The sequence below is a fragment of the Plectropomus leopardus genome, chromosome 17 (genome assembly GCF_026936395.1).
Source record: "Plectropomus leopardus strain MGB_pleo_1.0 chromosome 17, ASM2693639v1, whole genome shotgun sequence".
NCBI lineage: Eukaryota > Metazoa > Chordata > Actinopteri > Perciformes > Serranidae > Plectropomus > Plectropomus leopardus.
Window position 1 is genome coordinate 25,982,973 of NC_142192.1, and position 113,330 is coordinate 26,096,302.

Here is a 113,330-nt window from a genome sequence, read left to right on the forward strand (position 1 = left end):
GGATCCCCACAGACCAGTACTGTGCCAGTTACACCATTAGAGCCTCGGGTGATTAACAGCATGTTGGTCTTAATGCAGTCTGGAAATAACGGATGATGCTCTTCACTCGTACAAAGCTGCCTCGCCTGCTGACAGTCCACTTTTTGTAGCTTGTGACGGACGTTTTGACCAAATTTACTTCCCAGAGATTCAATTTCTGCTTTTCGGTGCGAGCTTTGAATAATATATATAAGATTTGTTTTTTTTATTATTGTACATAATAATTCTTTAATAAAATATGTTTCATATTTTGTTGAATTAAACTCGACTTTGTCTTTAAAATAGGAATTAAAATCTGCCACTATGGGGGAGGGTAATTTTATTATGAACTGGTTTTTTTTTCTTATTTTATAGTTATTATCGTTATGAGATGATTTATTCATTTTGAAAGTTGATCATCATTTTGAGAAGATTTTGTATTTTTATAATATACTTAATTCATATTTATGAGATATGGTGTTAGTTAAATGTATAATTTATATAGTTTACTACTGTTTTCTTACTGATGTCCAGCAACAAAGATTTATTTGTCATTTTGTTTCATTATTTTGAGAAAGTTTCTTGTATGTTTGAGATGCATAGTCAGAATTATGAGAATCTTTCTCAAAATAGTGAGCTACGAAATTAGTTAAATATCCACAGCCGTTAGTCACACTGTTTGGCTCAGTGTCTCATAATTTTGAGTTTCTTAAAATTAAAAGATACTACAACACAATAGTAAGCCACTATCATAATTATGAGATACAAAGTTAATTAAAAGTCCTCCACCAAACTTTTATGATGTCAAAGTGTCTTGTAACTTTAACTTTTGAGAAAGCTTCTCAAAGTACTGAGATATAAAATCAAAGTTTTAGGAACTTTTATAATTAAGGTATACTAGGGTAATAACTATTGGGCATTATTTTTTGTTCTTCATTATGTAATTTATCTGAGAAGCTATTTATTTTTTATTATTATTAAATTCCCCCCATCAGTCGTATTTTATATATATAATACATATCTATTATATCTTCTATATCTTATTATAATGATCAACTGTTGTGATTTTAAAATAGTTGCCAGAGTTAGTTTAAAATCTATGGCACGATGCATGAATTTAAGAAAAGAAATAAATGCCGTTTTTCATTATTAACGAGATGATCTCATTAATTCAAAGAAAAAGAAATTGATAAAAAACAGTTAACAAAAATCTTACCTTGTAATTAAAATAAAAAACAAGAATTGAGATTATCATTTTGTTAAATCAGGAAAAAAAGGATTAACAAGATTATTATCTTGTTAATCTAGTTCATTCAGTAAAAAAAAAAAAAAAAAAAATAGAGCTGATTTTTGACCATGCTTAAGCAGTGGGCTTCTATGGTGAGGTTTTAGGAGACCAAAATGTGATTTTAATTTAGTTTTTAATTCACACCTTTTGCTTCATGTGTATTAAATCGGTATTTTAGTGAAACTGATGTAACTAACCTGTTTGAGCAGCAGGTGGCGGCACATTTACATGTGAATATTTGACATTTCAGGATGATTTAGTTCTGAACTTTTATCCTCACTCCAACTCGGGCTATAATTCAAAACATTAATGTTTTCAACAAAACCTCCAGCATGAACTCTGAGACCTATAACAGCAGCCCATTAGCATGTGAATAAGCTTAAAAATGCCACACACACGACTGAGCAGCCTTCATCACTTCATATACACATGTAGCGTCCATCCTGACTTAATGAGTAGTGGCAGGATGGAGCCGCAGCTGAAGCCTCTAATCGTCCCCAGACCTCCTGCTCACCACTGTGGAAAATGGAGGTCAATGAGAGGGAAAATGATATCTTGTTTTTTCTTTTCCCGGGACCCTGCAGTTTGCTCCTGACCGCAAAAAAATGTCGTGTAGCCGAGAAGAAACGTTAGACCGGAGAGTGAAACACAATACAGAAAGTGTGGAGGGTTTAAAGCTGCTGCTCAGCACCCTCATCCACGTGTGATGGATGGAAACTGTGCAGAGAAATGATGCCACATGGTAGAAATTTACTTACTCCCCCTGTTTAACCTTCATAAGACGTATGGATATACTGTTTACAACTATTTCACATTATAATGTAGTTTAAATCAGAATCAGTTTATTGTCACTTCCATACAATTAGTGCACATGCACATACAAATACAGTAATTAAAAATATATAAAGCAGACAAATGACATTTTACCAATATAAAATGTGCAGTATACACACATTAATTTCATTAAAAATATTTGTTAATTAAGTATTTATTCATTTGTAATCTGTAAGTGAATTTTGAATTAGCAATTATGTCAAACACATGATTTTTTGTGTTTCTATTATCAACCATTCATTACCTGTACACATAGAATAGTTATAATATTTGTTGGCAAATACATTAGTAAACACTTAGAGCTGTCCTTATAGGTGTCCCTAAATCCTACAGCCTGGGGTTTTCAGTGTACACCATCCGGTATTGATTGCCAATTTATTTTCAGACTTGATTTTTAATATATTTTTTAATCATTGCACCTCTTGTCTGCACTTTTGCTATTTTTTTAAGATTTTATTTCTTAAAAAATGTAAATAATTTAGCAATTAATTTTAACTTTTTATACCTTTTTTTCTGTACTCTTATTGTAAATCTGTAGTTTTATATTTTATTGCTTTTTAAAGTACTTTGTATTGCCTTGTTGTATTAAATGTACTATGCAAATAAACCTGCCTTGCCCTTCTGCTTATAAATGCTCATTTTTGGGTGTAAGAAAACACGTTAAAACAATGTTGTACAAACATTATTCAAAAAATATCTTGTATATTATATATACAAATATTGTATATATATACAATACAAAATTATTGTGACTTTTATGTAAAATTAAAATGCTGTAGAGCGCATTAAATAGCTCCTATTATGAGATTATTACAGGGATTTTCCATTAAGAGAGATAATAAAATGGTTTACATCTGCAGCTGGAAGCAAAAAGTCTACTGTGTGTTTAAAATATTCAATTACATCCAAAAAACACAGTCAGTCTACCTTTTTTTCAGCTTGAACTTTCCACAAGGTGACAGACAGACAGAGGGAGTGGAGACAGACTGAGGAGAAAGGGGCGGTGTTTGAGAGAATACTTCAGTTTTTTACGCACCAGATGCTTCAGTCAGTGGAAAGCCGTCAGTCTGCAGCTCGCAGGAGTTTCACCGAGGATTTAATTATCTGTCATTTTAGACACCGGAGCAGCACGAGCGGAGACGCTGCACCAGAGACTCCTGAGAGCATCTCCAGAGGTTGCTGCTGCGCACACAGAGGTACGTTTACATCTACACGATTTATGGGAAATACTTACACCTTTCTAATGCGAACACATAGAAGATAAGTGAATGTAAAGTGTGTTATGGTGAGTTTGGGGTGGTTTTACCTCCTCACATGTTGATGTGTGCTCCCCTGAGGCGTGCGCAAATCCTCACCTGTCTCTACTTTGCGCGTTAATGAAGCGTCAAATGTCTTTTAAACTTATTTTTTCCCCCGGTTTTAATTAGTTTAACAGATTGCCTTTAAAATTAAATGCAATGAAAGTGCCCCTATGTAGGGTTTACAAATGATAGCTGTATAAATGCTTAATAAATTGTTAATTTAAGGCAATAAATGAAATCAACTTTTGGGTTTCCAGGCTCTGAAAACTCCCTTTGAGTAGTTAGAATATTTGACCACTCATTTATTAAAAAGGTGGGAAAGAAAGTACTGCAAATTATCTTATTAAAGGTCCAGTATGTAAGATTTTGGAGCATAAAATAAGTATGTTTTCTTTTGTGTTTAATCACCAGAAGATATGAATTGTTGTGTTTTTGTTACCTTTGAATGAATTGTTATATCCATACAAGGAGCAGGTCAAACCTCCAGAAACAGCCTCAGGCTTTGAAGCCAGTTTTTTACATAGCATCCAAATGGAAATTACAGTAACAAGGTCCTTCACGTGATGCCATGGGGCCCAAAAAGACTTTTTGCCATTGACTTACATTGTTAAGCAGATTTTTGTAAATAAGTGGATACACTTTTTTGAGCATCGCAACCCCCCAAAATGACCTGTCTTACATCGTGGTGTGAGCCATTTGGTCTGATAACATTTTGAAAGTTTAGAAAAGGCGTAAGATTAAATCATTTTATCCCCAAGTTAGCAGAGCACTAAACCAGACGTTAGCTGCTTGGCCACGCTCTGCTGCTGTAAGTCTCCAGTGAGCGTGCGCTATTGCAGTGGTTCCCAGCTGGTGGGTCATGGTCCAAAAGTGGGTCATGGCTCCATTCTGAATGGACCGCAGGTGACTCATGGCTGTATCAAGTTTGTAAAAAAACACACTTATTTTGTAGTACAGTGGATTTCTGGCACAGAGCTTTTCTTTTAAAGTGCCGTTTCTGATTATTGTTTTATTTCCTTGCACTCTAAGCTAATTTGTTGTTTACATTTTGTGAAATTATATTGAATACATGGTAATATATAATGTGTGAACCATGAACTTATGACTACAGAGAAATCCGGGACTGGGCTAGTTGGGTACCACTGCTCTGTGGGCCCAACAATGCGGAAGATGTGGGTCATTTCATACTGCGAAGCATTTTTGGCTTCATGCACCACTGAGCAACTTTAATAGGAATGCTGTATCCATGTCTCTTAATGCATCCACGGTGCAGGTCCTTGTTCACGGAGTTTGCCATGTTGCACCGCTGTGTTTCTGCAGTAGCCTAGAATGGACCAAAAATATACTGGCTCTAAATAGCACCATTCGTATTTTTGCATTGCCATAGTTAGCAGCCCCTCCGTGACAATAGTGTCGGGAAACAGATTTTTTAAAAAAAGTGAAACAGCTTTATTCAGTGTTTTTACCAGTTTTAGTCATCTGGTCTGTTTGTTTCGGAGAGAAAGAGACCTCTGTGGAAAATTCAGCTACTGGCAAATCCTCCCAAACATCTGGATTAGAAAAAAGATGAGCACACATCAGCAGGTGCTGGGCCAGCGGCCTGTTGCTTACATGCTAAACATTATTGGACAAACACTGATTTGTAATATAAAACAGTTTATTCAGTGTTTTACTGAATGCGGGTAATTCTGCTCTCGGTAAAAACCTGAACAACAAACACTGAAAAAATTCTAAGCGGGAGAAGTTTCAGCTTGTTGCAATCTGCAATCATCACTACTAGATGTCACTAAATCCCCCTAAATCCTACACACTGGACCTTAAAATAGTCAGAAAGATGTAAAACTACAGACTTGATTGCTTGTTAGAAACTGAGAATCTTGAGCATTTATTAATAGACCTTTACCAACATTTATAAGTGCATTATTATCAAATTGAAAGATAAACACCTGCCACCTCTGGGAGTTTCTTTACAAATTAGCAACCAAAAATGTGCTCTCTTTAATGACTTGATATAATACAATTGATATATTAATACCTTTGTAAAAGACTTATCATCAACGAGGACTTTATAAACAACAACTGAATAGAAAGTGTATATTTCCAAGCCAAATATGTGACCCCCCACATCCAGGATGGACCAGAAAGGATGTTCTTTCTTTAGAGTGAGGAAACAGTGGATGTTTTTGGGGGCTGGGGGCCTGAGCAGGGTCCAAAGTGAGTAACTGATACTGTGAATAAGTGCTGCAGCCCCCGTCTTTTTCAAGTGGGATTTATGAAAAGGAGAACAAGGAGACCTTTGAGGAAACAATCCCTTTGCTTTAATGTTTCTTGAATTGGCTCGGCTGCACAAAATAACGGTTCATATCTCGATAATTAAAAGCTTAATGTCATGCAATCAGGCATGTTAACAAGCGATTCAGTCTCGTAGAGTTAGACTGATGTCATGTCTACTTCAGATTACAAATTTTCTTCTGGAGACTCAGCAAACCCCCTCACCACCACCACCATCCCTCCACCTCCTCCGGCACCGCTCATAGTTTCCATCACCGCACACTATTCCCATCATGATCCAGTCCATTTGGGTGAAATTAATGCATTCATAGAAACAATGCAGCTCTGGTTGCATGTGAATGTGTTTACGTGTTGAGAGGGGGTATTATTTTTTTGTTTTGCACAGAAAGGAATTCCTGACTTTTGTCTTTTTTTAGAAAACAGAGGGCGGAAGAAAAAATGCTTCTCTTGTTTGCTTTTTTTTCCCTTCTTCTTCTTCTTCTTCCACCACAAGATTTTGCCACGTTTTGACCACAGTTGCATTCCTCTGAGATTCTTGCGTTGGGCGAAGGTTGCGTCTGTGTACAATTGCTGGAGAGGAGCCAGAAACAAAATAAAACAGTCAAAGTGAGATGATTTTTGGGATTGTAAAGAGTCTAATCATGAGTCAGTCTCACGCTGTGTTTTCCATTTCCCATTTCTGCTGAGCAACCTGGGGAGAGTTTTACAGGAGCAGTTTGACATCATAGAGACTACAGCTAACCTGTTTCTGTCCAAAGGCAGCAACACTAATAAAAATTTTGATTACTTTTTAAAATCAGTTCAAAAACTGAAGTGTAAAAAACATTTTCTGTTTTAGGGGTCTACATGACAGACCTTTTCTCCTCCAGGAATGTTTCTTTAGAAAAATAATACGTTAAGTATAACACTGGAGCTATAGGGGGACTGACCATTGATCCAAAGGCCTGAATTCTGAAGACCCATAGGTCCAGAAAATGTCCCGTTAAAAAAAGCCCTCATCTCCGACAGCTCATCATCCCAAAACCAAACACCCATTGCTCTCCGGTCCCTTTCTCCGAATACACACACACACACACACACACACACACACAAAATACACACTTCCTCACTTATGCAAAGCTAAACTAAACGTTTTACTGTAAAGAGATGAAAGTGGTATTAATCTTATCACCTGACTTTTGGCAAGATAGATATAATACCCCTTTTTCACCTAAATCAGTGTGTGCACTTGTAAACCTGCAGTAAACCCACTAAAAACAGGCAATAGACTGCTATTCCATTGCCATTAGAGCTTTTTTTGGTTTGGAGAAAAATGTACTTGCTACCTCATCTCCAGTTGATCAAAACCTTCAAATCATATATCTGGATTTTTTTTAGGTGTAGAAGTTCAATTTGAACCTTTTCTTGATCTGATAACAGTGACTCCTGAATCAACTGAGTCCGAAACCAGTTCTCCACCTCTCTGAAGTCAAATAAATCCAGCAGCCAACATGAAACAGAGACAGCAGGCCCAGTCTCTCAGAAAACAAACATCTGTTAGCGTTAACACCCAGTACTCGAACTGCCCAACGCCAGCTGGCAGCTGATGGGAAAATATGTTTACTTGTGTGTTTGTTTTTGAGGATAGTTGTCTGTATTTTAATATTGACTGTTTATTTGCATTGGTCAGTGTTCGTCTGCAAGTTTAATCCAAGTGCAACAACTAAGCTGCCAAAAGTAACTCGACTAAAGGTACTCCATCTAAGAGACTTAATAACGGTGCTTGATTGAAACCTTTTAATCTGCCTTTTTACTTTCATTCTTTTCTTCGTCATCCGCACAAATATTTTTAGCCACATTTGTGTTTAGTTCTGGATGTTATCACCCTGTCAGTTGGTCCAGACTGAAATATCTCAATGACTATTAGATATATTGAACTGAAATTTTGAACAGACATTCGAGTTCCCCAGAGGAATAATTCTGGTAGTCTTGGACTTTCCCTCTAGCACCATCAGGTCAAAATGTGTCCAGTACTTTGGTTTATGACCAAATACCTGCAAAACTAACAACATTTCCATCAGCCACAGCTCTACTTTGTGTTTTGTGCCAATTAATAAATTTTGATGCGTCTCCAACAAGGACTACGCTGTTACTGCAGGATGTGGTGGGTTACTTGGTGACAAGATCTGTAACTTACCCATTTTATGTCAGGTTAGATATAGTGTTTTGCGTTACAGTGTTTTGACCTGTGGAAGGAGACGTGTGGAGTTCTGCTGACAGCGATATCTGCAGCTGTATTGACACAACTGCTAACGGGAGTAGTGCTACATTCATGTGCTCCTCGGAAATATTGTTTTTTCAAGTAACAAGCACATGAGAGGCCCCCAGGAGTCATAATTATTATTATAATTATTTGGAAATTTTTGATCAAATTTGAGTTGCCACGTTGTTTCAGGGCAGCAGAAATGGCGGAAAGCATGGAAACAATGTCAACAATTTACGGTACAAAATTACATATTTTGTTCCAAGTAACAATTATTTACTTTTAGTAGTTGCACATTTAGTATATGCATCTATTAGCTGTAGTAAGCAAGCAAATGTTTAACTATAAAGCATGCCAGGCGAGTATACTAGTGTTGATAATTACATTATTTTGTAACACAAGTTGCCAATGTGACGTCATAAATGCACTTTACGATTTCAAAGCACATAAACGTAACGAAGTTGGAAGAGCGACTTCCTAACTCAGAAACCACGACCTTCCAACATCACATGGACGCAGCATAGCAAGCGTGCTACAGAGCAACAGTTTGGTAATCCGTGCATGAGACGGTAACAATATCTGATCACAAGTGGACAGCTGGACACGCATGATAGGCACACAACGATATGTCTCGGCTGTCCCATTGAGTTTGGATCACCAAAACGCACGCTAATAACAGGTCTAAACAGAATCTATGAGACCCACCAGGCTTTCAACCAACTCCAGTGTAAACCCTTTCACATTAGACGTTCAGAACAGCTGACGTAGCATAAAGAGTGAAAAAGGCAGCTCAGGGTGGATGGGTCCATCATCTTGTGACCCCGTACCAGGAACTACTGTGTGAGATCACCGTGTAAATTTGCATGGTGGTGACTTGTGTACTTGTCATCTGACTGTGATTTGTTTGTCAGTTCATTAGACGCCAGCCGAGGTGAAACTGCAGCTGCTGCCCACATTGTTTCCCTGCATAAACAAAGAGCCAGCTGGAGACTCATAAAACAAAACCAGACTTTCTTTAAAGGTGCTTGATTCCCCGATGTTATAGGCTCATAGCGTAGCAAGTTTTGAATCATTAAATCCACTGATAATGATCATATTACGATTTTAGTAACATTCAATGTGACTGAAGAGATTTCTATAATAACTTGACATTAAGTGAACACTTTGAAACCCAGACCGCCCTCACTTTTCTTGTGCTGCATTTAGGTGCCTTTCAAGTATTTAAACCTTTGAACCCTGACAAAATGGGTTTGATTTCTTTTTTTCCAACAATATTTTCAAAAGAAATCAAACCAGATTGGTGGAAAAAAAGAGCAATTTGTCAAGAAATGTCCTACAAATGGCAAGAAATTAGTAGATTCAAGAAATAATTTTTATAAAACTAATAAAAAAAATCTAGAAAACGAGATCCCTAATTATCATAGTTACATATTTAAAATTACGTCAAAGAATTGTCATGATTTTTTTAAAGCCTTTTTTGCAGGTCGTTTTCTTTTTGTTTGTTTAACTAACTTTTACTAATTTTTGGTTTATTTTCTAAAAGAATTTACTTATTTCTTGCTAACTTTTAAGTCATTTCTTCTTAAGTTGCTCATTACCTTCTACCCGTGTGTTGGAAATAAATCAAATCTATTTGCTCAGCTTTTAATGGGTTAAATGAAGCTGAAAGATAGTCAGCCTTACAAGAAATTCCTGCTGTTTTTCCACATTAATCAAGATCCTGATACAGATCTGCCGGCTCTATCTCACGATAGCATCAGTATCTAAAACAGCAATTCATCCTGGTAAGATCTAGACAACAAAATACGCATTGTTGGATGTATTTATGTGTGTGAATGCAGCTGAAATACAGCATGTGATCTGCAGGAAGTTTTGCAAAACAAGGCCAGACACATACTCTGTCTCTGAGAGCTCTTTATTCCCGTAATGTGACCGCTTATTTGTTGTTTGATGTTACATTAAGTGGAATTTAGAGTGAAGAGATTTTCTGAACAGATCATTCATGACATCATATAAACTGAAGAATGACACAGTTAAATCTTTGACTCTAATTTGACCTTAAAAGGATTTCACCAAAGAAACTGCAGCGATTTTTGTGTTCAAGTAACCCAAATAATGTTGCCAACTCAGTATCTCAAAATGTCGTCATTGTTTGAAAGAAGCAGCAATTCATCCTGATGAGATCTTTAATCAGCGACAACAAAGTGCACAATGTTTGTCCGTGATGATTTGTGTGTGCGCAGCTGAAATTAGCCTTGTGATCTGCAGGAAGCCGCACCACATTGAGCGTCTTTGTACAGGGGATGAAAGGCAGTGCAGTCAACTGACAGCCATAAGAGACCAGCCTTGTTTTTCTTTTTTTTTTCTGTAACAGTTTGTAGCTGAAACCGTGAGGGTGTCACTTTCCCTCCACTGCTGCAGGGCTCCTCTGTTGTTGGCATTTTCCACACAGTATTGTGCCGCCGTCAATATTCTCATTCACCTCCCCAAATCCAGGTTATGCAACCCGGCCAGTCGCACAATATGAGGACTGTTCTGAGCTTCACAGGCTGTTAAATTACCCTAATCCATTTCAGGGGGAATAAACAGTAAAAGAGGGGTGGTAATTAAAAGCCAACTTTATTACACGCTTTCCTGTTTTAAACGAACCCACACGCGCAGTTTGGGTTTTATTTAATGAGCGTTACAGTAAAAGAGAAAGCAGTGATTGTGAAGCATTAGAAAGTTTACAGTCACAACAGGCAGCACTGATCATTTACGAGCAACCACATTGGAAAAATGACAAAGCCTTCGAGTTATATTTCCTAGTCAGAGATATTGGGAATTTGTGAAAATGCTGCCCAGTCGCCAGAAGAAAATGTTCACATTTCACATTACATCCACCTAGATTTGGTATCATTTTTTCCAACTGCAGCTCAGTAACGTAGCATAAGTTCTTCACCGTTCTCTGCTGTAACCTGACTGGATGCTGTCGGATTAGTTCGAACAAAATGGATCCGGGGAATTAGGTGTCTTGCTGGGAATAAAAAGAAAATGAATTGGTTTGTGGCACGCTTTTTAAACGACACACTTTTGAATTTTTGAGCTTGGGAGGAAGTTATCAAGTATTCCAAGTAAATCCAAGTGAAGTGATGTTGATTGTTGACTGATGTTAAAGTGCAAGAGAAATTGCAATTTTGATTCAGTCTGAAGTCATCAAGTTTTGGAACTCAAGTCCTAACCTATGGAAAACGGTGACTGTAGGTTCAATAATATATATAAATAGTCAAAAAAAGTCTCTTAAAGCAGAGAGAGTGGTGTGTGCGGAAAGTACCCCCCCCCCCCAAAAAAAAAGGCCCTGGGTCTGTTTTATAATGCATGAATTAGTATTTTGAGGCTCTGACAGATTTAATACTTACCTACATATTTTGTTCCACTGGATTTTATTACGTGTGACAGCAGTTTTCATCATGGAATAATCTGGTTTGTAAACCTCAGACATGAAGTCTAAATTCCTCGATGGGGGGAAAATAAACACTAACACCCAGAAGCAGCAGCAGAGAGAGTCTGGCTCCGGTCGTAAGAAACTGTCCAGGTTGTTGAGGAGTTAAACAGCAGCGAGCCATGAAGGGACATGAGACAGAAGCTTGATCCTGGGACATAGTTGCCATTTGGCCGCCACTACAAAGTGTTTGGAGCCAAGTAACTCCTGTAAATCTCTCACCGGGACAGACGGTGTAGAAGAATCCAGCATGTCCCACTCATCAAGGTGAATTGTGGGTTTAAATAGTTTCAGCAGCAATGCTACCAGAGAGAGAGTACTTAGACAGGATGGATGACTGTTTGGTTTAACGTCTCGTGTTAAGGAGAACAGGGGCGACAAGTATTCTTGGGTGTAATCCAAGAGGACACCTGTCGAGTAAAGTGAACGCCTCCTAAAGAAGGCGCTGACTGCATGTGAGTCAGACGGCTCATATTAATATCAGACAGTCTGGATGGTGTGAAGATTAACAGATTCTAAACAGACGTTTATTTGCAGTCAGTCGTGACTCTAAAGCGAGATGTATGCAACACAATTGCCAAAAAAAAATGTTTGCATTGTAAATTTCTGCAAACCACAGATGCATTACATGTGCACCTTATTATGTAGCAGGTATGTGCACAAAATCACTTAAATATGGCTAGGAAAAGATAATGTTTTAGCTTAAAATACCTACTTTGGAGGCCACAAAGGTGGCAGAAAAAATCAGCAATGTCTAATAAAAAAACAATAGCTTTTCATGTCTAAAAAGCCACTGGAAAAACAGATTGGTCTCTACAAAACACCATGGTTTGGTGCCTAAAAAGCTGCTGAGAACACAGCTAAAATGACATAGTATATGAGCCGACTTTATTATCGGGAGGTGGAGGGGATGATGTGTAGGGTGAGGTGAGACGCCCGAAAAGCTGCAGGTCATTGTTCAAGAGTGATGCATTTAGTTGGAATTAAGCGAGCCATTGCTGTTTGGGCATAATACCAAGTGGGTTTTACGCCCAAATCGAACATGTTAACCACAGCGTTGTTGAAACATAAAGTTTCAATGTATCTGCTAAATAATAACGTGCAAATGTATTGTGTTGTAACATTTTTTGAACTATTGTTTGATTGTTAAATGTTTAAACTAGTTAAAACTAGTTTAAATCTGTATTAAATCTGTCAGAGCCTCAAAATAAATAGTTAAAACTAGTTTAAACTAATTTAGCAGGGACTGCCCATCCAGCAGATTTTTGTTGGCCCTAAGGCTGTTGCTACAAATACAGATTGTACTTCTGAATTTTTGTATGAGTAGTGAAGCAGATCAACTTTTAAACTCAGACTAAGCTGAGATCAAACACTTAAACTGGGCAGTTCTGACAAAAAAAATGAACCAAGATTTTTTCACGCCACTGCCTATTTCTCGCCTCAAGTGGTGTTTTGAGAAACAGATTTTAGCTTACTGTTTAACTATAATTCGAGATAATTTATTACCAGCCAGCCGCCATCGTGTTTCTGATGTCAAAACAGATGAATTCGCATTACATCACCCATCAGCGGGAGCGTTTATTGGTTCCGATGCGGCGCAGTGCATTCTGGTAGTTGTAGGTTTTCTACCTCTTGAGCAAAAGCAAATGCCACAGCCCCTTTTCTCTGTTTTCTCTGGTCACATAGCACCAACTTCAAAAGTATTTGCATCTTTATAATGCGTAGACCACCTGGTTTAATGAAAGGACCATCTTTCCAGCAGCGAAATACTTATTAAAGTGACCTCATCCCCCATAAAGTTTCACTGGTCTGTCCTATAGGAGCTATAACATGTTGTTTTCAACAATGATGGATTTTAATTAGACGCTGTCGTGTTTTGTCCTATAAGAACTCCCTGTTGGACGCCTAAAGGAGAATTTGATGACAGACAACAGCTGGAGACCACAGAATGTGTTCACAGATGTTGTGGCTCAGGAAGAGAAACATAAAGCTCAAAAACTGGGAAGACTATGTCCGGAAGGAAAACCATTGTTCTATCTCTGCATTCATCGTAGACATGGACAGACAAGAATAGAAACCCAGAACTTCTTTAGACGTTTTAGGAGGGGAGTGGGGCTGATTTCCCCAACCAGACAGCAATCTGACAGAAAACAGACATAGGATGTAATGTTTTCTCTCAGTTTGGTCGTCCTCATGTTGTGTTGACCCGGCCTGATGCCCTGTAAGAGGAAGCTGTTATCTGCAGGGAGGGATGCATGAGGATGTCCACGCTGTTGTGCTAACATGGCATTGGGAGAAAAGGTCTGTGGAGGAGAGGGAGATCTGGCTTCAGGACATGACCGAGAACAGACTGTGTTTATCTTTTTTATGTTTATCTGAAATTGCTGCATCATTGGTTATAAGAAACAAAATGTTTGATAGCAGTCAGACACGAGGAATGTAAACTGCTCTTTCACTTTGACTCCTTCGGCGGACCAGATGCAAATACTTGGAGGTTACCGAGCATGAAGCGCAGTACCTGTAAATGTGACGTTTAATTCTTACCAGCTTGTAACAACCACAAAAATAAGAGAAGACAGAGAAAACAAGTGGTCTTCATTACTTTGCACCGAGCTCTGGGTCCTTTCATCGTTTAGCCGGTGACGTCTTCCACCTCTGAGGAGACGTGGGGGGGGGGGGTCTATTCTCATTCCTTGATCCCTCAGGGAGATTTTAAAGCCACACGGTCTCTCAGCTGCACTTTGTTGAACCCACCTCCTCTTTTCTGACATTACAAAAACACGTCAAAGCCACTCTGAGACCAAAATAGGCGAGAAAATTTTAAACAATCACTGTTTCCAAGTGAAATATTTAAGCGTCTTGCCTTTGTAAATGTTCCAGAAGTTGTGATCCTGAGCATGAACATATACCCAAAGTCCACAAAGTTTATCCATAATCTTCATTCACACTGTGTATATCTCCCTAAGTCATGCCTGCTCCGTCTAAACTGTTCCACAGGAGGGTGTTTTAACCTCCCACACTTCATTTCCTCGCTCATTTCCGTTTGCCGCTGCAGAACACGGGGTCACATACCCTGCTAATGTCTCACTGTGTTCAGTCATAATGGGGATGATGTTATTGTCAGTGTGCCCAGTCTGATTTCCACCTGTCCTTCCTCTGCTCCACCAGCTCTCAACCCACTCATTTATTTAAATTAAAAAAGGAAGCTACTGCAGGCCACTTCCCAAAGTTAACCGATGCCCAGAGCCTCAGTGTATTTACTGTAAGCAGTGAGGTTTTTCAACAAATACTGGGTAGGACTCTTGACATATATCATCTCATTTCCTTGGAGGTTGCTGCTTGCTTCAGACATGTCGGTACATTTTGCCAAAAGTTGTCCAGATTAAAACTTGGTTTTGGTTAAAAAGTGACAGTTTTTTTTAGAAGTCTATAGGATCCATAAACCTTTTTTTATTTTGCAACAGCATTAGAGTGACTTTTTCAGTGTGAATCAGGGCTTAAATAAACATTACACATTCACAGAAATGCTGTTAACATTACAGTTAACAAACTTTGCAAAAATAACTAGATACATTAACATCTTTTTAACTACAAATTATGATAAAAATCATGCCTGCTGAGTGTTGTCAGTTTGGAGCATGTTGTTTTCAATCATACAAGTTCATTTTAAACAAAAACTCATCAGTTGTGTCAATAATGCTTCTTATTTCTTGCTGGCTGTCGGTGACTCTCAGTTCCTCTCCTGACGGGCCAAAAACTATTCAGCTAAAACCACCAAAAGTATCACCTTTGAGTCGCATTTATCCTGAATCTGTATCAAAGCATGTCTCTTAAGAAAAGACTAATTTTCAAAATAATTTTAACTAATTTAATTTTAATTTCTCGTTTAATTTTGATGCTACTTTCCCTCTTGTAGGGCCTTGATTGATCTAAATTTACTATTTACCTAGCAGCTTCAGGGTCAGTCATTCTGTTCCCATCCCAGGGTGTCAAATATAATTTCTCATGCCTCTTTCGTGTGATACCGACTCCAAAGGCGCCCTTTTGCATCTCTGTGGACTCATCCTTTAACATGTGTATGTGATACACAGCAGTCGTGGTTAGGTTTGGGAAGAAAAACATGGTCAGAAAAAACAATGTTTTGGGGTTAAAATTAGTATGTAACATGTTTTGTTTTGTTATTTTGTCAGTGGTGACAGGAGAAAGTTCTGTATTTGAAAGAAAGTTGTAGACAAAAGGAATAAACTAGATAATCGAGTAGTATTTCCCTTTTTAAACGCAGGCCAAACAAAGATTAAAAAGCCCTCAAGAGATCCTTTGAAATAGAGAATGCTGTTTCGGTTCAGCTCCCAACAATTAATATTGTTTAGTCGTTCTTTCTCAATGCCAAACCGCCGCAGGGGGTTTCATACAAGAATGAGGGGGAGGAGGGGCAGACATTATAAGCTTACACTTATTGGTGAGTGATGATGAAACAGGAGTGGAGGAAAGAGGAGGAAACAAGTGGTTTTGTCATTACTTATCAAATATAAATCAACTTTGAGTTAAAGTGATCACTCAGCCTTTTCTCTGCCTTCTGGATGTGAAACATTTTTCATCAACAGTTAACTTTTAACTACAATATGATGTCTTTTGGTAGCCCATCTGCTTTTCTTGCATGTTAAAGTTTAATCTAAATATGATTCACCCAGTTTTTAAAGTTACCATTAACCTCCTCCTCACAGACTCTCATCATCTCCAGATTTTTATCTTCTTAAACCCCACTGTTGCTTTTAACACAATCAACCGCAGCACTCCTCCTCAAGATAAGAGAGTTTCATTTAACCTGAGTGAAATAGTTGTGTAGCAGTTGCTATGAAAAGTAGGAAAGAGTGCAAATATATAAAGAGGGCAGATATCAATAGTTAATATGCAAAATATACACCTCCTCCTCTGCTGCTACTTCTTTGTCCTGTGGCATTCCCCAGGGTTCAGTGCTTGGTCCTCTCCTGTTCATCCTTGACGTGCTCCCATTTGTTAAACAAGGCAGCGATTACGTTGCCAAAAAATGGAATCCAGAAAGCAGTTTAGTAACATGCAAGCATAATTTCTATGAGACAGGATTGCTATTTCAAATACCCCATAAATCACATTAATAGCCCCAAAGCAGTCCTTTGCCACTTTAAACATATAACATTACTCTGGCCATCTCCGAATCTTTGATTAATGGAACATCCAGACTCGACTACTTCAGTGTGAATTTTTATGCTCCATCATTCAAAAAAACTTCAGTAAGTCCAAAATTGTCTATGTTCAAGACTCCAAACTCACTATTCTACAACTGCTTTTAATTTAATGACAATATCGAGCACTATCAGTGTTTTTTTTAGTAATCTATCACACAGAGTGTTTTTTAATATCTTAAAAAAACTCTCTATAGTGCTATAATGTGTCTTTTTACTCCCATTTTTGTCTCTTCTGTTGGTCTTTATTTCCCAGCTGTATATCCAAAAACTGTCTACCTCCCTTTTCCCTGCTTTCTCTCTCTGTCCCACTAATCTCACTCCTCCTCCTCCTCCTCCTCCTCCTCCTCCTCTTCCCTCTGCTGTTGTCTCACTGATAGCGAATGCTAAATCGTGCCTGTGAATTCTTTCAGCCTGAAGAAAGACATCATGAGTGACAACTTCGACTGCAAAAACTGCAACGAGTCCCTGTGTGGACGCAAATACATCCAGGTGGAGGAGAAACCTCACTGCATCCCCTGCTACGACCGCCTGTACGCCAACACCTGCCAGGAGTGTAAAGAAATAATTAGCCACAATGCCAAGGTGAGCTCTACTCACACAGGGGTCGAAAGTATTTACTAAACTAACTTTTTTTGCTGTTACGTTATACTTCTGCTTCACTACACTTCACTGCATTGTACTTTTGACTTTAATATTTGAAAGCTAAGATTCAAGATCAAGAATTAATTGCAAATATATAAATTATATCTAAGATATTTTATAAAACATAGGGGTGTTGCCATATAATGTATTGACAATAATGGTGAAAATCCAGTCTCTTTTAAATAATTTCCGTTTCTTTTTGTTTTCATGTTGTTTCCCTTCGCCAACGCTGTCTGGTTGCCTTTTCACCATCTATTAAGTGTAAAATATAAAAACAGTTGCCAATCCTAACTATGATGTATTGCTTTAAATAAAACTACCCAAGTACCTAAGTATATAAACCCACTGCAATGTTAAAATGCAGTTTATGAATCACAAATTATCATAATGAATAGGAATATAACATTATCAGGGACCATTCTTCTTCTTTAACAAGCACTTTTGATACTTTATTATTATTATTATTATTTATTGATACTTTATTGGTACGTGAACATTGCTTATTTAACAACACAACTTAAAACTATATAAATGTCATCTGTCGTCATTATTATACATCAGCTGAATTTCGCATCAGATGTCACAACCTAAATTTAACCAAATATTAACGACTATTGATGTTGGTGGCCAGCTGGTTCATGAAAGAAATAAGGCAAAACACATAAAAACTAACATAAATACAGACTTAGGAAAATGAAAACACCAAAAAGTTATAGTAAAATAAAAGTAAAATTATTAAATTTAATGATCTGAGTACTTCCCCTACTGAAACTGTTCACATCTGACTGCATTATGATGAATTTTCTAACTGCTTCTAGAAACCAGCTGCCGTTCCTGGAAAACTCTCTCTCTTTCCAGAACACCAATTGTCTGTAATCCCCTTTAAGTTTCCTAAAAGCCTGAGTTAGTGAAAATTAAAAATGCTGTCCTGCAGGAAACACCCAAAGACGCCATGAGGCCATCAGCGTCCTGTGAGTTATGGGCTCCCTGTGAGGGACTGGCAGTAAATTACGCTCCTGCTTGCTTTGGCCGTCCCTCCTCCGCACAAGACATAACAACATTCATCCTTCATCCTTCTCCTCCGTCCCTCTGCTTTAGTTGTTTCTTTTATTGTGAAACGCCACGCCTCAAAAATAAGTTTTTCACCCACCCGTTCAATGTCGGCCGTTTATCACGGAGCTCCATGAACTGCAGATGAACTGGAACACAAGCAGCTGTTAGAAGAAAAAAGCACAAATGGGTTATGCTGATTTTTTGTAAGAAAATATCAATGAAGAAAAAACTTCTCTCAACTCTTCTGTGAACTCTTCCTCTGTTTGGCGGACAGCAGGGTGTCGTAGGGAGTCGGAAACTTTGTCGGCAAACATCCAAAATACAGAGAACTGAGTCCTGTGGTTGACCGTGACCTCCAAGCAGATGGGAGGCAGCAAATAGAGAATCTCCCTGTGAGGAACAAAAACATATCAAGTGTTTTTATTAACTTACAGCTCAGGGTAAAACGTTTCCATATTATTCACCGTCAAAGGATAAAGCTGGTGTTGTTTCATATTTTTTTGTCATTAACAAATGCCAGAAGACCATCAAAACCAACAGCAACAATAGTCGGTTTCCTAAAATCTGACTTTCCTACAATGTCTGTGGCTCTCAGCCAAAGCCTACTGATTCCTACTGAGGAATAAATAATCTTCGTTTTTATATTAAAAAACGGGGACCTTTGAAAACACTTAATCTGTTTTAGTTTAAAAAACTCTGGGGTTGAGCTTTTCTCTGGATATTCGAAAACTGAGACTTTTGGAAACAATGACACAAGCACAACGTTCACTTTCTGATTGGCTCTTATGAGTCAGGACATGTCAAACAAAAAACATTATAGCTACGCCTACATGCCTTTTGTGATTTGTGATGTGGGTGCTCCTTTTCTATTTGCCATGGCTTCTCTGCTGATGGATAACGCTCCATGCTGTTGTCTTGGCAGCAGTACCATTTGCTTTGTAACGACTCCCAATCTGTTTTCCAGTGCTTTGACTGCGTAGAAAAGAAATCACTGGTCTTACTTTTGGCCTCATCCAAATTTTCTGTAACTACGCAACCAATTACAGAATGGACAATCTGTTTCATCTTTGCATCCGTATGCGCATGCCCAGTGTACATGAATGGTCGTGTGATACCCATTTTCAGGCGTGTTGCTGTGGATGAATTCTAAAACCGTGCTACTTGTTTATATGGAGATCATTTTCATCTTTAAACAACAACATATTAATATGGGTGTGACCTTATTTTGCTGTGTTTGGGGCAGTCCTGATCACAGCGCGCTGGTGAGGTCAGGACTTTATAAAAAAGGTAGCGACCAGTAGACTGTGAGCAACACGCATTCAAGAGGTAGCAATGCAAGTCGTGGACACAGCACCTAAAAAAAACCAGCAAACATAGTAAAGGAGACAACACGTTCTCATGCTGAACCCGTCAAACAGTGACGGCCCGTCAGTGACCTTCCACATCAACCTATGACGTTCTGGGTCCTCTACGGTGATGTCAACAAATGCACGTGTGGTGGGATGATGTGGCATGGTCCCTATGTTCACACAACAGCGCTGACTGTCACTGTGGTTGGAACAAAGTCACAGATGGTTAGGTTTAGGCAAAAGAGGCACATGGTAAAGTATAGAAAACACACACACAGAACATGAACTCTGGACTCCTGCATGGAAGTCGCTTGTTTGTGGGACCTCCCAAGCCACCTGACCCATAGGCGCATTTGCAGTCTTCACATTACATGGTTACCCAACCTGTTCTCACTCTGTACTCAGAACGTCATAGGTTGATACGGCAAGGATACCTAAAACGTCATAGGTTGACATGGAAGGTCACTAACCAACCATCACCATGTGATGACTGCGGAGTGAGACCGTGATGAAAGAGCGACTCTGGGGTTAGCTTTCACTTTCACTGGCGATACTGTTACGAACAGTAACCAAGAATTCCTGCAAAGTAAACCTTTAAATCAACTTTTAAGCCATAAGCTTCCACAATATGTGTTCGCGATTCCATTCTTAAAAATTTCAATAACCCAAACAACAAAAACTTTTTTTTGTCTCACATATCTTGTTTGTCTCTTTTACCTGCTCTTGTTAGTCTTATTTTTTCTGCCAGATGTGTTTAATTACACTTGACTTAATTTGAATATCCTTCTCATATTGGGGAGGACTTTTGTTTGGCTTCTCTCCATTAACATGTCCATTTAGTTTTATTATCGCATGTCTCTTACCATGACCTCTGCATTTGGTAAACAAGTTATTGACTTCTATCTTACTATGCCTTAAAATTGGGATAAAGTAAATTAGAACAATGTGTTTATTAAATACCTTTGAGTGTTCGTTTTTATAATAGGTCCATTTTAATCCTGACTGGTTTCACTGGTCACTCAGTTTGACTCTCCTCTTCCTCCAGGAGCTCTTCTATGAGAACAGATATTACCATGCACACTGTTTTCGCTGTTTCCGCTGCGACCGCTCTCTGGCAGACGAGCCCTTCACCAGCCAGGAGGATGCACTGGTGTGCAGCGACTGCTACTGCAACGAGTTCTCCTCCAAGTGTGTCTCCTGCGACAAGACGGTCATGCCAGGTACAGCTACAATAAAGACTTTATCCGTCCAACACCGAGTTCAGAAACCTCCTCTGGGTCAGATCTTTGAGTAATCGCTCAGATAGTCAGAAAGTTCACACCCTGTCTGTTTGGGGATAAAGAGGCTAATGAGTTTTTGTTATCCGGGGTGTGACAGCTTAGATGTGGCAGGATGATTGTTTCCTTGCTCTGCTGAAAATATCTTTCAGCTCGGGGGCGCTGTGACGACACGAGTGCAGCAGCGGTGTCGGATGACTGAGAATTACCCGGGCCTGTGGGTACTGTGGGATCTCATAACTCACCAGTTCTTTTCTAAACTGAGCAGTCATTTTCTTCAGTTTCTGCTCGGCCTGGAATGCCTTTAAGAGCTGCTCTGCCGTTTTCTGAACAGTGCAGCCGAGTTCAAAACACCGTCATGCCTTTGGGCTGCAGTTCAGGTCCCAAAAGTCGTAAAACAAGGCCTGTGATTAAAGGAACTCAGAGGCATGACTGACCTCTCTGCAGAGGAGCATGTGCTTCTTATGGGAGTGGACAAACACACTGTAAAATCTGACAAGTTGATTTTACTTAAAAAAAAGGAATCATTTCTTGAAAAATGTAAATAAATGTAACTATAACTCTTTATTAATATTAACTTTATATCTAATTGTTGAATTGACTTAAAATGTAGTTATATTTACTTAATTTGGGGATGTTGTTGCAATTTAAAAAAATCATTAAATTCAAATTTCATTCAAAATTTCATTAAATCAATCTTTTTTAAGTTTTAACAACTTCAGTAAAGCAAGTTTACTCTGCTGTACTGTATATCTGTATTCTTCTGTTTGCAAACTCATATTTTTATTTTCTTAACATGTTAACAAAACAGAACTTGCAGATCTCCTAACTTCATTATTGGAAAAATCCTCTTTGCCATGATCAAGTTAAGTCAGACTAACTTGGTTTACTGAAGTTGCTAAAAATTAGAAAGAACAAGTTACTTCAACTTGTCATTATTTAAGTTGCAACAACTTCACAAAATTACGTCAATACAAATACTTTTTGACTAAACCTAACAATTAGATATAAAGTTAACATAAATGTAGATCAGTAGGTATATTTACTTTCCCTTTTCAAGGCAATCTTTTTCCAAGATTTTTTTAAGGAAGATCAACTTGTCAGATTTTACAGTGCAGCCTGTAATGAAATTGTTAACACTGTAAAAGAAAAAAAAGATATATATATATAAAGTAGTGTTTGGATGCTGTGCTTTGTTACAGTGTGTCAGACTGTTTTGATGCAAGATAAGCTGAAGTATTTCTGCGGCACAGGAGTGAAAACAGGTTTAGCCGTCACACTGAATCATCACTTTTGGTCTTTGTCGTGTGAACGCTATCAGATTTCATTCCGGTTTGTATTTTCAGCACAGTTGCACAGAGATCAAAGAAATGCCCCGTGTGACACAGAGGGTTTGTACATGTCCGGGAAAATATCAACAAACATCATCTCAGTTTCCATGCTCATCTGCTCCCACTCTTTTTTTCTCCTCTGACAGGGTCGAGGATGTTGGAATACGGCGGCTCCACGTGGCACGAGGACTGTTTTGTGTGTCATGGTTGCGAGAAGCCGATCGGCGCCGAGGCCTTTATCCCGGACAACAACAACTACTACTGTGTGCCCTGCTACGAGGGCAGGGTGGCTCCTCAATGCAGCCACTGCAAAAAGGTGAAGTGGGATCTTGATTAATCGGTTCAGAACTTTAAATCATCACAGTTTCTCAGAGTCCAAAGTGACCTTTTTAAATGTCTTTTATCCGAACGGCTGCCCAAAAACCCAAAGATATTCAATTTGCAACAAAAAAATGTATAGTTGTTTTACATGACTTGGATGCAGGAGAATGAAGCAACATAGTGATCATCAGATGATAGACTAAAATTGATTAGGCATCATAACAGAGGTACAATGTATATGTCAGGGTTAAAGGATGAATATGTGACACGAAGAACTGAGTAATAAACATGAGCAGTCATAGGTACATAAAAGAGTACCACCTTAAGCTCAAACACTTCAGTAGAAAGCCAAAGAAAAAAGCCAAATTTGCACCAAAATGCTGCCAGGTATCTCTAAAAGACGCATCTTAAAATTAAACATGTTTTCCTGGAACAGTTTGTGTTTGTGTGCTCCAGGCTCTGACTAAAGGAGGGGTGACCTACAAGGACGAGGTGTGGCACAAAGAGTGTTTTCTCTGCACGGGCTGTAAAGCTCCGCTGGCCGGCCAACCCTTCACCTCGCAGGGGGAGAGTCCGTACTGTGTCAAGTGTTTCAGCAGCCTGTACGCCAAAAAATGTGCCGGCTGCAACACGGCCATCACAGGTTAGTGCAGAGTGCAGGAGCACAGGGTCGTTGTCTGTTGGATAACACAACCATTGAAAAGCTTTAAAACATCCCTGGTTCAATCCTGTCTGTGGCTGTTTATCATCTCCTGTTTTCTCCCTGTGAATCCTGTCTGTCTTGATGATCTACTATCAATAAAATGTCAGAACAATTATCGTCAGCTAACAGGTATAGGCAGTCAGGTGACTCAGGTTGTAAATCCTCACTGATCCTTTCTTTGTGGTTTGCATTTATCCACTTTTTGTGTTGTGGTTTCTTTTTATTGTCCAAAAAAACAACTGCTAATTTTCAGTTATTAGCAGTAATTTTTCTACAGTTTTGTTAATTTGTCAGGCGAGTTAACAGTAAACAGTGACGCTACAAACACTAACGCTAGATCACATGCTTTGATGTTTCTGTTGAATCCTTCATGTGTATGAAGGCAATTTCGATCCTACTTGGGAAAGGCAGACGCTGCCACTTTAACAAGTTAAGTTTTAAGGTTTGAACGGGCTCAGCAGTACGTTCAGTATGACAGTGGCATTCAAATAATATAGTAAATAAGCTAACTGCACTAACAACAAATTAAGCAGACGCTAGATATCAAACAAAAGCCAGAGACTGGTCCATATTCAGTTGCTGTGAGCTGCAATCTCACCACTTTTAAGCAGCAGAGAGAAGATTATGTTATCTCAGAGCCTTACAGTGCAGAAGTCACGCCTCCTCTGTGCTGCTGCATCTGTCAGCTGTCTCTGGGAGGCCCCCCTCTAGCCACTAGACAGCGACAGCCAGTAGGGGGCCCCATTAGGGGGATTCCTGGCATTTTGTCGTTGCTGCAGTGTCTAAAAGGTTTCCATCATATTGTCATGATATGGACCAATATCAGCCATCTCTGGGGGCCCCCTTCCAATTCGGGGCCCTAGGCAATTGCCTACCTTGCCTACTCTATTGCAACTCCTCTGATTGCGTACATAATCTGCATTAACTTTTTACCTTTGTCTTGTTTTATTGTGCTCTCTTCTTCGTCTTCTTTTGTTTTCCCGGCTTTCTTTTGCAAATTTATGCTGTTTGACGTCTGAATCAAAGCCCGGGGAGGGCACTATGGAGCATGAATGCCAAGGCCAGTTCAGGTCCGACTGAGGCATAACATAAGAGCGTAAATTGATCCCCAACTGCATTATCTTGGTTGGGTTAGTCTGACTTCAAGAAATTTGACTTAGTATGATTTCAGTGGGACTAACATGTTAACATGTCTTTTAAAAGTCCAGTTTTAGTCAGGCTAACACAATAATTTTTCTGACATCATGTAAATGTACCGACTGAATTGTTCTGCTGTTTGAAGCAGAGCAGGTGGTGTACGGCGAGTTTTAACAGCTTTGTCAGTGAAAACAAATGAGAGCTTTGAGAGAGAACCCAAAGTGTAAAGTTTCAGCCAGACGGTTCAACAATGAGCTGAAACTCACTGTTAAACTCTAAAGAGGCTTTAAAGACACAGTGTGTAGACAAACATCTTGAAAACAAGCCACAGACTGAATCAATCAGGACTGTCTCATTGTTCTACCAACAAAAACATGATGTTATAATCTCATAAAAACTCTACACACGTTAGCTTTCAGTGAGCATGAAGAAGCAAGAAAATTACAGAAAAGACAATGCAGAAATACAAGTTCAGCGGGTTCATTATCATCTTTATCTCATCTCTTTATAATGTTGGCAAAGAAACGTGCCAGAGTTAAGAACTTTAAGAGAAGAACTTTAATTAGATGTTTTTGACCACAGCTGTGAACTAGATTGCAGCATGTTGACAGAACTGGCAGCGCTTTCTTATTGTTTCTGCCAACTGTTGATGTTATCTTACATTCTTTATGTTGTTTCCATAATGCTGCAGGGCTGTTATTAAATTTTCCACCCACAGTTAAAGATTCCTTCATTAGTCGCTCATCATGCGTCGTATTTGTGTCTCTCAGGGTTCGGGGATGGGAAGTATGTTTCCTTTGAGGACCGGCAGTGGCACCAGCCGTGCTTTAAGTGTTCGCGCTGCTCTGTGTCGCTGGTGGGCTCCGGCTTCTTCCCCGACCGCGACCAGATTCTGTGTACAGACTGCAACAACGACGACTGACCGCCGCTCACACCACCTGCAGCAAATATCAAACACGGCTGACACCAGCAGCAGAACGTCTAAACCTCAGCCCTGAGCACAAACACTGCAATATTATAAACTCACTCACAGTAAAGCTGACACAAAGCTCAGTATTTACAACTCAAAACTCTCGTCAGCCTGTAGCACATGTTGTATAAATTCTGCAGACATGTCCTGTGATGTATGTATGACTCTGTTTTTCATTGTTTTATATATTTTGCACATCAAAGACTAAATAAAATATACAAAAGATATGTAAACATTTAAATTAAACTGTTTGATTATTCATAAAAGTGGTAATACATCATTTTATAACACTTTTTTCAGTACTTCTATACAAAACCAAAATTTGAATTTGAATGTTACTTGTTTAGTTTATTAAACTGCCCATTTTCTTCTTCTATGTAAATTTATTTGTTGAAAATGTTGCAAAAAACATATATTTTCTTTTAATTTTGGCTTTAAACTATCTTTTCTGTCATCCACGCAATGATAATAAATATGATAAAAACAAGGGGTAGTGTATACATTTATTAATAAATGGTGTTTTGCTAAGTGAAATGAACATGCACAATACATCCCATAATGTGCAGTAGGTATCAGTTAGCAGATAAACCAGGGATACTCAACTCGCTTAATAACTCGTACAGAATTATGTTCAAAACACAAAAAATATTGTAATGATGGATTTCTACTCTAAATGCAATCATAAATTGATTGGGATGCATAATTATGTGTTTTTTCTATCCAACGGACAAAGAATATTAACGCGGAAATCACCTAATAGTAAATAAATGACAATAAATGGTCTAAACAGACCATTTTGCAAGAAAAAATGTGAGGTTATAGATCCTTCCATCTGCACTTCTTTCAATAAATAAGATCTAGTTTTATATTTTTATGCACTCTGGCACTTTATCTACATTAAGAGTACAAAGAAAAATGCCAGCGTTATTGCATTTATTTTTATTGTGAATTAGGAAATGGCCATTCGAGAAACTGCAGTTTCTGGAATCGCCACTTGAGGTCGAAGAAAACAAAAGTTTCAGTCAGTGTTTCATTTCCTTGTTCTATTTGTTTTAAATGAGAGATCTCCGTGGATAATTTGGCTTCCAGTAAAGACCTCCTGAAAAACAAACACCGAAGTCGGCTTGGCTCACGGGAGAAGTTTCACCACTAGATGCCACTAAATCATTTGTACTGCTCCTTTAAAGTGATATTTAGCAGTTTTTTTTCCTGTCTCACTGAGAAAAAAAATCAATCAATCCTCAAAAAATACATATATCCGAAACACTGAAATATTACTTTTGCTTATACTTTATCTCTTATCTCAAAAAGGGGGTGGAAAATTGGGAGAAGGTTCCCTTGAAAAACCTTTACCCTGTTTCCCAAAGATGGTTTTCTGTGGGTAGTCCTAAGCAGACTGTTTCCCTCACTACATAATCTGGATAAATATTTACAGTTCAGAACCTCTGTGCTGATCTGCTCTGATTGTGTTTATGTGGAGGCTGTGCCAGGCTGGTGTCCATGTCAGGAGGAGGGAACACAAATCCACGATGACACCGGTCGAAAACTTCTCCATAAAAGTGATTTGGGCATCTAGTACTTTTATATTTGTGGCCCTAATGTTAAATGAAATACTTTTACCTGCTTTTTCTAGCCTTTAAAGTGGCAGGATATTGTTTTAATAAGAAAAAATAAATAAAGGGGCAGAAAAAACATTTTAACACTTTAAGAGCAAATTGGCTTAATTTCTTTTCACAGGCAATGAGCAATGAAAGCAGAAATTACCCAAAAATGAGAAAGAAATAAGTAAAAAGTAAAAGGAAGTGACCTGAATATTAGTATAAAAAAAGTTTAAACACAAAGAAAGAAAGAAATGACCTGGGAAAGTGTTTAAAAAATCAGAATGTTGTAACATAAATTTAAATATCTAATTATGGTAATTATAAAAAGTTTTAACTTAATTTTCCAAATCTACTCATTCCTTGCAATATGGTAAACATTTCTTGCTCATAACCTTTTTGGCTTTTTTGTTGGTGTTTATTTGTTTGTTTGTTTTTTAAGAAACTGCACCTTTGCTTATGGTTCAAAGGTTTTAAATATTTGTGAAAGGCATCTGACAGATGCACAAGAAAAGTGATGTTGCTCCAGGTTTCTAAAGGTTAATAGAAACAATATTGAGTCTGAGAGTTGCATTTTGGACCTTGGGAACTCCAGGAAAAGCTGTATGTGGACTTTGAGTTAAGATAATCGAAATTAAATAAAATATATATATTATATTATTATTATATATAAAAAAAGGATGTTAAAAAGGCTAAATATATGGACTTGGCTCTGACAGGTGCTTATATGAAAATACAGCTGCTCTCCTTCACTCCAGGCGCCTGGCACTTCCTCATAAACTGAGAAATGTAGCCGTCTAGAAGTGATATACATTCCTGCAACTTCCTGCTTTTGATCATCATTTACGACTCAGTGTAAAAGTGTTGACTTGCTGCTACAAGCGTGCTCTTTGTGCCCTGTTACAATCTTATCACAAGATCAACTCCAGATGAAAAATAAAAGCGCTGTGTGGTGCTCTTATTTGTTTGAGTCGTTCCCATGACTCTTCCTGAAATATGTTTGACCTTGTTTGCGGGGATGTAGGAGAACGAGTCTTGTTTGGTCCCAGGAGGAGGAGGAGGAGGAGGAGGAGGAGGAGGAAGGATGGGGTTGAAGCTCCTCAGTGAATATTTAAGATTTCACGTCATCCTGCTCAGTGGCCGGGGACTCAGACTCAGCTGGATCCTGCTGCTGCCGGCTGTTAAAGTAATTATAAGACATTACTCTGACTGACTGACCACAGAAGAAGGAAAAAGGGGGGCTACGCCTCGCTGGAGACCCTGCAGCGCCTACAGTTATTTCTCAAATGTCCTGAGACGACTGTGTCGTATCAACAAGAATTCACTCAGTATATTCTCTGTTTCTGTGGGATTTGCCACTTTGTAACTTTTGAATAATGAGGATAATCTTAAAGAGGGTCATTTAAACTTAAAGTACAAAAACACATTTGTCTTTTATCCCTGGTGGTTTCTAGTCAGACTGATTATTTTGTTTTTATCTCCATCCATCCATCTGTCTTTCTGCCAAGTGGGCCTATGAAGTGGAAGTGAGGTTTATTTGTGGTGCTCACAGCATTTCATTTATCAAACAGGAGCATCTCTTTCACAAACAGGGCCCAACATTAAGAAAATGCTCAAAAAAGCAACCATGCACCACTATACAAAAATAATTATTTGCAAATTTCATAAGAATCATAGATAAACTTAACCAATTGCCATTATTGCCACTACTGGTTCTAGTATTTTGTTGTAGCGCAGTTCTGTGTGTGTTTTTTACAAGTCAAAGTACATAGTATAGTCCCATCCTTTACCGTCACTCTATTTCATTACTTTCAAATTTATTAAAAAGGGGGAAACTAGAATCTAATATGTGTAATGAAATCTGTAAAACTGTCAGTTGTTATAATTTATGTGAAATGTCATAAAAATGCTTTTAAAAAATATCATAGTATAGTACATCATAACAAAAATGTCATTTAAAAATCCTTGTTTGTCAGCTTTTCCAATGCAGCCCTAAATCCTATGCTGGCTCCCTAAAAACACTCTCAGTCTTCAAACCTTTAAAAACTATAGAGCTGAGATTTTTGTTTCATAAGCTATAATATGATCAATTTAGCTGTTAAGTTTCGGGTCAAGCCACACAAGGTGTCTATTGAAAACTGAAGACCTTTTTCTTTTTTTCTTTTTTTGGTATATATACTGTAAAGGTACCGTTGGCTGACTGCGTGCTTCAATAACCCTAAAAGGGTTGCTTATTTGTGGAGATTATCTTGCTGAACAAGACATGTCAGAAACCTTTGTTTGCCACAGAGTTCATGTTCTTCAACAATGCACTTATCAGAAATATAATGGAAAAATCCCACCTGCTTTTTGTTGAGAAAACCAGGGCAATGCCAAAATGCTGTAGCTCAAAGTGTCCATGTGCCTATGTATAGAATCAAAAAGCAAAAGCAAAATATTCCCACAACATTGGCTAAAATTACCTACACGTTGCAATGTTTTAAAGCAAATGTAACCCAGTGACAATACAAGGTTAAAAGAAATCAAAAATGTATTAAAACAGCGTAATGTCCATTTACAAACAGACGGGGAAAGATCAGCCAATCAGGAGCGTTAGTCCCGCCCCTAACTGAACTTGAATGACAGGTCACGACGTCATTGCGTGATACTGCGCGTGAGTATGTGCGGAAAACAGAGCAAAAGGGCATGAATGATGGCGACAGGAGAGAAAGGAGTAAACAGACCGAATTAAAGTTGAAAGAGTAGATAAAAGTTAAAGTATCAACAAGTTAACGAACCAACACAGACGACAAACTAGATAGAAGTGACCGGGAGTTTGGGAAAAGTCCGGTTTTGCCCCTCTGTTTATCGCGGTAAGCTAGCGAACTGCGCCATGCTAACGTTGCTAATAGCGTTTGCGGTGCTACATTGCCTGAACGTTTTTTGAGTGTTGTGGGAAGGTTTATTGCCCCAGCACTGTGGTTATTGATTGCTGATAGTGTTTAAAGCACAAAGACGTTAATTAGCAGCCCTAGTGCAGCTAAAAGTAGTAACCTGATGCTCAGATTAGCCGAGTTCAGCAGCATTATGTGTGTTTTCTTTGTTTTAAAGATTAGCTGAGTGAATTTCACTGCACTGTTAGTAAAGAGAAGGTAATTAAAAATACCAGATTGGTTGGTTTTTGTCGTAATTTTATTATTATTTTGAGTGTGAAAATGTGTTTGAATTCTGCTGTGGGTAGATATAGTATTTAATGTTTCTGATATGTCTATTTTCATTAGAGTATGAGTGTTGCAAACAAAAGCTGAGCTATTTGAAGCATGTATCGCCTACCATTTTTCCTAATGTAGGATAAAGTGTAGCCTGATGCTATTGCAGATGGTTACTATAGGCTGTTTTTGAATTAGTACTACAGTGTGAGATTGTATGTGCTGGCTCTACTGTATGGTGATTCAGTAATTGAACTGAGATGTAAAGTTTTGAACTGGAGTGTGATAAATAGGCCTGAAAATGTTATCATTGTGTATTATACAGCATGTGGTGCTTGGTGTTACATGGTTATTATGTTTTAGTATGGTTGTTGTACAACATATAGACATAGAACAAAATCTTAAAGTCTCGTTTGCACAAACAGGTCAGATCTTATGGACAGTGTGAGAACCAATCAGAAGATCCCTTTCCGTTGATGGCGAGCCTCCCAGTGTGATCCTGACAGGACGCAGAACTGACCCATCGCATACTTCACCTGGTAGGACATGTCCAGTTGCCTGGACTGCTACGCACACTTTCAAGAGTGCAAAACTCAAAAAAAAAACCAAAACTCCAAAACTGTTGCAGGAGCCGTGACAAACATTTTAAAGGAGCACCCCTGGCAGTGGATTGACTAACACTAAAAGTGATCACAAAGCAGAAAGACTTAAAGGACTATTGACAAAAACAAAAACAAAGACTAATTTATTTTAATAGGGCCCGTTTTTTTCTGAATTTATTTTTATATATCACTTAGCTCCTTGTGAACCTAGCACAGTCTTACTTACTTACTTACATTTTTGATCTAATGTTCAAAGAACATTTTAAGGATGTTTATCATTTCAGATAATGTCTGTGAGGTTAAATGCGAACTAAGGCGTTAAACTTTGCATTGTTTGCATTGTACCATTCTCAGAACATTTTTAGAACCAAAAATTGCTATCTTGGGTAACAGTTTTTTTTCCCCCACAGGTAGATTTCACTGGGGCCTTTACTTCTTTACCTGAGTTGATGATTCATTACAAATGACAGTGTGTTGAGTATTTAAACAGGTTTATAGACATACGGCACATTTTTCTCCCAACAGTATTATTTCCTCGTCTCCTCCCACGTCTCCGTCAGCCGTCCAACACATAGATATTGTTAAAGGCTGTGATTGAGACCAGGTTACAAGTCAGCCCATGACTCACTCAAGTCACATTCAACATCGCCAACTACGTAATGCAATCTGGCTGGAAACTCACACACTCACACCAGAGAACATTCCTCACGTTTAACCTTGGGGTGTGTGAGTAATGAGGCATGAACCTCCAATGTGTGTTTCACCACTTAAACCGCAAATCTTTGTTTCATTTCCTGTCACTTCAGGAAATTATCTGGAAAGAACTGACCGAGGAGAAACTTTAATTGAGCTGTCGGGAGCCAAACAGGATTCCTTGAACGACTCCGCTCTATGGCGTTTAGACCTTTCTTGTACTTTTGCATCCAAATTGGCTTTTTTATAGGGTTTAAAAGAATCTGCTTTGCTGCCAAATGTTCTGGAGTTTGACTCCTAACATGCAAATCTTTTATAATGTATTGTCAGTGTCTCCTGGGAAGCTGATCATAATGAAAGATTTTGTTTTGTTGTTAGAAAAGCATGTGTGTTAAGTCAAGTGTCAGCCCCACTATGTAAAAAACAACAGCTTTAAATAATGATGCCTTCAACCGAAAGTGAAGAATTGCAAACAACTTCATTTGAACTCCGTCGACCTTTACTGGAAGCGGAGCTTTTCTAATCTGCTGGAGTTGTTTGTCATTTCTTGTGGTGTCATTACAACTTAGCTGATGAAGGCCAGTCCGAGTGTGGTTAAAACACTGGATGAGAGGTTGGAGTTGTGTTTATGTTTTCTTTTAAACTAGCCTCAAAGATTCTTAGAAAGTTACTTTAAACTTCGTTTCCTCTAAAAACCTCAAACTATGTGGCTGAGAAAAATGAAGATGATGCAGAAGTAAACTGCAGTTCAGCTCCAAGACAGAGTAAATCTCCTCAACAGCCTGGTGCCAGAAACTATTTTGGTCTCTGTAGCTAATTTCAACATTCAACTATATGAGGGGTGGATTCATATATAATTCACTTGTTTACATTTTATTTAGGCGTAAAGTTAATGATGCAGAAAAGACAAAAATTGGTGCAAATCAATTCATCAGAATGCAGTAAATTAAGTTTTTTTAGTTTTTGCTTTTTTTTTTTTACTCACCCGTTTATATATTGTTATGGCATAATGTTACACATATTTAAGAGCTTGGCCACTTTGAGTGACAGGCTGTCTGTGAGACGTTACTACAGTCTGTGAGTCAGATCCATCCTCTCGTTCAAATATGGTCACTTCTGACTCTAAAAAGATGGCGACAGTCGAAATGCCGAACTCAAGGCCTCAAAACAGCAATCCACCAACCAATGGGTGAAGTCACAGTAGCCACATCCATTATTTATACAGTCTAAATAAAAAAAAAAACAACCTGTTTGATCATCTTAGGATGGTTACTCTGGGTGACCAGCTTAAGGTTTGTTTTGGCATAGTTTTTGATGGTTTAACCGGTCATACCAGCTTGTGATAGTTGCTCTAGCTGGTTTATCCATTGAAGTTCCTGTAAAATTGAAACCAAATCAGTGTCTTTGAGTATGTTTACTACAATAAAAACCAATCAAGTCGACCTCACTGGCGCTAACCGAAGTTACCAGGATTTATCATCCGGGGACCATGAATGTCAGCACAAACTGAAACCATAATACATCTAATACATGTTGTGATGATATGACTAAAAACAAAGAAAATAGCCATAACTGTCTGCTAGTGCAGTAAAAAAAAGTAATTGTGCCATTCATATCAGATGAAATGTGACTGTGGGATGGAGCCTGAAACCGAGGAGTGCATTCCAGGGATGGACTCTTCCCAGTCAGTCTCTCCATCATTGTGTTTGTCAGCAGCTGTGGTTCCTCTCCGTCCCCCCACGAGGCGAAGTTTCAGACCAGTTGTGACTCATGTGCTAGTCACTGCGAGATCTCAGTACTCCCAAGTTTTAAGGAAGCTTCGATGACTCGCTAAAGCAGCCTTGAAGGAATCGTTTTTGAGAAATAGCCAACGCTTATTTGAGTTAGATGATGTTAATGACGTTTACTAGAGCCAGCAGATTAGCCAGCTTACCATTAAAGATAAAAGGCCAAGAAATACTGCAGTTCATAATGGCTCCGTGAAACCACAACTTGTTTTTACATTTCTGTTGATATATAGATTACATAAAATGTGAGCTTGCGTCGTGTTTTTTTCCATTTAAAGAAAATCGTGATATATGTTTCCCCCTGCTTTAAGTTGGCTGTCAGGCTTAGCTAAGATAAGCGCTTTATGGCTGTAGTGAGTGAGAGTGGCATTAATCTTTTTAACTGGTGGCAAGATAGCAAACAAATGAGCTTCCCGAAAGGAAAAATTAAATGCTTTACTCATCTATTCCTATCGTCTACTATTATCATTTATTTCTTAACATTATTATATTGTCTGCACTCTGATAAAGTTGAGTTTGTGTTCTTGACGAACATTTATAAGAGAAGGAATTACTTTATAAAACTTCAACAAACAATCTTGATTGTAGCTCTAATCTTAACAGGGGAAGAAATATGAAATTTCAAAGTATCATGCCTTCTATGTGCAAGTATTTCAGTGTTATTTACTATTTAGACAATTGTGTGTTTTGGCGCTGCCTGGTGAAAAATTTGGAAAACTGCAGGCTGACAACTAAGTGTATTGAAAATGAGTTAAAGCTGTAACTTTCACAAATATTTGTTAACCAAATAGTATAAATGAAACAACTTCACAAGTGTGTAAATCATCTCTTTGTTAAAACAACATTAGATATTCAAGTTTACGACTGACAAAACCCAGGGAAAATTGTCTAAACACGATGCCGTCATCAGCTTGTGCCTGTTTACTTTAGTAACTATTTTCATAACTGAGAACTGTCAGAGGAGAATTTGCTGGCTATTTTCTGTATTAGTTAGCTAAACAATGATCATATTTGGACTCCTAAAAATGTATTCAATGATACAGCTTTTTATGGACTATATGTGTGGGAACTCCATCCTAAAATTGGTCAATTTTAAAGTTTCACAGGCATTTATCTGCCTGTGACTGACACAAGAAACAGCCAAGATTTAAGCTAATTACTACATCCATCAATGTCGACTTATCAGCTGCTTCAAAACATTAAATAATCATTTTAACTGCTGTGATGAGTGACACACAGCACTGCCTTTTAATAAACATCACAACATATTCATGTTACTTGTATTTTATTATTTTTTGCAAAACAATCATGTAATAAAAGAATCCAGGGTATTCAGGGATTATAGGACTATGTGACGTTAAAAAAAAAAAATCTCACAATGGGAAATGAACTACATAATAAATACAATCTTTTTAAACACTGTACAAGATGGTGTGTTACTGGAGGTGGGCCTCATCAGGCCTCTAGTAACATGCAACACCAGTTTCTACTGACTTGGTGGGTCAAAATCCTAACTGTGACCAAAGGTAGGTGTCCGGGGGGGAATGTTTCAAGCAATACACACAGTACAGGCTGAAATATGACAACCGTAGGACAAAAAAAGGCAAAACAAAGTTCATAAAGTCCAGATATCTTGTGTTTCTCTACAGGTTTCCTCATGCGTCCAGGCGTTCCAGTCGTCTTCGTTAAGTCGAATAATCCTGCAGGAGGACAGAAGACAATGACTGAGGAAAATAACGCAAGGACAGCAACAGACAGCTGCAAAGGTAAATCAGTTAATCCAGGGTTAAGTTAGACTTTGTAAGATTTTATTAGTGCCACTTGAAATTCAACTTTGCAATGACCGAAATTGAAGAAAAACAAAAAGTGCCATCAACTGCTTTGTGGACAGCTTTGCCAAAATGTTTCTTGTAACATTAAACATGACTTGGCAATTTCGTTTTACCCGCTTTGTATTTGATATTCCACTGCCTCAATTTTTATCATGCAGAGTTTGAAAAACTTTTTGCATAAAATACACAAGTGTTGTATGCAATGTCTTGTACTGGTTTAAGCTGCGCTGCAAAATCTTGTTTAAATTGACAATGCTCATGAATTGCTAATGCAAAAAGCATTTGGTAAATTACTAAAAAAAGAAAACCAAAAGAACTTCGTAATTATTTTGAGATTTAACAATGTAATGTCATAAAAAAAAACATTCAAACATTGCATCCCATATCTGAGCATTTTCATACTTTTATTACAAAATGTTTTGGGCATTTTGGACTGTTAGTGAGAAAAAAAAACATCTGAAGATGCAATCTTGTTCTGTGAGAAATTATAACATTTCTTCATTATTTTCTGACATTTTAGAGACTAAACACCTGAGAAAATAACAGCGAGTTTAGTCACCAATGAAAATAATCTTTAATTGCAGCACAAACAAAAGTATTATTAAATCAACAAAGAACTCCACTTACAGCTCTCGGTTTCTTGTTAACCTTCATGTCAAATCTGCAACAATGAGAAAGAAAGGGCTGCATTAGATATTAACAGATCATAAACCTCCTTTTAAAGGGAACTATTGTGAAAAGCGCAATCACTACTGTATCATGAAGAAGCCTAGAAACAAGCCCATAACAAGAACGCTATATGACCATGTGTTTGTTCTTGTTTGTGCACAAATCTGTAGCCAGCCCAGCATCTGACAACACCGGCAACATTTGATTTGGTTGCTGGAGTTGGGGGAAGCACATTGGAAATGAATCTGGGGGTCAGAACGATATGAAAACACCCCAGGGACAAGCAATACGATCTAATGGAGCTCAGAGTGCTGGATGCATTCAAAATTAAAGAATGAAGTGTTGGACATGCAGTATGACTGAATAACTAGTAAACTCTACTAAGAGAAGCAGAGAGAAAGAGAGAGAGAGTTGGGAAAATGGTGGAAAGGTCGAGGATGGGGTTTGCAGCAGGCAGGATGTGAAGACCGGCAGGAGCAGAGAGTAAAAATCAGACTTACTCAAAGTCATAATCATACATGGCAGAAGGACTGGGGGGGCAGCATTAGGGGAAGGAAGACAGCAGCAGCTGTTAGTTCACCAACCTGAGTCTAAAGCCCTACGTCTACATAATACTGCAGTCCGCACTTTACAGAGTGAGAGAAACGCTCCGTCACAGTGTGTTAGGTGGAGCACCTGCTGTGTTAATATGCCACATTACACAGTTCAAGTGTCAACAACAATTTGAGTTAACTAACCAGTCATTTGTGAACTGTTAATAACAAAAACAGCCTTTCCATCAAGTATTCAGTGTGATTACATGCTCTTAAGTCAATGCACAACCTTCAAACCATGATTGGAAAACAAAAAATACCACATTGGCCCAAAAATAATGTCTTTCCCCAGGAAATTACATTGAAATATTCACAATATTGGATTTATTTTTTTTTTCACTTGGAGAGAAAAGGGGTGAGGACTATTTTATATTTGGACTAACAGCGTCTCTGGGAAACTTTCCAAACAGGACTGGTCTGAAAGTATTTGATATTTTTAAGCCCACCCCACCCAAAAAATCTTCTTTAAAAAAAAAAAAATTAGGATCATTTTATATTTGCAAAGTGTTGACAAAAAATAAAAATAAAAAAAGATTTATCGACACATATCGCTTCTGAATAGTTGAAATGATTTCTAATTTCATTTGTACTAATTTTCCGCAGTATTTGGACTGCAGTCATTCTGTTGTTCTCAGCTAGTTAACCAAAAAAAAAGTTAATGTGATGTGATGAGCCTTTTCATTTTTATCTTTCTGGTGGCCAAAGTATGTTTTTAATGGCCCAAATGTAAACTACTGTAAAAAGAAAAGCCTACAGAAAAGGCAATTTAACACAACTTAACACGGCATTCCTTCACCGAGACACTTCAGTAAATGAAAAGATATTAAACACACATGAACTCCAGAAAAAACACTTTCTCAGAGTAACCTGGTTTCTTGTGAGCATGTAAACACACTGATCTGCTATGAACTGAAGGAAATCCTGAGAATGGATATTAATTTACGACACAATCAGAAGGGCAAAGACGCAGAGATTAAACAACATGCTGTATCTTTATCGTGTACCTGTGTCTGTTTTTGTTCTTTCTCTTCTTGTGGCTCCCGTGATGGCTTCCTGAGGAGGAAGAGGAGGCAGCTTTCTGAGGCTTTAGGTCCTGCAGCGTTGAGTCCACATCTTCCGTGTCCTCCTGGCTGGGTTCGTTCTCTTGGTTCTGGAGATCTGGCGAGGCGTCGCTTTCTGTGCCGCTGCCTGCCTCACCTGAAGGGACCCAAATGAAAGCAAAACCTCACAGTCAGTAAGTACTAAAACTATGAAGATCTTTTTCAACACTGACTGGCCTGCAAAAGTCACAAAACCAACTCACGTTTTTCATTCATGTGATCTGGTATCCCACCGAGTGCACATACTGCCTGTGAGCCAAAACAGAGAGTGCAATTGCATTAGTTTTTTTTGTCTTTTCATGCAGAAAAACTCCAGTGAGAGAGACACTTACTGCAACTGATGTTACGGAGGACTTGCTGAATAAACGCTCTGCTTCCTTGAATTTCCTATTCCTTCTATCAGTCTTACTGTTGGAGTTCCTGTCAAAATACCAAAAGTGTGGTTAAGTGATTTGCTCATTTTTAAATGGGATGACTCAAAGTTCCCACCAAGCACCTGCTCATTACACTTTAACGGTGCTGCAGCATTTCCTTTGTCAGTTTTCAGCTTATAGCAAAGCTTAATAGAAAAAAGTTGCCTTGCATTTGTTAATTTGGAATTTTATGATATACTTACTTTTGGTTGGTGAGGTATCGATCCCATCCTCTGATAATATTGCCATACATCTGGGTGTCTTCTAGGTAGCTGCCTTCAAATGCATATATTTGTCTTTCCAAGTTTACCAGCGTTTCCTAAGATATTGAAGACATGTTAAAAAAACAACAACCATGACTTAATTGTGACTAAGCAGTGAGTGCCGTGCAAATACAATCAGACAGGTTTTTAGACATGTTTGCGTGAGTCTTGATATTTGATTTTGGGGTTATTTTTGATGTCGGGGAAGCAGATAGAAATGAGTCACCTTAGCTTCAAGCAGAACAGAGATGCCAGGCAGGTGGGTGAGAAGTCCAACTACTACAAATTCCTACTTTCCTTTTCAAATTTTGAAACATACCAATCCAAAACATACTTGAATACTTGAAAATTTAAAACTGAAAAAATTTAGATTGGAAAAAAAACCATTGGATTATGAAGACATTTCAGTTTTCGTCCATCTGTTTAGCAGTCAATGAAGGTTTTGTTTTTGTTTTTCTCTACATTTTATTTATTTGATGTGCAAATGTACTTATTTCGATATCACGACTTTTATAATGACAACATATGTAAATACTGCATGTATCCAACAAAGTTTTGGGAGAAAATTTGTCAACAAACTCCAGAGGATGGCAGTGGTGCAACATTTAAGATGCACACTGCAGCTAAAAGCCGAAGAAGAAGAACATAACGCGAGAACTTCGCCAACCAGGCGGCGGCTAAATTGAAGCTATGCTAGTTAGCACATTCACTGCAGCAATGCTAGTGAGCGCAAAAAAGGTAATGCTTATATTATAATATGAAATGTTTACGAAAAACGTAGGTGTTGTAATCACAACGTACCATTATGGTCAACGTTTGTCAGCCAATATAGTTACGGTCGCTGCTGTGCTGTCTTAACGGTAGCTACCCAACGTTAGCAACTGCTATCATTAGCCTAGCTTTTAGCAAGGCCTCGGCTATCAGTCGCCGCTGTTGAAACGCGGTTTATTTTATTGTTAAAAAAAACACTTAACGCCGGTTTCATCTTTGACGAAATTACGGTAACTCACAGCGAGTTCTTGTTTCCTCTTCACCAGCTCGGCGAGCTCCCGGCGGGTGTCGGGGATCTGCGGTGGAGTCGCCTTCGCATGCATCGCCATGGTGGATCCAACTATTCTAGAAACAAAACAGAGGCGGGTTGGAGAGCATAAAAGAGCGGCGGACGGGCGGACACGTTACCGGGAGATGGCGCTACACGACCGCGGCAGCGCGTGAACTGGAACGACTGTCTGTTTCTGCGTTGCTATGGCAACACAAATATGGCCTCAGATTTACCAACTTTCTGCTGAACTATGGGCAACATGTACCGAGGAAATGATAAAAGTAAGTCAAAATTATGACTTAACTTATATATTTTACCTTAAAACTTGAATTAATAGCCCGGGCTATTATTTACTTAAATTACTGAACTCATCAGGGTTATATGTGGGACAGGCATCTATGTGTGACACAAAACTTTTGCTTTGGAAACATGGGCAAATTGGCTTTATTTATTTATTTTTCAAAAATATGGGGAGAAGGTAATGGGCAACAAAATAGGAAATGACCCCAAAGTTAGCAAGAAATCTGAGAAAAGTACAAGAAAATGACATTAAAATTTAAATCAGAAGAAATAAAAAGTGAAAATTTAACTTGAAAAAAAGAAGAAAAACTTTTAAATATAGCATTATGATAATCATGGATACAGCTTTCTGGACATTTTTCCTTTGCTTTTTTAAAAAAATGTCTTTTACATCTACTATTCTTTTTTTGCATCTCTCTTGTTTATTATGCCAGTAATAATGTCAGTAATGTCAGTAAAACTAACTGAGCGATTGAACTGTGAGATTCTTACCAAGCTAACATTGTGTGTAGCATGTACATATTGATGGACATCTACACACAATGATCGTTATCTAAGCAGTTAACTAATATTTTCTCCAGCATGTACAATCAGGTTTTATACATCCAATGAACTTAATATAAAAATGAACTGTATGGCAATCAGACTGGGTTTCCAATTGAAACAGGACTTAATTTGTCAAAATGTGTAGTCACACCCAGCTTGTACAAAGAATTGGGCATTTGATTGGGACTAGGTTTATATTTGAAGTTTTATGGTCATAACTGTTATTTTTATCTTAAAACAGATAATATTCCAGCCTACGAAATTTCATCTTCAATACCAGCGAAATACCAAAGAGTGGTGACAACAAATCAAGAAAAGAAAGGCTTTTCATCTCAAGCTAAGAGATTCCCTTCACAAGTCTGTCAGGTAGGGACTCTCTCAAATCCATTATAACAGTATCAGCTAAAAAAATTAATTATAACTTGATAATGATTTGTTTTGTTTCAGAATGAAAATCCAGGTCCAGGCAGTTATGGTTGTGTCTCCAGTGCTGAGGTCTTAAGTCCATCCTTCTCTAAGAAAGGCACCTCAGGCTTTGTTGCATCTAAGGTCAGCTCCCCCGAGTCATGTGCACTGATTTTAGGTGCATGCTGAGCAGGGCAGAAATATTAAGGTCAAGTTGAGAAGGTTCATTGCTGACTTTCAGCCAGATTTGTGGATAATGTGTGTAGATGAACTGTGGTAAGCTTTCCTATCTAACCAGTGCCAAGATATCCCCACCTGCCCCACCCGGTGAAACACCGCCAAATGACACTGTTGCTCTCTCTCTCTGTCTCTCTTACAGTCAGACCAAAATCCAATCAAATGATAAAACAAGGCAGTGCTGATTGAATATAACTCAAGATTGTGTCACTGCATTGCCCATTTTTTACCTAATATGTTCTCAGAAATATACTTCAACACCCCGTTTAGCTGTAATAGTGAAGGTTTGTGAACAGGAAGTGGGCGCTACGCTGCCTCCTGCACAGTGAAAGCGGACGGTGAAAAAACTGAGATCAAACGGTAAACCTAAGCAGCCCTGATGAGTTCCCTGTTTCTCCCCTCAAATGTTTTCAGAAACATGTTTTTTCTTGCCGTTTAATTGTAATATGAGATTTGGCTGGCCACCATTGTTTCACAAGGACTTTTACACTTTACGTCATCCATCTGTGGGAGTGTTAATTGGTCTGATCAGGCACATAGCATTGTGGTAGTTGCTTTAGATCCAGACATTTAGGAGGTTTTTACTTAGAGCCGAATTATCCACAGAGGTCTCTTCCTCTCCAAAACAACAAACCCAGTGATTTAAGCCAGTAACAATACAAAATAAAACAGTCTCACATTTCAAATCAGTGTTTCTTCAACGCTATTCATCGCAGAGGGGCTGCTAACTGAAGTGGCCGAAGCAAAAACGCAAATTGCTCGATTAAGAGTCAGTGTTTGGTTTGTCCTTTCCGGGCCTCTGTAGAAACATGGTGGTGCAACATAGCGATTTTTGTGGACGAAGACCCGCTCCCTGCTAGATATAAGTGGCTCATTCTAAGGAAATGAAAACACAGAAATTGCTGTTTTCAGGTGATTATACACTAAAGGATATATACTTTTTGCTTTATATTTCATTTTTGCCAATATATACCCCTAAATCCCACACTGAACCTTTAACCTAATTTTCTGTAACTTTTATTTTACAACATGGAACTCTAAATTGCGTTCCAGGGTTGCCAAAATCCCCCAAATCCCCACTCAGAATACAGTTAACATGACATCGAATGTAGTTATAGCCCTGAAATAGAGTTTAGATTCTGCTAAATCTGCCTGTACATACACCAAATATTTTTTTTAAATATGAGCAGAAGCATTATTTATCACCTCATCCTCTCCAACAGGCTCCCAGGTCTTCCAGTAACCCAAACAGAGGCACCCCAGGACCAAACGCTTACAACCTGCAGAGCTCCTTCATAAACAAAAACAACTTCAACATCGGAGTCTCCAGGGTGTTCAGGCTGCCTGTGGCTGTGCAGCTGGATGGTCCGAAGCACAAAACTCCGGCCCCGAATCAGTATGATGTATGCATGTGAATTATGCAAGTTGCTTTTAAGACTGTATGGTGCATCTTTTAGTTAACGTGCAGCTTTTTTGTGTCTTCTGTTTGCACAGGTGCGATGTGTTAGCAGAGAAAGATTCTCCTCAGTGGTCGGCACTTCAGCTTTCCTGTCAAAAGCTGGACGCGACTCTTTTTATCCAAAGAAAAATGGGCCATCACCATGTAACTACCTCAATTTTTCGACCATTTGCGTGCATGTTTTCTGTGTGTCATCTTTTTTATTCTTAATTTTATTTAGCCTAGTTTTTACGTATTTGTTAAAGGCCACTACGAGTTGAATGGCCACTTAATCCAGCACAGCTCCAAGGCAGTCCTGTCCCCCTTCAAATCAAAAACCCAGAGAATCCCTGCTCTGAAGGACGACCATGTACCAGGCCCAGGAGCCTACAGTCCCCATCAGACCCCTGCACCGGTGAAGAGAACCATCCTGCCGTGAGTAAACACTAAATTTATGGCTTTAATTATTAAACCACTAGTCATTTATTTTCAAGTCTAAAATGTGAATTCCATTCACTGTTTTCGAAGGAGGGGATATTATTTGGCAATATCAGCGCCTCCCGTGATTGTTCCTAAGGACCCTCCCTTGCCAGGCCCGGGGCATTATGACATCAAGGATTATAACAGCCCATCTAAGCATCACATGCCCTCTTCTGCATTTGCATCCAAAACTGAGAGGACACCCTCACGGGCTGATACGAGGCCAGGTCCAGGTAATACTAAAATGATTAATAAATACACCATGTGAAACATAAATATTTCTTTTAAAAAATCATGCATTTTAAGGATATTTTGGTTGTTGTTATGTACACCAATAAACCAAAACGTTAAAACCACTGAGAGAAGAAGTGAATTAAATTGATCATCTTGTTTAAATGCAATGGTGGATGCCACCTGACAAAGGCCCCAAACACTGATGCAGCAGGACAGTGCGCCATGCTTCACACCAAAGGGATGTGCACAGGACCTCTAGTGTCCTGTGGGGTCTGGCAGCGAGGCGTTGGTGGCAGATCCTTTTAATCACGTGGGCTGCAAGGTGGGTAACTAGTATGTCCGACGGATGCTCGATGAGATTGGGATTGAGATTAGAGGCCAGGTCGACACGTTGACCTCTTTGTCACGCTCCTCGAGCCATTGCTGAGCAGTTTTTTTGGTGTGTCGTGGTGCATTGTCCTGCCAGAGGGTCCCTGCCATCAGGGAGTGCTGCTGCCATGAGAGGAGGCACTTGGTCTGCCACAATTTTTGGGTGGGTTGAGTGTGTCACCCACCCAAAAACATGCCATTTTTTCACCTACTAGTTGCTTGTTGTAGTCATTTTAATTTGTACATCTTTAATGAATACATTGGTATAGATTTGGTTGTATTAAATTTGCATTCCCACTGTGGGAGCTTTTGAAATTAGCCGTGGGAAATGTGCTGACTTAAGTGAATGTAAATGAGGCAGGGTAAGGAGAAGTAGGTGCACATGAAAATTTAATGACAAGATTTTATCATAAAGTAACTCCTGGTATCTGCCTGTGTTTTTTCTTTAACTCCATCAGTCCCATTTTATAAGGTTTAATCCCAATACACCACTTGCCCCTACCACGTATTCCTTACCGCTTCATTTTGCACATTCAAGTCCAGGGGCACGGTGTCCCGACTGTTCCTGGGATAGAGATGGAAAACTAATTGGGCGAAATGGCTCTCCAAACAGGTTTTTCCAGATTCACATTTCAAACTGAGTGTCATGAAAAATCATCAACAAGATGACTGCACAAGCAAAAACCCCAAAATGTATTTGTTAAAAAAAATTTTTAAATTACGATAATGATTGTATTATCTTAGTTAAATCTTTTTCCAATGTATTATGGTCCTTTTCTCTTTAACATACATAAAAAAATCCCTGATATGCTGATGTCTCCGTCACCAACTTGCTAGCTGGGTAACGTTATATTATAGCTGATTTGTGCATGAAAGTCCTGCATTTTGGCAAATTTCCATGTCACATTCCCTCCCTTTGATGGCATGTGATGCCTGAAATTTAGTTTATGTCCAGCAGTGATGCCGATGCGCTTGTTACCACTTCTCTAACGTGCAGACTGGCAGAGAGAAGCACGAGTGGTTAACGTTGGCCTACACAGACTGCCAGTGACCTGGTAATGAAGCAGAGCTCAATATTTGATCGATTGATAGTATTGCAACTTAAGCTATAAACGAACCAGGGGCATCCATACTTTTCAGTCGTTATCAGATAAATGGCATATGTTATTTGGATGGCACCATTATTGCCAGAGTCACATCTGTTTATGTGAACCATTCATGATCAGTGATGATGTATGAGAGTCTTGAAGAGATGTCCCATTTCATAGGCTCCCTTTAACCCCTCTGTTCTGCAGGGGACACGTCCACCTCATTATTTGTAACGTGCGTTTGTCCCCCTAAATGAAAACATGAAAGTTCTAGACTGCTTTTATCTTTGAAAATTAAAGACATTTACACCTTAAATTGATGCAGAAAAGGCACAAATTGGTGCATGCAGACTGTAGGACAAATAGTATTTGACTCCCAAAATTTTCTGGTGAAGGACAGCCAAACAGCCTGTTTCATATGTGAAACAAAGCCTACGCCCTGAGACTGAAGCGAGAGAGAATAACAACTCTACTGCAGCTGGTCAGTGTTTTGTTATATAAAATTTATCTGGATTTAAGGTTTCAGAAAAATTAGAAATCAGGCACAATTCTTTTCTGGGGGAATAGCTCAAGTTGTCCATTTGTCTGACATTACTGTCTCTGGCTACAGGAAAAAAACACGTATGCAGTCGTAATCTTTTTAAGTATTTCAGTTTCTCATATAATTGCAAGCATAAAAGCATCAAATTAAAATTTCTTCCCCTTTTTCTAGGTTTCTACAATCCACAGATTTTGCCAAAGCAGTCCTTCTTTTACAACGACTCCAGAGTCTGGCTCCCTGTGTGACGCTTTCAAGGAAAACTGCAGATATGTACATTTTTTCACACACATGGACTGTAATTAACTGTGTCAAAATGCTTCTATACAAGGTATGTGTCTGTGTTTAGATGTACATGTTCCTTAAGGTCAATATTTGTTGAGAGGAAAAAGGATAATTAAATCTTTGCAAACATTTATTCTCTTTCTATGTTTAAGTACGCCGATGAGAGATAAGAGATAATTTGGAAGCTGAATCATATTCTCTATTCATCTGTAGCAGTGATGTAAGCGAATGCCAAAACACTTTAAAAGCGATGTGTTTCATCCTCACCTCGATTTCCCGATGCTCTAATCTGGAGATGATGTAGAAGCAAGTATTGCTGCGGTCCCCGACAGCTGCGGGTCCAGTCAGTGGTACGCCGCAGTAACAGCTGAGAGCTTGAGATGACACCGCTGTGCCAACTGCTAGAGGGCAGACACAGGGGTGTGACTGTATGTGAGCAATGTGACTGACTGGGCATGAGGCAGGGATGGTGTTCAACCCGAGAGACAAATGCACACATCAGTCATCAGCGTTTTATTGTTGGAAAAGTGGATAGAAATCTTTCCTGGCCCCTCTTTTGTGTTTAATAATTTTGAAAATATTCTGGTTTACTCACTGGCGTAGAGTTATATGTGGAGATTGATACCACTCATACTAAAAGAAGCTTTTGTCTGTATTTTCATGAAGAAAACGTATCAAATGACAAAGTGAACGGGTTTGCTTGTAGTAATGAACCTACAGAGAATTATCACCTGATCGTGCAGCTCCCTCAGAGAGTTACAGTCTCAGATCATTGTTGAGCTGTCTGGCCAACAACTTCACAGTTTTGGTTCACTTTCATTGCTCTCATAGCGTAATTTTTGGCTGCAGAAGGCAGAAAAAGCTGTGAAAACTCACTGTACATGACTTGATCAGTATCAACAAAATAACAGCAAACTGATGCAGTTAGAGATCAGCTGGTGAAAATAGTGAAGCATTTAGCAGCTGAAGAGAGAGATATTTCCCTCAGGAGTTGGTAGAGACCAAAAACAGAGCTAAAAAAAGAGTTAATATTGGTCTTTGATTAATCAGTCGAACAGAAACGCGTCTCAAACTGAACAATGTTACTCTGTGTTTGCTGAATGTGTAAAAATAGCGACAGGTTTGTTATATCAACTTAAAAATTGATGTCACTGTTGTGAAGAGATCCACTCCAGCTATTTTCCATAGAGTGCCGGCCACCTGCTTTCGGCACCCATGTTGAACACTTGGACTGTTCTCACTGGATGCACCGCGGCCCACTAACTGCTACAGGCTGATGATGTGCAATTTTTCGACGAACAAGCGTGCACTGTCTTTTTTTGGAGCCTTTATGGCCTTTAATTGACAGGACAATGTGAGTGTGAAAGGGGGGAGCCAAGCGGCAAAGGGCCGAGGCTCGAGTCGAACCCGCGGCCGCTGCAGCCTCTGTACGTGAGGCGCCCCTCTGTCCACTGAGCCACCAGGCACCCTGGTGCCAAGGTTTTCATCTAACTGTCTGCCAGAAAGCGAAGAGGCATATTTCCTAAATGTTTGCTGAAATCAGTTTCAGTCATTGGCGTGGCATTTTGTGTTCATCAGATGCAGCTGTTGAGGGCGTTAATGTCGTAGAAAGATATCAGTTCTCTGGAAATTACAGGAAAAAACCAACAGCATGGTGCCAAAGAGGTGTTATTTATACCTCAAGCTTTTTTCCATCTGCAAACACAGAGGATGCGATTCAGTTTACACAGCAATGTCATCTGCTCGCAAGGAAATCAGTTGGAGATTTTTCTGTAGCTCTGCACTCGATAACCACACCAACTGCAGTCGGCTCGACTCCCACTCTGCAGCAGCTGTAGTTATATTCAGACTGTGACTTCAGCGGTGTGCTCTCCAAATATGTGTGCTCGCCCTGTAAAACCAAACCATTGTGTACTTGTGTTTTTTACAATGAAAAGAGCGTTTTATAACCCCTTTTGCAGACAGAAATGTGCTCTCCCCCTTGGTCAAATGCGCAGAGAGGATCCAGATGGATGTTTTAAGTGTAACTGCAGGCTGTTTGGGTTTGTGGTTGCCTTTGTGTTAGTGTGTAGGAGGGGCAATAACTCCATGCCTCTATGGGTTTATGGGAGGCTCTCTGAACCTCCCCATGTCTCAGTCAGGTGCAGGCAAGTATGGACATGCACTCCCTCAGAGGAAGTCTCAATAAGAAGGCTCTTTGTTTAGGAAAAGTTCAGCGACACATGCGGACTGAATCAGTTCCTCATCGATCTTTGCTCTTACTTTACCTTATTCATGCACTTGAGTGTTCTAACCAGGTATATTAGGTTACATTATACCCGAAATGATACCAATAAATAGTCAATACACATTATTTTGCTAAAGTGACGCTGCCTGCATCAGAGTGAAGAGCTAATCAGGTCAACTTATGTCTGCTGCTTGGCAGGACATCAGTGGATTGCAGGCACAATTCGCTCTGCTGTAAATTCTTTGAGGCTTGCGTAAAACGTTCAAAGACACATGGTGTATTTATGGAAACCCTGAGAATCTGAAATAACATGAGAAAAGCATGGTAAAGTGTTGGAGGAATTATCTGTCCTGCTTCTCCATCACATATAGTTTTTTAGCTAAGCTAGCGGCAGTTGGGATGACAGTGTGGGTCAGTCGGTCCATCCTTCGCCAGTCTGGAAAAACTTACAACTAACAGATAGGTTGCCTTGAAAGTTTGCGTTGACATTCATCTTTGTGATGACTTTGGCAACCGTGTAATTTTTTCGCCAACGTTGTGTGAGTAGAAAATGAACCTGCCATGAGCATGTGGGTCTTAAAATGAAGTGTGGTTAGGTGCGTTGTTAGGGCAAGCAATTGCATCATTGACCGATAAAAAACTGGTCTAAAATCAGAATGGCACAGTTTTTTTCCTACTATTTAAAGGGCACATTATTTAGATAGTAAGATGTGTTGCTTCCCATCAAGCTTATGATCTGCTAGTTACACACGGAGACGTGCAGATGGGTTGCAGGTGGGTTAAATAACACGTTAATGAGAAAATTAATTAAAATGTGGACATAGCAGAGTTGCAGAGAGCGTATAAGGAGCAGCTTGACTATTTCAGAATCCTGAAGTTGAGTCCTGTGTCTTCAAACTAAAGTTATTTTAGTTATGCTTCTTAAATGTCTCAAGACATTATGAGCCTTATAAGTAGCAAAAGTGTAGCTGGACACGCCTGAAATGCACCGTGAGTATAGATTGTTTTAATAGGGTCCATAGTTTTGTTTTTGTCTCCACGTTTCTTGTCGTAATAAAGATTGTGGCTGTCAACAGATTGAGTGAGTGGACGCTGAGACCTGCGGGTTCAAGATGTGCTCTGATAAATTAGATCATTTATTCATTTTGAGGTTATATCCTAGAAAACAACATCCCACCCACCCCTCCCTTCTATAACACATGACTTGTGGTAGTTTTCTAGAAAAACAGCACAAGTTCACAGTGTGATCAGTGTCATGAAGCCTCTCAGCCTGTAATATCTGATTTTTCTTGTTGTGGCAGAAATGGAAATGCAGTATTGCAGTATGTATAGTATTTGTGCATCTGTGTATAAAGTATGTATGCTCAGAAAGAGACAAAGGTTTTAATTCAGATGAACTGTAGATGTGAGGTTTACTGTATTAAGCACATCCTGCCTTTTTTCTCCCGCTGTATTGCATTTCCAAGTCCCACTGCTGCATCATCAACATATAATTCCAGACTCCAGACTCAACAACAGCTCCCTCGCAGGCTCCATCAGTTCAGATCCAGTTTCATTAACCCTGATGGAGCTGCTTCTCTTCCCCTCTCATGTGTCGCAGGGCGGCCAGTGCATTGATTAGTAGTGTTTCCGCACATCACAGCCTATCTTTAGCCTCTGTAGACCAGTAATTTAAAGAAATATAGCTATCATCTGCTTAGCCATAAATCCAAGTTGTTGTTTTTTTTTTGCATATGCAATTTGAGTTTTTAACTGGCAAAGTTTGCATTTAAGCTAGACTGGAGAGGGAAAGTAAGTCTCTATCTTCAGCTGCAATAACCAAAGAGTCCTGAGGTCTGTGAAGTCCTTAGTGTCTTCAAGTTAAGTGGGTCATGCATATTTTATCTCTCTGGTAAAGCTCACATACATTTGGCCTTTTAACATTAAGCATAGCTCTGACATCATGTACTCTGCTTTAAAAGAGTCTCAAAATGAGGCGTTGAGGGAATTTTTTAATGCTTTTTAACATACATTTGCTCTCTGTGCCCTCCTTGTGTCCTGCAGATGAGCACAGATGACCTCATTTATAATTAATTTGAAATTTTTATTTAAATGAGCAAAAAGGCAGAGTGGGCGTGATTCTGGCCAGACTATTTATAAAATTCCTCTTTTAAAAAATGAATGACACTCCTCCTCCTCAACCCTGCAATAGCTGCTTTTATCTTCACCCATGAGAGAAGATTTTGAAATGATAATCACTGATTTAAAGGGGTTATAATACAAATATTTATTTTTAAAAAAAAAAACACGAATTAAACTGCCATGGTGTCATTATATGCATATCCTGCTTGGTTAAGGTTTGTACCCTTGAGATGTGTTTTATTTATTCCTGCTGCATTTTATCAGGTAAGACTTGGCAGCAGATTTCCTCCTGGAGGACTGACCTCCTCTGTCACCCGCAGTGACAGGAAGGTCATGTCAGCTGTTAATCAGTTTGTCATCACCAGTATCACCAGCAGCATACAGACAGATAAAAACCCTATCACTTTTTAAACAATGAAAAAGACAATGTAGGCATGTAGTGTGCAAACTTTTGTGCTGTTTTAGTATGTCTGTAGAAATGCATTTTCTACAATGTATATGGGATTGTATGTTTATTCATTGGTTGGTTTATGGAGACATTTAAAGGCTACTCAAAAAAAAGTATTTGATATGGACAATGCAAATAAACATTGTACAACTTCCACCTGTTACAGATAAGCTCTAGAAACTGATGTTTCACATATAGAGATTATAGCTATTGCTGCTTTCCAACTCCTGTCCCTAGTTAGGTAGAGAAAAAGAAGGAAAAAAAGAGAAAATATCAAGTTTACATACAATAACAGTTGTGGTAAAAAAAAAAAAAAAATTTACATCAAGATGACATGGATTTGTAATATATAGTTACTCTAAAAAATATATATAAAAGTGACAAAGATCAATTTTACAATTACAACAGTCGACTAAAAGACATTAAATAGTTAAATATGCTCACATCTGATTTTTCTTAAGCCAACCTTTAACAGTCTAGTTAGAAATCTTGTTTTTAACAAAGTCTTGTGTTTCTGAGATTTCAGATTTAATGAGCTTATCAATGCATGTTTCAAATTAATATTGTATAAAAAGTAGGCTATTTTCATCATGTATATCTTTCCGTGAAGTAAATAATGTCTTTGCCTGTTACAGGACGTTAATTAACGTAAAATAAATAGCTGTAATTACACAGACAGTCCGTTTTTTTTTACGCTGTTATGACAACTGACGTTGTTCCAGGCAGCAGGCTGTTTTCAGCTGCTGGAAATCATCTGATGGATCAAACCATTCACGGGGTCCAGAGGGACACTTTCTGGTCTATTATTGCAGTCAAACCCGACATAAGAGGCATTGATGTAATTGACTGGCTTTATTTAATTTTTTTGATTCGTCTTCGGTAGATATTTGGTCGCAGTTCAATGGGTTAATTAGTTTATTCCCTTGCGAAACAGTTGGTACAGTCCAGTTGTCCGGCATGCGGTTTTTTGCTGCGATCGGAGGCGTCAAGGTCGCGGGAATGAGAAAAAGACCACAACAGGAAATTAGTCATTGTTGCCTTCAGAATAAAATATTGTAAACTATACAAGAACTCTAATACCCGAAATTAGACATTTATCTAAAATTGATATATTTAGTAAATGAGGATTTCAAATTCTGACCATAATCAAATGATCTGTGGGATTAGTTTCACTGAAGTTATATTAGGGCTGTGTTATTTCTTCATGAAGAACATTTTGTGATACTACTTTCAAACATTAAATTATTAATTTTCTTTTAGTACTAATTAATAATGCAATTTTTGTACTCTGTTTCCTGTATACTTATAATTATGAGGAAGGTTTTGTAGATAACATATAATTCTGATGGCATCCGCACCTATGTGTGGAAAATTAGCTATTTAGTAAAGGTCAAATATGCTTATTTATGTATAAATGTTTGTTTATTTTCATTTTTTAATCACATTCAGAGGTCAACATTAGTGTGTGTGTGCGTGTGTGTGTGTGTGTGTGTGTGTGAGTGTGTGAGAGAGAGAGAGAGTCATTTTGAACAGTTATATACCATTGGGCCATAGGTTTCTCAATATTTGGTTTTTGTAATTTATGTAGAATTTCAAGGACCATTTAAAATGCCATATGTGCATTACAAACAATTGTCTTATTTAAACTGTGTCAAAAACAAAAGGCTAAATGAATATTATGAAATACATAGTCATAAACAAAGTGGTGGTACCCTGGGTCACTGGTGTAACAAAATTAAATTATTTTGAAATGCTGATCACACTGATGACATCACTTGGCTTCCTCCAACCTTTTTCCCAAAGGTCCATAAAGAAAGACCCATGGTAAGTCCATAGTCTCTTTTTGGTGATTGGAAAAAAAATCTCATTTATCACAGTTTCATATGAAGATTTAGTTAAACTAATGTTCATCTTTAACTATTTGAATGTAGCCTAATTAAATTACTTTTTTTCCTCAGTACCTGTAACTGACATAATATAGTTGCACTTCTGTTATTTTACATTTAAATGGTTAATCTCCAACACTTGGTTTAAACTATGGAAATTTGAGTTGTACTTGTGTCAAAATATTTGCACTATTTTATTCTGAAAAATCTCACCGGATGTGTTTTCCTCATTAATTATGACTTGACTCTGGTCCTGCTGCTCACAGTACTCACTGAAGCTTTTTATTCCCACACTGTAGATTTTCCATTGAAGACTCGCTGGATTGGACCGTGTCTCTAATCTTAACAAGACACTGACGACAGTTTATTATAATTTAACATTTCAGACATTCCCCAGCTGTCCTCTGTCGGATCCTGTTTTTAATTCCACATTATTTTTTGTTCACTTTTATCTTGTATTCCGGTTGGATTTACAAAGGGCGTGTTTGGGGCGATCTGTACCGGGAGTTTCATCTCCTGTACTTGTGCGACTCTGAGGAATGACAGCAACTGGGAATCGATCCGCCTGAATGGAAACAATGGATTATAAGGAGCTGGGACATAATTTCGAGGAGAAGCTGACACTAACAGACAAATGTGAGTTACCCATTTTACAGTCAATATATTCAAAAAAATAGGTCATGAATAACGTCATCTTAGAATTTAAAAGAGTGGAGGCAGGGATTCTGATTATATGTTATTTTTTTTCTCTTGATCTTTTGATCACAATGAAAGTGTGTCAGTGTTATTCAGTGAATCAGTTTTCCTGAGAATTTTTTGGTTCAACAGCTGCAGCAATGCAACACATCCTCCCACTCAAAAATCTTAGAAAAAGAGGGCTGTTTGTCGGTCCTGGCAACCCTGCTGTAATTCCTTCAAACTCAAACAGCGGGCTGTCTGCGTCTCTAAAACAGGCGGGTCCTCCTCTGACCAGCAAGAGATCCTGGAAATGCTGCACTGAGCTGTGGTCTCCATTACCAAACACGTCAGTGGTGCACAGGGTGAAAAATGGCCCACATATACAGCCAGGCAGGCTGCTGCAGCTGGAGACGCACGGCCCGTTGCAAAAACAGTCTTACAACATAAAATCTAGATCTACATCATGTAGATCTATGCAGGAAAACTCTTATTTTAGCCCCTAAAGTGTCTTGCTCAAGAGCACTTCTGCAGCGCTCCTACTGGCTGATGTAGAGCTTGAACATCTGCATCTCCAGCTGATGTTTTTTTTCACGCTGCTCACTTTTTTTGGAAGCTGGTTGTGTCAACCAGAGAAGATTTAATTTAATTGAAATCCTTCTAATTATTGGGAGTGGGAGGGGATGATAAAGCATATTATCGCGATATTTTTGTGAGGTAAATATTGCATCTTGGGGGGCCTCTGGTGATTCCCGACCCTAATAATTGTAAGCTGATAATAGCGAGTGCCATTCCCTCTTGTATAATACATGTAATAATTTAATTACGTAAATTTTCTTTGAAATATACAACTCTTTGCTTTAATCTAAGCTTTAAATATTCTTAGAAAACGCTGGAAAATAAGGCTATATGGTCAGCTTAATAAGCACAGTAGTCACTCTCATTTCTCCACAGACAACATAATCATTCTAAATGGAATCTTTGTATATCCTGTCGGAATGTTTGTTACTGCTGTTTCCATAGCAACAAAACAGAAAAGGTCTATAGAGTGAATGCTTTTTTTATCCAGTGATTTATTTACATATTTTTGTAGAAAATGAAGGTCTGAAATGGTTTGACTTCTTTAGTCTGAGTCTTATTTTCTGGTTTATAAATTTAGTTCTCTGTTTTCTGCATTTTTAAAACATAATAAATGCATCCATGTAAAAACACAGAACACCTCCATCATGCACCTCCTCTTGACCTGTGCACTGGTAGAAGGTGACTTTCTGTTTGCTGGCAGCCCTCCCCCCTCCAGTTTTCGCTTGATGTGGAGCGCATTGGATGGAGGGAAACGTCTGCTGCAGCTTTTTATCACCGCAAAGGCAGGTTGTCATGGTGCTGGATCTCTGCATGTGTGGGTGTCTGTATTTACATTGGCTAGATGGATGGCAACTATAGCCTGACAGATAATTGTATTTTGAGGCCGATACTGACATCAACATTTTGGAATTTGATAGCGGCATATATCGGGCATAGTAATATGCTTCTTTTTTTCATAAACACACAAACATCTTGTTGGGGATTCCTGTGTATTAAATTTTTCGTTTATACGGGAACCAAGAAACATACTGAGCGAATATTTTATAGTTGGGGGAAAAAAAAGCTCATCAACTCTCTGGTCATCAAACTGTGTTATATATACACTGTCGGTCATTTTTGCTGCATTCTTGATACTTATTGGCCAATCTCAGAACCCATCAGTTTTTGGTCCAATAAGCCTCTGGTGGTAACAGACAACGTTTTTGAAGATCCACTATAGCTGGTATCCAGGCCAAGATTTCCTCCACTGGAATGTGGCTTCTCGCTCTTTGGTCAAGAGAAGGGAGCTATCGTCCTGTGTATGTTTTTGAAGCAAGATTGTCAACTTTGAAGCTGTCTTTCTGGTGTTTTATCACGAGACTTTTGTGTTACTGGTGTATTTTTGCCTGTAAAAGTGAATTCATTGAAGTACTCAACAAGCTCGTATTGCTCTTGAGCAACTTCACCCTACAATAAGTTTTCCAAGGCGAAAAGCAAAGCGTGTTTTTGTATGAGGCCTTCCATAGAGAGGTGCAGCAAGCAGAAGCCGGGTCGATCAACGTGACGTTATCAGGAATGCTAGATGCCGAAAAAGGCAGTGGCGTTAGATAAACAGAAACATTCTTTCTCTCAGTGTGACTCCTTTCTGAGCGCTGAGTCCCATTCTTTTAAAAAAAAGAAAAAGACAGAAACAATAGCCAACTAGGGTTTGTTTGTTTTTTACAGCTTAGAGGGCCTGCAGGGCTGTGAGACGGCATCATAATCCCTTATCAAAGTGATTTATTTAGGTCTGAGGTTGGCAGACCTTTGGTTTAATGCATGTAGACTAGCTAAATCCCTAACACACATACACAAATGTACACACATCCAGCCGTCCTGTCCTCATATATCTCCTGTCAGCCCTCACACACACTGAAACCCACCAACCAGCGAAATTACGACACTTAATCAGAGTCTGTTTTTCTGTCTGCTGGGGTTTCAGAGTGGATGCTACAGAGCAGAAAGAGTTTTTTGAGGAAACACAGCTAGCGGCTTCCTTTGTTACCAACTCGGCGAGTGCTGGATTCAAACCAAGACTCTCCAAGACATGACATGTTCAAAGACTCTCTGTTTGTGGCTTACAATAGGAGTGGCACCGGCCGTCCTTTGCTGAGACAATTAACTTTTTGTGTGGTGCAGACAGAGAACTTCTGCTCTTGTTTGTAAAGGAGTTTAAATTGTTATCTGCAGTGTCACTGTACCGGGTTTTCCAGCCTGGTCGCCCTGCGGTCAGTCTCAGTGTGGAGTTAAATGCCTCTCTGTGGAAGCAATCATGAGACGTGGACTCCCTTTTGGCCCGAGAGCCTCCCACTCATGCTGACGTTATGTTCTTGGCACACGTTCAACATCACAGCCAGGCTGAAAATGTAGATTCTGGCCTGGAAACCTTCCTCCCACTGGCTTTTAATTTGCAACTATCATCTATCATCCTCCACAATTAAACTCAGAGAAGAAGTAACCTTTGGTCTGGGGTTTCCGGCTAAGTAGAGCTGAATCACACAGAGTTGCAACAAAAAATTATTAGTTGTATTTTCATTTTGCTTTTCAAAATCATCATAAGAAATGAGAGATCAGCTATTTTTAAGAACCATTGTGTCAAAAATCAGTATTGAGATGGTGAATTTGCCTCTGTCGACATAGTAAACTGCACATATTGGCACATGAAAATGCACAAGCTTGACAGTCCTAACTAAAGAGGGGTTAGCAAACAATCAGTAGGAAACGGGAAGGTGTTGCCATCACGGATGTATAAAGAAAACTGGATACAGCTTTGGAGGTGGGGCCTCGTTCATATGAAAGTTCCTTTGTGGCGCATTAGACCTAAAGAGATCCTGGATGTAAAATTATCTGGATCTTCCGCATCGCTGAACCCACAGAGCAAGTGCACTAAAGACATCGCCGACCAACGGCGAACTTCTGGTTTAGCGCTCCCCAAAATTCACTTGGGATCAAATTATTTAATTATAGGCCATGACCTCTAGACTTATGAAATGATATTGGGCCGAATGGATCTAACCCCGATAGTTAATCGAGTAATTTCACCAGATACCAGCAGAATCTTTGCTTGATAGGCCTACCAGTAGATAAATAATGCATGATTAGCCAACATTTTAACACTGTCCAGCTTTTCTTTGTTCAGATGCTTGAGCAGTTTGTATTTGTCTTGTAGATCTGAAAGTCCTGCACCCGCCCCTTTGTAAATTACACACTGGGCTTCAAAGCTTTAAAGCTTTTGATTGCCAACAGGGACCATGATGTTGATGGGTGTCAATCTGTCAAAGTGTGTACGGATTGATATCATTAATTAACTTCAACTTTGTAATGTTTAGCTCCTTTGCGTCTGTCGAAAGCTTCTCTTTAAGTGGGTGCTTGTCTTTAGCACGTTCTTCTTTATTTCTGATGAAAGATTGACAAATGATTAGTCAAGTTTATCCTTCTAAGATGGTGATGCTGCCCCAAAACGCTCCACAATTCCCATTCCCCAATGATCATCACAAGATTTTTTTTTCCTTATTTACTAATCGACTCAAAGTTACATTATAGCGTTGTTCAGTCCTCATTTCTGTATTAACTCATGGTTTTTAACACAGTTTCTTTTATCATCAGAGCTCAAACTAAAGACAAAACTCCTGTCAGCTGCTGCAGTCTGAAGGGGCTCAGCTTCTCTCAGCTCTGCCAACTGTGTCTTGTTTGCCCCCCGGGGGCTCGAATGCTTGTACGTGTGGTATGAGCGCTGAGTTTGTGGAAGTGCTCGGCGAGAATGACTCTGAGAAACTGGACGGGGAGTCGAGGTTTGGTTGTTGTGGTTTGAGTGGATCCTTGAAGAAGAAGAAGGGAGGTGGAGGAGGAGAGCGCTCTCTCCTCTAAACTCCACGTCAGCGGTCCCTGTGACCAGATGCTATCAATCAGAGCCATGACGCTGACCGCTCGCACGGGAAAAGAGAGGTAATGCTCCGTTCTGCTGCCCAGTGTGAAGAAGGAGAAGCATGTAGCTTCCTGAGCGTTTATGCAGAGATTAGTCATGTTTCCCTTCGTATCCGGCATTAAAAAAAATCATGAATGAGATGTGGATATGTAGTAATCCTGTTTGCAGCTTAATCCTTTTAGGGAACGGCGTGAGGCAGAGTTTAGTCATAAAGGAGAACAGTTGTATCACATTTTATAGATTTGAGTCATTGGAGCAACACCTACACACCTGTGACTATTTAAGAGCTAAAGTGGAGGCAGTACTGAGAGATATCAGAGCCACAGGCCGATGATCGCGTTCTCAGTCAACAGTACCGACAAAGACTGCGAATGTTTCGCACTTAATCAAAAATAACCCAGTTTCCAATAATGACATTTTTTGCAGTACACTTACCAAATATCATTTTAGTGCTCATGCTAATTTTACCCATGTTTCCCTCTGTTTAGTCCACATTAACTGCTGCTGCCACAGGAAAAGCAACACACATCACTTCCTGATGCTGCACCAGAGGATGTTTACGATTGTAAAGCAACAACTGACTGACGGCTGATTCTGACATGAATCACCGTTGTGTTATATAACTAAACAGAGATGTAGATTTGAGTCACCAGTTTGATGATTTTAGACATAATTTGACAAAAAAGTTTGCAACTCGACTGTGACTTAAACTCAGACCTCTAAGATTTTAAATGTTGCCCAAATGTTTTCATGGATTAATGATGAGTCTTACAGCAGCCAAGTGAGCAGGAGGAAAGTGTGTTTTTGGTACAGAAGACCAGCTGACAGACAAATAATGACTTGTTCAGGACTTGACGCAGGGATGGGGATTAACTTTTTAGTCCACCTGCCACTGTGGCTGATGGATTCCAGCATCCACCAGCCTCTCAGTAGATAACTGTTGTCTTTTTGGCCGATTAGTGAAGCAAATCTAGCAGCCACTTGCAAATTTACCAGCATTTGGCTGGTGGCTGGTGCCAATTACCTGCTGACCTGTAGCAATTTGCAATAATTGCAGAGGTCGCCTTTGATCTTTATCTCGTGCAAATCGCCACATCTGTAATTTGTCAAGTAAAAATTCAACCTCAAATTACCATAACTACAAACACAGAGGTCACGTGATAATATCAGCCGCACGTGAATCGGTATCTCTGTGATTTTGGGTGTTGTTTTTTTGTTTCTTTCTGTTTCTTCCATTATGGAGGCTACATTGGCAGTTATATAAACAAAAGTTTTGACAGCATTTTGGGTGCAAATTCAGCTCTTGTCCTTTAGGAAGTGGATGTTATAATAATAAAAATATTGTAAAATATAATCATGATAATATTTAGTTGCAACCTACTGTGTGTTTGCTTACATAAGTTGCAAATTTTATTCACTTTCAAAACACATTTTTCATCCATTATGACTTAAAGTTGTATGACTTATCATACCACGACTGTATCCTCTCATGATTGTTTATTTTCCTTTTTGCACATCCGTCGATTACTTGTCTTTTGAAAAATTGGTTGAGTTATGCTTACTGGTAGAGATGGATATTATTTACATTTCATTTCATTTAACAGAGATGTTTAACGTTGCCCTAAAATTGGCTGAATTTTGATTTAAATGAGGAACTATTTGATGAAAGAACAGGTAATCAGGATTACAGCTGAAATAATCAACTATTTTAGAAATCAAGTAAAGATTTTTGTCATTCTTCAAGCAAAAATGCTCCAGTTTGAGCTTCTGCATTGAAAAGATGTGCTGCGTTTCTTTGTTTTATTTGACAGTATCCTGAATATTTTTAGTTTTTGGATTAGCTTGGATAAAACAAGTAATATGGAAGTGTCACATTGATTTCTGGAAGATTGTAATAGACATTATTTCCCTTTATCTGTCATTTTATAGACCAAACCATAACATCAAACCATCGCAGAAACTGAAACTTAACTGATGATGAAAATATTTGAGTTGACCTACCTGGTGCTGCAGCCACATTTCTCACTGAGGTCTAATGTCTCGCCGTAGTTACGGGGAACAGACACATGAATTTGTCCTTTCAACCCGACGCAGCTCTGCACCCGATTGTGACTTAAATATTCATTGACTGTGATGTATTACACAGAGTACTACAGTGTTGCTTGTGTCCTCGGGGCCTTTCCAGCTAAACCAGAGACACCCCCATCCCTCCCTCCTTTTTTCTAATTCTGCAGCTCAGTCGGATTTTATGTCCTTGGGCACTGGGCCGTTCAATTAAAGTTTAATTGATCAATATTAATGCGGCTGAATTCATCTTTAGTGTTTAATAGGAGCTTTTTTTTGCTGTTCTTGCTGCAAAAGAGAAGCTCAAATATCCTCCTTTTGAAGGAGATGATGTACGAACATGTCGAGTATTATTTCAGGAAGCAAAATTCTGGTGTAGGTGTTCAGCTGTTTGGTTCCTGTCCTGTACTTGTCCGCTGTTACCCATGCTGCATTGCAGTATGTACTGGATGTTTTTGTTGATGTGTTGCTCCGACCTCAGGGGAATCACTAACAGATGTACTCCCCCCTTCCTCCTGCTTTGAAGTGTGTGTGTGTGTGCGTATGTACGTGTGTGTGATAACAGCCCTAATGTAGCCACATTTGATGTTCGTGCCCACTTGAACTCACATGTGTCACTCAGCAAACATCATCTCAGTCACAGGACCCACAGGCTCTAATATTAGAGCGCAGATGATGGCTGATGCATGCTGCTAACAGCCTGCAAGACTGCAACCTAATTTAATCTGGAAGCCAGGACAACTCATAATAAAACTCATAATAGGGGACTGTTTGTTATTCATGAGGGGGGAGGGGGAAGTGCAAAACTATGGAGGCATGTCAAATATTTTTTTAAGCTTTGGAGAGGGACTTATTTTTTTAAGATTTTGGCTCAGGGGGAGGGACACACAACTTTAAATGGCTGTATTTGTGTTTATTCTAAATATAATCAAAACCCCAAACCAGCTTGCAGGCGGAAAGGCATACTCGTCTGCTGCTACTGGCAATCAGAAAGGATATATTTAGTGCGTTTAGCGTTGAAAAAAGTGCATACACACACTCATTTTGGCGTTAAAGGGTATGGCTGTGCGGCTCTCTTCAGCCAGTGGGACAGGTGTGCTTTGCACTGCTGACTTAGCCAAAGTCTGTTGTTTCACAGCAGTTTTTTCTTGGTATTTATCGAGTTAAGGATGGCTCAAGGACATCATTGACCTTGGTGAAATGGTGAAAAACAGTCTAACCCCACAATTCTCTACTATAGTTTTCTGACTAAAATTAAACTAAGCTGTACTGATCAACCCCAGATATGACAATGGTGGCAATGTAATGGTTCCCAAACACAGTGCAGAAAGAAAACATCTTGGTGTTGTGTAAGGATGCGTCGTCATGTGGTGTGTCAGATGTTTTCTTTGTCTTCAAACACCTCCATGTGTTTTTCTGCTCTCGGACGGCTATTTTTGAACAGCATTGAACCGGTTCGAAATGCAGCGTCTCCGCTGCGTCAGTCGATTGATTACCTCTGCAGTCTCCTCAATGACGCCACTCTGCTTCTTCCATTACCCACGCACCAGTTGCTGTGACCCAGCTAGCAGCTCTCTGTGCCCTTTTCTACCCTGAAATGATCCTTGAAAAGCTCTAATCTGCAGGATGGAAGATGAAGACCGGGCTGCAGCAAGATGCCGGTACATTTTGTCTGCAGCTGGTCAGGTTTTCCCCTCATCCGGAGGGCTTTCAGCTGACGTTACACCACCTCTTGACTGATGTGTCTGATGGTCAGATCTGCAGTAAATCACGTAGAGGTCATCGGTGATGCTCTGTTGTCCTCCGGCATGTTGATTTTCTTCTGCAAAACAATCGCACATGTGATGATTTTTAAACAAAACACTACAGAGCTGATGTTGCAGCACCCTCTTCCTGTTGATCTTACTTACTAGATTTGATTAATTCGCTGCAGGTTAAATGTTTTATTTTTGCCTGCCTCATTAATTAGAAGGGCCAATCTTTCAATACTAGATGCAAAATGTGTTTTAAAAATTAGAAACGATTCCCCAAAACACCAAGACCAATAACTAAAAATATTTATGTCCAGTGGTTGACTGTAACTAAGTACATTTACTCAAGTACTATACTAATATACAGTTTTAGGGTACTTTATTTGCAATGTCATTCTCTACTTCAGTATAATTTAAAGGCAAATATTGTACTTTTTTACTCCAGTAAAATTATTGATAACTTTTTGCAGATTTAGATTAAAAATACAAAATATGATTAACTATTTAAGTGTGATCTATTATCATCGGTTAAAATAAGATTTTATTGATCCAGTTCTAATGGAGATAGAGCACAATATTAACTTGTATTTATCTTCTCCAGCTGTCGTTTGTTGACCCGCAGTGACGCAGCGCTGAAACCGGACCTCAGCTGAGATTAAACTTAGTCCGCCATCACACCTCGCCACGCTGCCAGGTCAACATTAGTCAGCCAGATACAGTTATGCCCTACTTTATGAGTCCAAAACAAGTGGGTGAGTGAGTGTGGCGGGGCAGCTGTGGTCTATATACACTTGATTTTAATGTTTCCATCACAAGTTTCCATCACAAAGACTATCAAGACTTAGTTTTTATTAAATATTAATGCCAAGTTCTTCGTTAAAGTCACATGATAGATGAAGACAAGGAGTACACTCTGTCTTCTTGGCCAGGTCTCTCTGGAAAAATAGTTGGTTAAATGAAAAAAAAAGACTAGATGTAATAAGGAGCAAGTATGGCTGCTTTGTAACAACACAAAGTAGATTTGTTTGCAGTCACTCTCAGGCGCGGATGCAGTAATGGTCAGTGTCTGAAGGAGGCTGGCGGTCTGCGGTAACCACAGAAATAAACAGGAAACGGATCAGCTGCAGTGCGACTCATTGTTGCTGCAGATCTCTGTTTGCTTTTTCTTTCTGTCTTTTGTTTCAGTTGTTGCTGCTGTTTTATATAACAGTTTCTTTTGACATTGTTATTTCAGCAGAGTCCTTTGTGACTTCTTATGCAGTGGTGCTGATCATCACTGGAATGCTGAAATGATAATAATCACATTTTTTCAAGACCTTGATGTTTACAAAGTCCCTTTTTTTCACTGAACAAAAAAGCAAAAGTTTGGGTGCCCAGTAGCTCAGTAGGTAAAGCGGGCGCCCCATGGACCGAGGCTTTGTCCTCGCTGCAGCCGCCGCGGGTTTGACTCCGGCCGTGGCCCTCTGCTGCAGGTCGTCCGCACTCTCTACCCGTTTCACACTCGGTCTGTCCTATCAATTAAGGGCTAAAAGCCCAAAAAGATGAGCATTTTTATACATTATACATTTTCTAAACAAAACAATCAATAGATTAATCCTGAAAATAGTCTGAAGATGAATCAATGATGAAATAATCACATAAACCTTGATGCTGTGTGCTATATGGACACATTTCGGGTGTGATCACAGTTCAGTCCTCAGCTTTGGTGCTACTTCTTTTCTTTTTTTGGTCTCTTCCTCTTAAAGCAGTGGTCACACTTCTGTTTGTTACACCACAAGCTTGTAGAAAACGTGCGAATGACCATGTTTTTTTTGCTTTATTGTTATTACGTCCGTCTGTGTGCCTTCGATGTAAAAACCTTGTGGTAACTCGCTGCTTATTTACATCATGTGCCGTGCTGACGGTTGCTATGTCGAGGATATGATGACTTAATGATGAGGTCATATGTAAAGAAGTGAAACTCCTTGACTACAGCCGCAGTCACAACAAACCACGCCTGAGCTATTTTCTCCCCGTCTTAAAGAAAAAGCTTTTCTCAGCTCCCCGACGTTTAAAAATGGTTTAAAAGTCTTCCCAGTTTCTCGCTGCTTCACCTTTGACCTTAGTTTTTAGCGTTAACCCTGAGCCGGTGAAAAGAGAAGAAGGAAAAAGTGAATAATAGATGAAACATATATGATTCATGCTCGGCTCTGTTGTGCGTCTTTGTGACTGGGTAACCCACTTCTCTGTGGTTAAAAGCATCTGGAGATCCCTTCTGTTTGCAGTGGAGTAACATCCTGTCGCCTGCCACTCGCTTCTCAGACTGAATCTATTTTAGCTCTCGTCTTCAGACCCAGAAAAACACTGTAGTACTTGAATTAACTTTTAATACTTTCTCCTGTTTGTGCTGTGTTCAGAGACAGGGGAGTTGTTGAGACGATGAGAAAATCATCCTTCACACTGATGTTTACTGTTAGAAACCAGCATATTGTGTCAGGATCAGTCAAATATTTTGTTGCTCGGAGAAAAAATATAAGTCACATGGGATGTGTTTTAGACAGATTTTAACAATATCTAGCTATGCAGATAATTTTGGATTTATTTGCTTCGGTTTTAAGGTATTTTATATCTGTCTCTGAAATACAATGTTGGTGATTTAATTTATGATGCTCACTTATGGAACCAGAATGTCAAATAAGTAAAAAGCCAATACATAAACAATCATATTAATAAGATGTATACAATATATAAATGAACCAACAATGTGTAAAATTTTTGAAGAAATTATTCAAACTAAACTAATTATAATGCAGTGTTACATAATCATTCATTTTTATAACATTTCTTTCCCATACTAGACATTTTATTTAAAAATGCCCTTTTTTCAAGACTCTTAAATGTGGTAATGTACAGTTAATAATAGCACATTTGAGTTTTAGTTTTTTTCCGTAATGCCTTTTGAAGAGGAAAAAAAAGTGCATTATGTAATAATATATAACATAATACAAAAATATAAGAAAAAGAAAAGAAAATCTAAATTATAAGAAGAGATATGCTGTATATGAAATAAAAGTTAAAAAAAGAACAAATATTTGCACAAAAATATTTTTAAAAATATGCACAAATATTCTTACTCACTGAGTTTTAACATGAGCATTAGTTTATGCTAACTAGCTACAGCCGATACAATCTGCTATCAGTCATCATTTCAGGCGACCAAATCCTTGGTCGTTGGCTAGAAATGAGAAGCTTTTCCTTAACTTTGTGTCTACTTTTGTTTGATATCGAACACCCATAATTTGATAAAAATACTAAGAAGAAAAGGGAGAACATGACAGGCGTAGCAGCTAACTGTGGCGCGCCTTGATGTTCATTTCTAGTCAAACTGTAAAGAGAAAACGCAGCATTTTCTGTAACAGCTGATGCACAGTGGTCTGTAATTGAAACCTGGCTTTAAAATGTGCATTTCTCCTCTTCCATCATTACAAAGAAGCGGCGTTTCTGCTCCTGTGACAGTGATTAGTAGCTGCGCATGTTGCTGCTGCTGTGACCTGGAAGTCACTACAAACACAGCTGCTGGTTCTGGTGACCTCTCACGGCGTAACGGGAGAATCTGAGGGGTTCAAATGTTTGTGCAGCATCTGTTTCGTGAGGCTTGTGCCTTCAGAGGCAGTTGTGTGGTTGACATTTTGTTTGTGGGCTTTTTTATATCGTGCATGCTTGAATTTGGACTCGGTGACCTTTTGGTTTACTCAGTGCTTTTGTTGTTTGTCACGAGATGGAGCTGGCGGCTTCGGTACAATGGTCAACAGATTTTCCTGCTGTTAAGGTGCAAATTGGTGTAAAACTTAAATATTTACTCAGCAGTTTCATTTTTGCAAACATTTATGACACAGAGGCTGGTTATAGCTCTCCAGATTTCCACACCGGAGGCGTGTTTTGGCTGTTGTTGCTCTCAGCACCACCAGTGTCCCAGGAATGCTCTTCCTCTGCTTTTCCCTGGGGCGTGGATGCTTGTTGCCCAAGAGCATTTCCGTTTTTTTCTATCCACAGAGGAAGAAGCATCCGTTAAGGCCACATGTGCACTTTGACAGTGTATAACAAGTCAAATACGTTCAGCGGAAGGTTGTAAATTTAACAAGTTGTCTGCTTTTGGTTGGAATATCACAACTCATTTAATCTGAGTTTGTCCATTTTGTGTAAGTGGACAGATATTGTCCTGTTGCTTCGACCACACAAACAGTAATCTCCTCTCCTTTTTTTGTATGATAATAATCCTTTGAATCCTTGGCACATGCAGACCATGCAGATGCACACAAAAGACACACATTTGCCGTATAAACACGTGCAAGGGGAATGTAGATGCCAGGGATTCCTGAGGTCGGCCTGACCCAGATCCAACATGTCCCACTCATCACAAAGACACACACACAAACACACATGCATATATGAGCGTTCACATGCTGGGTCTCTCATGCACAACTCCAAACAATAGTCTGACCTGTTTCACACCACATGGGGCTCTGCTCCCTGCCACCTTTAAAAAAAGAGAGTAATTAAAGAGACGGTTTGCTTTCTGTTGCAGGACTTTAAAATAACCTTCTGCATGCCGATGTCAGGGTGTATCAGAATTTGTCTTGTATATATGGTACATTTATAGCATATATTAATGTACTTCTTAGTCCTTCCTTGTAGTAACTTCATTTTGTGTTCTTTTTGCGCGTTATAATGCTCCAATGTTTTGGAGTTGCATATTTTGATTTTGTGGTTTTTGTTCATCTGTAACTTATGCTGCTGGTTCTCTTGGCCAGGACACTCTTAAAAAAGAGATTTTAATCTCAAGAGGTTTTCTTGGTTAAATAAATAAAATAATCAGTAATGTCCATATTCACTGTACCTACAATCACATAAACTAGTAGCTTTTTAATAGTATAGTATACATTTAAAATATACTATTATATTGTAGCATGGACCTAATTTTTTCCAAAATATACAAATTCAGATTCAGAATATTTTATTGATCTCTGCGGGGAAAATGGGAGATATTAGCTGATCTTGTATTATACAGACATAGTGGAATTAAATGTAAAATGTGCATTATGCAATAATATGTAACATATACATATAAATAGAAAAACAGACAAAAATCTAAAATGCAAGAAGATATATGTTGTATTTGAAATAAAAGTATATTAAAGTATTTGCATTAAAAAACCTAAAAGAATGCACAAATATGTGCGTCATACTTCAAGTGTTCAAAATATGAATGCAGAAGTAGAATAGATAAGAAATTAATTCAGTTGCATAAAAATGTAGAGAGCTTCAAGTCAGTTTTGCATATTTAACAGATGTGCAGTTGAAACAGTTTGCAGATGCAAATGTAGGTTATGCACATTAAACATTGTGATGCAATTTAATTTCTCAATCTCAAATTAGATTGTTAATACAACTACAACTGTGAATACAACCGCTCATGAAATTTATATTGCAGTGTTATTTTGCCTGTACTTATTGATATAAATGAGGGGACTAAATAATTAAAACACAACAGAGAAAACTCCCCCCTATAATTACAATTTTGATGTTATCACAAGAGACGTTTTGAAATGTCACATAAATTAATGATGGCTAAAATTCAATTTAGCTGCTTTAGTTTCAAGGTCGTGGACACAGAAACCATAAACTGGCGTTTACTGTGGTGGTTGAATAGACAGAGCCATCGTTAAAGGTATATAATACAGGATTTTTCTAAAAACAAAACAAACAAAATGCAAACGAAATCCCTCTTAATTATCATTTATGACTGACTCTCAGTGTGTGGTAGTGTGTTCATCTGTATTTTCTTATTTTATACTTATTTTGCTGTGTTTGAGACGTTCCTGGGCACAGTGCACATGTGAGGTTAGGACTTAAAAGCCAGACACAGCGCCAAAAAACACAAATATAGTGAGAGGAAACGCTAAGAAGACAAAGGAGGTTCGGGCTTTCGCTTTTGCAGGAGCTACTGTTTGTAAACAGTAGTCTACAATTTCTGCATACAATACCTTCAATGTTATTATCATTTTTTGGAGATTTTGCCTTTATTCAAAAGCAGAGAGGCGACAGAAAATGAGGGACGCAACACAAGTAACAAAATAAGAAGAGCTCTCCTACTGGTTTGTTTATAGAATACTACTTTTTACACACAGTAAGTTGCCTTTACAGGAGAAGGAACGTGTTAAGTTGTCGATGCCAGAGATTTAATCAGCTGGGCTCTAAAATCAATAACGACTTTTAAATTTCACACTCTGTAAAGTCATCCCGAGGGCTGGATTGGACCCTTTTGACCCCCCTGTTCTAAACATTAGGACTGAAAGCAGAGATAATGTGTGATTGGTTGTCCTACATGCACCTTGTAAATCCCCGTTACAAACTCTTCAGCTTTGTTTTGACTACAGCTTTTACATGTGTGATTGTGAGCCTGTCTTAAAGGAATTATGGGGAATGCAGTGCACTCGAACAGACAAATAAGCATCCATACTGCCTCAGCTGTCTGACAGAAAACACTGAGTATGTTTACATGCACAACATATTCTGTTTTCGCTCTTATTCTGATAACGACAATATTCCTACTAAGCTGTTACATGGCAAATAAAAATGAGTTTTCCGTTAATACTCCCATTTACATGCAGCCATGCATAGTCTGATTAATGAACGTGTCCTAACATGTAATTTATAACGATAAAATATGCAAAAGTAGAGCAGCTGGAGCCACTTGTCATTTTGCTTCTTTGCATTAAAATAGGATTTTTTTTTCAGGGTTTTCTACAGCTTGTTGGACCATGCAAGTTCAGCATCCCTCCTTCATTGTTCGGAGGAGGATTTAGAATACTTAGGAGACCTTTTACAAGCACAAAAATGTTATATAAAACAATAAAAAAAAGGGAAAAGCACAATTGGCCCCCTTTAAATCAACCTCTTGAAAATGTTGGCGCTGTGATATTTCTGCTCATCCAAAGACCTTTTTATATTCCAGTCTTTCATAAAGTTTAAAAGCAGTTGTGTTTTTAATTCTGACCAAAAATCAAGGCTTTTCTGCTCGCATCTACCCCACAGCTTTACAAACTGTTGGCAAGTTGGTTTGTGTTCAGCGTATCCATGACAACGCAAAGAGCCAACCGTGAACAGACAAGAGGTGTTGTGCTGCAAACTGTAGTAAAAACCCAAATTGAGGTGCATTTTCTAAACTGGCTGTATATTCATGCCCAACTAATGCTCCTAAAACCCAAATTATATCAGCATATGCCACACGTCTTAATTGGAAAACAGCCTTATTTGAAATATTTAAACAGAAGCTGCTGTTTATATGACACATCAAATTCAGAATATCGTCATATTTGTATTAATAGGGGAATATTGGTTTGAATCTAACTGTAGCCAGTGTCAGAGTATCTAAGTTTTTTGTTTTGACCACCATGGGTGAATTTCGGTCCAGTTTGACTCCCAGTTTGGCAGGTTACCAGCTCTCATTTGGGCGTACACTTCTCTGTGTTATTCTGTTATTGGTTAAAACAGTTTTTATGCCAGATGGAGTTGGATTTTACCAGCCAACGTGGCCCACACACAAACAAAATTAAGTTTTCCTGCCCTGCCTGCGCAGTAAATCTGGCGTACCACATGCTGCAGTTTGAGGCCGCTGTGCCGTCCCAAGGTGCCTCGACAGAAGCCAGCCCCTTTTATGGCCGACATTCTCAGTATGGTGCTTATCGCTATTTATAAACCCAGAGTCTGTCACAGTGGCACAGAAACCTGAGATGGCTGTGGAGGGACGAGGAGCTCTGAGGGAGGGAGGGGAGGCAGCGACGGGTGAACATCATGCTGAATCTGTGTTTCTGTGTTAAATGGAGCCTGTCACATGAACGGCTGATCATGTGCGATAACCATGACTTGATGCTGAACGTGTATTTCTGCAAGGTTGTATAAACTCTCGTTGTTTTTGCAGGGTCACAACTGAAAACATGTACAGGTTTCCCACGGGACCATAACCCTTCGAAACTTGAGCAAATTGGCTTAATTTCTTTCAAAAACTTGTAAAGAAGGCCAAAAGCAGCTTAACAAGAAATGACCCGCAAAATAGCAAGAAATCAGTGAAAAGGTAAAAGAAAATTAACTGAAATTAATAAAAGAAAGTAAAAGAACAAACACAGGATATGACTCAAAAAAGTGCTAAAATAAAATAAAAATAAATAAATAATGCTAATTTATTTTTAAGTAACCTAATTTTAAATACATAATTATAAAGCTATACAGTAAATATAGTTTTCTTGATAATTGTCTAATGATAATGACTCTCTCCCCTTGTTAGCTAAGGTTTTTGATAAGTTCATTTTTATTTTCTCTTTTACAATTTTTTTTTGCAATTTTATCATTTTATACAACTTGCTGATTAAAAAGTTCTTACATTTCAAAGGTTATAATACTTATACTTATGAAAGATGTCTGAAGAAGCAAGATGTCAATTCCAGGTGTTAAAGGGTTAAAAGGTTTTAAACGGCTTTGAATGAATTTGATTTTTTTTAAAAAGGGCTTAATTTTAGTTAAAATGTCTTAAATCAATCTTTCAGATGTCTTTAAAATACGAGGACATGGGAAGTAAGATTTTATCAATTTTTTTCTTAGGTTGCAAAATAAAATCTACGAAATGTATATATATTAATATTAAGTTTGCATAGCCTGTTTAAATTAAGATACTACTATCCCACATTATGATTTTGATTTTCACAAAAAAAAAAAAAACAAGTTGTCAGTATAGCTTGTTGGAGGTAGTGATTTTTTGCAGTGTAATTTCACCTGTCATGACCAGGGAATTTAACTGTGCCATCAAACAGGAAAATATTTAATATTCTTTAATTTTGTCACTGCTGATAGTTTTTGTCTGTAATCATGCTCTTAACTTGTAGAAATACAGTTCCCATAATGCTTTAGGGGATGTAAACAGGAAGTATAGTGTCCCGTTGCTAATGATTCAGGTGTGAACTGTTGCCACGCAAGTCCTTTTTTAAGGCTGTATTTAGTTACATTTTAGCTATTTGGCACAATTCAAAGTATGCCGAATTAGCTGTTAGAAGTTCCTGTTGCATTGTAGCCATGGATTTACAGACAGCTATCACTGGAAAAAAAAATTAACCGAAGAAAACCTTAAAATGTGATGATTCATAAGCAAGTTCTGTTAACGGGAGCGTCATTTTCTAGCGGATTTATGGAGGTTAATTGTCGAAGATAATGATATCCTCGAAAAGTGTAAGTCACATTTATTATTAATTTGTGTGTTATTATGTTTTTGTGTTCACATTTAATTGATTTATGACTCCGAGAAGGACGTAATTTGCCGCAAACGGGCGCTAATTGTTTGAAGCACCTTAATTGCCTCCGTGAGCTACAGCTGTGTTAAAATGACAGTTGCTAAGCTAATATTCAGCATACATGCAAGCAGAGAAGTGAGTCATGAAGTCAGTAGACTGACTCAGTCAGTAAGAGTTATTCAGCAGTGTCTGTATAAAGTTTGATAATAGTAGCTAACATTAGCCACTTTATTATCAGGATCCCCATTAGCTGAAGCGACAAGCTAGGCAACATAACATTACAGCAAAAACAAACAGTAATAGAAATTTATAATAATAGTTGTAATTAATAAAATAGGTAACCAAATTATAATAATAATGCTAATACAAATATACAACTACTTCAACAATTGTAAGCAAAATATAATAATAATAATTAATTCCCCAATCTATCAACAATAACAAATAAAAAAAAAATCCAATCTAACACAAAACCTCTCAGAGGTCAACATAAAATAACCAATTGTCATGCTACGGGCTACTATGTCTATGTCAATACTGTATTATATGTATACTATATCACATTATGGAATATTTTAAAGTCACCAAGTGTTTACAGGGATTATTGTATAATTTATTTTGTGCAATTATGTAGTATTATTTCCTATTTCTATCTCATCTTTCTTGTAAATAACAATATAAATATGATAACATGTAGTTTATAGTATAGAGTTTAAGAAAGTGTGCATGTCTTTGCACTCCTTTTTGGGTATGTCTGTTTTTGTATGTTCATTCTTTCCTTTCCTGTTTTTTTCCAAATGTTCAAAATAAATTTCAATTCAATTTAAATTCAGTACGAGACCAACTGGGGCCCCGGGGAGTATTGAATTGAACTAGGCTGCTTATTACTCGATTTAAAGTTTATACTGCAGTGTTGGTTCATCACAACTCCTGTCATCACTCTTCTCCTACAGTAACCTTTAGAGATTTAAGAAAACATGACAACCACACCCATCCCATGTTTATATGGAAGTTAGAGTCAACTCTGCAACATAAACTAGAGTCACAGGAGGGATCTCTTTTGTTTTGTAGAGTTTTCTATGCACTTTATCACAGTGGTGCCTAGTTTACTTGCCATTAGACATCCATTACCACTTTTGCAAAAGCAATCACATACAAAAAGTAAAATATTTGAGCTGGACAAAAGTCCTTCAATCCTGGAATGATCATATTTTGGGAAGAAGTTTGCAAGAGTGAAAATCTACAACCAACAATTATTCTTATTGTCAATTAATCTGTGGATTGTTTTCTTAATGAATCCATTTTTTTTAAAAATTTGTACTATGCCACAAAATAGTAAAAAATTTCAATCAGTTTTTAAATCATTTTTTGTCCATAATCTAAAGATATTCAGGTAACTGTCACAGATAAATAAGAAACTATAAAGTATTCACATTTAAAAGCTGTAATCAGATAATTTTTTTGCTTTTATTTCCTTAAAAGTGACTCAAACAATTAATTGTTATAAATGTTGTTTAGGAGTTGTTGCAGCTCTGCTAAAGAGAGAGGAAAAGAGGTCTTTTTTTGGTCTTTGGACATCTCATTCTCATGATTGTCTTCTCAGACAGTTGTGTTGTGGATACTTTACTTATTTATTTCAGTCACAGAAATGTTGACTCAAGATTAAAGAAGTGGCTTTTTAACTCCATCACTTAAAAGGTCTTCTTTTGCTCAGTCTATACACTATTAAAGTCTAATTTATACATTAAAAAACATGGAAATTACAGTACTTCTCTCCTAATCAACCATTTCTGATGATCAAAACATGAGATAAATATCAAGAAAATAAAACCATAGATAAAAATGACAGAAAACCATGATTAAAAGGCTCAAAAACATACTTCAGAAATTGCTATAACTGTTTTCAGCAGCTGTGCAGTACTCCTGATGAGTTCAAAATTCACTTGACATTTAAGCACCCCTTGAACCTACAGATTAATACATTTTGAACATAATTAATACTTGCAGCCGTATATTAAATGTAATATTTTATGTAACTCGACTTAAACTTCCTAACATGAGCACCCTTGACGGCTGCACACAGATCCGGTCACGAGGCCTGACTTCCTGACCTCTGACCCTGACAGAGGGCGACAATGGGGCAGCAAAAAGACACAAAACACATCCTGTCTTAATCCTGCTGTCTTTGTTTTCATTCTCCTGCTGATAGTTCGGCTGCTGCTCGTCTGACTCTCTCTTCACCCCTCTCTGGCTGTCACAGTGGAGGAGTCGGTGACAAACTGAGCAGAGCCGCAGTGACGCACAGAGGGGGGGACTGGAGCAGGAAGACGAAGAAGGGACAATTTGTGCACTTCTACAAGGACACGTGGAGAGCGAGGGGAGAGATTTATAGAGAAAGGAGAGCTGGAGGACAATGAGAGAGTGGAAAAATGGTGCGGCAGGGTGTTTTTATAATGACAGGGGAGGAAAAAGAAAACGTGGGATTTGAAAAGACAAAAAAAGGAGGAGCGATAAAGACAGCGAGGCCCAGAGCTGTGGGAATAATGAGCTCAGAGATAGTGAGGTAGGAAGGTGAGAGGCTGCAGGCTTCAGGCCAGCTCTCCTCTGCACTCAGCCAACAATGGGCAGATGGAGCGTGACGCTCTCCTCAGGCCCGTCCAAACGCTCACCGAACCACATAAATCACAGATTAACACTGGGCTCCTCTCCAGCTCCCCCCACTGTACTCCAACCCTGAGCCCAAATGCACAGGCCGCTGTATGGAATACTAATGGAGGAGTGACAGGATGTGAATTAGAGCTCTGCGTGTGTGTGTTCAGATAAGAGAGTAAGAAAAAGATGCAGCGTCATGTTCAGACAGGACGGCACTGCTTCCACCTGATGTTGAAAAAAGGATTAGGATTTGGCAAAAAGAGGATTGCGGTGCTCCTCCTCGCCTGAGAAGATTACTTGTTCACCGAGTGCGGCTGACTTTTGAATTTGATCAGTTTACAGGCCTTATATGGCTGTAAGAGATACTGTGAGCCCAAATTAGGAACGACTGAGGACGGCCAAGATCACCTGAATTCAAAGAATTGGGAATATTCTTGTGGGGAAAAAAAGTTGCTTTAACACATTTAAGAACATGTTAACAGGTGGTGATGATTATACTGCCACCATAACAAACATAAAAGCATCTTTTCATGGGGCCTCTCTCGGTAAAACTAAGCAGCGCTGATCAAATATAAACAAAGATTCTGTTCCTGAGTTGCCTATTTCTCACCCAAAATGTTTTCAGAAAAATATTTGAGCACACTGTAATACGGATCGTTTGTTACCAGCTGCCATATTGTTTTTGGTGGGAAACTTATTCACCAGCAGGAATGTAGCACAGTGCTTTCTGGTAGTTGTAGGTTTTCTTCCTCTTGACTAAAAGCGTCCTTTTTCTCTGTTTTCTCTGCTCATAAAGCACCAATTTCTAGAGTATTTGCATCCTTATACTACCTAGACAGCCCGGTTTTATGAAAGTACCATCTTTCCAGCTGTGAAATACTTCTTTAATACTTACTGTAATTCAAAGGCCAGATGTTATTAACTTCATAATGTATCCAGATACAGATAACATACAGATAACAGGTGTATTTGGGAGTCTAAAATTCAGGATGTGTCTCTTCTACTTTGCTTTTGGCAGATCCTTTTTCAAATGTGTCTCTCACATGTTATCCACCTTCATGGAATAAAGATACTGAATCACTAAAGTACTTGTTAAACATTTTAATCTGTAAAAAGTATTTTGAAATAGCAAACATCTTTTATTTAAATGCTAAATCAGAAGCAGCTCTTCAAATTGCTTTTGTCCCAAAATATACTCAGTGTACAGCGATTTAGTTTAAGTAGTTTTACATTTTTTTACTTAAAATAGACAATAACTAATATTTAATTATGAAAGTTTTTGTTGATTCATTTACATCTTGAGCAACGACAAACATTTTGTGCCCCACAGTGAAGTCAGTGGGTTTATAGATCGGTTTAGGTGGCTCTGTGGGGATAATTAAGCCAATTATCATTAATTATCCCCACGATAACCACTGTAAACATTCGTCTTTCTAAGAAAGCTGCGATAGACTTACACAACAATCTGCAATGTTTACTTCCGCCCCTAAAGGAAAAATCAATGTGTGTCTGAGCCTCTCCATCTTTTTTAAATACTGTAAATCTGTTGCTTCGGCTTCACTCTTTAAAAGATTTATTCCCACGCTCGAGTGTCTCACCTTCTGCGGTTGTGTTTAACACTGTTGACAGGAGGCTTTTTCTCTGCAGGACCAAAAACCCTCAGGGACTGAGGGGGAGTGCAGCGGTGCTGCGAGTCGACTGATGTGTGTGAATTGTGTGTGAAAGAGATGTTAATGATTTCTAATGAGGCGAGAGCGTTGTGTTAATGAAGTCGCAGAGGATTTCCAGGTTTATAGTGGAGAAATGTCAGCAATGGATGTGAAAAGAAAAGTCTAGAATTTATTGAAATCGTCACTTTGGAGACTAATGATGCAACAAGACGTCACATTTTGGACAAAAAGCATCAGAGACAGCGCAAAGAAAAAAATTCACTCATCTAAAATTTTTTATCAATCAATTTGTCTTCTTCTGTTTTCCAGCTCTGCCGCTACAGAACACGTCTCAGTCCATCCAGAATGAGGACAAGTCTTTGGGGAAGGACCTCCAGACTTCAGACGACTCGGCCATCACAGACCTCTCTCCGAAAACAGACTCCAGCCCCGTAACAGAGACCCCCACCAGGACAGATGCCTCCTCCAAGACAGACGTGAGGCCATCCACCCCGGGCGGCAGCAGCCCTCAGCCCAAGAAAGGTACAGTTATGGATGCTGTTCAATATCTGTGTTTAGCCCACAAAGTCCAAAACAGCAACACAGCAGTAAATCACGTTGGCACTGCAGAGATTTGCTCCCGTTCAGCCAGCAGAGCATGAGCGATGTCAGCCACTGATGTCGGGCGATAAGGCACGGCTCGTTAATCCCAGAGGTGTTGGACGGGGTTAAGGTCACGGCTGCCTGTGTGTCAGGTTCCTCTAAACTGGGAAAACTGTTTGCTTTATGCAACTGGCTTTGTGCACAAATTCATTGTCATGTTGAAACAGTGAAGGGGCTCCCCCAAACAGACAAATAGAGTCCACATACTCGGTCAGATGGTGAATGTTTTGAAAGAGGGAACATCACATAGATTTTTTTGCATTTTACCGGCTTATTTAAAAAGAAACAAAGTGGTTAGCTCAGTGTGTAGGATGATTCTTATTAGATTATAGCATCATCTAATTGTTCATAAAATCTTTGTTTGCAAATAACTAGTTTGCAGACTAGGATTTTTAAAATTCTTCACATCTCTTCTTCAACTTTTTCTGTGCTTTATTTTTCAGCAGTAGTGTTGTTGATATTTAAAATGATAAGATACTTTTCCCCCCCTTATGTAAACAATAATAATCCAGAGAGACTGCTGTATTGTGCAGTATTGGCACCTCATTTGCAGGCATAAGGCAGATAGCAGTGCTGAGATCAGATAGGATGCTGGTTTCAGGTATTAAAAAGGTAATTAAAGCAGAGTGATGCAGCAGGGAGACACTGGTGCTCATTTGAATGCCTGTCTACTACACACGATGCAAGGTCTCCGTTCTCATGATGTAGTGTTTTAATATTATAAACAAAACCTGTAATTACCAAAAGAGGTGAAGAAAATGCTCCAGTCTGTTTCTGTTTCAAGTTTTTAAAACCTTTTTCTTAGGATTAGTTGTTCAATAGCTGATTGTCAAATGTGGAGTCAGCATTATCTCCTGTTGGCCATGTGACTGTGTGTCAGGCTATTTTTTTTTTCTTATAAAAACCTGCTCAGTATAAATTGTTCAGTTGCTCCCAGAAAACACTGCCGTGCCTCCCACATTCTCAGAAACTCCTTTTTTAAACAAAAACACCTTTATCCTGCATTAACATGGATTTAGGCAGACGGTAGATGACAGACGGACAACTCTCTCTGGAAGGCAAGGGAAAACAAACAAAAAGTCTGAAATGGCAGGACTGCAAAACAATGTATTAAAAAATGTAATTTTGTTTATTAATGTATGTAGTTTTTCTTGTAATGTCCAGTAATTGTCCAGAGTGTGCCTGTTTTTGCCTTGTGCGAAGGATTTGTTTGTAAATTCCCTTGCAGAGTACGGCGAAAACTTGAAATATTTTAACTTTGAATTGAATGTCATCTTCTGTCAGTGTTGCCAGCTTTCTATCTTAGTTTTTTCGTCCTGCTCTGTTGTCCGCTAAAATGATTTCTGGTTAGCTGTCTTCCTTCTAACTAATTTCATGTGAATGCAACCAGATCTTTAAAAAGTCTTACAAGGCATTAAATTCATTAATCTGTATTTAAGGCCATAATAGTTTTTAAAATGTCTTAAGTTAGTCTGTCAAAGTCTTAAAAATGCTAACACCTTGAACGTAGGATAATTGGAATCACTTTTTTTCTGATTTTGCATAGTAAATCTCAAAATAATTGGTAATATCTTTTTTTTTTTTTTTAAATAATTTACCATTTACAACATCCAATCAAAAAGCTTTTTTCAAGGAATGGATACCTATATGATAAAATATATTCATTATTTTTCATGTTTAAAAACTTTCATTGAACTTTTTAACTTGACCAAAAAGTCATGTTTTATGTTGAAATTAACATTTGGGATAAATTTCCCCAACCCAAAGTGACTGATGCTGGTTCATTTTTTTCTCTTCAGTTTGGACTATTGTAAAATTTGTCTTCAGTTTCATTCTGAGCAGTGTTAAAAAGTTTAAATCTAACTTTTCTTGAGCTGCAGGAACCCTGAACACAGCATTAAAAGGCATTAAAAGTATGGAACTGTTAATTAAGGTATTTTTTAATGTCCATGTTTAATTTCTGAACTTGCCTCAAAGACAAAATCTACACACCAGACATTTAAAACCTAAACGCATTCATGCATTGTGTTCACATACTTTTCTCCTAAAGGGAGTTTTGATGTATATTGCGTCATTATAACCAGACAGATGGTAGCAGCTGACAGCCAGATCATCATTTGCTGTGGGGGAGACGGGATGTATAGATCGGAGGAGGACTGATGGTGAGGACGTGTGGAGGGTTGGGGGGTGAACTGATGCATTAAGGGACGTCTCAGTGGGACGAGACCTTCAGACCGATGAGATTTTTTCCTCTCTGCACTTCACAGCGTCTGAATATCAGCCAGACTGAAGTCTTCGGCCGTGTAGGAAAAACTCTCTGCAAGGTGGGGAGGAAATGATGGTTGCCATGGAGACGGGGCTGAAGTGCTGCAGGGCCCTCTGTGATTGGTTGCGAATGTACGGCATACATATTACATAGCACGGAGGAGAGCCACAAAAGGAGACGGGCACCCCAGGGGTCCTGGTTTTTCAACGGTGTGAACGGATCTTCAGTCGTGGCTTTTCACAGCCGGTTTTAAGGTGGAAAGAGACGCCCAAATCCACACGTTACACCGCTGCGTCTCTTAAAGCGTACCAGGTTTCATGCTGATTATCGCTGCAGATGAGACCTGCTGAAAAGCAGATGTTCACACACAGTTACAGTTGAGCTACACAAGAGTTTAAACACCGTCAGTGTACAAAGAGACGGAGCTGCTCTGACCTTGAAACTGAATCAGTGAATCAAACTGCAGATCTGAATCACATTTCGTGGAGCCCTTTTACTTTTAATACTATTTTTATACTTACATCTGTAACATGTTATATACTCACTCCAAACCACAAAATAATTTCATAATTTTCTACTGTGCAAACAATTTTGGTTTGTTATTTCCAGGTTTTGAGCATTATGTCTGTGAAACTTCTGCCATCACTTCAGTACAATGCAGTCAGTCAGGTCGTCTTTGAAGTTTTCACATCTTTGAAAAACACATGGAAAGTCTGCAGCAACATGTCTGCACAGACATTGTCCCTGTTACTGTGCACAACCCACAAGGGAATTTCTAACTTTGATACAATACATCCAGAATATTGATATTTGATTTGATACATTTAGGGCAAAGAATTTAAGAATTTTAAAAGACAGAGAAAGTCATTTACAGACAAGAATGACTGTAGTTAATAAAGAAAACTTTGTAGTTAATAATTATAACTTTTTCACATTAAGCAATGTTCTTCGTATGGTAGTGTACGTGTTCAAAGCTTTCAGTTGTGTGGGACACAGCACCTCAGCTGATTGTGGAATAATCAAAGTATGAGAAACATTGTTACAGGAATGATACATTTCTGTTGAATTTTTGAATTCATTTTAAATTCTGGGACCACCACAAATCTGTTTTGTGCAGCTTATCCGGGTCTCAGATTTGGTGGCAGCAGACGAAGGATTGCAGCCCAAACACTTGTCTTGTCCAGCTGCTCCTGAGAGATCCCAAGACATTCCCGGGGCCAGATGGGATATCTAATCCCTCTCAGCGTGTGCTGGGTCTGCCCGGGGTCCTCTCTCAGCTGGAGTTGTTCCTGGAAAACCTCTAGAGGGAGGCGTGTAGGACGCATCCTAATCAGATGCTTGAACCACCTCAACTGGCTCGCTTTGAAGTGAATAAACAAAGGTTCTGCTCCGAGCTCCTTCTGGATGTCGGAGCTCCTCACTCTCTCTCCTAATACCTCGTGGATGTGGGTCATAAAGCAGTGAGCTCAGCCACAGTGTGAAGAAAACTTACAATCTCCTTGTTTTGTTCCTACGCAAAAGTCAAGTGAAAGCTGCTCTAATCAATATTTATATATCAACAATGGAATAAAAATGACTGTGTGTGATGTAAAAGGGGTCGGTGGTGGTAGCGAATCCACTGGGAACTATTACCTGAAGCAGTTCATCTCCGCTTTATCGACTGTTTTATTTTCTTTGAGCCTCCTACGCAGCATCGAACGGCTGACAGACACATTCGACTTCTCTCTTTTAAACTTTGTTTTATTTTAACTAATGAGTTACACTGTATGTTACCCCAGACACAGCATGTAATTCTTGCACTGTTCTATTTTAGTTTAAAGTTCAATCGTTTTTACATTTTTCCATAGTATTTTATTAATGTTTATTCCTATGGTTCCTACAGTTATGGTTGTTTATTAAGATTATTCCTGTGTGTGTGGTATTTTATTTGTAAGTCACTTTGCAACATTGGTTTTGATAAGTGCCATACAAATAAACTTTATTATTATGATTATAACTGGTGAACATAGGGGAGCATCTAGCAGTGAAAGAGCCGAACATTTCTGCCAAGTATCCAAAATAAAATCAGTTATTGTACATTCAAGATACAAGATTCAACTGAATTTTTTTTTTCTCTGTAGATTCGATGACGTCAGAGCAACGACAGAAACTTGCCAAGGAGCGGAGGGAGGAACGAGCCAGATATATTGGTAAGAAACAATAAAACAAGCAAATATTTTGGGCTTTTTAAACTTGAAACAAATCAGATTTTCCACAAACAAGAAAAACTTAAGGTGATGCATGAAGTGGGAATTTGTTATAACCAACTTGATGCATGCCTGTCTTCTGTTGTTAATGCGGTATTAACTTTCCTCTGTCACTCTGCTCTGACGGTTGTTGTCGTCTCTTATTGTCTCTCCTTGCATGGCTTTCAGAACACCAAACTCAGGTGCAAGGTAAGGGGCTTCACTAAAACCCTCAGTGTCTGCAGCAGTCATTTGGAAAAAAAATCATGCGGCTTTTCTTCTCCCCTCCATGAATCGATTATTTATTTTGGTTTTATGTCATTTGGTGGAAGCTTTTGAACCCTGTGAACCCTCTGCATTTTTTGACTTAAATGTTTCCGCTCATGTTTGAATTTTTACTTTATGTTCTTATGCATTCCCACCAAGCATGCGTGCTCCACACCTATAATCATAGTTTTACTTTGTGGCTACAGAATGAAACTTTCCTCTCTTATAACAACATTGTTTTAGCCAAAAAACATGAAAGACTATCTAGTTTTCAGCTTCTCCCTGTGGATGAAGGCGGCCAATCAGAGTAGACCTTGGTGGGTGTCTCCCTGCAGAGACGTCCCATGTAGCCCAGGGCGAGAAAAATGAGCAGTCATTACTATAAAACTGAGAGCAGGCCTCTCAGACAGATTAGATTTAATTACTACTTCCATTAGCATCAGTAATGTGGTCATGCTGCAGCACAGTTAAAGGGGAATTCTGCTGCTTTTTATTGATAATATCTGAGGTTGACTCTGCTTCAGCCCCTTTGAGATAAATCTCCTGCAGTCTGCTTCGGTCTGTAATTACACAGTTAAGGCTCATTTCATGTGGAGCATGCAATTTGTTCAAAACAGTATGCACGTATGTAGGTCAAAACACGATTTTTTGCATATTTATTCCTTAAAGGGATAGTTAACCCCAAAGTCAAAGTATACATATTTTTCCTCTTACCTGTAGGGCTATGTATGAATCTAGACCGATTTGGTTTGAGTTGTCTATATGTCTGATATCTCTAATATAATAGAACTAGAACTAAGCTTGTGGTGCTCAAAGCGCCAAAAAGTTATTTTTTTAAAACTCAAAATCAATGTCTTTTTTCAGAAATCATAACCTGGTTAATTATGATAAGCCACAGACGTTGTCGTGAGTAGTTTCATGTAGGAACTACTTTCTTTCAACCAAACAACACTCACTAACCGAATTACCCATGGATGTGTTAAGAGACCTGGATACAGCATTCGAGGTGTGGCTGCGTTCATTCCTCTGAAAGTTGCTCAGTGGCACATAAAGCCAAAATTGCTGTTTTTTTAATGAATTTTTTTTTTTATGAAATTACCTATATCTTCCACATTATGGAGCCATAGCACAAGCGCACTAGAGACTTATGACCACCGAGTGCAGCCGAGTGACATCTAGTTTCAGGATATTGGAGAAAAGGCAGAAATTTCTGCAACTGATAAAAAATATGTTTTTGATTTTGGGGTGAACTGTCCCTTTAAACAACTGCTTTATCTGAACATATGAACAGTTGAGTATTGTTGTTATGCAACAGCTGCTGTGCAATGAATATTTCTTGCACACTCTGCAAAAATGACAATGCAAAAAAAGCACGCTCACAAGACATTTTTCCATCTTGCTGCTCGGATGCAGACATAATTAGATTTTTTTCAAGAATTGGATTTATGGAGGAGCGAAGAAAGCTTTCATTATTGTCGATGAGGCTCAGAGTTGTGTGCCTCATTAAGTGAAAATGAGCTGCAGAAAACAGAACTAAATACAAAACACACCTTTGCCTCACAACACTGTTACACCCTTGCAGAGCTAAATCCACTAAAAAGTCTTTCTAATGCCGTCTAACTCACAGCAATACGAGGTATCATTGAAATATGTCATACACATTACTTTGATTGAATTCAGCATTTAACCCAAAACATCATCATTAACTGTTTAAACTCTCCGCCATGCCTGGAAATATATTATGCAACAAACTTGAAAGCAAAAGATAAGAAAGATGTCTAAGAGAGAGGGCGATGCAGCTGCAGTCTAGCATACAGAAGCTTTAATTTACGAGGATTGATTGCTGTTTAATTGTTTCTCCAAGAAATGAGCCGCAGCAGCGTGTGTGCAAAGACAAGCAGGCGTCTGCTGCAGGGTGCTGTAAAACACAGCGGGAACTTCTGCTTATTTACTGTTGTTGGATTATCGTGTAAATGAACACAGTGTCTTCCATCTGCTTCGCCCGTTCTGTTTGAGCTCCAAGAGTTTAGGTGATTGTACCCTGTTCAGTTTTACGAACCGACTTTAGATTTGACCTATGAAAGAAGACATGTCTTTAAATAGCTGTTACGGTACTTCATACACACAAATAAGCTTTTATATGTCTTTTTATTGTACCTTTTTGATAAAGTTCATGTTTTAGACATGATTGTGACGCCCATATTGACGGTGATGTCTGTCCAGTTGGTTTGTTGCATCATTGACAGAAATAATTTAAAAATTATTTAATGCACTGTCATAAAAATTTTGCTCAGATATTCATTAAATCCTCTTGATTTCCAGTGACTCGAGTCTATCGCTTATCTAGCTCTAAAGTTTGGATTTATCTCCTGAAATATCTTTACATCTACCAGACTGAAACAAAATTTGTTACACACATTCTTGCTTGCCAGAGAAACATAAAAAGTGCATAGTAGATGATTAAAATAATGGATAAATATAGTGTGACTATAGTATAAAACAAACTAATATAAATTAGACAGTAATTGCAAATTAATGAACTGTAAACAGGAATGTAGCAAATGTATATGTATAATGATAAGTATAAATATAAAGACACAGAGGTGTAAATAGTTGTAAAACTTTAGGTAAGAGTATATAAAAAGTTAAGTGTGGAGCTCAAGACACGACAGCCATCCTCTGTGCCATTTTTACATCTTATTGTGGTAGGGAAAGAAACAGGTGCTGCTTTGCTTACAAAATTCGAAAAAAAAAAACAAAACACTTGTCCTCAGCCTTCGCTAACAAGGACACACAATATTGAAGAAAGGAAAAAAAAGATTGCAGACAAAAGAAATCCTCCACTACCTTTTGTCATTATTCTCTTTCCTGTCGATCTAAATGTTAAACTCTCTGTCTGTGGTGACCCTGCAGCGGCAAAGAAAGCCCAGTGGCTGGAGAAGGAGGAGAAGGCGCGGCGTCTGAGGGAGAGCCAGCTGGAGGATCGCAGGAGGAAGCTGGAGGAGCAGAGGCTGAAGGCCGAGAAACGCCGAGCTCTTCTGGAGGAAAAACAGAGACAGAAACTCGAAAAGAACAAGGTCAGAAAATACAAAGTAGCCTATAAAAGCAGCCAAGCATGGATTGTATAATAAACAAATTATAGTTTAACCCGTGGATGCATTTTATAAGGTTCATTTTCAATAATAACACAGAGCTAATATGGTTGTAATCAACTGTAAATTGCACAGAGAGATTTATATTATCGCCAGAGACAGAACTGTGTCCTGCTGTCCAAAATATTTGGTGTTAATTGAAGTCAGAGTGGAAAAGTCAACACAATACCAGTATGTTTATGCAAGCTTAATGCTTTGCAAAGCTTTTGACTGCTGGAAAATTGCCTGTGTAACAGGCATTTGGCCCCATCTTAAGTATCAGTTGTGATGCCAAGTATTGGCACAGAACTTTCCAGTGGTCAGAAGTGCAGATGTTTCATTGGCAGCAATTTGGTTTAACAGTTATTGATCACAGCGGTTGTTCCCAAACTTTCTGGCTTCTCTGTGACCTTTTAAAGGGAAACTGTGTCATCTGGTGACTCCTCGTCACAAGTTGCACATGCCCATGAGTCGTGAGCACCTCTATCAAACATTTAGTTTCATTTCTAACTGCACATTGTTAAATTTGAGTGATTGCTCAAGTATATGCTTTTTTGTCATGATGATTTTAACTCCCATATCTGCTTATCGTAAAGCCTGGAGGCAGGAGCAAACAGCCAGTCTGGCTCTGCTGAAACGTCAAAAATACACCAACCAGCAGCTCCAAAGCTGATTATTTATCAAGCTGCACCTCATTTGTTTGACCTGTAATCAAACAGAAATGTAAAATTTCTGGGTTTACAGGTAGTTTCATACTGTAACAGCGCATGCATTGTGGATCCACTTGCTTTTATTCTGGCTTATTCATGTTAACATGTCAAGGCAGCCACACAGCCCATGTGAGCAGCGCTGTTCAGACTGCAAACCGACATCAAAGAACTAGCTGCGAAGCGGACGACTGTTGTGTCACTTATTGTCTTGGCCAAAAAGTTGCAAGACTAAAACCAGCAGCCAACTAGCATGTACGCTATTCACTTAAGTGAGAGGAAAAAACTTCATAGCAGCAGACAGAAGTTGTCTCTGTTCGTCACAATTACAAACCGTTTCTGCTAAAGACCGTAATGGTTCAAATAATAATCTTATATTTGTTTCGCCCTCTTGACTTCAGTCATTTATTTGTTTCCTCACTTCTGTTTCTCTTCTTGTGCATGTAGCTGAACTGCCAATCAGAAGGATTTTATTCACTGACAACGACTAGTCAACATGCTGAATCGGCCAAAAAAAGAGGCATCAAGAGCTGATTACAGCCGACACAGCAATGGCCCAAAATGAACCACCGGCTGACTGTCGTCTTAATGTCTCAGGGGCCTAAATGGTTCTAATAAGCATATTTTTTTAAACTTTAGATCCAGGATAATTTTAGACCAGACTGATAGCTCCAAAAAATGATATGTTGCTTTCACAATTTTGTACGAATAAGACAAAAGAGATATAACATTTTAATTAATGAGCTTTGGAGGTGCTGGTAGGTGGATTTTAAAACTTCTAGACAGCCAGGTTAGCTGTTTCCCTCTGTTTCCAGTCTTAATGCTAATATAAACTAACTGGCTGCTGTCTTTAGCTTCACATTTACAGCACCCACCACAAGAAAGCAAATATTTCCCAAAACTATCTCTTTAAACTGTCATATGAGCTGTTACAAGTGTCAATACTCCGTTTTGACTGTTTGGTCTCTCCAGGAGAGATATGAAGCAGCTATCAAGAGGTCGACAAAGAAGACATGGGCCGAGATCCGTCAGCAGAGGTGGTCCTGGGCAGGCGGACTCAACCAGACCTCCCGCAGAGAAAGTGAGTTTGAAATGAACCATAACAACATGGTGAACACTGAAACAACAATGACAGGAATACAGATCACATCCGCGCAGTAACATCATGTTGCTGCTCAGACTGTGACTCACTGGTCCAACTGATGCAATTCAAGGAAATAGCTGCTGAAGGGTTTGCTGTCATGAGGGCGGGGTACCAGAGGCAGATGACCCTCTCAGTAATTTAAACCTTTGTTAATTCTCGGTGAATGTCTCCGTTTTGCTTTTAAAGGGAAACATTGTTTTCGAGTAGCAGTTTAACCCTTTGAAACTTGAGCAAATTGGCTTGATTTCTAAGACATGAAGATTACAATGAGCAGCAAAATTAGAAATTACCCAAAATTAGACAAGAAGAAAGAAATGAATAAAATGTACATGAAAATTACTTGAAAAAAAGTTTAAAAACATAATGAAACATGGATGGAAAAAAAGGAAATTAGCTGGAAAAGTGCTTAAAAAATAATTTTGTAACAAATATTTAATTATGATTATTTATAAACATAGTTTTTTCCTAGCTTTTTTTCCGTCTTTGTTTTGCTTATTTAGGCAAAAATGGTTTTGAGTACCAGTTTAACCCTTTGAAATCTGTGCAAATTTGTTTTGTTTCTTTCAAAAACATGAAGAAGGCAATGAGTAACAAAAGAAGAAATGACCCAAAATTAGCAAGAAATTTGTTAAAAGTACAAGGAAATGACCAGAAAATTACTTAAAAAAAAATAATTTTTTAAAAATTAAAACATTTTAAAAAAAGGAAACAGACTGGAAAAGTATGAAAAAAAATTAATAAAATTTTGTAACATAATTTTAAATATTTATTATTTATTTTGCCATATTTTTTAAAATAAATTATACCAATTTGCTCGGGATTCAAAGGTTTAAATACTTGTGAAATGCATCTGAAAGCAGCGCAAGAAAAGTGGTGTCACTCATGGTTTGATAGGGTTAAAATGATCACAGAGGCAGTGAGGGAGCTGTCATGAACATGTGTCGTTAGTTTAGCAGTTCGAACAGTGTTTCTCAGAGAGCTGTGAGCTTATTCCTCTTTTCGGTCATGTGACGTGCTGCCTCTTTTGGACCCGTGACACTGAGGTCGAGGCCAATTTCTCTCCTTCAAAGTGTGAAAGATCCTGAATGTGTGTGAGAACTTGCGTGTATGTGTGTGAGAATTTCTCGCAGCAGACAAAAAGCACTCTAAATGTGATTTCTAATTATACCACACCCTTCCCACGCTTTCCTCAAATTTCCTCCCCATTGCCCCCCAAAGTTAGATTACTCCTAAATGTTTGAGAACTTCGGGAGTCCCTGATCCACAGCGAGGGGAGTCAGCAGCCCCTCCATCTCTTATCAGCTGGGGCCGCCTGCACCCCGGCCGCCTTGTGAACAGTTGTTGTGTGTTGCGTTCTCTCCGGTGCAGGCAGATGCTCGGCCTCCACGGTCAACTTGCCGAGACAGGTGGACCCTGTCATTAACAACAGGCTGTCCAAGTCCTCTGCCACGCTCTGGAACTCCCCCAACAGAAGTAAGGACGACCCGACGTCAATGTCCACCAGGCCTCCTCCTCCTCCCCTGTCCCTTCCTCTTCATCCCACCTCCCCACCCCACTCCTCCTACCCTAATCTGGTTTTTGGTTTTCTTCTTTTATGATTATAACTGTCGTCTCTGGTGGCCTGCCTGCCTGCCTGTGCTTGGTGACTGGTCATTTACCACCTCTCCTCTGATCACGCTCTCGGTCTCGTGTGCATCGTGGTTTTTGTTTTTTTGGTTTTTTTTCAGTTGGTGGTTGTCATTGATTTGAGTCTCCAATGCATTTTTGATCAGCCTCCCTCTCACCTCGACATCACTGAGCCATATTTTGTGATCTCATGTTTTGTTTCAGAGGTTTATAAGTTCACATCTTGTCTCTTTTATTGGTTGTCCCCCTCCACTTTAACTGTCGGTGGTTTGGTGTGGTGGTGGTGGTGGTGGTATTGGTGGTGGATATTAGAGTGTGACTGTTGCAAGTGAAAGTTGAGCAACTAAATGCACATGTAATATATTAATGTATATAAATGTATATTTATTTATACTGTATGTCAATATATAGCCTTTTTTGCTTGGTTAGGTATTTAACGCAATATATTGCTGCCACTATTATATCTTAATTTTAAAAAAATGCTCAGTTTCTTGTTATGATGTGCGAAGTTTCTCGTTACACAATCTATTTTATGTTATCAAGTGTTTTAATGTCCTTGTTGTAACATTTTTCTTATTATTTCGCCATACTAAATTAATTCTACTTTTCCAAGAAACTATTTTGTTAAAGGTATACTATGCCAGATTTTCCTAAAAAAAAATCAATGTATGGAGTCAGACAAAATTAATTCCCCTCAGTTATCACTTATGACCCAGTAGAAATGTTTAGTGGTATTTTCTTCTTATTTTGCTGTGTTCGGTAATGTCCAGGGGAGAGCGCTCAGGTGAGGTCGGGACTTCATAAACAGGTAGAGGAGGAAGAGAAAGCAACCAAAATCACAGACACGGTGCCAAAAAAGCAAAAATATAGCAAAGCTTTGGTTGTCTCTTACTTTTCCTGGCAATACTGTTTACAAACAGAAGTCGACGATCCTTTATAGCAGGGGTCAGTAACCCTGGGCACGGGGGCCACCACTTACACATGTTAGCTTAACCAGTGACACACTAACAATAAGTGTGATAATAAGTGAAAATGTTAGCGTGCGTAGGACGGCTGATTTGATTTTTTAAAAAATCACAATATTTAGCATCTCACTTGATGAAAGCTTGGTTTCATAATAATAAACCACGTTCGTCAATCATCGCAAGATACTGTCATTTGACTGTAACGGAGAAGCTCTGCTTCCTAAAACCAATGCCTCAGACAACAAAATGTGACAACATAGGCAAAGTTGTGATTTAGCATTTGAGAATTTAACTATTCGATATGGTACACTGATTAAGGAGATGTTAAAGTGGCACTTTATAAACAAACAGTTGCCCACTCCTGCTTAAACAGTAAACTTTATTTAGACAAATGCAACATATTGTTAAAACAAGAACTGTGTCTCATCATTACTTAGTAGGTTTGCATGTTGTCATAATAAACAAGTAGACTAAGAGTCTTGCTAGTCTAGTCTTAGATACGGCAGTACTTTTGAGCTAAATGCTACCGTTAGCATGCTAATATGCTCACAGTAACAATGCTAACATGCCGTTGATTAGCAGGAATAGACCAAATCATTATGATGTCCAGCTAACAACAACAATCACAACTGGCAATTGTTTTCTATTGCAGAGATTTGAGAAATCTGTAAATGTGATGTTTCTGCATGGATTGCATGGCAGACCATGCAGTAGTTGTTGAAATATTTCACTCTGGATCAAAGTGGTGCACAGACAGACAGGCTGAAAGTTTCTTGTAAGACAACAATAATTTAGTATGTAGTAAAACTAAAGAAAATATGTCACAACATGAAAAATATCTTGTTATAACAAAAAAAGGATGTCATTAAAGCAAGAAACTTACGCTATAAGGAGAAACTGAGCAGATGTTTTTTTTGTCGTGGCAGCCGCACGCTGCTGTTATAAGATAAATATTCAATATTCAAGCTGAACTTGTTATATCAAACTCATCCCATCAGAGTCCTGAGTTTCCACATGTACATAAGCAGCACTGTCTTCATCTCAGATTCGTCACGCCTCATAACGTGTCATTACTGATCATATCACCCACAGTGCAATCAGCAGTTCGGCTCTCGGCTCCCCATCGCCACAATAGAGACTCAGATTTTGTGCTTGATAATCACTAATAACACAGACACTGCGGGAACATGAAAGGACAATTTTGGAGTTGAATCATATTTGAGTCGATATCAGAACTCGTGTTTCGGGCCTTGGGAGACGCTCTGCAGCAGTGTACCAGTAACAGGGTGGTGGTGGGGTGACGTTTATAGATCAATCTGCCTCCAGGTGAAGAGTCGATCACCAGGCAGCAGCTCAGCTCAGCCTCCTCTTGCCGCATTGGAGAAAGAAGAGGAGGAGGGGAAACCACTGTTGCCTAGCAACGGGAGGTAGTCGTGTTATCAGTTAGTCATAAAACATGTTGTAAAAATGATAATGTACAGCAGAGGTGACTGTTGCATAAGAAAGGCCAGTCTGTGATACAAGGAGTGTTTTTAGTGTTAAATGCGTAAAAACATTGTTGTGATTGCACTGTTATCGTGTGTGTGTCAGTAGGTGTCGTGCATACCAACACGGTGAGGCACTACAGTAGAGCACTGAGAGGAAGCAGGACACACGGTCGAGTTGTTTCTGAAAATACATCTTTGCAAAGCATGTTGTCAGCTGTTGTCATGACAAACAGGATACTGGACAACATGTCGAAATCCATTAGATCTCAGTGAGATGGTAAAATCTGTGTGCATCTGTACATTATCATCTACTGCGCACTCGCGTGTCTGTATTTTTTTGTTCTGTTTTGAAAGAACAGAACAGTTAACAGCGCAAAGAAAACAAAACCCACATGATGTTTACTCAGTTTGATGCCTCAAAGAGCTCAAGTGCAACACTAAATAATATCACGGCAGCCAGTGGTGGTTAAAAAAGTCAAATTTTTATTTTAAAGGAATAGTTCAGTAGTTGGGTAACTCAAGGACTTTACAGTAGGTGGGTTTCCATTACAGATTTGCGCAACAATGTCAATAAAACACAATTGTGAGATGACTGCGTTTCCTTTGATTGATGCTATGCGACTTCTTCTCTCGCGATAACATTACAAGAAGCATGGCGATGGACGTTCAAAACGTCAGGTTTGTTTCTATTGCAGCCACCGCACCAGCCGTCATTATTTCCAATCAAAGGCGATGTAGGCGTGTTATGCGCGTGATAATGGAAAGGCGAGCCCCTTATACAAGGGAGCCGCCACATATGAGGGATTTCTGGGAGGTGATTGTCCACGATTTCACAGAGGAATTGTGGATTCAGCGTTCCTACCAACAAGCACATAGCCATAGCATCATGTGACCTATAAAAGCCAAAAAAGTGTTTCCATTTCAGTTTTATGAAATATGGCTTTTTTCAATCACCTGAGGTACCACCTCATGTAAAAACGTTTTTACAGTAAATGGGAATTTTTTCGAAATTGACGTGTTTCCATTAGGCGTAGTTTATATTCACAATTTCAGTTTTCGCAATTTGAGGGTTAATGGAAACCCTCCTAGTGAACTAAAACGTAGAAAATAAAACATGTAAGTGTGAAAAAACATTGTTAAGAATTCTATTGGACACGTGAAATTGAATCGATTAATCGATAGGCTGTGAAATGCCGTCAAAATACACGCAATATATTGCTGTTATCTTTGACTTAGGATAAGTTGTTATGTTTTTTTTTCAAATAGTGATTAATTGATTGTTCATTTTACATTAATCGACTAAAGAAAGTACGTACGATTTGCAAACCTAATGAAAGTACTGGAGTAAAGTACCTTAAAACCCACTTAAGTACACATATTGCTCCCCTTCACTGTCTGCGGGTCTAAAGTTTAAATTATTTGAAAGAAAATGCTTCAAACGTTTGTTTCTTTATTTCGGTTGCTGTTGAAGACGTTAGAGCGTCATCTGTAAAATATTCTGTGTGAAGAGTCTCTGAATCTGAGCTCTCTCTCTGCATCATTCATCGCCTCTTTCTCTGTCTATTCCCTTTCAGGGTTTTCTAGTATTCGTGTAAAATTCATACACAGGCATCTTCAGTTTCTAACCAGACTGATTTGATTCTGACAGAATCAAAGATGGCGCAGACCTCTGACTTTAAGCAAATTTACTGTCTGGCATTAAGTTTGCTTTGAAGAATGATTTATTATGTGTATATGTTTCTCCACCCGTCATTACAGAACATTTGATTATATTCTGCTGTTGTTGGACGTCACATGTGCTGATCATCACATAACAGATTCACGCTGTGTAATACCAGACTGGTGTTAAAGTCAGAGTGTGTTTCGCTAAAAGCTGAACTCACAGAAACTGATTGCACTGCATTGGGTTTGATTTGGGGTCGAGTAAACGGCCATGCTGGCTTTTTACATGATGTGTTTTTTTGAGTGGTAAGTAATGGAAATTAACGTTTGTGTGTTGTTATCTAATGTCTGAAACTGTGTGTAACGTGGGAAAAGGGTCGGTCATTCATCCTGTTTGAGCTTCTCTGGTTCTTTGAGTGTGACGGTGTCTGATTGTGCAGACTGGAGTTACAGAAACATTTTCTCGTTGCAGTAAAAATCTCACTGGATGAGTTGAACCTCAGTGTGTGGAGCTAAAAACCAGTGTGCTCACCAAGTCGTTGAGATCTGAAAACAAAATTAAAGAAGCACAAGTGATAAGATAATCGTGCAGAGAGTTTAACCCCCAAAGCTCATAACGACAACATCACAGCTTACAGCTTTGATCCACCAAACAACACTTACGGTTTGACTGTGCAAGAAGGGATTATTAGCAACATAACGTATTTGTACTCATTATTGGGTCCATGTAAAAAAGATAGATCATCTGATGAAAGTGTCGTTGCCCCATATCTGTTTTAGCTGCACACCTATGTTTACTTTGGTGACTACAGTGTCATTATAACCAATAAAATCACTGCTTAAAGCAGCAAAAATCAAACCGTTGCGATAAACTTTGATTTGTTCTAAAGCTTCCTTCAAATACAACTTACGATGTTGTGTTTTCATTATGATAAGTGAGCTTACATTAGAAATGACACAAGAGTTGACAACTATGGCTCACCACAACTGGTGAAAACTAAAATGTTAGAAATGTAGAAACCATCTTAGCTGCAAACAACACATCAGTATATCGTTTAAATTGTAGTAACACGATACCTCTTGAAAACATCAATGTTAAAAGCTAAAACAGAGCTATAAGCCTCTTGCAAGTTAATTTCTTCTGCATGTAAGACAGCGAGCTTTTCTGCTGACTTTCTAAATCATCATCAGTAAATAGAAAAAAATCTCTTTCATTAATTTGTTGACTTTTTAAGTCAGTCAGTGAGACTTTTGAATCTTTCAGAGCCTCTGAGATGTTTAATCAAGTGTTCATTCACGTGCTGGTGGAAAATCTGTGTAACGTGAGCCGTTGTGCATCTTATTCGATTTCAGTGCTTTTTAGAAGTGATGAGGGTTTTTCTGGTAAAATAAACACACGAGAATGGTGTTTGTTTTCTACTGAAAAAAGCAATTTTAGCTTTTTTTGTCATAATCCTCAGACTTTCCAGCTTCATCCTCCTCTGAATCAGTTTTCCAGCAGCACATGATTGAAGCATAAAGCTCCACTCTGCATCAGACTGTGTGTGTGTGTGTGTGTGTGTGTGTGTGTGTGTGTGTGTGTGTGTGTGTGTGTGTGTGTGTGTGTGTGTGTGTGTGTGTGTGTGTGTGTGTGTGTGTGTGTGTGTGTGTGTGTGTGTGTGTGTGATCAGTGAGCAGCGGTTCACCCCCTGCTGTGAGTGTATTCACCTGTGCGACAGACTGTATGCAGGAGATATTAGGGGTGTGTTTGCGGTTTGTCGCTCTGACAGTAACACAATACTGACGGCACCTTCTTGTGTCAGCCCGCAGCCTGCGTCTGAGCCCGTGGGAGAGCAAGATCGTGGAGCGGCTCATGACGCCGACGCTGTCCTTCTTGGCCCGCAGTCGCAGCGCCGCCACCCTCCTCAACAACAGCGACTCTTGTGAGTGTGAAACCACATGTGGATAGTTAGGACAGAGGAATAATACTGTGTTTGGTCATCCTTAGATCCCTGTTTAGGACATTTTATGAGTTTTTTTGACCTAAAATCATCACTCTTCTTGTCTTTGTTCCAGTATTTATCTTTACCCTCTCTGTCCTGCACTTTCTTCTTTAATCTCTCTGTTTCTATCCAGGTTTTTTTGAATAAAATATAACCCTATAGTGACATGTTCAAAGTTCAATCTTTACCTTCAGCAAGAAAGAAGTTAAGAAATAATCTCACCGCTTCATATAATAGCTTTTCTGGAGCTTTTGATCATATCATGTGAACTTCATCGGATGACTGAGTTCATCTTTTTATCATGAATTCTAGATTTTCAAATTTACATTTTCTCTCAAGCACTTCTCTGCAGTGTTCATTAAAGTGAGCTTAGAAGTTTGTCCATCAATTATCCTAAAAAAAAAAAATGCAAAAAGACCTCATGGTGAGATTGTTTTCTTCACAACAATTTATTTTCAATATCAATAAGAATCTGTCAGTTGTTTGTTTGAATAATTGTTTAGTCCAAAAATGTCAGAAAGCTGTGAGAAGTGCACCCTGCAGCTTCTCATATCCAAAAGGTGATATCTTTAAATCGATTGTATTGTCCAAAACTGTAAGATTTTTTTAAATGATATAAATCACGGAAATGCAGCAAAACCTGGAACCAACAGTTATTTGACATTTTTGCTTTATAAAAAAATTGTTTCAGTATTTATATTTTCCCTCCCTCTTACTCCTCTCTCTTCCTCTCTCTGCATTAATGTTATTATATTTGTATATAAAACCCTGTGTTAATATTTTGTTCAGTTGGAGATGCATTGGAAGGCTGCAACTAATGATTATGTTAAATATCAGTTCATCTGTCATTTATTTGTTGGGTTAATCATTAATTGTTTATTCTAAAAATGTCTGCAGGCAGTGAAAAATACACACCACATTTTTTCAGATTTCAAATTGACGTGTTTAACATGTTCTTTTAATCAAAACAATATCCAAAACCTAAAGATAATAAATTTACAATTAAATGAAACTGAGAAAACCAGCAAAAACTCACATTTGTGAAGCTAAAACCAGCAAATATCTGACATTTTTGCTTAATGAATATCGTCAGTTGTTTAGTTCCACTGAAGATAAGGTTTCAACAGAAGATTATCTTCAGTATCACTAAATCAATCATTTTTGTTGTTGGAATAATCGATTCATCGTTTGGTTTAAAGATGTCGAAACACTGCTGTTTGTCAGATCCCAAGATGACATCTTTAAGATGCTTATTTTGTCAAAACAGCAGTAAACAACATTTAAAGATTAGATTTTACAATAATATAAAACAAAGAAAATCTGGTAAAATCTCACATTTAAGAAGCTGAAACCAGCAGATTTTTGTCATTTTTTCTTTTGAGATGATTAATCGATTATCCAAATAGCTGTTGTGTTGATTCCTGAGGGGTCTTTGCTGCTTTAAAGAATAAAGCCATAAAATTTGGTGGATTAATAACTAAAAGATGAATGAAAGATGAGTGAAATCAATAAGATCCCATCAGGAACAGTAAAATAAGTCCCCTCCTCCTCAGCCATCGTTACCGTATCTGTCAGATGGATTGAGTCGTCGTGTCGCAGCATGTCACTGTGAGACTTTTCATTATCACTCTGCATGGTGTTCATGTGTGTGTGCGGGGCCCTGACCTCGGCCCTGCTGCCGCTCTCTGCATGTTCATGTGTCACTCAGACTCTCACCACTGCTCCCGTTCAGTCTCCGCCAGCCCGCTGAACGCCTGCTCCCATCACCACCCGCACCAGAACGCCGAGCGCTGGAGGGTCTCTTCCGCCAGCACGCCGGACATCACCCAGCGCCAGCGCAGGCGAAACTCCACACCGGTAGGCACAAAGAATGACTCACAAACCTGCTGTGAACATATGCACTGTTTTTCTGGGTTTTTTATTTTTTATTTATATGTTTTATAACAGAAATGTTTAAGCTGATCTTTTGTGGTTTTGTTGTCTGTTATTTTTGGATCTTTCGTACCCTAAAACAGACCGTCAAAATACATAAATACATAATGCATAAAACATACTTCACTTCAGATGAAAAAATATGACTTAATTTCCAGTGATCCATCAAACCTATTTAACAGGAATGGAAACCTATATTTGATATTTAAACCTGCGCTTGTTAAAGTTTGAACAGCTTTTTTATGAACATATATATTGATATTCTACATTATGTAACTTGTTGCCATTTTTCATGTGATCCCTACTGTTAACGAAGTATTTCACAGCTGGAAACATGGTATTTTCATCAAACTAGGTTGTCTATGCAGTAAGAATAGCCTCAGCCTGAGGAAATTACTGGTTATTGTTTTTCTTCAAGGTGGACAAAAAGAAGAAAGAGAAGAAAGACAAAGAGAGGGAGAATGAGAAAGAGAAGAGCGCTCTCACAAAAGACAAAGTGCAGAAGAAGAGACAGACGACGTCACCCACCACCACCACCCAGAGATCCAGGCCAGAGAGCAGGTATCATGCAAAAAACCCTGTATTTTAACTAGAAAAAATGCTAAATTAATTCTATATTGAGGCATTAGTTAAAGCCTCATGGGACCCGAATCACCCAAAACCTTCTAAATATGTAATTTAGGGTCTTACATGTGTAATAAAAAGCATAAAAAAGCGATCACACATTAACCTCAATCTAAATTTGAAATATTGTCATTTTAGTTTTTCCTCTCTTTCCTGAAGTTGGGTTAATTTTGGCGTCTTTATCCCTGATCCTGAAATCGAAACAACTGAAATCCCTCAACGCTCCTTTCAAGTCTTCGACTAACATAACGTTAATTGTGCAGCACGCAGTGTTTGTGTTTGTTTCCTGGCTTTTATCAACATTAGATTAACACCAGTGAGAATGTGCCAAATGGGAAAGCTATAAAATAATAAGAATTAATTTATAATATGGCACTAGCGTTAGCTAACCCTGCAGTGCCATAATTTATCATTGCATTCATAGTTTTGATACTAAATGGGTGCATCTTAGCTCATGTCACATGTGCTACGTTATGCATCGATAAAAAAGCATTTTGTAAACTCAGCATTCAGTGACGGAGTGAAATGTGTTATTTTGATAATCTTCTGATTCTGAAAGTTCAGAGGGTGTGTCCTGTAACACTCTGAGTGCCGGAGCACTTTGGCACAAACCGGACATTTGGTAAATTCTTGGAGAAAGAAAACGCTCCGTGACTTTGAACAACAGCTCTCTCTTTTTAGTGTAGAGCTTCAGACTGGATTAACGAATGCACCCAGAGTCAGAGGGCTGGAGCAGATCGAGCTGTACCACTCCGATTCTGCTTTGCTCCATGGTTGTCGTGGAGACTAGAGACAGTTGACAAAGGTGGGATACGAGGAGGTGTCAATCAAAACGTGATCTGCCACGCCCACACAGTCTGGAGAAATGCTGTTATCCTCAAAAACAGCTGTTTTGAAGTTGGTTTTCTAATAGTTTATAGCATTTATTTTCACTCAGATTTTTGTAGATACGTAATGAAACACCAAACTTTTTAAAAATATGTCTGTTTTTATTATTTCAAGCCACATTTCCAGAGGCGTTAGTTAAAGCAGGAGAGGCTGAGAGAGAGAGGTGCTGGAGCTTTATCCTCGGAGCAGGTTAATGTCTGACAGATGGTCCAAGGTGCTATAATCTAACTACTAAAAGAGACTCTGCTGGACGCCGTTCAGCCAGCAGCCGAGAGCCAACCGCAGGTCTGTTAGACAGAGAGGGGTTGTCCTGACTGATGGCTCCGCTCCTCTCAGGTTACATCCCCCTGCAGCCAAATAATTATGGACCCACTCATATCTTCCACATGACCCAGATATCAGCTTCATGCGGTGCACCGGGAACCTCGTTACCTTTTCCTGCTCCGCCATGAAACATCATCTTCCTGTGCCACCAACTCTCTCTTTGACTCATATTTCACCTCCACCTCCACCTCCTCTCTTCTCCTCAGCACCCCGAAGCCCAAAAACAGACCTCCGTCTCCTGCTGCCCCCAAGAGTCGGCCCCTGTCCCCCCTGGTGCCGGCAGCAGCAGCGGCCTCCAAGACCCCGACGGGCAAAAAGACTCCTCCCCCTGGCACCAAGACCCGACCCAAACGAGCCCAGACGCCCGCCAGGGTGCAGCCCCAGACGGTTACTGCGGTCACCGTGGAAACGGGCCACGAACCCCAGCAGCCCGACACTGCAGAGGAGAAAAAGAGTGAGTATGGTTACCATAGAGACGATATCCAAGCTTCAAGGTGACCTAGAGGTTTTGGCCGACATTTGTGTTAAAGGACAGTGTGATTACTGCGGAGAGCGTGCCAGGTTCGCACCAGCTCTCTGATCTACGACAGCTTTACTGACTGGTCTCTAACTGGAGTGATGTTGCACACTGTCAAACCACAATTACTCTTAAACGGTGTGCATTCGCGCCAGACTGTTGTCAAATAACCACAGAAACCTCCCTGCTTATGTGCACAATAAAGTTTTCACCTTTTTTTAATGCTTTATTTTTTTTATTGTTTTTTTGATGCAAACAGACAAGACGAGGGACGACAGACATCATAGGAAGGATGGATGCATAACATCATGTAAAATAAAAAACTGAGGGGAGAGGAAAAGGAGCAGGGATACACTGTAGCATCAAGGACTTTGAATCCTTCTTGTCCGTGATTATCCTTAAACATCCCAAAAGCACACAGTGCAAAAAGTTTCCTGTGAGGAAAACTCTCCACAGGAGTTTCCAAACTGTCAGTGTGTCATGAAGTGGAGCGCACTGTGGTTTAAGGGAGTGGAAGTAGAAAATGTGATTGGCCCTGATTGTCACAGCATGAAAAACACAAAAAGTGCATTTGGCACACCCCCGACTGACTTGGCAGGGCGCACTTGACTGCAATCTGTGCTGTGTTGCTGGGTTCATGAAAAAAGAGCTCTTTATGTCTGTTATTGATAAATCTGCTTTACACGATGGGCACTTAACTGGGAATTGTTCTTTTATGAAAATAAAATTCAATGTTGAATCTTTGGAACGTGACGAATGATTTAAAAATGTATCACTGGCAGTCAGTCTAATTCTGCAGATGTTTTTAATAATCGGTTCTCGGTAAACCAGATGTTTGCTTCCATATTATTGTGTTTTTAGAGACATAAGCACCACCTGACCTCTCTGTCTCCTCTCAAACAGACTCCAGTAATCTTCCTGCCATCGTGGTGTCCTCTGCACCGGTTACACCTCCCTCACTCAGCCCAGCGGTTGTATCAGCGGCCTCTCCAGCGGCTCCAAATGTAGAGCGAGCCGCTTCTCCTGCTGCAGCCTCCAACAGTAATCCTGCTCCTTCTGCTGCACCCGCAGCCGCCCCCGCTGCCGCCTCCACCACCCCGGCTGCACCGGCCAGCAAGCCGTCAGCCGGCACCAACGACCCGGAGGAGGCTGCTCGTGTCCTGGCAGAGAAACGCAGACAAGCCCGAGAGCAGAGGGAGAGGGAGGAGCAGGAGCGTCTGGAGCAGGAGCAGAGGAACAGGTCAGACCTAATCTCGATATATATGATGCCAACATCATAACGCCTCCTTGTTCATCATATAATTTAATTCAGTGTCCATAAACAATGTGATAATACTTTGAAGCATTTCTGACGTAATAAATTAAATCTTTATTGCCAAGAGACATTAAACACACAGCGTTTGACACAGTAACAGGAACACTTTCCAACATGATGTAATTCAATACAACAGTCCTGCAATAAAAAAACACATTTTAAACTTGCATTATATTGCATCACACTGTAAGGTTATTTTATCCCTCCTCACCTTGCCAAAATATTTTTTTCTGACAAAAAAACAGACAATTTAGTGATGTTTTACTTTACAAATCCTTAATTTCATAATAATTTCTGTGAATTTGGCATTGATTGCAGGAAAATGAGAAACTTCCATGAAAGAACTGCTGCATTAAAACCCAAATAAATGAAAGAATTAAAAAAAATAACATGAGTGATCATAAACCTTATCTAGTGAGAATTTTGTTATTATATAATGTTGCCTGTAGACAAATGTCAGTTTGTCCAACTGCTGCTAAAAAATCAGTTGTTACTGAGTTATTTATATGCACTTACACCATTTGAGCACTGTCTTTATTTTAATACGTCATATAATTTCATTTAATTAATGTAATTTATTATTTGTTCAATTAATTTCATATAACGTAATTTAATTATTTAATACCTAAATATACTGATATAATGTCCGTAATTATTACTATTATTATGATGACCAAATTACATCACTATTATTCACTGTAAAAAGAAACCATTTGTTCTAAACCTAAAAAGTCAGTGTGCGGGCTGCAGTAAAATTTTAAGTTGGCTGAATGTGAGGGGACAAGTTGAGGTCAATTTCTAATGATTTACTTTGGCTTTTTTAAGTTCAGTCAACGTAAAATTTTAAGGAAGCCTAGATGCTAACATTTCAAAGATAAAAAAATATTTTAACTTTAAAGATTTTTTACAGTGTTTTGAATATTATATATATATACCCAATACCCAATTACATCACTAAGAAAATTATTGGCAAATTTGAAACTTTTTTTCATAGAAACATTAGAGTTTTGTTGTTTTTTTTCACATTTTTTAATAGTGGAGGTTTTAAATATCCGACTTGTTTCCCATTCTGTTGTTTCATTTGAAAGACGGTTTATTTTTGGTGTTCTAGCCTCAGGTAGTGAAGAACAACACCTGAGAGAACTGAAGGTTGTTCTCAGGTTCCTGCTGATCTTCCTGCAGATATTTAATATGTTCTTACTGTTTGTAACACGTCTTTTCAGGATCCTCCGGGAGGAGGCGATGGCACGGGAGGCCGAGGAGAGGAAGCGCAGAGAGGAGGAGGCTCGATTCATGGCGGAGCAACAGCGTCTGAGGGACGAGGCCCAGCGGGCTCAAGAGGAGAAGGAGGCGCAGGAGAGAGCAAAGGCCGAACAGGAAGAGAACGAGAGGCTGCAGAAACAGGTCAGTCACCAGGACAGATTAATTGTCGTCAAAACTATTGTAGTCTACATCATTCAAACTAGGAATACTTCTTTGAGTCTGCAAACAAGATTTTTTGTAGTTTTTATTTATGCTCAGGAAATTCAAGGGATTCGATATTATTATTCCAGCCATGCATTACATGAGAAGAACAACACTACTACTGTACTCAGGTCTCTGTGATCAATAATAACATTATAATAAATAAAACACCGGGTTATCAGATAGATAGATAGAGTGAGCAGTGCAGTGTGTAAACAGTAAAACCCTAAAATCTTAAAAATGGAGAAACACATATCAAAGTGCCCTGGGAAATATAATAATATAGAATCTAATTAAAATATTAAAATTACAATAAAAGTTACTATTTAAAGTATCAGCAGTTAAGGACTGAAATGTAGTGGAGTAAAAGTACAAATTTTATTCGGGAGAAATACTTAAGTACTGTAATGAAATATTGTTACCTCAAACTGGAAACAAACCCACAGCCTCGGACTAAATTCTCTGCTGTGAAGCCCATCACGTCCTCAGGGAGACACAGGATCATTTCTTAACTGTAAATACTGTACGCTCTGAAAACCCTCTAATTTTCCATTAACCGCCATGAATCCCTTTGATCCCCACATGCAGTAAGCCCATTTACCATCTGGGCAGATTAATGTGTACGAGGATGCCTGAGCTGTCGGGGGCTTGATACCATACGTGAGCCCAAACCTCTGCCTCCCTCACCCCCTGACTGACTGACTGACTGACTGACTGTCTGGCATCTGGGCAGATTAAAGCAGGAGAGTATGTGCTGCTGTCACGGACGGAGCGTGAGCCCTGTTAGTCAGAGGCCCCTTGTCTGCCCGGGCAGATGCCAGCTGGTGACCTCCATAATGGTGATGAGCGGAGGCTGAGGGAGCCATTGTGATCTGGGGAGATAGTGACAGGCCTGTGCTGCCTCTGTCTCGTACACTCGGCTCGCTCTCTGCAGATAAGCAGCGTCAGTGTACGCCTGAAGCACTCCGCCACGCTCGACTCCCCTTTTCCCCTTCAATCGGGCCATTGTTCCACCCTGACAGCTCGAGAGCAGAGAGGCCTCGTATTTTTTAGAGCTCAAGTGCCGCACTCTCTCAAATTGAAACTGAAAATGTGTGTGACTGTTGAAGATTTGTGCGTTTAAAATCAGAAGTCAGAAGTCAGTGCACGCTGGTTAACTGTGCAGATTTTCCAACAGCAGCAGGTTACAAAAGTTCTGCACGCAGACGTGATTTATGCACATGTCATAATTCTTGTTTTTATTCAACACATCTGTTTGTTGGTGCTCAATCTAAATACTCAGTGAAGCGTGTAATGGAGTTACTCAGATAATATCAACTCCGGCCTGAAGGCCGCAGAACAGACTGAGCATGTGCCACCCCCTGGTGGTCAAGAGATGCAGTAACACACAGTGTGAACAGTGGTGGAAGAACTACCCTAAAATTTAAAATAAAAGCCAGTTAAACACTCAGTACGTTTCACTAGCCCACAAATAGAGGCCTGTCTCAGTTAGAGGTCTGGTCTGGTTTCAGTGCAGTTTATTTTATATAATTTAAGTGGATTTATAAATTGTAGGCTACCTGCTGGAGAAAATGTTAGTTAGCTGCTTAGATCACAAATACAATATGTATATATTTTTAAACTCCTGTCAATATGAGCATGCTGCACATGATATTAGCTTGGTAAGATTCTACACAATTCAATCAATACGACAGAAGACGGCACTACAGTACAGTAAACGCAAAAAAGGCACTAATAAACGTAATATTTTAAAAGCCAGGGAAAAAATATCAGGTGAATTGTATTCAAAGTTTTTGTAATTCTATATTTAAAATTATTTTGCAGAATTATTGTAATTTTTAAGCTATTTCTTTCAGGTCATTTCTTCCTTTTTTTTCGTATTTCTTTTGAAAACATGGGGGAAAAGACGATGAGCAACTCTGCATGAAATGTATCACAAATTGCATGAAATTAGTAGATTGGGATTTTTTTTTCAGAAAACTACACCTATTATTATCATTATTATAAGTTTAGGATTATAATTATTATTAAGTAGGTTTTTTTTTACATTCCACAATTTATTTATACTACTTTTCTTGTACTTTTGACTAGTTTCTTGCTTATTTCTGGGTCATCTTCGTCAACTTGTTCACAGCATTTTTCCCTTGTTTTCAAAAGAACAAAAGCCAGTTTGCCCAGATTTTAAAGGGCGAAAGAGTTTATGTATCTTACGAAGGAGAAAGATTTTCTCAGTACATAAAGAGACACTTGATCTCTCAGGAGATACATGGTTTCACTGGACAGGAAGGAATGGAGATTATAATCTAAAAAGTAACTAAAGCTGCAGGAAAAATGTAGTGCATATTTGATATTTGTCTCCAAGATGTAGTGGAATGGAAGTAAAAAGTTGCATAAAATGTAAATACTCAAAGCAAAGTAAATGTACTTAGTTACAAGTAAAAATAGCAACACCACGCTGTAAAATTACTCCATTATGAGGAGAATCATTTATTCAAACAACAAAGTCTGGGGTTCCTCTTCAGACTAAAGAAATTATGTGAATGTCATTTATTTATACTCATTCTGACTTTACTGTATATTTATAGAGAGATGGCCTTTGTTGTCCCAGGAGGGGAATTTGTTTTCAATCTTCATGTCTCACAAGATAAACATACAAATATACAACAATGGATACGATGGACATATCGTCCCATATTTGTACAAATTCTTACACATGCTCATGTATATATACACACACCTACATAGTATTTAGCAGAGTATTTTGTTTATACTTCTTGAGCAGAAGAAACAAAACTTCTTTCTGAAGTGCTTCGTCTTCTCCACGTCATAGATCTAAATAACATGTTATTACGAAACTCGTCTGTGGCCATACATCAGTCTAAAATAAATATATAATTGTGACCTAAATGTCTGCATTATTCACGATCTAACCCCAAAATATAATGTATATATTTAGTTTAATTGCTGCTCTGTTAACATGTCAGAACACAAACCACAGAAATAAAAATCCGTCAAGACTAAAATACAGTTTTAGTTACTAAAATTATTTTCTTGTAGGACCAGAAAAAAAGATTTTTGGCCTCATTTGCACGAAATATATTTTTTAGATGTTCAGCTACATGATGAATGGACTACTGGGCAGTTGTCAGTTGTTTTATATTTTCTTCTCTGTGGGAACATTTCCATCATCTTTCTTGTGCAGCCGGATTCAGTTTAAATGACTCACATCCTGCTGCTTCTGCTCTCTTTGTAGCTGCATGTGACTTTTCTAGTAGCGAACAGATTATTTGTTTTCAGTGTGAAACTCATATTCATCAGCTTCATATGAATGTTTTTGTCTTCTTTGCTCAGAGGGAGGAGGCCGAGGCCAAAGCCCGCGAGGAGGCCGAGCGTCAGCGCCTCGAGAGGGAGAAACACTTCCAGAAAGAGGAGCAGGAGCGTCTGGAGAGGAAGAGGGTGAGGAGAAAAACGTCTTCACAGTTCAGAGTCACACTCGAGTTCATCTCAGTACTTTTACTCTTTTAACAACAACATCTAACTAACCGATCTTTGTGTGTGATCTGCGCAGCGCCTGGAGGAGATCATGAAGAGGACTCGGAAAAGTGACGCAGGAGAAAAGGTCAGTTTGACTCCTTTTTAAACAAGCTTGAAGAAACCAAACTTCCTCTCGACTTTCTGGAATAATAAGAGTCTTTTTGTTCTTTATCATCACAGAAGGATGTGAAAGCTTCTCCACAGGTCAACGGCAAAGACTCGGAGCTCAGTAAGGGTAAGAGTCTGTGTAACAGTCTAAAAGTTAAACCCAGCGCTGGAATATAACTACTACTACATTTAATCAAGTACTTAGCTTTAGGACAAATTTGAGGTATTTTCCTCGCGTATTTCCATTTTATGCCACTTTATACCTCGACTTCACATTACTATTTTACTTTTTTATCCACTAAATTTGTCACACAGTGTTTTATCTCCTTCCTGTATCTCCAGATGTGTTGACGTTGAATGTTTGTGATGAACCGAAGGATGACGTGTTCCTTCATGTGTTGAGACAATTCTTATAAACTTAAGCTGGAAGCTGAAAACAGTGAAAAAGGCTGTTTTTCTGATACAATGAAAACATTTTAGAGTTAATTATTACTTACCTTTCGTTGAACTATTAACTAATAGTATCCAAAAGTTGCTTCTAATGAGAGAAACTTTACTTTATGATTTGAGAGGAATTTCTATGTTTGAATAACGGTGATGACTAATGCAAATTATCATGGTATTACAGTCAAAGATGTTAACATGAAACAACTGTGAAAACGTAGAATATTTAACAAATTTTAAACACATTTTTAAAAACAACATATGAATGATATGAGATGGATGATCAGAGAGAACAGTTGTTTTTAATTGGTAATGTTTTGTTTTATATGATTCTCATTGATCTGTTCTTGTTTTGAATGTTTTATTTTTGGTTGATTGATTTGATCAATGGTGGTGAACAGTGGGAATATTCATCTTTAATATTTAGTTTATTGATAAAAAGCGGGTATTACTTTAGTATTCACTTCTTCCTACTCCTAATTAGGCAATAAATACTTTGTTTTTTTACTGAATATGTTTACTGAGTATTCTTGTTTTATTTTCTTATATATTTTTCAATCTTTAGTAGGTTTTTTTTAATTTTTGCATGTTTTGAATACAAAAACAATCTAATATACGCTTAAATGTAGTCTGAAAAAAATGTATTTGCTCATTAATATTATTTCTCCTCAGCAGCCGGAAACCTGCAGAGTCCCAATGCAGCGGTCCTCAGCCCGTCACAAAGTGTGTCCGCTCCTGTTGTAAATGGCGTCCAGCCTGCCGCTCATCAGAATGGCGTCTCGGCTAATGGAGAGGCGGCTGACTTCGAGGAGATCATCAAGCTGAACAACAGCGGTAACCCGGCGCAGACTCAGAGCGGGCTGGTCAGCGAGCCCATCCTGGCTTTCGAGGGCGGAGAGCCCTTCCTGATGAAAACAGGCCCTATGAAGCCTCAGCATGTCGCAGGTACAGAGAACAGACACCACACGAGGCTGTGATGATTCAGCAGAGGCTTCAGCTGGAGCTGAATCCATTTAATCTTATTATATGAGATGAATCATCTTTTGACCTCTCATAATCATATTTGAGGGTCCTGACCCCAAAATCGGGAATCACTGTCATAGATCAGAAAATACAAACATGTCACCCTTTCAGTAAATTTATCAGAATTGGGCTTGTGGTGTCACATTTTATGTCTTTTTTTATTTTTTCTATAAAACTTCAAACTTCCCCTGAAATGTAGTATCCTTAAAATGCAAAATTACCTCAAGATTCATTTAAATGTGACAGGTGTTGTGTCAGAGGAAGACAAATATAAACTTGTATGTTTTTATTTTATAAGACCCATCTCTGTCACCTCTAACTGGAAATCTAACTCATAGATTATGTTAATGGCAGTCTCTAGATGGAAAGACATTTTTTCTTGTAATGTAGAATATCTTTTGTTTTCTTTATTGTGTTTACTAAAAAAAATGCTTTTATGACTGTGGGGACGCACACATAGAATCTGAAATCTTCCCATGTTCACAATTTGGACAAACACGCTGTGATCGAAACAGGGAAAAAAAAAAAAAGGCAACAGGAAATAATGCCCACCGCAAAACCCAGAAAACACAACATCGTCTCAGAAAAGATGCAGATAAATGTGATGCACAATGATTAATGTAAACACTTGTACTGTCAGTAATAGAGAGTATGTATGTATGTATTCAGCCTAACATGTGGTGAGTAACTGATACACAAATGGTCATTTGGGGGTTAAATATTCATCAAAGATATTGAGTTTATTATCTCATAGAAGAAAAGTGGCAAATCCTCATGTTTGAGAAGCTGGAATCAGCTTCTTTTTTTTTCATTTTACTTGTTAAATTATTGACTGATGAACAATATATTTGTCATTTTCTTGCAAGATGTCTTTCATTCGTTTGGTATTACTAAAATCAATAAACTTAAGGTAGACAAGAATAAAAACTTAATTTCTCTCATCTTCATCTCTCTGTTGTTTTTCCCTGCAGAGGTCCTGTGAGTCCCGACACACATCTCCATGGAGACGCGCCTTATGTCTCTGCTTGAGCTAAGAGATTCATGCCACACCACAGCGGCTTATTAAAAAAAAATCGTGTGCCAAACAAACAATGAACTGCGCTGAATTCACATGTTACAGTATCTGCCGCCACAGGACAAGGAGGAGCTTCTCATCTGAAATATATACAAAACATGCAACAAAAAGTATTCTCTGTCTCCACCGCGTGTCCCGGTGCAGCATCTGTTGAGTTTTATTGAAATGTCACATGCAGATTTTATGGTGCACCTTAAAGATGACTGACTGTGTAACAAATTTTAGAAAATACAGTATAAGACCCTGGAAATACATAATATTTGACAATGGTTGTTATTATTACCGTCGTTACGATCTTGTTATTGTTATCTTAAGTTGAACAGTGTGTGTGCGTGTGTGTGTTTGTTGTTTTTGTCTTGAATTATTGAGTTATTTAACATGGGGAGCATTGTAAGGACCGGCCACAGACAGTGTATGTAAATGTATAATGAGCCCGGCTGCCTAGGCCTCCTGTTACAGGGGATCTGTGAAATAAAGCTTTATGAAAGGGACTGGCCTCCGAGTATTTATTATTTGAAAATATTAGATATCCATTCTGCCTGCAGATATCTGGAGTCAGTTACTGCTGTGAAATTCAGATTTTTTGTCAGTGTCCAAAATGGATATATAATATTTTAAGATTTTGTAATGAAGCTGCATGATAACAGTTAATTAAACTGCATCAATGCTGTTTTATTGCAAGGAAGTTCGACAGTGGTACATTTACACAAGTATGGCACTTAATACAATTTTCAGGTGCTTGTACTTTGAGTATTTCGAATTTCTGATACTTTATGCCTTTTATTTTTATTTTTAAATTCAACTTTATTCATTCATTCATTCATTATATTGAGTATGCATGCTCAAAATTTTATTAATAAAAGTTGTAGAAAATACATTAAAAATATTAAAATATTTTTAATGTATTAAAATATTATAAGAAAATTTATTCAATTGCACAACAAATAAAATGTAGAGATGAGAGAAAAAACAAATGTCTCATTAATCTTTTTGCCAATTTATAATTTTTAGGTTGAAATTTTCAACAGTTGTCTAGTACGTTTTAAAACTGTATCTTTAAAAATATCTTTAAAAGTTAAGCTGGACTTAAACTGCATGTCAGTTTAAGTCCAGCTAAAATGAATGAGAACATATATTTGTTAGTGTGAAATCTTTTTCATAATTTTTTGAAAGATGACTGTAAGTCAACCCAGAAAAAAGTGGTGTGAAAACAATCTTTAAACACACGTTCAATAGTTTCTCCTTCACAGTTACAAAGAGAGGATCTATTGTTTGCATTTGGAAATAAATTATTTTAAAGGGTCGTACCTGTGTGCAATCTTAAATAGAAACTCCTTAAAACCAGCCTCACATACCGTGTACATGTGTCTGTATTTCCTGGTCCTTTAGAGAGACCAGAAGGTGGCAGCACAGATCATTTTCAATGAAATATAAAGGCTTTGCACCTGTTTCTGCACTCGCTGTGAGCACTGTTACCACATCACTTCACAGGTGTTGTGGTGAATCTGTTGCAGTATTACAGGTCATGGCGGTCGAATGCTTTCATGTATGTCTGGTACATTTTCTATACCCACATACAAATGCCCTTTTTAACTGTGCAAATGTACAGAGACTAGAAACGTCATCAGTTTGTTTAAGACATTCTTCAGAGGTTTAATACTGAACTTTCAAGAAGTTGGGTGTGTGTAGGCGACAGATTTAAACAAAAGAATAATATTAGATTTTAGCAGCAGAGGCCGAGATATACTGACTTTTATCTCTGTTGTGGATCAAGCTTCAAAAACACTAAATTCTGCTTTTCTCATAATGCAATTAAATCTCTTCATTAGACCCATATTCCTCTTATAGGAAATGCTGCTATTTTCTCTGATTTTGACAAAAGTTCCTCCTTTAAAACTCTTAGAAGACTTTATACAACTGTTTACAACACCTTATTCCCATGAAGAGTAAATTTAACTTTTACTTTGTAAAATCTTTGCAGTTCTCATAAGATGTAGATTATTAAACCTATAAAAAAAAACCTATTAATGTGAACCAAAGAGTAAATATTTGTTGTTGTTTTTAAATCAAACAATAGGTAGCTCCTAAAGAAAAGATAAATATTAAAATGGTACAGTATTTTAGAACAGTGAGTGAGTCTGGCTTTCACTTCTGGATTTGAAAACAAACATTTTTATTTTAACATTTCATTTTTTATTTTACATTGTAGAAAGACAGGAAACACATTTAACCCTTTGAAACCTGGGTAAATTGGCTTGATTTATTTTAGAAAAAAATGGAATGAAACAATGAGGAACTTAGGAAATTGCTCAGAAATTAGCAAGAAATTGAAAAAAAAGTATAAGAAAGCCGCCTGAAAATTAGTAAAACAAACAAAAATAATAAGAAACAGGAAAGTAAAAAAGTATAATAAAATAAATAAACAAACAGTGAAACAACCTAAAAAATTGAATTATTCTGTAAATTATTTCAAATATTCAAGTATGCCATATGAAATATAGTTCCCTGGAAATATTTCCATTGCCTTCTGAAAAGTAATTTTATAAATGTTCTAATTTCTTGAAATTTTGTGGACATTTCACTGACTTTTCCTCCCGTGTTTTAAAAAGAAATTAAACCAATTACTCAAAGGTTTTAACACTTGTAAAAGGCATCTGAGGACAAAAAAGTGACCTCTATTCAGGTTTCTGGTTTCTACTTCCTGTTTCTTGCAAATAGGATTTTATCTATGAAAGCATAAAAAAGCAGTTGGATTTTAACAGGAGGCCTCTGTTTTCAGGAGCCGTCTGTGTTTGTTTGGCTGTGGCTTCATGTTACACGGAGCAGAGAGCTGACCTCAGGCAGCTCCGAGGTAAACTCTAGCCAGAGGATCAAAGGTGTGTGCATGGGATTTGCTGTCCTCTCGCTATAATGCACTCTAGCAATCAAATATGAGAAGCCCTGTGGTCGCTCTTGTTTTCTCTTCAGCTCCAGGTAACGTTGCCCTCAAACAGGACTCTCATTGCTGCAGCTGCCGCACAGTTTGGGTCACAGTGCATCTGTCACAGGCTCGAGAGCATATCGAATGTCTAACAAAATACACTGGAGCTTGTTTCAATGTGACCACACTGCAATTTAGCACAGAGATATGATTCTGGTCAGAAACCCCAGGGGGAGGACATGTTGTCTGTTGCATCTGTTTGCTTTGTTGGTGACTTTGGAATTACAATGATTATTCACCCAAAAACACGGCACTGCATACAAAGAGGCCGCTCTGTGAATGATGAGACCCCATTAACCTCTCTGTGTCTGCAATCTGTGCTTCTATTCAGTTTCTACTGATGATCTGTGAACGTTTACATGGTAACGTTACTCCAGTTTCACCTGCAGGAGACAACACAGCAGCATTTTTTTACACATTGATACCAGTTTTTATAAAATCTAGATTAATAAAAAAAAAAAAAAAAAAGGTGTCAGGAGAGGTCAACAAGCCCAGAGGTTTATACAAACAGACCCCCATTAACTTGAAAATAACAAACAAAAATGAAGAAAAATACACAAAAAAACAACCAAATTCATATTTTGCAGAAAAATACAACAAAAGATAAATGACAACAAAGAACAGGAAAAGTAAGCAGTCAGTAAATATTAAAAAAAAAACCAAGAAGTACATAGGACACAATACAAAGTATAAAGGAAAAAAGGAAATATATATATATATATATATGTGTGTGTGTGTGTGTGTGTGTGTGTGTGTGTGTGTGTGTGTGTAATGATAATTTCCTTGATGAGCTCTTGATAACATTTACTTTATCTGTTGGCGAATGTCTGCTGGTCGGTCTCTTACTAACTTTTATTACCATGAAATTTGGTACAGCCATTAAATGTTCCACAGAGGATGAATCTTTGTATCTTTGGTAATCTTTGACTTTTTTTCTGTGGTTGTCACGGAGGTTCACATTTTTGTTTTTTATTGACATATCTCACTAATTAGTTGAATTGCCTTGAAACTTGGCGAGGAAATTCAAGGTGCCCAGATGTTTTCAGACTTTTCCTCCAGAACCACTGTGAGACTGACGTTTGTAGTTTTGAGTTATATATCTGAACAAATCATGAATAGATTGCCATGAAATATTGTATAAAGATTCCCCAGAGGATGAATCCTACTGTCTTTGGTGGTCTTCTGACGTTAAATCTATAGCCAACATTAGACTGATACATTGCTTTTATTTGGTGACATATCGTAAAAGCATCAGACAGATTGTGATGAAATTGATGAAGACATTCATGGTTCCCAGAGGCCGAATCCTCCTGACTTTAATTTTTCTTCTGATTTTTTCCTCTAGTGCCTTGGTCAAACTTTGACTCATTACATCCATCAGATGGAGCGGTGCAGTTTTTGTGCAGATATTCAGCGCTGCATCGTTTGGTGAGTAAGCTTTCAGGTTCAGGTTCCTTTATTTGTACCTGTAGGTAAATTGGTCGGGTAAAAGATCAAAAGACAAAACAATTAAAGTGCCCCAGTGCTAAATCAAAATGCCAAATATGTCATAAATATCAACAAAAACACAAAACTATTAAAACCAAAAGCAATCCAAAAACTGTGGACAAATAAATCATAAACACAGGCTCCAAAATGATCTTGTGCAATTTTGCAATCTTCCTACAGCTTGTTCACAAGCTTTCTATTTCACACAGTTCTGAGTAACATCATCAAAATACAGTTAGATTATTATGTTATCTTTATGTATTTTTTTCCTCTTCATGTTCCTAGACAGTTTGGTTTTTTGCATAACTACCTTGTGATATGAAAATGATCTTGGCGTGCACATGTTTGAATAGGCGCTACAGTGTCAGGTCACATATATTCAGGTCTGTATGTTATCTCTGGTCACACATTGAGCCTGGTGGTGAAGCAGAGATATCAGCTTGAATAAAGACCCTCAGTGTCTCTGAGAATGAGCCACGGCTGAGCAGGAATCGTGGATACTAGCTGTTTAACTTCACGCCGAACTCAAGCCAAAAGCAACAGCATTTCAAAACACGTCATCTAGCCGAGTGATACAACCTGCCCGTTTCACATGTAAATGAAATGAGACCGCTGTCGTGCATAAATGATGTTTAACCTTTAGTGTACTGTGCACACATCAATACAACTCCTACACTTAAAATATTCCCCTCAGGAATCACCAGCGGACCCTGAAGGCATCTTAATGTGAGGAGGCAGACACATACTGTAACTCACAGCTCATCACTTCAAACAACATCTCTGAAAACGCTTCCACTGAGCAAACTATTTATAATTGAGATGTGATTTCACCAAGTGGTTGTCAGACAGTTACGTTCTTATTCACATGTCTCCATAAACAAGGAAACAAAAAGACGTCTCAGTCTTCGCTGTTCAGGACAGTTTTACTCTCCTGTAAGGTGAGCCTTTTCTTTTCTCTCTCTCACATGTTTACATGTTTTGTGCTTCTTGTTTTTTGCCTTAGAAGTATTTCAGAGCACTGCCGAGTTCTCAGTTTTCTCTGAGAAAGTAGGCATTATAATTTAGTTTGTGGGTTTAAATGCATTTATATTCTTTATTACATTAAATGTATTAAAGTACAATCCTCAGAAAAAGATGACAGAATATTTGCAGTATATTCACAGTATAAATGGGACTGAAAGAAAAAAGCAAAGAAACAAATAAATTCATTAATGAAATCCTATAACTTAAAGTAACAGATGATAGTTAAATAAACAACTGTACAGCAGCAGGGATAGAAAAGTATTCATCCAAGTACTTCAGCGACTGGTACTTAACTTTACTCGACTATTTCTGTTTTATGCAACTTTATACTTCTATTCCACTATATTTTGGAGGGAGATGTTGTATTTTATTATCCCAGTACATTTATTTGACACTTATAGTTAGTTTTTACATATTGAAAAATACAATGTATATATGATACTATGCAGTACTAAACTAATCTAGAAGTACACAAAGAATCTAACATTTGCTGTTCTACAACATTAAAATTAAACAGAATAATATAATGTTATATTTTAATATAATACTTCTGAATGGACATATTTTGCATAATGCATACTTTAGTTTTGATACTTAAAGTACATTTTGCTTATTTCTGTACTTTTACCCAAGTAACATTTTGAATTGGGAGTTTTACTTGTAATGGAGTATTTTAAGACAATACTTATACTTTTACTTAAGTAAAGAATCAGAGTATGTCTTTCACCACTGAATACACTAATTTAAGTCCTTTACAGCTTTGTTATTAGTGTAAACTTTAATGGTTTATAAGTATGTTCAGTGTTTTATCCTAATTCTATTCTTACCAAAACATGCATATTTAACTACGTATAGCACTTAGAGTATTTATATTTAACTGATGCAGATTCAACATTCTTCATCTTATTTCAAGTTATGTGTATATTGTGTTATGCATTGTAGCAAATTACACATATTTATATATTTAAAAAACTTTACAGACTTGTTTTATACATTATAATGTAGCACAATGCACATATTTTAGTATTTATTGCACACTTCACATACTTAGAATATGTATGTATTTCATATTCTTAATTATTTACACACTGGTGTTAAATGTAGCCTAATGCACATATTTTTTTTGTTATAGATCAATTAAGTATTTTGTTGTACTTTAGATATAGAAATAACAAAATAATCCGAATATCAGGAAAGAAAACTCAAAAACAGCAGAACTGAACAATAATGTTCACATGATGAGAAAACATTTTAAATGGTATATAAAAACACCTTATTATTAGATTAACAGTAATATTTTTGCGTTTCCTAGCTGCTCTTTCGCTGTATTTTCTTTTGTTTGCTGCTTGTTTGCTCTATTTTGAATGATGGCACAGATGCTCCGCAGGTTTCATGTTGCAGCTTTAATCCCTTTAATCTGACTGACTTTTAATTCACTTTCATCTCATGACCTCACTGGTCAGAGTCGTCCTCTGCCCCTTGGAATTCAAACCTCCAGTGAGACACCGTTAACAGCTTGTAACAGTGACTGACAGACAAGGAGCCAAGTCTGGTTGTCTCACATTGTAGCCAAAGCTGAGATCTGTCAGGAGGTTAAATTTAACTTTGGCTCGTCCAAGTGTCCAACACCTGTGCTGCAGGGGAAAATGACAGTGTATAGGAACTGTTTGCATATCTTTGTCGAAGGTCAACGAGGAGTGACTCCACGCAGTGTGCCATTAAAAGCTGTGAGAATTCAAATCAGGTCTTTTACGCAGGCTGTGGACTGGATGACACGTTGTTATCATGCAGAATGAAGAACAGACAGCTGCGTTTGAGGCTCAGCTGCAGCTTTTCTCTGTACTTGAACTGTGTCGAAAGCCTTCAGGGCTGCGGTGCACCAGATTCTCAGATTTTGGATGCGTGATTCGTAAAGATGAGGTTTGCTCTGCAATCTTTGCAATATCAGAAAGTAAATTTACAGAGACAAACCAATCAACATTTC

At 38.5% G+C, this 113,330-nt stretch overlaps 5 protein-coding genes and 2 long non-coding RNA genes across 17 annotated transcripts in view; 5 read left to right on the top strand and 2 right to left on the bottom strand.

The window, feature by feature from the left end:
* The window catches only part of rragcb (Ras-related GTP binding Cb), a 7,513-nt gene extending 7,211 nt beyond the window's left edge, over positions 1-302 (top strand). The window contains exon 7 of the mRNA XM_042506900.2: positions 1-302. This exon is cut by the window's left edge and continues 741 nt beyond it. The gene's annotated coding sequence lies outside the window, so the exon portion shown is untranslated.
* A 2,873-nt stretch (positions 303-3,175) lies between these two features.
* On the top strand, positions 3,176-25,953 carry LOC121958238 (four and a half LIM domains protein 3). The gene is made up of 6 exons (XM_042507119.2): positions 3,176-3,336; positions 17,092-17,263; positions 20,771-20,945; positions 22,480-22,649; positions 23,111-23,297; positions 25,265-25,953. Exons 2-6 carry the CDS (start codon positions 17,108-17,110, stop codon positions 25,414-25,416), a joined length of 840 nt encoding a protein of 279 aa, XP_042363053.1. The 5' UTR covers positions 3,176-3,336; positions 17,092-17,107; the 3' UTR covers positions 25,417-25,953.
* On the bottom strand, positions 4,969-20,824 carry LOC148186672 (uncharacterized). The gene is made up of 4 exons (XR_015779455.1): positions 20,686-20,824; positions 18,617-18,766; positions 18,474-18,537; positions 4,969-6,303 (listed from the first exon to the last, which is right to left on the bottom strand). It is a non-coding gene; the product is annotated as an uncharacterized LOC148186672 (long non-coding RNA).
* Positions 25,954-29,715: 3,762 nt separating the features above from the next.
* On the top strand, positions 29,716-35,190 carry LOC148186673 (uncharacterized). The gene is made up of 3 exons (XR_015779473.1): positions 29,716-29,914; positions 30,676-30,789; positions 34,982-35,190. It is a non-coding gene; the product is annotated as an uncharacterized LOC148186673 (long non-coding RNA).
* meaf6 (MYST/Esa1-associated factor 6) lies at positions 34,601-39,345 on the bottom strand. Of its 2 annotated transcripts, XM_088090382.1 has the most exons (8): positions 39,213-39,345; positions 38,143-38,258; positions 37,859-37,946; positions 37,730-37,775; positions 37,431-37,623; positions 36,334-36,363; positions 35,792-35,825; positions 34,601-35,032 (listed from the first exon to the last, which is right to left on the bottom strand). In XM_088090382.1, exons 1-8 carry the CDS (start codon positions 39,300-39,302, stop codon positions 35,018-35,020), a joined length of 612 nt encoding a protein of 203 aa, XP_087946508.1. In that variant the 5' UTR covers positions 39,303-39,345; the 3' UTR covers positions 34,601-35,017. The 2 variants fall into 2 exon arrangements, with proteins under 2 accessions (XP_087946508.1, XP_042363167.1); XM_042507233.2 differs by lacking the exon at positions 36,334-36,363.
* Positions 39,346-39,367: 22 nt separating this feature from the next.
* On the top strand, positions 39,368-50,632 carry stpg1 (sperm-tail PG-rich repeat containing 1). Of its 2 annotated transcripts, XM_042507230.2 has the most exons (8): positions 39,368-39,525; positions 40,332-40,456; positions 40,538-40,639; positions 41,956-42,135; positions 42,227-42,335; positions 42,437-42,605; positions 42,699-42,883; positions 45,054-50,632. In XM_042507230.2, exons 1-8 carry the CDS (start codon positions 39,495-39,497, stop codon positions 45,125-45,127), a joined length of 975 nt encoding a protein of 324 aa, XP_042363164.2. In that variant the 5' UTR covers positions 39,368-39,494; the 3' UTR covers positions 45,128-50,632. The 2 variants fall into 2 exon arrangements, with proteins under 2 accessions (XP_042363164.2, XP_042363165.1); XM_042507231.2 differs by lacking the exons at positions 40,332-40,456; positions 40,538-40,639.
* A 1,478-nt stretch (positions 50,633-52,110) lies between these two features.
* On the top strand, positions 52,111-106,346 carry map7d1b (MAP7 domain containing 1b). 9 transcript variants are annotated; one of them, XM_088090151.1, is made up of 18 exons: positions 52,111-52,482; positions 74,813-75,025; positions 79,532-79,600; positions 79,826-79,846; positions 82,817-82,980; positions 84,714-84,822; positions 86,254-86,358; positions 92,428-92,547; positions 94,340-94,464; positions 94,958-95,100; positions 96,582-96,829; positions 97,796-98,132; positions 99,431-99,611; positions 103,023-103,127; positions 103,240-103,290; positions 103,386-103,440; positions 104,430-104,702; positions 105,752-106,346. In XM_088090151.1, exons 1-18 carry the CDS (start codon positions 52,416-52,418, stop codon positions 105,760-105,762), a joined length of 2,397 nt encoding a protein of 798 aa, XP_087946277.1. In that variant the 5' UTR covers positions 52,111-52,415; the 3' UTR covers positions 105,763-106,346. The 9 variants fall into 9 exon arrangements, with proteins under 9 accessions (XP_087946277.1, XP_087946275.1, XP_087946276.1 ...); XM_088090149.1 differs by having other exon boundaries at positions 52,112-52,482; positions 94,316-94,464; XM_088090150.1 differs by having other exon boundaries at positions 52,112-52,482; positions 94,316-94,464; positions 104,433-104,702.
* Positions 106,347-113,330: the final 6,984 nt, after the last annotated feature.

Coding starts and splice junctions, on each gene's coding strand:
- LOC121958238 (XM_042507119.2), top strand. CDS start 17,108: ATGAGTGACAACTTCGACTGCAAAAACTGCAACGAGTCCCTGTGTGGA. Junction 17,264..20,770: donor TAATTAGCCACAATGCCAAG/GTGAGCTCTACT, acceptor CTCTTCCTCCAG/GAGCTCTTCTATGAGAACAG. Junction 20,946..22,479: donor CGACAAGACGGTCATGCCAG/GTACAGCTACAA, acceptor CTCCTCTGACAG/GGTCGAGGATGTTGGAATAC.
- meaf6 (XM_088090382.1), bottom strand. CDS start 39,302: ATGGCGATGCATGCGAAGGCGACTCCACCGCAGATCCCCGACACCCGC. Junction 37,947..38,142: donor CGATACCTCACCAACCAAAA/GTAAGTATATCA, acceptor GTATTTTGACAG/GAACTCCAACAGTAAGACTG. Junction 37,776..37,858: donor CCTCCGTAACATCAGTTGCA/GTAAGTGTCTCT, acceptor TTTGGCTCACAG/GCAGTATGTGCACTCGGTGG.
- map7d1b (XM_088090149.1), top strand. CDS start 52,416: ATGGAAACAATGGATTATAAGGAGCTGGGACATAATTTCGAGGAGAAG. Junction 99,612..103,022: donor ACGAGAGGCTGCAGAAACAG/GTCAGTCACCAG, acceptor TTCTTTGCTCAG/AGGGAGGAGGCCGAGGCCAA. Junction 103,441..104,429: donor AGACTCGGAGCTCAGTAAGG/GTAAGAGTCTGT, acceptor ATTTCTCCTCAG/CAGCCGGAAACCTGCAGAGT.
- stpg1 (XM_042507230.2), top strand. CDS start 39,495: ATGGGCAACATGTACCGAGGAAATGATAAAA. Junction 42,336..42,436: donor GAAAAATGGGCCATCACCAT/GTAACTACCTCA, acceptor TATTTGTTAAAG/GCCACTACGAGTTGAATGGC. Junction 42,606..42,698: donor GTGAAGAGAACCATCCTGCC/GTGAGTAAACAC, acceptor CTGTTTTCGAAG/GAGGGGATATTATTTGGCAA.